Source organism: Crinia signifera, chromosome 6 (genome assembly GCF_055691185.1).
Source record: "Crinia signifera chromosome 6, ASM5569118v1, whole genome shotgun sequence".
In the NCBI taxonomy this organism is placed as follows: domain Eukaryota; kingdom Metazoa; phylum Chordata; class Amphibia; order Anura; family Myobatrachidae; genus Crinia; species Crinia signifera.
In genome coordinates, this window is record NC_139222.1 from 127,045,180 (window position 1) to 127,189,358 (window position 144,179).

The window sequence follows — 144,179 nt, forward strand, 5'->3', positions numbered from 1 at the left end:
GCTGGGGAAGATTTAGTCTATCTACACAATAAAAGTTAAAGCAAAGTTCATACAAAAGGGTAAAGAAAGCGTAAAACAATGACATAAAAAGAAAGTAGAGAAGGACAACATGCAGGATAATAGATTACCACTACTGGCACAGACAACACGTACAGCAAATGTCAGTCATGATAAATGTATGAGCAAATTAAATGAGTGACAAGTAAAAGTTTGATACAGCAACTGTTAGCAATGAGACACAGAAGCTACCAATAAATAAAATAAGGAATTATCATATAACCCCTATAAAGTATAAGGAAGCAAAGACAAAGCTAGCTATATACACTAAAAGCACCACTATGTGTATGTGTTTGTGTTGCAAATACATGTATATGATGCATACTATTTGTAATACTGTGTAAGATGGGGTGTCCTTTCCAAATGTATATACAATGCACTCATGCACACATACATGAACATAAGATAGACAGGGTAGCAGACTGAGTCAATAGAGGGGGGTGGAAGGGACAGGGAGTTTTAACAGTCTGTCTGCGGCTCAGTTTTGTTCTATGACACTTTCATTGTTCCCCATACATGCAGTGACTGACATGCCAACAATCCCCCAATAGGAGAGGTGCCAGCTGTCAGCCCAGGTCAGGAGGTGCTGGTGACAGCCTTGCCACAGCTTCAGATGTTGCTTTGGTTTCACAGATACCATAAATGATCAACATGAGAACTGAACACAAGCCAGAGATATACGAGTCATATACCAGGGGACCAATAAACTGACACTGAAAACAGTAGAACAAACACCAGTCAGGACATAGGAAGCTTTAAGCCAAGGAAGTGTAGAACACAGTGATCACACACTAGAAGAGACAACAGAAAGGAGAGTTTCATGTAAAGAGGAAATATATGTTGTGGAATTCATTTGCAATTGACAACAGCAAAAACACTTATACAGTATAATGCCTCAATTGAGAGATTCCAGAAAAACAGCTTCTAGATTTAAAGTGACAATTTATTTAAAGCAAAAATCAGATTCAAAACTGTTCGCACATTCATTCATACATTCATACATTCTGAATTCAGCCCCTCAGACCGTGGCTGTTCTGCACATAGGACATTATTCTGGTTCACACACAACACTTTGAATTTCGCAGCGTGCGTGCGGACTAAACGCCACCCACAGGGAAATCATTCAATGGTCAATGTCCATCGAATGATTTCTCCAGCTCTCCCAGATCTGACACACCTCTGACGTTAGCTGCCCGCCCCCCACACCCATGTCACCGGCCCATTTGAATGGAAACACCCAGCGTTTTCATGGGAACGCCCATGAAACACTGTGATACGATACTTACTACCTTTGATGGACCCAAAACTTATTTTTGTTTAAATATCTCTTTATAAAAGCATAATAACAATATAGTTATAGAAAGAGAAATAATTATGTCAAAAAGACAAAAATCCAGAAAATGGCATCATAAGACATTGGGCCAGATGCACTAAGCTTCAAAAAGTGATAAAGTGGAGAGTGATAAACCGCCAATCAGCTCCTATTATTATTATTGTTGATTTATATGGTGCCCCAATGGTTCAGCTGAGCCTAACTGACATGTTACAGGCAGTGTTTGAATAGTGACAGTTAGGAGCGGATTAGCTGGTTGTTTATGACACTCCACTTTATCACTTAGCTTAGTGCATTTGGCCCATAAGGAGAGACAATATTGAAAAGTTCTAGAGCCCTATACGAAGCAAAATTTTCGGTACTTGTGTATTATCACGGCGCCCATCGCATCGCATGCCACTAATTAAGGTATGCTATGGCATGCGATGGGACCCGATTTGAGCCTTTCCCCGGGCGTGAGCATACAATTTTAATATCGCGTCGCATCGCATGCCATTATAATGGCATGCGATGCAACGCGATCATGCCCGATTTGGGCTTATTCCCATGTTAAATGCCCTCCCAGACCCAATTTTTAATTGTATACCCACCCTGATGGGTAATGACTATGTTAAATGCCCCCCATTGTTAACGCCACCCCACTATCAACGCCAACCCGAAGCGTGGCAAGCACAGCGTGCCCGCGAGGGGTGGCGGTACGCGTCCTCCAACCTTTTCATACCCCCAACTATCCACGTCAGTGTGGAGTTGACTTTATATAGTGTGGCGAGCCCCGCGAGGGGCCGCAGAATATATGTGAAGTCATCCGCGTCCCCTGGCGGGGCTCGCCACACTGTATAAAATGAACTCCACGCCAATGTGGATAGTGGGGGTATGAAAAGGTCGGAGGACGCGTACCGCTGCGCTCGCCACGCTTCGGGTTGGCGTTGATAGTGGGGTGGCGTTAACAATGGGGGGCATTTAACATAGTCATTACCCATCAGGGTGGGTATACAATTAAAAATCGGGTCTGGGGGGGCATTTAACATAGGAATCAGGCATTTGGGTGCCTGTACGATTAAAAATCGGGTGCCCAATCGCGTCGCATCGCATGCAATGCGATTTTTTTGGTTGTACAATGCCCTACAATGGAAAAGGTGGGCCCCGTGATAATACACAAGTACCAAATTATATATATATATATGGTACTTATGTAGTATCTGGGCTGCCGATTTTGTGATTGTATGCCTTACCTTAAGGCATACAATCAGATGCGATGCGATGCGATTTTGCATAGGATTCAATGTTAAGAAGGTCCTGTTCATTTCCCCACTATCCAAGTGGGCATAGAGTTGATTTTATATAGCGTGGCGAGCGCAGCGAGCCACTGAGCCCGAAGCGTGGCGAGCGAACGCATATTTCTTAAAAAGTATTCTGTGTCCACTCGCCACGCTTCGGGCTCGGTGGCTCGCTACAGGTTTATATCCAACTCCATGCCCACTTGGATAGTGGGGAAAGGAAAAGGACCCCTTTTTCCCATTGAATTCTATGTTAAAATGGACTCAGACCATTTTAACATTGAATCCTATGGAAAAATCTTGACCATCGCATCGCATACGATTTGGTCGCATGCGATGCGATCCGATCCGATTTCTAAATCGGACGCCCAGATACTACATAAGTACCATATATATATATATATATATATATATATAAATAAATCGATGTGTGTATGTGTGTCCCTATGGACTCCATAACAGCCTGACCGATTTTGATGAAATTTTCAGGCAATCTTCAGATTAGCCCAGCGGGTGATACTATGAAGTTTGGTAGCGATCGGATGAACAGAATTTTTTTAAGGGTTTTTTTTGGCAATTAATTTATCGCGCCACGAATGAGATTTCGTTCCCACCGAACTTCTGTCAAATGCAACTGAATATTCAAGCCGTTGTCGACAACGTATTCCCAAATCTAACAACCATCTACAAAAATCCGGATTGGCTTTGCGAACGTGCAATTTTGGCACCAAAAAAGGATGATGTCATCAAGCTCAATGAGCAATTCAATTTAAACTGCTCAGCAAAACAGTCAAATACAAATCGATCGACAAAGTAATGGACGAATAACAAGCCGCCAATTATCCGATTGAATTTTTGAATTCATTGGAGCCACCTGAAATGCCACTGCACGTATCAACATTGAAGGTTGGATCCCCAGTGATGCTTATTCGCAACTTAAACGCACCAAAGTTGTGCAACGGAACCAGATTGACCATCGGCACTGTACCTATAGATATCTGCTAAAACTTTGTCACGTCATCTGGCTATAGATAATTAGTGCTTCCCGTGCGAAGCCGGGGCGGGTTGCTAGTAAACTATATTGACCAGTTTGCCCCGCTGAGCGAGATCAGTGTGTACACTCAATATTGTTAGAAATGTTCTCCATCATCTGTACTTGTAGCTCAATTTTGTCTAAATGGTCAACAACTGCATGTACATAGTGGGGAACTATATCGTTCAGTGTGCATGCAATATATCGTTCTACTGGGAGTTCAAGGAAAATCATGGACGATATCTTCTAGTCGGTATGGGGCATAAATGAACTAAACACTTCTAAGATGGAAGCTAAAGAAGGAAAAACCTATTTTGAACAAGCAATTAATATAAATCTACAGCACAAGTACAACATACATATAAACTGGACATGAGGCAAGGAAAGACAATGCAAAATATAACACTGATGGTGTCTCAAGCTGGGTACACACTGGAGCGATAGGGATTCATTCCGACATCGTAACAAATCCATCAACCCAGATGGTCCATAAACACTGAAACAATAATAATGATCGCTGTTCTGTCCTTCATTAACATACATAGTGTCAGTGGTGGAACTTCGGGAGATAAAGGAGGCTCCTGCCGAAAAAGCCTTAAAGGGGGCATTTCTGCTCTGCTCCTTTCTCTGAAGCTGGCTGGGTTAAGCTTAGGGGGGAAAGGTACCCCATCACTCACCGTGGATCGGATCTTTATTTCCGATCCGCAGTGCTGCTGACTGAAACACAGGCAGTGACTGACAGCCACCGCAGACCTGTACTTCCGGCGGCTGTGCAATGGCATCTGCAGCCTGTGATGACTGGACGACACACAGGCTGCAGGGACTGGGAGGGAGTTTGCAAGAGGCAGTGGTGGAACAATGTGTGTGCAGTCCCCGCAGCGGGGTCTGCATGGAGCGCTGGGTCCGTGCTTCTCCTTCCCTCCTGATTGCACCACGGAACTTTCTACTCCCCTGCCCCACAGCCTAACCATTATCCCTCTCTGGGCAGTATTCAATGACAAAGTTCTCCGTGCATGGAGAGCGTTTTATTTCGATCTCCATGCACTCTCCGTGTTCCGGAGGGCTCTCTGCCACTCCTGCTCCCTCTATTCAATGTGGTTAAGACTCACCGCCACTCGCGGCGAGTCTTAACCCCTGCTGCGGACGAGCGTCCGCGGCAGGGAGCTTTCAGGGAGCCGGGGGACGGAAGCAGCCAGAGAGATTATAGTCTCCCTGGCTGCTCCAGAGGAATGTGGAGATGAGGGGGGCTCCCGATCGTTAATATGCACCCGATCGTGCATATTAACGATCGGGTGCAGTGAATATATGAATATGTAATGAGCGGCTCGAGTGCTCCGGCCCCCTGCTGGCTGCACTGTGTAAAAAAAAAAAAAAAAAAATATATATTCATGTGCTATAAGCACATGAATAAAAATAACATGCCCCTTCACAGAAAAAAAAAACTGATTTTTTTACACCAAAATTAAAAAAAAAAACCTTTTATTTTAAAAGTTCACATTCCAGCTCTCCATCAAAAGATGGAGAACTGCTACACGGAGAGAGACGGAGAAAATCACTTAGAAAGACGGAGAATATTTCACATTGAATAGGGTTGCTCGCTTTTGGAGAGCAAAATGCTCCATCCAAGGCGAACAAAGCACAAATTCTCCATAAAACACGGAGAACTTTTCTCATTGAATACTGCCCTCTGACATGCCTTACCCACCCACCCCGCAGCTAACTCTGACACCTAAATATAGCCCCCTGCCCCACAACCTAACCATAACACCTTTTTTGGTGCCTAACCCTCCCCACAGCAGTCTATCCCTAATTTAACAACCCCCCCTAAGTCTAAACCTAGAACCCACTCCAAGACTGACCATAACCCATAGGTTTGTGTGAGACTATGGGGAAAAAGGTACATGCTATAGGTTATAGTGGTCACGTGTGTGTATCTCTGTAGGGGGCACCAATATTTATTTTACCTCCGTGTGACTTTGAGTCCAGCACATCAAAGCTGCATACATGCTGAGCAATATTCAGGTTTAATTTGCCCAAACGGATGGCATATCCCTCAGTGTGCACCCAGCGTCAGTTATACATCCCAACTGGCTAGAAAAAAACGCAATAAGCCATAACGTAAAAATTATCCAACTAAAGAACTTCAGTTTCTCAATGATAGTAAATGGTTACAAAAGTGCTGCTTAGGTGAATGTGACTAATACCCCTTTCACACTGCAGCTATAACACGGTAAATTGCAGATTTTTAACCGTTTCAAAACGGTTATAGCTGCAGTGTGAAAGTGCTAGTTTTAAATTACCGGTTCAAGTGAACCGGTAATTCAAAACGGTTAAAAAGAAGGGTCCTACACGGTTCAGACCCGTTATTTCTGCAGTGTGAACGGGTCTGAACCGGTATTTTGTACCCTACACTGGACCCCCCTCCCCTGGTACCTGGCCAGCGGGATCTCGACCCCCTCCTCCCCCCCCCCCTCGAACCAAGCGGGGTCCCCCATCTCCTGGAACCAGGTGAGCGGGGTTTCCACCACCCCCCTTCCCCCAGAGATGCAGGGTCTCTGTCTCCCACACGCTCCCCAGGTACCTGGCAAGCGCGGTCCATTGCTTGGGAGGCAGCGGGTCCCTTGTGTGGGCTGTGTGCGCGGACCCTGCTGCGGCAGGCAGACACGCGAGAGTGGGTGCTCCTGGTGACCCGGCGAGCCGCTGCTCCTGCAGGCGGGTGAGTGGGGCTGCTGCCCGAGGAAGGGGAGGGAGGTGATGGCTGTGTGCGGAGAAATGGCGAGCCGCTGCTCCTGCCGTGATTACACTGTGCACTGCTGCCGATGCTGGGGATGCTGCTGCAGGCGCGTGAGCGGGGCTTCTGCCCGGGGAAGGGGAGGGAGGTAGGTACTGACATTTCAGGGTAGGGGCTGCCGCCCCCGGGTCACCCCCTGAACCCGCTCTGCCTACTGCCGGTATTGTAGCTCTAAAGAAACGTTTAAAAAAACGGGTCAGAGCAGGTTGTGCAATGTGAAAGCAGTATAAAAATAGCCTAAAAGGGGGAGCATAGATATAAGCTCAGTGGAGTAACCATTCCCATGCCAGGGGTTGGAAAGTGCAATAGGTAGGAATGGAGAAACACTTGGTTGGACGCTGACTGACTGGCTGGCTGCCTGGAGCCCGAGGCTGCACTGTGCCCCCAGGGAAACTCGGGGTTGCCTGAACATGCACTGGTGATCCCCATGTCACTATGCACAAGTATGGCACTTGCACTGCGCACTCTTCCTTTAGGTTAGCGCTTCAGGTCCTTACCCTGGGCCTTTTGGCTGGGGTCTCTTTATTATTTATTTCTCTTCCTTCTCCACGTTCGTCCCTTTTCACGTTTTCTGTTTTTCGTAGTGTGTCACTTTTTTTTTGGGCTGTGTGTATGACCCTTAAGGGCTATCCACTCCTGTACCAAAGCTCTCATCCTTTTGGGGAGAGCTGTGGTCCCCTGAGGGCGACTTGAGCCGCAAGGCGGAGGGAAGCCTGCTGAAGGTTCCTCCAAACTTTGGTGCGGAGGACCCACTGCCCTAACCCTTCTGGGGGTTGAGGGAAGAGGGTCGCCGAGCTTCGGCGAGGATGCCCCAATCCGGAATTTTCCCCTTTTCGGCCTAATGGATGAGAGGGGTCAGGGGAGTAACGGGGCCCTTCTTCTTTGGGACAGGGTCCATAAGTACTTATGTCCCTTTTGCACAACATAGGTCACTGCACTGGGTGTTGGGAGCACACTTTGGGTTCCCTGAGTTTCTTTAAAAAAAAAAAAAGCTACTTTGTACGCAGAGTTAAATTAGCAATAGACATTCTGAAGGCTAAGCAAAAAATCTGAGTTTAAACCATTAGCACAGTCATGTGATAAATAATAGTAGACAGTGAATGGTATATAACTAAGAGTTCAAGAGAGAAGAGGCCTGTAAAAGGCAAGTGCCACTTGACCACTTGACCTCTTTACCTCACCTGTCCTCCTGTCCTGTTCTTCCCTTCCTCTACTTCATCTTCAGTCTCCTTGACAATTTTGACACCTACTTCTGAACTGAAGCTGATTTTATTTCTACCAGTTATACCCCTATTTATACTGTATTTTTCAAAACATCCTGTACGTTTTTGTTTGCTATGTACGGCGCTGCGGACACTTTGCAGTGCCTTATAAATAAACGTACTACTACTACATTTGCACAGGGTTAAAAAAGTGTAATAAGGAACAAGGCCAACAGAAAAATGAATCTGAATCAGGCTAGGACTTTCATGGCCTTCCTCCCTTCCATTGGGTAAGAAATGTTTCTTGATCTCCCACCACATATCTGAATACCCAGAGCTTGGCAATATAGAGAGAAAGGGGACTGAACCTTCCCCAGAACCACAGGAAAAGCTCACAAATCAAAGGGAAGAAAGAACTGCGTGTAGCAGTGGATATAGGGGAGAGAGAAAACTCCTAAGTCTTGTGCAGTCAACCTGACAGAATGGTCAGATAAGGGGTTAAAGCTAGCTCAAAAGAGAACAATAGACGATCAAGCCGGTCTTCTAATTCAAGTGGCAGTATTTTCAGCAACTCAATCATTTCAGTATCAGGCACAGACATCATAAGTTAGATGCCATTAAAAGCTTAATGTTATGTCTACATAAGTTAGTAATATTAATGTCCAATATTATAATGTCTCTTGCAGGATAAAGCCCCATTCACAGATAAGAGAATAGAGGAAGGACCAGCATGCAGTCACTTCACTGCACCCCACTGTATCTGCAGTTACAGTCCAGGGCAGGGGTTCCCAATCTTTTTTGAATCACGGCACCCTAGAGTATCAGAATTTTTTCGGCGGACCCCTACGCCAAAAAAATAATAATTAGATTGTGTTTAAATGTGATCCTTATGGTCAGTTATGTGGTAAAGGGTAGGATTTGCTTCTGTTTGTACACATTTTATGATTGGCAGCCGCAAGCACTGGTTTTGCTCAACAATAACTAACCATTAATAATTTGAGTTGGTCCGGGACCACCTACCCAGGGCACCCCTGTATGTGTCCTGGGGCACCCCTGGGAGCCACGGCACACAGTTTGGGAACCACTGGTCCAGGGAACCAAAGACAGGGTTCCACTCCTAGCTTTAGTAGCGGCAACTTCCTGAATTGGGGTTATTTTTGCTAGACGTTGCCTAGTCCACATATGTAGCATTTCTTAAATGGCTGCCTTGCCTGGTACCTTTTGTGGGTGGCATATATAACCTTTGGAATTTATTACCCAAATTGGCTACACTAACTCTATGTCCACTGTGCGAATTGTGTTAATTGATTTTATTGTTTTTTGATTTGTCGTCTTCTTTCTGTAATACTAAACCTCTGTGCTATAAAGCCACTAATCCCTGCTGGAGATATGCGCTATATCGAAAAATCATTATTATGTCAGTTAAGTAAATGGACAGAGATATGAAAGCACATACAGTTTATAGGCAGTCGGAGTAATACAGTACCACATAAACGGGGGTCTATGATACGCTGTAACAACAAGGCTAAATGACGGTCATCAACACAATGAGACAATCTACACAGTCGGTACACACACACATATGTAGTGCAGGGGTCTCTCGTGTGTGCCACTCTTCAGCTAACACACAGTCAGGGATCTCTAGTGAGGGCCGCTCTTCAGCTAATTGATTGAACAGCACAGTAGACGTTTAATTAAAGGGAAGGGAAACCCGGTGTCACACAGGAGCAGATGGACTGGGCCCTAATTGGTAATTATCTTGTGACTGCCAGCTGAGAAGATACTGCATCCTATGCAGAGGGGACACAGCCTGCCACAACTGACGTGACAAAAACCAGGAAACAGACGGATGCTAGGTACTCAGACTACAGAATGGAGGACCCTTATGTGGGGGAGGAGATACGATCATGTGCAAAAGAAGAAACCCAGGACAGAAGCTACAACACAGAATAACAGTCCCTGGCTCTGTGAGATGTCCCTGCAAGGACAAAACACAAGCTGATTATTAAAAAATATTGCTACTGTACGTTAAAACTTTGTATTCAGGACACATTAGAAACGTGTGAGTAAAAAAAAAAAATACCTCCTACTATAAAATATTAGAACTTGGATGATGGCATCAATTTCTGTGAATGGTACAAAATCCTTTATTATAATTTATTTATATAGCAGCACCATATTACACATAGCTTTACAGAGATCATTTCATCATTCACATCAGCCCCATTTCCATCGCAGCTTACAGTCTAAGGGGCGGAGTCACACACAATTGTGTCCTTTGCTACAGTCGTGTCTGCATCTTATGTTAATACCACGGCCAATTTCATTAACCCTTTGAGTGCCAACCTTGCTATGAGAAATGTGCTAAATATTTGCGAAAATTCCAGGGTCGAGGTTGAGGAATATGAATCACTTTATTTATTGCTGGCAAATGACCTGAAGTCAATTAATTGAAGTTTTGTTAAAGATTGCACAAAAACAAGAACAGTCGCTGTGAGCGAGGCTGCCTTTTTTAGCGGATATTCTGCACATCTCTCACAGCAACGCTGGCACTCAAAGAGTTAATACGGAGACACAGGTGTATTTCCTTTTTTTGGTGCATAACTATGACCTACTTTGCAAGTGGCTGGGCTTCTTTGGCCACCTACCCCCAGGATAGCCCACTGAAGCACACAGTCTGCATTACATTCTGTCCTACGTCTATAAATGCTAACAATTGGGACACATGCAGACAGAAAACATTGGCTAACTGCGCACATGGGAACAGGCCCTTAGGCACTTATTTATAAGATCTGTTCTATTTCACATTGGATGTTGCTATTCACAACCAATCAGATTCTATCTATTACCTTCTAAAAGGTGCTAAATAAATACAAAGTATATTCTGATTGGTTGCCCATCCTGATTAAATTAACCCCTTAGATCAGGCATGTCCAACGTTGGCCCTCCAGATGTTGTGAAACTACACATCCCAACATGCTTTGCAATAATTTTAGCATTCTCTAATAGCAAAACTGTGGCAAAGCATGCTGGGATGTGTAGTTTCACAACATCTGGAGGGCCAACGTTGGACAGGCCTGCCTTAGACTCTACCGCCTACTAAAGGTCCACTCTCTCAGCAGCACGTTAAGCTACTAGTAAAGATTTGGCCTGTTGGGTAAAATCGGATCACTTGTGAACACAGACATAAATAAGAGCAGAGCATGCACACTTCTTACCAGTACTCATCAAAAACTGCAGATGGTTCACTATCACAAAAAGTGACGTCTTACACTGTCCCTGCATCATTGTGTATTAAGTACAAATGCTTAAAATTTGTTCAGGCAGGGTCGATTCTGACACAAAACTGTGTGTGCGTTGTATGTTATTACATGTGTACATTTATGCAAAAGCAGGCGTTAAAGTTAACAAAAGCAGCTTTTCCACAAACTTTTGCATGTTCATGAATGATACATAAGAGAGGGGAAAGTGCTGGGTGTAAGAAAGATGTCAGCATTAACAACGAGGACAAGAGAAAAGAACTTTGGTAAGAGAATTTGTATTCCAGGTATTTTATCTGCATATAATACACATGTATGTATGGTGTATGTGCATCTTATGGTAAATATATCAGTGATGTCATATTTTCAATAGCTGACAGATGTGTTTTGTAGTGTACTGAAAATTATATGGAACACCAAGGAGTTCTGTGGCACAGATCTGTAGGGTTGGTACTTGTACAGAGACATCCAAGATAAATTCTAATATCCCCGGAAATTAACAGGGGGCTTGTGATATATTATTATGCACATACAGTATATTTCTAACAAACACTGAAGTGGTCCCCTGTGTATTCGCACCGGGGTCCAATGTTTTCACTCTGCGCATGCATATATGCGAATATAGTTCCTGTCCTGAAACAGTAAAAGTTTTTTGCACTTTCAAGTCCCGGGGTGACGTTCTGCTTTGCCACATACACATGACAGAGGATTTCCCCTGTATGGGCGGGCACCCGGGCGGGATACATAAGATACATAGCCATTGGCTCCCAGGTAGTGCCAGACTTCTGCTTGTTTATATGCTAATATACGCATGTGCAGGGCCGCTGGTCAGATGCCTTTGGCGACTTGCACAGTTGCCGAGGCGGTCCGGGGATGGTGCAAGGTACACCCAGCGTCCACATGAAAACACTGGTCGTTTCTATGGGTACGCGGGTGTCCATGCCTGCCAGGGGAGGGTGGTTGAAGTCACAGGACGTCAGCTGCCCGCTTGGTTCTCAGAGCCACACTCCGCAAATATAGGTCAGTGAAGATTGACTTATATTTGCGTATTAGGGGAAAAATCATAAGATGGTTCGCTCCCGTGCGTATGGATTTTTATGTTAAACAATGCAGCGGGAATGTTCCCATGGTGGCAGGGGGTGGGCAGCGTTAAATGGCTCGCTAAGCTGCAAATTTACACTGCTTAGCGAGCCAACATAAATCAGTCCCATTATTTGCAGAAGCCTATACACACACATTATTACTACTAGAGGGTTTGCATCAGGTAATGGCGATTATCACTACAAGACATATATAAGAACTTGGCTTGTCTCCATGTGGGATGCAGTTTAAATCCCGGCGTTCAAAATCCCGACACTTTCTCCCTCTTTGGGGGGGGGGGGGGGGGGGGGGGGGCTAGGGTGCAGCAAGCCCACAAGGGCCCTTGTCGGGATTTCGGCGTCGGGATTTTGAACGCCTGTGGCAGAAACATGTTGGCATCTATCAGTGAACACACACAGTGGGTATCAACCAGGTGAGTTTTCCAGGATTCCGATCAAAATTGGGCAGCTTCTTATCTGGCCTGCTGGGCAGATTCTGGGGTTATAGACATTGCAATTAATTTGCTTTATGGTCATGTATGTAAGCAAGTAAAAGTTAAACAAGCCTGCAGCGCGAGGTATATTATCTGAACTAAGGAATCCATGCTTTAAATAATAAGGATATTTGAAAAGGTAATAGCACAGATTTCTGATATTTTTCTCAATGACTAAAGAGGCATATTTTGCCATTTGCTACTGAGGTCTAGTAGACTACAAATGCAGTCTATATTTGCAATACCTTTACAAATAGGGATGATGTCTGTTTTAACTGGAAAACCTTAATTGAGCAAACATATGTGGTTACTGATGTAAACATAACATGTGACGGCAGATAAGAACCACTTGGCCCATCTAGTCTAGAATGAAATACTAGATTACATTCTGGTACAGTGCAGAGTATTCCCTTTTTCAACGTACGTACGTGTGTGTGCTAAACATGCAGTGGTTTTTTTTTTTTTCACACCAGAAAAACATTAAAGAAATCGCTTAAACCCTTTATTCTCTAGATCTACAAAGCTGTATCCCCATAAACAATGCTCAGTCACAGACATGTAAGGTGATGCTTCCATAAACTGTTTTCAGCCAAATCCTGCAATGTCAGTCTTATAACCAAAGCAGCCAGAAGCTGACAAAGCATGGCATCCCGCCCACTGGCAGAGCTGCACGCACTGTAGCAAGCTGTGCTTACAGGTATTGCTCCATGAGCCTGCTGATTAATAGATGCCATCACTCAGTGTCCAGCTGGAGGGTGCAGCTTCCCCCCCAAGTACTGAGATAACGAGCAGCCAGAATAATGAGCAGTGACAGGTCACTCGTCATTCTGATGGGATGTAATTAGGGAGTCAGGACGAAGGTATAGGCGTGCATCACACAGTGTGGCAATATCAGGGAGAGTGTAAGGGGGGATATGGAATGCGTCAGCCACAGGAAAAAAAAAAAAATTACACAGAATTGAGAGAGAAGGGGGTCTACTGTCAGTTCTTTGTAATGTCACTACAAAAGGCAGAATAACACTCTCATACACTTTTTAGACACAATGCTTTATTGTATAAACCGGTCCCAAAGTCACGTGATGAAGATCACAGTCCAGTACCAATTAGTTTCACAGGGCGGTTGTTATACCTCTGAGATAGGTCTGCTTCAATCTGCAACAAATAGGAGGCATGTGAAGAACTGATTTTACCCACATTTGCAGCTTAGTTGTACTACCCTCATCTTCTGCATTCCATGCCAGCCTACATCATGCAGTTCCATAGACCAAGGATCCTGCCTCTATACAGCTCCTATTTATGATCCAACCTAATGCCTAATCTGTCTTTGAATCTGATATCCATATTCTTCCCTGATCCTGAAATCTGTTCCACCACTCACCTGCTTCTGAAGTTCATGACTTCTCTCTTGAAGAAGCAACAACTTCGGCTGTAGGCTCTCTCTCTCCTCCTCTGCCAATTTTCCTCTCTCCAACCAGGCCTCCCTCTTCTTCTCCAAGAGTTCAGCCTGTTTTAGACGTTGTCGTAGAAGATCAGTTACACGATCCACATACCTGGAACAAATGTCGCCTGACATATAACTGCTTCTCTATGACCAACCTGATCTAACGAATTAGGCAACTTAGAAATTATTATATATAGTTCATTTACTAACCGTGGTGATGCAAGAATCAGGAAAAGATGGCGCATTCTGACATCGGTCAGGCGGCTGATAAGATTCCGAACCTGCAATAGCATGGAAGCCACCTTGTCCCGGTTTTGTCCCTGCAAAATGGATGGAGCTGCTTGGAACTGTGTGACTGTAACAATGTCAGTATCACCATCCAGATCCTGAAGCCACTGATATAGGAAAAGCTCCAACTGGGAATGAGAAATATATTACAGAGATTAATGAGAGGCAGAAAATTACACAAACACTAAATTAGTATGAGGGAAAGGAATACAGAATATAAAAGTACAGCAAAAAATACACAAATTAGACCTGCATATCCAATGGTTAGTTTTAGATAGCAAAAACTGAATTACAAATTTGCCAATTAAAAAAAAGTACAGAAAATACAAAAATGAAAGCAGTTACCTCCATTAACTCATCAACAAATTGATTTCGAGTTTCTGTGTTTTCCAAAACAGTGAGCGCATCAGATCCCCGTGCCACACCTTGAGGGACTGAGAAGACAAATACTAAAGCATTCAATCGTTATTAAAGTAATGTCAGTATACCATTGGATATTCAAAATAAAACCGACATCCGAGTTTTCAGTATCCCACAGCAGAACGGGAAATAAAACATGCATTCCCCTTAAACTGACAACAAACCATACAATGGGGCCTACATACATAGAGATTCTCCTGAGCGATCTGAGCGATGCTAGATCACTCAGCACACAGCGACATGTCAGCGATGTGTGCTGAGCGATCTGTCAGGGCCAGTGCTCTCTCGTGAGAACACTGGCCCTGACCAGAGATCTAACTACATTTACCCAGCATCGCTATCGCTATGGCCCCTACACACAGAGCAAAGTAGAGGCATTTCCTAAGCGTTCTAGTCAAATTAAGTCAGATCGCTTTGAAAACACCACCGAAATCGCCACGTGTAAAGGCCCAATAAGCTCTCACAGACAGGGCCCTCTTCCCTCATGTGCCCTTTCTTTTTTTAGTCAAATGGTCTTCTACTCCACACCAGGGCCCTCATTCAGGTTAGCAACCTCACCCATACATTTACACGGGGAGTTCGATGATGAAGCTCTGCAGAAATCATTTGATGGTCGGCGACGGTTGAATGATTTTGGGCCCGCATGCAAGCATGCGAATGGATGTTTATGCAAAACATCCATTTGTAGTGCTGCAGGGACATTTGGTGTGTAGCGGGGGATGGGCATTCGCAGGGCAGGTGACCAGCATTACATGGCGGTAGTTCGCTGCTTTCCAAGCAAGCCAAAATCCGGGCCCAAAGCCCTTGGTTTCTCTGCCATCCCACACTTATTTCAGCATTGTCTGCTGACGCACCTACGTTTATATACCCAGTACTGTCTTGAACGGTAAATTACATTTTCTTGTTTTGTTAATTTGTTTATATGCTCTTTACCTGGGTGCAGCGGCTCCCATTTGGCACTACACAAAGGATAATAATAATAGCTATAATCCATGCTGTATTCCCAAAAGAGCTTATATGGACTTTTCAATATTGTGCACTATTCTCGGGATAACATTATGTTACCAAAAATAAAAAAAATCAATGTAAAAACTGTCCGCCTGCAATTGCCTCCACTCCTGTATCTCACCATCAAGGCCATCTTTCAGTACAGTGATTTCCACAGGCCCCGTCTCTTCAGTGTCCCAGATTATACCGTCTGCTTCTACAGCCTGAAAACACAAAACATTATTACCTAGCCAAACTCCTCTGCATTGCTGTCATTCATGAGAAGATGGTCACCAACCCTGGTGAGGAATGTGAGCAAACAGAAGTATAAATAAACTAGCACATCTTGCAGATATATGATAAATATTTTACATCAGACAAAAACTGCTATAAAGTTATATAGGAATAATAATGAGTAGATGGGGCACTTACATATGAAATATAAATGGGTCTTAGTCGCAATGCGATGCAACTAGGACGCACCAGGAGACACTAATGATTCATCTGATTAGTGACACTTACATATCTGCGTACAACTGAGTCTCTATGGGGGAAATGTAACAGGATAGAGATTTGGTAAGAAATCTCCAGTTTTTCTATAGCGGCAATCATTTACACTACAAAATCAAACTGGCTTTGCAGCGCAAATTATTGAAAAAAACTGGAGATTTCTTACCAAATCTCTCACTTTCTGAGTCTCTCATCCTATTACATTCCACCCAGAGTCTCTATAAGTGCTACAATACATGGGCCGTGGCTTTTTTTTGTGAAAAGTTCTCTTGTGCCTCATATACAGTCTCATTCATTCACAGATATACAAGTATCATATATCAAATCAATCAGCAAGAAAGGTGCATTTTCAGCAAAAAAAAAAAAATGCCAGACGCTAGCAGAGTTCCACAGGACCTGGTAGTAGTTAGCTGTATGCCACATCTGTAACGAACATTGGGTGAGATTTAATGGGATGAGAGATTCAGAAAGTGAGAGATTTGGTGAGAAATCTCCAGTTTTTTTAAAGCGGCAATCCTTTACACTGCAAAACCAGTTTGATTTTGCAGTGTAAAGGATTGCCGCTTTAAAAAAACTGGAGATTTCTCACCAAATCTCTCACTTTCTGGATCTCTCATCCCATTAAATCTCACCCAGTATCTTATACATACTTCATTCAAATTAGAAACAGCTTACTTCAGACTGTGAAACAATGCCCCAGTCGATCTCCTCTGTAGTCTGTTGAGCAGACAAGCCCATGTCTCCCCAGTCAATCTGAGAGACAAAAATAAATAAATGTTAAAAAAGATTATGGGGACTTCTTCCACAAGCATGCATACCACTCTGTTTCACTTACATCTGCGTCCCCAGAGCACTGGGAATCTTCCTCAACTTTCTTCACCTCGGGACGCTCTACTGTCTCTGGGGCCACACCGGTGCGCCACTCATACATAGTGGTGTCTCCACGTTCCTGCACATACCGGAGAAGGGCAAGGGCCTGTTCTGGGGAGCTCAAGTAAGTAAGAGAAATTATCCCCAAGTCTCTTAATCATACAATATATGCTCATATCTGTAGTATTCTGCTATCATCTCATTTGGGGAACACTGCAGGCTGTGGGTTTAGAGGGAAGCCAAGTAGGAAATAAATAGGAATGGCCATGGACCATTGATGCTTCAAAATTACTGATGGTCTATGACCAATCCTGAAGGCATTTGCCATCAATGGGGAGAGAAACAAATGGTTTCCCACCATCGATAATGCAGAAGCAACACATTTTTATTTTATGTTTTTACAAAGTGCCGCGACATGGAGCTTCCTCTTCCAGTCAGCGCAGTGCTGGAAGGTCAAAGGGAGATGGACATCCTAAACCTGAGCAGCATTATACTTTCTCAACTCCCTTCAAGGTTATAGGGGGACGGGCCATCTTTGTGCAGCTTGTGAAAGCGAGGCACTTACTCAGCGCACATGCTGTAGCTGCCCTTCTGATTCGCAGCCCAGCGATCAGGAATAAAGCTGGCCCTAAGACCAGTCTGCGGATGGGGAATCTGATTTTATGGAAGGCAGCACACTTTTTGGTACACAACTGTTGGTGCAACCAGTAGCTCCTCACTTTGCATTTGTAGCAATAGTTCCATGATACAATTATTGTAGAAAAGCCCAGTTTTGTTTACTAAATGTGAATGGTTCCTTTTAATGACCCCATACATTGCAACATTCCAAAGAAAACCCAAAACATATTTCAAACACATAGTGACAAGTGTATAAAACATGATAAAAACACATGGACATAGAAAAAAAATTGTAAATGTTTCCCAAGGGTTCATGCTCCTTCTGTCCTTACCTGTCACAGACAAATGTCACACAGGCCTGATACAACTGGATTGCTGGTAAGAGTGTAGCAGTGTCTACTGCAACCTGTCTTAGCACTGCTGGGACATCACAAACCAACATCTGAAGTTCCTTGTGTATATCCTCTCCCTGTGCAGAAGAGAAATGGGAAAAACAGGTAACTTCATTCAGAGAACTCTTGGGTCAACAAGCATGCAGTATCTGCGAAATGTGTTATTTGGGATACAGTTAATGGGATTATTATGTGGGATGAATACAGTATTTGTAACCCTTTCAGTTTTAGTGATAAGAGATAAGGATTAACCATGTGAAGACATATAAACAAAAAAAGTTTAGAAATCATTTAAGAGACTTTGGGTGAAATGTAATAGGATGAGAGATTCAGAAAGTGAGAGATTTGGCAAGAAATCTCCATTTTTTTCTAAAGCGGCAATCATTTACACTGCAAAATCAAACTGGTTCTGCAGTGTACATGATTGCCGCTTTAAAAAACCTGGAGATTTCTTACCAAATCTCTCACTTTCTGAATCTCTCATCCTATTAAATTTCACCCTTTGTCTATTGGACACAATCTCTTTTTATTTTTTTGGGCAACCCACATAAAGTAACACGAATACGTGATTGACAGACTGCAGTCACGGAGTAACATTGCTTCTGCCCAAAAATGCACTGTAAGGTGACAAAGGGGCTAATTGAAGTTGGATCGTATTGGTTTTATCCGAAGATCTACTCTGCAGTATTGCATTAAAAAGCCTTTTGCAATATATGCACAGGTTTTCTTGTGCAGATATCTAATAAATTATTATTATTATTAGCCTTTATTTATATGGAGCCACAAGGGTTCCATAGCGCCTAACAATACATAAATGAGTAAAAAAAAAAAATTGCAGTACAAAGCAATTTAGGAAAGGTACATGGTAACTAAAGATACTTCCATCAGGGGACAGGACACTGAAACAATAATTAGAGTGGAAGATTATATATATATATATATATATATATATATATATATATATATATATATATATATATATATATATATATATATATATATATTTTTTTTTTGCAAGAAATGTGCATGAGGAGAGAGGGCCCTGCTTGTGAGAGCTTACATTCTAAAGGGGAGGGGCAGACAGACAGAAGTGACAAAAATGATATTATACACACACACACACACACACACACAAATATATGAAATAACCAAAGATTTACAATCCATTTGACTAGTTTTGACTCAGTCTGGCCATTCACAGTTAAGCTGCAGAGTGAGGCAATATTGCCACAAAAAGTGAGGGCAAAATAGAACTGGTTGTTCATTTGTCAGGCTGAATATTTGTAATCTAACACAAGGGTTACTAACCACTAATACTCTTCCCACATCACAAATGCCGGGTCGCACCCGGGATTTGGACATGGGCTGATGTCACAAGGGGCGGAGCGTCATCGGCGGCAGGGGCAGCACTTGGAGCTGACGTTGCCTGCTCCCTATAGTGTAAACAGGACCCGGGTGTCTCGACTCGGGTTACCTGTTTAGACTGCCCATCAACCCGGGTCCGTCTCGGTTGCTGGACCCTGGTTTTTCCAAACGGCGCTTTCACACTGCACAAAAACCTGGGTCAACCAGCAACAACCCTACAGATCAGTTTCTTACATTTATTTTTTTATTCTGACCAGCCAGCATAAATTGGTATTGTTTTCCGCGAGTGAATACTACCAAGATAATCATCAAGATCTGTCCAGGTATTGTCAGTCTCCGCAGTGAAGGATTCCTTGTGAAGGGTGAATTACAGAAAGGTTGGCAGGATTACTCACACTGATTCCATAGCGTTTACAGCTGCTATAATACTGCTCACGCTGCTCCGCTGCCCCATGAACACACTCTTCTGCTCGACGCTCACTCTCTACTACTAATTGCTGACACCGGCTCATCTGTTTCTTCAAAGCTGGGATCTCGTAGTTCACACTGCGCACCAACAAACTGCCACTCTCCGCTAGGAAAGAGAGAAAGGTAAACTAGTTGGGGTTCTAAAGGTGATAAGAAAATCCTGCCATACAGTAGATAGGTTAACTTATTTTTTCAAGAATTTACTTTTAGAACCTATTCCGACCAAGCAGATTTTATGATATCTTCTAGACATTTAAGGGTTTATTTTGGAACCACATTGAAAAAATATACAAATATAGATTTTTTTCCCCATAATTACTTTTGCACATTAAAGCAAGGTCAGAAAAATGTTGTAAAATGTGGCTACATTTCTGCCAAATATAGGAATTTAGTTACCCGCCCATCAAAATTATGGAGAAACATAACAGTAATGTCAGTATTGCGGCTGTGCTGTAATAGCCTTTTATTATACATGTGAAACTCGGAAATCTGAATATCGTGCAAAAGTTCATTTATTTCAGTAATTCAACTTAAAAAGGTGAAACTAATATATTATATAGACTCATTACATGCAAAGTGAGATATTTCAAGCTTTTATTTGTTATCATTTTGATTATTACGGTTTACAGCTTATGAAATACAAAATCTTACAAAATTAGAATATTGTAGGCTCAAAGTGTCCCACTCTAATCAGCTAATTAATCCAAAACACCTGCAAATGGTTCCTGAGAATTTAAATGGTCTCTCAGTCTGGTTCAGTAGAATTTACAATCGCGGGGAAGACGGCTGACCTGACAGTTGTGCAGAAGACCATTATTGACACCATCCACAAGGAGGGGAAGCCTCAAAGGAAATTGCAAAAGTTGGACATTCTCAAAGTGCTGTATCAGAGCACATTAATATAAAGTTAAGTGGAAGGGTTATGGTATGTTATATAGACCATGTCTAGGTCGACACCTATGAATGGTCAACATACCCATGGTCGACAGGGTCTAAAGGTTGACACAAAGGTTTTGTCCCAAATGTCGACACAGTTGTCATGGACACTAGAAAAGTGCACTGCATCCCGTCGCATGGCTCTCCATGCTTCGGGCACGGTGCCTCGCTATGCTTGGCATATTATTTTATTCTCCCACCCCAGCCTAGGGGACGGTAGTGCATGAAATACCGCCTGTCGGCACATGTGGGCTAAAAAAAAAAGAATTGAAAAGCTTGTGTCGACCTTTTGATTGTCAACCTTCCCATGGTCTAACTAAAGCTTGTGTTGACCTATAGAACTAGACATGGTCGACCTAGGGTACGGATACCAAGTGTGGAAGAAAAAGGTTAAAAAGCAGCAGGGATGACCGCAGCCTAGAGACGATTGTCAGAAAAAGCCCATTTAAAAATATGGGGGAGCTTCACAAGGAGTGGACTGAGGCTTGAGTTAGTGCATCAAGAGCCACCACACACACAGATGAATCCTGGACATAGGCTTAAAATGTTATATTCCTCTTATTAAGCCGCTACTGAACTATAAACAACATCAGAACATCTTTTTTCTTTAGCCTTATCTAGGGTAAAGTAAAAAGAACTGGTCTGTTGCTCAGTGGTCCAATGTCCTCTTTTCTGAGGAGAGGAAATTTTGCAACTCATTTGGAAACCAAGGTCCCAGAGTCTGGAGGAAGTATGGAGAGGCACACAATCCAAGATGCTTGAAGTCCAGAGTGAAATTTCACAGTCTGTGTTTATTTGGGAAGCCATGTCATCTGCTGATGCTGGTCCACTGTGCTATATTAAGTCCAGAGTCAATGCAGCCATCTACCAGGACATTTTAAAGCACTTTATGCTTCCTTCAGCAGACAAGTTTTATGGAGATGCTGACATCATTTTCCAGTAGGACTTGGCACCTGCTCACAATGCCAAAAGTACCAAACCCTGGTTCAATGACCGTGGGATTACTGTGCTGGATTGCCAGCAAACTTGCCTGACCTGAGCCTCATAGAGAATCTTTGTGGCATTGCCAAGAGAAAGAGGAGAGACATGAGACCGCAAAAGAGCTGAAGGCCGTAATTAAAGCATCCTGGTCCTCCATAACACCTCAGCAGTGCCACAGGCTGATAGCATCCATGCCATGCCGCTATGGGGCAGTAATACATGCAAAGGCGGCCCAAACCAAGTACTGAGTACATATGCATGATTATACTTCTCAGAGGGCCAACATTTGCATATTTAAAATCTTTTTTTTTTTTTTTTTATTGATTTCATGTAATATTCAAATTTTCTGAAATTTTAGGGTTTTCATAAAATGTAAGCCGTAATCATCAAAATTATCAAAACAAACAAAGGCATGAAATATCTCACTTACTGGGGGCTGGGATGCCACTGAGATTTCCTGTGATGTTATATTAGCCTATTGAAAGAATGGATGCACCTACATGTAAAAAAAGATATTATTCTCCCCATTAAATAAGATTCAAGGGGAGACAGCACAGCATTTTACGGCAAACTGGTATTGGCTACTTAGTGGGAAAAATGGAGAGACATGGAGGTGGAGTTGGTGGGGGGGGGGGGGGGGCTTAAGGATGGAGGAAAAGCAAGAATCTAGTTTCTGTCCCAATGGTATGTCACTTGAAACAAGGTTGTCAGACCATGGCAGAGAAGCAGCTGTGAGATTATTGCTGTTAGTTCAGATAGAATATCTTTGTTTTTATCGAATAGGGGCCCAATGGGGAAAACAAGCTCAAGCTCTTACCAAGATAGGTGTTATCAGCCTGGTATAGAGATATCACCTCCAGCCAGTCCTGTAGGGAGAAACGTATTGTTAGGACAAGCTCTGTATAGTGAAATATTAACATTAGATAAAGCAATATAAATTACAAAATGTTCATTCAACACACTGTAGATTATACAATATTCATCCAACCTTATATGTAAAAAGTTACTTCACTCGCACTGTGAGTAAAGATGGTCGCATACTGAGGTGGCCAAACTAGACAGCTATGTGTCTTGCCGTGCATGGGCCAAGCAGCGACACCTCTTCTGAGTTGATGGGGACGATTTAATGAAATTTAACGATATTCCACATAATAACTGAATCCATTTTTATCAGCCTACTAACAGGTATTTTGGCGAAAGCTCCTAACGGATTAGTGGAATACTAACCTATAATTTAGGATTGGATGGGACCAGTGGTGTAGTTAGGTGCCACGGCGCCCGGAGCAAGGGCATGTTTTGCGCCCCCCCAATATGTCATAGGTGAGGCTCCTGCGCAGTGAAAAGTTGGCACGGACAAACATTATACCACACACCGTAATGCCCATTGCACATTTTAGTGAACTTTGTAATTCCAATTACACATAAGCCCACACATGATGCCCATGACATACTATATAACACTCCGTAATGCCCATGACATACTATATAACACTCCGCAATGCCCATGACATACTATATAACACTCCGCAATGCCCATGACATACTATATAACACTCCGCAATGCCCATGACATACTATAGAACACACCGTAATGCCCATTACATACTATATAACACACCGTAATGCCCATTACATGCTATATAACACACCGTAATGCCCATTACATACGGGGGAGCGGGCAGGGCAACGGCGGAGGCGGGCGAGCGAGCTGGCGGAGCTGGCGGAGCTGGCACAGCTCCGGCGCCAGGCTAGCATCCTGCGCCCGAGGCGTGTGCTCCGCCGGCTCCGGGCTCGCTACGCCTCTGGATGGGACCCAGAACAGAGACAAGGATCCTAATGTGCAATAGCAACCAATCAAGTTCTAGCATTATTCTATTGAATCCTAGAAAATGATAGACCGAATCATCATCACATCTTTTCATTTTTTAGAGCTTTATTAAATTGACCTTAAGAATCAGGAACGTAATCCACTTGGAGACGCACAAGGAAGCACAAGGCTAGGACTCTGGATAAGGTTATGTGGGCACTGGGTAGTGTGCACAGATTTTCCATAGAGGAAGGGCATTAAAATTGGCTCCAAATATTACATTATGAGGCAGGTGTATTAAACCTGGTGAAGACATAAATTGGAAGGTGATAATGCACCAGCCAATCAACTACCAACTGCCATTTTTCAAACACAGCTGATTAGCGGGTGCATTATCACCGTCTACTTTATCTACTTATCTATTCACCAGGCTTAAAACATCTGCCCCATGTTTTGGAGTTCCAATTTTAATAGAGCAACGCACCCATCCCCATGGGGGCTGTGGCCGTCTCTAAAGGTGGCCATACACACACAGATTTATCTGCAGATCTGTCTGGTTGGAACAAAAACATGGTTATGGATGAGAGCAAATGACAGTTGACCGTTTGCTTGTAAATGCTGGAAAACTGACAAACTGTCACTCATCCATAACCATGTCTTTGTTCCAACCAGCCAGATCTGAAGATAAATCTTACTAGTGTATGGGCACCTTTACTGTTAGGAGTAGAGCCACGTAGGACAGAGAATGAGACCAACCACAACAAAGGAGGAACAGGCTTCCAGAAGAGTTAATACAATAGGAACTAGAGACCACCCATCAGTGGCAGATCCCCAAAATCAGTGACCCTGGAACCAATAAGTGAATGCCAGCCTCGGGCAGGCTGTGGCATATTGGCCTAATTTTAGACCTGCACACTGCTATATAAAGCCAATTGTACAATACCACTATCTACATAACTTATTACTGAATACCAACACCAACATCCCAATGGAGGGAATCCCAACAATGATCCAGTAAGAATACTTGCCACTCCCCCTCCCCCCCCAACCATTTGTTTTAGCAGCCTATCCTTTTACCCTCCCCGCTTGCACTTAACCCCCTTAGCCTCCTGCCTAAATCTAATTGCCCCACAGACTAAACCCCCCCCCCCTTTCTTGGTGCCTAAACCTCCCCCCTCTACCCCTCTGCTGCCTAACCCAAACCTTTCACTGTGCATGTGTGTGTGTTTACTTTTAATTCTTTCAAGCCTTTCCGATTAGAGTTCCACCTCTCTTTAAATATCAGTGACACATTACCTCAGTTTATATACTCTAAAAAAGTGCCCTTGGGTCAGGTGTAATATCCTGCAGTCCCAGGAGCACTCATCGGGATCACAAGGTAAAAAACCTGTGCGATCTGTATGTGATTTTGACTATATAGTAAAAATCTCATGCTGGATTGTACCTTGTGTACACACCATAACATTTGATTGCTATGCAATCTTTGCTAACTCATGTGCTGTTTACATACAATTCATACTATCTACATTCGATTTGCACTATATAGTCATTGCTGCACTTCGGCTTTTTTATTTCAGCTGAACGGGAGCGCGCATCGGCATCATAATGGGATCGACAGCTTAAAAACATGTTCTATCTCCATACGATGTATATGCGATCCCGATTCATTTTGACTGTACAGTCAAAATCGAATGTCAAATTGTACGGTGTGTACACAGCATTGGTCTTCATGTATTTTAGTACTGTAAAATACTTTTGCAGATGATTTACTTTAAATGCTAAAATGTATTAATTTCTTTTAAAGTCCATTTCAGTAGTGAGATTTATTCATTTACAATAAACAAGTGACGCTACCATACGAAAAATAATATCTATATGTTGTGACGGCAACACTTCAGTGCGTCATAATGCTAATTATTACAATATGAGAAGTCAACTTGGATTGTTATAACAAAATATCATAGGATGATGAAAGTTCATACAGAATCAAAACATTGCTTTACATTTGTCTGGGAGGACTAATGCAATAAGTGAGCTTTACTGCACACTGCCATTGTGCTTAGGATACAGACTTTACAACATGATTGACATGGCTTTCTCATTACAGCATGTAACAAAGCAGAAATCTTAGATAACCTTGGGGTCAGCAGCCTTGTGAATTTATATAGCCATGGAACTTCTAGATGACATGTGATATCATTATAATTTACAGTAGAGGTTAACAAATAAACTATCACTAGTAAAAATATATTACCTTCATTCTCTGGGAGGAGTATCGGCCAAACAGGTTTTTGCTAGCTGCTTCTGTTGACTTCAAAATGTCCACAATTTTTAAGCAGTGGAAGTAATTGATATCTGTGATAATTAATAAAATATATAAATACCCAGCACGAACCCAATATTCACATGTCATACTGTATGTGTGTATATATATATATATATATATATATATATATATATATATATATATATATATATATATATATATATATATATATATATATATATATATATATATATATATATATCAGCCCGGCACTCACGTATGCTTGAGTGATTTGCGTGGGTGCCTCCTGGAAAAATATGCACCATTCAGTATGAAGACAGACAGTGGCACTCCACGACTTGAATATCAATCAACTTTATGTGAACCAACGTTTCAGACTCTGGTGGCCCCTTTGTCAAGGTGCCTGTACACCTTGACAAAGGAGCCACCAGACCCCGAAACGTTGGTTCACATAAAGTTGATTGATATTCAAGTCGTGGAGTGCCACTGTCTGTCTTCATACTGAATGGTGCATATTTTTCCAGGAGGCACCCACGCAAATCACTCAAGCATACGTGAGTGCCGGGCTGATAAATATATATATATATATATATTTATGTGTACAGGCACCTTGACAAAGGGGCCACCAGAGCCTGTCTGTCCGCTGTCTGTCTTCATACTGAATGGTGCATATTTTTCCAGGAGGCACCCACGCAAATCACTCAAGCATACGTGAGTGCCGGGCTGATAAATATATATATATATATTTATGTGTACAGGCACCTTGACAAAGGGGCCACCAGAGCCTGTCTGTCCGCTGTCTGTCTTCATACTGAATGGTGCATATATTTGTCACTTTCTTCACATCATCCATCCCTTAGGATCTTTTCCAGTGATCAACTCACCTAGAGAACACTAAAGTGCCGAAATTGATAATCAGTGACTTCCACACTTCTATGCATGCTAGCCCACCGAATGGGGAGGGGCCCTAAACTCTGGTTGCATACCGGAATGATGCAACGGCAGTTTGAGTGATGGCAGGGGGTTGGCAACGTGCCGTTGGGTGAGTGTGGGTCAGACAACAGAGAAGTGTCCAGACCATTTTCGGGGTGGTTCATTGCAGCTGTCACTGCAAGCCCAAACAAGACAGCCTGACACCAGCCTGCGCAGGCAAGGGGCTACCTTAATTATGAGAGCACTTTCCAGATCTGTGAATCACTCGCATTTCTGAGCTGTGACTGCAAGTATTTTGCAATCGCATTGCAGGAAGCGCCACAGCATTCTAGGCAGCCTTACCCTGTGCTGGCTTTGCAGTTTTGCAATTCTTTGCAAAACTGCAACTGAAGCTGAATTGGGCCCAATGTGTGTTTTCTGCTGAACCAATATTTAGTAATATGGAAACACAAAAACAATAATGTGCCTTGAGGATGTCACTGATTCTAAATTAAACTACTCAGCATTCTCACTGCTAAAGGTGCCCACACACAGAGCGATGTGCTCCATGTATTTTGAACTAGATTGCATCTAGTTCAAAACACATGTGATAAGCTACAACAGCATGCGATTTGCACTAAATGCAATGTAATCTAGTTAAAAAAATAAATAAAAAATACTGCACTCACATCCTTTTTGTACTTTGTGATGTGATATGCGTGGGAGTGTGCTAACCCAAAATACACCACGTGTGGGCACCTTAATCTCATGATAGAATTAATACTATTTAGTTGTCTTTTAACTGTTCAAGTGACTCATTATCCTAATACAGGGCTCCTCATACTATTTTGCTCTGTGACCCCACCAGACAATAAAAATAATGACAGGACCACAGCAAGTTACTGCAGAAGGTCATCACATCACATGTGTAGTCAGCAGACAGCACAGGCATGGCAGCATTGTGGAGGCACAAAATGATGGGAGGAGTCTAAAATAACAGACAATTCAACAGATTTTTCAGACTCCTTAAATAACTGATTGAGACTAGAGCAGTCATCAGCCTGATGGTCAGCAACATTGAGTCGTGACCCCAAGGTGAGAAGGCCAGGACCCACTTTGGGACTCAGGACCCACAGTTTGAGAACCACTGTCCTAATATATCCCACAAGTGCTATTTTCCTTTCCACATCCCACATGTCTTCCCAAATTCCCTAACTTCCTGCCATATACCACATGTCTATCTCCCCATCCAGTATCTCACATGCTCCTGACAGCAGATTCCTGATGTCTTCATGTTCTGGCATGTCCTGCAGAGCTTGGTTCATCTTCTCTCTAATCTGCAGTACCTTGCTCTGCCACTTGAGTGTACAATGTCTCCGATCCACCAACCAATCTACAAAGGAAAAAAAAAGTCAGCTTTAAAACATATTGAAATTTTTTTTTATAAAAAAAAAGTGCTGCCCAGCAAATAGGGAATATAGTTTTACATGCCAGTTACACTACTAGGCAAAAGTTTTACAACATCCCCTTCTTTTCCAGGATTATTGTAAATTAAACAATATAACTCCAGTGAGTAACCTTAAATGGTACAAAGATAAACAAAAAAGGGGGCTAGCAGCAAATTGGACGACAAACGTTAGGTCGACATGGCTTTAAGTCGATAGGTCGACATGGTCTAAGTCGACATGGGGTCTTTGACTGATTTTGGACCCGACATGTGTCGACAGGTGGTATTTCATGCCCTACCATCCACTAGGGTGTGACAGGAGAATAAAATAGTTGCCCAAAGCATGGTGAGCGCAGCGAGTCATGCGGGGGGACGCGGTGCACTTTAACCAGTGTCTACTGCGTCGACATTCGGGTAAAAAAAACAGTGACAAACCCCATGTCGACATTTTGACTATCGACCTAGACCATGATGACCTAATGTTTGTGTCGACCTAATGCTTGTGTCGACCGAATGACCTGTCAACCGTGACCCTTGTCGACCAACTTGTTGTAGACCAAATGATCCCATTCCATTAGGCTATGGGGCAATAATTAATTTCCATTGTAGAAAACAATGCCATCATGTTGTCTGTTTATATCTGTAGAATGTGGCTACTTGGAGACATCCAAAATTTTTATTTTATATTGTTTATAAAAGAAAGGCTATACGTGCCAAGTGCAATGGTATGATGCAAAGAGGGGATCCACAAACAGATGTAAGAAGCTGTATGCCACTACATCACAGAGTAGCCATTTTAAGCTCATGTCAAACTAGAGCATGAAAATCCTAATACTATTATTTTTATTATTTAAAAAGGTCCATAGCATCATACAAAAACAAAAAAAAAGAAACATTACAATGTAACACAGCAATAACACAATATATTCAAATGGGTTTATTTACAAAGATGGAAGTTCTATTGAAGATGGGATGTTGCTATGGGCAAACAGATTCTATATATTATCTTCTAGAAAGTGCTAAATAAATCAAAAAATTGTGATCGGTTGCTATGCGCAACATCACATCTTCAATAGAACTCTCATCTTTGAAAATAAACTCCAAAGAGTCAGTATAAGGAGAAAAATAAAAAATAAAGCGAGTGACGCACAACAATAAAGCAACTCTAGAAACAAAGTCAATACATCCAAAATCTTTACAAATACAAAAGATAAGAGAATAGTTCCATGACTGATTTCGGTAAGCAGTCTGTGACAAATGTATTATTAGAGCATCGTATAAAAAGGTAGGGCAGAGCCATCATGCATTTTCAGGTACTTGTGTCGTTTCACGGCGCCCGATAGATCGGATGCGATCCAAAGCGATTTTTGACCTGTTCATAACCCCACTATCCACTACGCATTGAGTTGATTTTATATAGTGTGGCGAGCGCAGTAATCCGCTTCGGGCTCGGTGGCTCGTTGCACTCACTATATAAAATCAACTCCATGTGTAGTGGATAGTGGGGTTATGAACAGGTCAAAAATCGCATCGATATATCGGGCGCCGTGAAACTACACAAGTTTTTCATTTAGAATTCTATTTGCCATATTTATATAGGTGTATGTTGTTATGCAGGGATGTTTATAGCCAATTTGGCTCTCCCCTCCACCTTCCATAGACATTGTTAAAATAAAAGATTTGCCTGGCCTTGCAGGAAAAAGACAACAGTGTCCCTTAAGCTGGGTACCCACTATTCCATATTCTCAGTCAACAATATAGTTGACAATTTCCCTTCAACTCCCCAGAGCTCCAGAATGAATGATATATAGTGCATACACGATTTGACACAGAATAAAGATGCTTTGCTTTACCAGTCACCGTCTTGTTTCATGAAAAATTTATTTTTATCTTTATCGTTCATACACATTGATATGCACCCGTTCATAAATGACATAGGGGAAATTTATTTCAAATGGAATGTGGTCACGGGCAACCAATCCGAATCGACTTATTTATTTATGATCTTCTAAAAGGGGCTAAATAAATAAGAAGTCGATTCTGATTGGTTGCCCATAGCAACATCCCTTCTGAAATAGCACACCCATCTTAATAAATTTCCCCCATAGGCAAATATTTACTGCATGTATGCATGTACAAATGGGGGGAGGGGGGGGTGTCGATAACGTTTACCTCTTATCGTTAACAATGTGGTGGTTACACACTAGATGATATGCAAGATAATATAATTTTAATGTTATTGTGCATATCATTAGGAATTATCTTATAGTGTGTACTAGGGTGACCACCTCATCCCTTTAATTCCGGAAACATATTAATTACACAGATTCTGTGGCAGTTTAAAAAAAAAACAGATGAAATGGAGTCTTGAAGTCAGCCAGCCGCAGAACCTGTGTAATTAATATGTGTCCGGAATTAAAGGAATGAGGTGGTAACCCTAGTGTGTACCCAGCTTTACACCATATTAAGCCCCACACAGTAATGCCCTTGACACCATATTATGGTCCCCCACAGCGGGTGTGCTACAGGGTTCCGACAGTCATTAGCCTGACGTCGGGATCCTGACTGGCCAGACTCAGACATCGTGGCAAGCGCAACAAAACCCCTTACGGGCACAGTGGCTCGCTACCTATTCTATTCTCCCTCTATGGGGGTCGCGGGCCCCTACGAGGGAGAATAGCCGGTGGCCGTCGGGATCCCGTGTGTCGGTATTTTAACAGTTGGGATCCCGACGTGTGGTAAATGATCCCCAGCAATGTATATATTATTAGATCATACTATCTGATCCTTGTCAGGTGTTTCATATTGCCACAGCAGCCACTCTAGCTGCAGCATCTGACTGACTCCTCCGAGACTCCCGATGGTCAGCGGTCCTGAGACTGGACTCCCAGCACTTCTGGGTACTGCCGTTAGTGTCTGCCTCCATTAGAGTGTAGTAAATGTCCCTCCCAAAATGGCTACTACCTCCTCTAGCATCCTTCAGTATTGTCTCCCCTGAGGCAGCACCTATTTTGGTTCCACCAGTATTCCATGAGGATGGGCAAACCTGCATGGATTACAGCTTGCCCAGACCTAGAAAAAAAAACATGTTATTTTGCATGTGTTATTGTTTCTACTAACCCAGCAGTTTGCTGGTCTGGATGTCGATGGGAACATTCTGTATGTCCTGCAATAGAGTAAAACAGAGTGAAGCATTATGGAACTGCATTTCTATAACTTTGACCCATAAGATACTTTGAGTAAATCAGTTTGTTGTTGTAATGGGTTTATGGTCATATTTAAGTGTTGAGTGTAATATTGTCAGAAAATCGTCATGGACACTGGAAGATGATGGATAGCAACCCTCTATAGTTTACACATTTCATGCTGGATTGGAAATGGTAGATAATAACTACACACCTCCTTCCAATGCCAATTACCTAAATTCAGGTGGACACCCAGAAAGAGTGTATATAGGACAGCAGCTTTGCACATGCACGAGTTCCTCTGACAACTGTACATGCGGGATGCAGTTTAAATCCCGGCGGTCGGGATCCCTGCATTCAAAATCACGAACGCCGAAATCCCGACACTTTCTCCCCCCGTGGGTGTCCACGACACCCTCGGAGGGAGAATAAATTAGTGTGTGATGAGCGTAGCGAGGCACCGGGCCCGCTGCGTGACGAGCGCAGCGAGCCCGCAAGGGGGGGGCGATCCACGTCCCCCCCTTGTCGGGATTTCGGCGTTCGGGATTTTGAACGCCGGCTTTTCATGCCGAATCCGTACATACGCATGACCATTACCTACTATGTCCTCATCTGGCATGTTTAATGATGGTGGAATTGCTGCTACTACTGTATATGAGGACTATTACTTCCGATGCCCCCGGATACTTGGGGGAAATTTACTAAGATGGGAGTTCTATTTCAGATGGGATGTTGCTTTGGGCAACCAATCAGATACTATCTACTATCTTTTAGAAGGTGCTAAAAAAATAAGAAGCAGATTCTGATTGGTTGACCATAGCAACATCCCATGTGAACTAGAACTCCCATCTTAGTAAATGTCCCCTTTGTCTAAGCAAGAAGGCTGCAACCTCTCATGTGCAGATCATTTGTCTGGCACACCACACATCACAGATTTTCCTCCTTGGCTCTGATAGGTTTTCAGGAAAACCTGCAATGTAGCTCTAGCTTAATTCTCGGAAACGTGAGCATCTCCAAAACAGATTTTCCAGTTTTGGCAACAAAGTTGCAATGGCCATTCTGAGGGTGATGCCCTTGAATAGTGATATAATTGAGAGCGAAAAACAACCAGCCGGTAATCGTGCAAAAAGGAAAGGTTTTTGTGCTCCGCGCTAACTTAAATGAATGTTTTTGATATTGATAAAGGAATTGTAAAAAATAGATATTTATTATGCAAGTATTACCCTTAAAATTATTGTAATCATAATTACAGTCGAATAAATTTAAAAAATGAAGAGAAATGAATGAAAAAGTTGATATTGTTAAAAACAAGATTTGCCTAGGTGGGAGTATTGATGTATAGAGTCCATCCGGTACCGTATTTTGTTCTTCTGATCAGATCCAGGTCCGTTCCTATATTGCATCTTCACAATGGTCCATACCTTGGGTTTGTATTCCAGTATAGATATAAATTGAAAAGTGGGGGGGGATTCCCTTTTGGGGGAAAGGGAGGTCCAGATGTTGAAGAAGGAGGAGTTCACTTAAGCGATGGCACTCCTAAGGTAGCCCGGGAACTCTACTCCACTGGTAAGTCCAGGTTTTTGGTGGCTCCTGGTAAGGATTGGAGCAAGAAAACTGGCAAAGGTTAACATTAAACTACATTAACTACCTACCAAGTCACTCCACACCTTGATAAAGCCGGTAAACCGGGGAAACGCGTAGGTGGAACAGTGGGAGTACATTGCTTGTGTCCATCTTACCCCACTCAACTCAACAGCGCTCCTGAGACCGAACCAGCCTCACCTCAAACCTTTGCCAGTTTGCTTGCTCCAATCCTTACCAGGAGCCACCAAAAACTTGGAGTTACCAGTTGAGTAGAGTTCCCAGACTACCTTGGGAGTGCCATCCCTTAAGGGAACTCCTGCTTCTTCAACATCTGGGACCTCCCTTTCCCCCAAAAGGGAATCCCCCCACTTATCAATTTATATCTACCGTATATACTCGAGTATAAGCCGAGTTTTTCAGCCCTGTTTTTTGGCTGAAAAAGCCCTACTCGGCTTATACTCGAGTGTGGGTCTGGGCAGGCATTTGCCTGGGGCATCTGGAATGCCTATGGGCCGGCTGAGGGTCACAGACAGTGGTGGGTTAAGGCAGAAAACAGGCTGTGGTATTGCGCGGTCAGCTCAGACATATGCTGAGCCTCTGCAGCGAGGGAGCGGGTACCTTCAGAGGGACAGGCGGCAGGACACTGCACATAATAAATATGCTGGTGTAACGCTGGAGCGGGTACATGCAGAGGGACAGGCGGCTGGACGCTGCGCAGAATACATATGCTGGAGTGACGATGCAGCCGACCGCTGGCAGAGCTCACATACTGTAGCTACGGCATTCTGGATTACAAGCACAGTGTGCAGACTGCATATACGCGCCACGCGCTGCGCGGCCAGTCTGCACACTGTGCTTGTAATCCGGTTTGCCGTAGCTACAGTATGTGAGCTCTGCCAGCGGTCGGCCGCATCGTCACTCCAGCATATGTATTCTGCGCAGCGTCCAGCCGCCTGTCCCTCTGCATGTACCCGCTCCAGCGTTACACCAGCATATTTATTATGTTCAGCGTCCTGCCGCCTGTCCCTCTGAAGGTACCCGCTCCAGCGCTCCCTCACGCTGCAGAGGCTCTGCATATGACTGAGCTGACCGCGCAATACAGTACCACACTATCATATTTATTCTGTGCAGCGTCCAGCCTGTACTTACAGTGGATGCGAGGAGGCTGGCTGCCACTGTCAAAGATGGCTGCCGGTCCTTAAGGAGTGCTGCTGAGCATGCCCAGAGAGAGCAGCTCTTCCCATGGGCCTTTGCGGAGTCTGAGATTTGTTGCTCGTGACTCCGTGAAGTGTGCCAGTGCAGCCAGCCACCTTCCTTAACTGAAGTGCACGGGTATATTTAAAAAAGTACTGTAAGTTTATTTTAAATAAAGATTTGTGTCCAAGAAAATAAAATATAGCAGACTGTCCACAGGGGCAGATTTCTAAAGCCCAGTGAACTGAAAAGGTGGCTGGTAATTTTTCACCAGCCAATCAGCTACTAACTGCCAAGTTACAGGCTGGGTTTGAAATATGAGCGTTAGGAGCTGATTGGTCGGTGATAAAGTACCAGCCACATTATCACTACACCAAGCTTAATAAATCTCCAATTGTTTTGGTTGACCCTCTTTTCCACTGAAAGAGCTGGCTTGTTTACTGTGTTTCTGTGAAATAAATATTCAGAAACATTTAACCTACTGATGTGTCAAATAAATTTACCAGTAGCTGCGGCATTTCCCACCCTAGGCTTATACTCGAGTCAATAAGTTTTCCCAGTTTTTTGTGGTAAAATTAGGTGCCTCGGCTTATATTCGGGTCGACTTATACTCGAGTATATACGGTATACTGGAATACAAATCCAAGGTATGGACCATTGTGAAGAGGCAATATAGGAACAGACCTGGACCTGATCAGAAGAACAAAATACGGTACCAGATAGACTCTATACATCAATACTCCCACCTAGGCAAATGTTGTTTTTAACAATATTAACTTTTTCATTAATTTCTCTTCATTTTTTAATTTTATTCGAATGTAATTATGATTACAATTAACTTAAGGGTAATACTTGCATAATAAATATCTATTTTTTACAATTCCTTTATCAGTATCAAAAACATTCATTTAAGTTAGCGCGGAGCACAAAAACCTTTCCTTTTTGAATGCTTCTGTACGGGTGTGACAAACCCTTCCAAGTGCACCACAGCTTGACGAAGCACCTCAAAACCTGTGCCTCTTTTCTGGTAACTCATTACCAGATCCCTTGCCCAGCCCCAAATCGTGCCTACACACAGGGTGGACTAGATATCTTAGAAAATGACCCATCGCTCCATGTGTAGGGGTCATAGTGATAACAATGTGCATCGATATCGCTGGGAGATTAAGATCCTGCATGCAGGATAAATCTAGTCAGATTGCCATTCAGGACCATTGCTCTCAAAGGAGAACACAGGCCTTGACAGATCGCTCAGCACACATCGATGACCAGGGTCAGAGTGCAGGGATTTAAGACCCGTGTTGACCCAATCACGCCAAAGAAAATCCCAGGTTTTTCAGCAAATTCCCAGGTTGAAAAGCTTTAACCTGGGAATTTGCTTCTGGTGTGAATTGGGGCCAGGCTTCACCCGGGAAATTGACCCAGCACTCAAAAACACTGGATAATTGCCGGGTGGCTAGTGTGAAAGGGGTATTACCGTATTAGTGTAAACATGATTACCACGTCTGTGGTGCATGTGACAATTGTGTAGCATTATGATGTACAGACTCTAGCCTGAATCCTCAACAATTGTAATTCTGCTCCCACATCACCCTATCATGACCATATAGTTACAAGCAGTGTAACGATTTCCCCACAACCAAGAAACAGATGATACAACCTAGGCCAAAAAATACCTACCAACATGAGTCTTCCCCTCTCCAGGAGGGACACAATGCTCTGTTTCTGGACTTCCCCTTAATTTATGGTTGCCATCACCTGCTTTGAACAGGTTAAGGGATAAGAAAGGTGTTTCAACACAGGTGATGACAATCATACATGCACCCCGTCCTCCTGGAGAGGGTCATGTTGGGAAGTAATTAAAGGTAGACAAAATGGGCTGCCCCAGGTGTTATGGCCGGACAAAGGGGTGTATTCAATGCCGCGGCAAGCGGCCAGCGATGGGGTTAAACAGCGAGAATTGCAGAAAACCAGCGATCCTCGCTGTTTAACCCCCTCGCCGGGCGCTCGCTCTATTCAACGTTCCAGGGAAATCCTCGCCGTCACAGGACGGTGAGAATTCCCCATAACAGCGAGACCCACGGCTAATGCAGGAAACTCGCTGTATTTAGCCGTGAGTCTCGCTGCTTCTGGAGCAACATACGCCAATTTCCCCTCGATCAAAAAACGGAGCGAGGGGAAATTGGCGTATGAGGGGGCTGCGTTGAATACTGTCAGGGTGAGTGGTGACAGCGAGCAGGAAGCTCTGCTCGCTGTCACCACTCACCCACAGCATTGAATACCCCTAAAAGCATACCTCCCAACAGGACCCTCTCCAGGAGGGACAGAATGCTCTGTTTCTGGTCTTTCCTCTGAATGTATGAATGCCATCACCTGTGCCGAACAGGCTAATTGACAAGAAAGGTGTAACACAGGAGATGGCAGTTATTCATTCAGCGGGATGTCCAGAAACAGAGCATTGTGTCCCTCCTGGAGAGGGTCATGTTTGAAGTTATGGAGTCTGGACAAAGTGTCAGCATGCACAGACGCGGAGCACTTTCCAAACAGCTGGAGAGCCATAGGCTGCCTACCCCTAGCTGAGATCCCCGAATATATAATGGTCAGTGGCGCAGACAAGCGCCGCAATATCAGTGTCAAAGCTCACAGTCATGGCGCCACCTCCTGGCTCCCGGTCACACCTGCTGCTGCATCACGGAGACTCCGGTAACACTTAGGACACGTGTCCCGGACACATCATCCGCCACCAATCACAATCACGGAGGAAACCCTCAGCTCTAACCCCACCCACAAAATGTAAGTCGCCAATGACAGGAGCGTAGCGCGCTCTGTGACGAAAGTTAACCATGTGAATTGTGTGCGTGTGTTACCTGGCAGTGGCAATAGGGGCGTCAGAGACCAGTCAGTGACAGTGTATCATTTCCTATGCATTCAATGCCCGGTGACGTGTGACCTGCTGCTCCTCTATTACGGCGCTGCACTGGCAGCAGCACCGGGTAGACCTATACAGTGAATTTATTATGAATTGCCTAGAACGCAGTGTTACCCTTTGGGAGTCCCTTCCAGGGATAGAAAACATTTGGCTCTCAAGCTGTTGTTGAACTACACTTTCCAGCATGCTCTGCAACAGTTTTAGTATGGTCAAATAGCCAAACTGTAGCAAGGCATACTGGGATATGTAGTTTACCTACAGCTGAAGGGCGAAAGGTTCCCCATCCCTGCTTTATATGTTACAATGCAAATTATTTTAATATTTATTTTCTGCAGCTGCCCTACCGCCGCGTGTCAGAGGCGAGCCCGTATGCAGGATGGGATAAGGATAGTTTGTACTGTGCAGCAAATAAGCAGAGAAACCTGTATGAATTTAATATATTCTAGTCATTACTGAAAAACAGGAACATTACCCGAGATGTGTCCATTACTAGGGACCATAGGCGAATCTGGAAATATGGTAATGGGTGGTCCCAGATCCAGACAATGAAGAAGGGTGGACCTTTGCGTGGCAAAGCTGCGCAGCAAAAAAAGGGGCATGGCCTAATGGAAAGGAGGCGTGGTATTACATATTAGACCACACACCGTAATGCCCATTATACATTTTAGCAAACTCCATAATACCCATTACAAAAAAAGCCACACAGCATAATGACAATTACACATAATGCCACACACCGTAATTCCAATTACACATAATGTCACACACCATAATGCCCATTAAACCTAATACTACACACAATAATGCCTATTACATATTATATCACATAACTGCCACATACCTACATGCTCATTATCAGAGGTATATTGCTCGTTGACAGGGATTGCATGCTTCTTGCCAGGGGTCTTATTCTTGTTGCCATGGGGAATTACATTCTCATTGCCATGGTGGGGGGGGGGGGGGGGGGGGGCATTTACATGCTCATTGCTGGGGGAAGAGGGGGGAGGGGCGGTATTACATGCTTGTTGCACCAGTTCAGGAAGAAAAAAAACCCTCTCCGCAGCAATGCTGGTTGTTGCGGCTGCACAAAAGACCAAGGAGAAGGAGCAGATAGGTCAGGCAGGACTTGAAACAGAAGACCCTAGCAGCACAGCCAGCCACACAAGTAGACGGCTGGGGCCGCAGGGGTCACAGCTATTACAGGCGGTCGGGGGCAAGGAACCACAAAATAGGTAGGGAAACTTTAAAAGGTTTAATTATGGTCAGTTTGCAGGATTAAGTATTTAACTGATGTAGGTTTAATTTAAGTTGTACCAAAAGAATGAAAATAAGTCCATTACATGTTGAAATGGGTAATATATTGTGACAATCAGTGGAGGTTTTTACCTATGGACTGCACATTAAAAATGTGTTTTTATGTTTTTTCTATGATAATTGAGGTAATTCTGGACCCTATTCATCGTTGCAAATTTGCAGGTGAGGGCAATCATACATTAAGAGGGAAGTCCAGGAACAGAGCATTGTGTACCAAATGCAATGGGTCATGTTGGAGGGTATGCACGTGCAGCTGTGGCAAATTGATTATTTGCTGGCTGCTTGTACACAGCACTGCGGGTGGGGGCGTGGTGTTACCCGCACACAATCTGCGACTGTATGTTTGCTGGTACATTTGCGGTGCGTGCAGCGGGCAGGCGTTCATGCAGGCAGTGTTTAAAGGACATGCAAATTTTGCAGCTTTTCGTGTCATTCAGAATGAGGGCCCATGTGTACACAGTGAGACCTGTTTTTTTATTTAGATTTGGCCTATTCGATTTGTACTATTTGATTTCTCTACTGCTTTTCAATTTTCACTTTTTGACATTCGATTTATACTATGTAGTCTTGCCTGGCATGTCTACTTTTATATTTGATTCACACTACACAGCGCGCATCAATATGTATGGTGAATGTTAGGGGCCTTAATGATAGAACAGGGTTGCCAACCTGACCCTCTCCTTCAGGGAGAAAATGCTCTGTTCCTGGACTTCCCTGGTAATGTACTGTATGATTGTCATCATCTGTGGTGATACGCCATTCTTATCAATTACCTAGCTCCTTACAGGTGCTGGCAATCATACATTACCAGGGAAGTCCAGAAACAGAGCATTTTCTCCCTGAAGGAGAGGATCAAGTAGGCAACCCTGTGGTAGAATTAAATGCTCCTTAGTATTTAAATAAATTAAAGCCCTTAGAGTCTTTTAGAGACCCATTCTGTGGGAGAGTGCTTTCTTGCCCTTAAAAAACCCTGGGTGGGCTGGGCCTTTCATTCCACCTTTCATTCCAACTCTAGGGGTCTCCGTGCTGTTAAATAAAAATGTGAGTTTTGTCTGTCAAAAGGTTCAAACAGATCCATTAGGCTAAAAAAATACTGTCAATTCCTGGGCGCAGACCAAGTTCTCTTTTCCTGATTATCTCAATTTTACCCAAGAGAGAGAGAAAATAAAGAGAGAACACAATAGTGTAGTACACTTTGACACACTAATAAAACACCTTTTCGAGTTTTAAATTTGACTGGACTCGTACCCTTTAAGGTGGTCTACTTTTTTAGGGTAGACAATTAGCGTGTCCTCAAGGGGCGGTAACGTCACCGTGAAGGCTTATACAGGCTTCTTTTTCAAGGCATAAGGAGGCATAGCATGTATCCCTATATTTATACCCCTATCCGGGGAAAGCCTATTTCCAGACATGGAGTTACCTATCCGCTAAGTACAAGTTAAACCTATACATACTCCCAAAAGTCCGGTCCACAATTCCCCAAGGCACGGAGTCATCAGCTGTTTCTCCTTATCAGATCCATTAGGCTGTTATGTATTTTTGGCAAGTTCCTTTCATAATTCCCCTTTTGTGTTGCTTACCATTTATAATCCTCCCCCTTACCAACCTACTGTAATTTCTAAGGCTTGTGTGTTTATGCAAGACTTCCCCTTAGTACCGGTTATATGTGTTGGGGATTTTAATGCTGTTATGGATGACTCTATGGATAGATGGCAACCCGCCTTAGTGGGTGGGCAGGGAGGGGCCATGCCATTTGTCTGCCTTATTGCTGAACTGGGGCTAGTGGATGTCCAGCTAGTATGCTTTCCATCCGCGAGTTACTTCTCTTGTTTCTCTGGTACCCATGGGGTTTTTCACATAGTGATATGGTCGTGATTTCCGGGCAGCTGCTCCCCTCTGTGACTGCCATCATGGGCGGATTCGGGGGGCACCTGGGCAAGTGCCCCCCTTCCCTGTCATTTCTGACTTTTTGGAAAGCGGTTTTGACAAGTATCAGAGACACAGGTATTCGGGTTCCTCTCATGACCCCTCCTATCTGTGTCTTTGCTCCTTCCTTTCCCAACTTAGATTATATTTTAATAACCTCCTCACTCTGTCACGTTTCTGTATTGCCAAAACAATAGCCCTGCAGACCCCGCAGTTGCGAGGAGGCACTAAGTAAGTGTGGGCGCCGGGGTCTGCAGGGCCTGGGACCAACCTTACCCCTCTGCTCGTCGCTGCCAGGACCCACAGATCTACTTGTCTGCCCAGTGGCGTAACTATAGCTCCGCAGCCCCCGCGGTGGCGGGGAGGCGCAGAGAAAGTTTGTGCGCCGGGGGGTCTGCGGGGCTATAGTTACCCGCTGCTGTCTCTGCCATTTTCCAAGAGACTTTTCATTATAGCAGCAGGAGCCACTAGCCAGCGCTGGGAGAGACGGGACCATGATGGCACTGGGCACGGCAGGCAGGTACCGGCAGAGACAGCAGCGGGGGGCGGCGAGGGGAGGGGGAGTGGGGGCGCCCCAAAAATTTGCGGCGGGGGGGCTCAAAATCCGTAGTTACGCCTCTGTGTCTGCTGTCCCGGCTCTCCTCCTGGCGGGCTCCTATTAATGAAAAATAGCCCACATAAATGTCCGCCCCTTACAACAGACACTTTTTGAGGATGCTAGAGGAGGCGGCAGCTGTTAGGGGCAGGCTTTGTGTGAGGGTCATTTTCATCAGCCAGGAGGAGAGCCGGGACCGCAGACAAGACATCTGCGGGTCCCGGCCACAGACCGGGAGGCGGTGGTAAGCAGCGGCTTTATTTTACCGGGGGGGGGGGGGCGCTGCCGCAATCTCCGGTGGGGGGCGCTCAATTTATAGTTACGCCACTGGTAAATGTCACACTGTCCCATGAACGCTTTATGCATACTAAGCGTTGCTGTGAAAGAAAATTTGTTAGTTTGGGGCTTCTAGCAGGATTCTCGATTTTATATTCAAGATGACTGATCCTAGATTATTTATTGGATGTTGGTGCCCTGACTGGGCGCCTCCCTGCCCTCACGCGCTGCCTACCACTGAAAATTTCTTACAGTGTTTCTGAATGATATTTGTAATGCTGAACATGAACATTACATTTATAACAATGTCCAGAAAATGCACCACTTTAATTTTGTTTTATTGTAATGTCTTGTTTTGACAAAAGGAAATGACAAAAACGTACTAAAATTGACTTGATTAAAAAAAAAAAGACACCGACGCAGATGTTTGGAGTGGACATATCCACCATTCAGCCACCTCTTGTTAAGCCTTTTTTTTTGTGTTACATATATTTTATAAAATTATAATGGAATGGGGAGAATTTAATTTGGTCTCTGCTTGAGCTGATGACATATCTATATACCTGTGAGCAGGGCTATATTTTTAGCACCATTTCTGAAGGTATTTTGATGACATTATCAGGAACAGCATCCGGAAACTCCTGTCAGCTGGGCCCAGAGCCGGCCCTAGGCATAGGCAAACTAGGCAAATGCCTAGGGCGCTTGGAATGCACAGGGGCACCAGCCGCTTCTGCTGATTAAAATGATATGCAGCATGCCTATATTGTGTGTGTGTGTGTGTGTGTGTGTGTGTGTGTGTGTGTGTGTGTGTGTGTGTGTGTGTGTGTGTGTGAGGATGTATCTGCATATTCATGGAAATCACTGTAACATAGCATTCCGTTTGCAGGTACAGCCAGAGTCGCACACATGCCACATATCATTTTAATCATCGGAAGCTCCTTGTGTGTCATGGTCAAAAAAGGCACCCAACGTTAGCAGAACTGGCCAGGAGCTGCATGGCCTATTGAGGCAAGATGTGTGAGGAAACATCTGTATCCAAGCAGAGGCAGAGGTCACAGTGTTAGTGGCTGTGCGAGTGCTGTCTGCGGGTGGGTTGGTTGTGCTATAGTGTTCTGCATATGTGTAAAGGGCATTATGTGTGTCATGTATAAATGCATTAATAATGTGCGACATATGTGTAACAGGCATTATTTGTATAAAGGGCATTAATAAAGGTTGGCATAATATGTAAGGGGCATTATGTTTATAAGGACATTAATAATGTGTGTCATGTGTAAGGTGGGGCATTACTGTGTGGTATACCAAGGCCAAAGTCTGATGAAAGGGCCCAGTGGGGGCCCCCTCCCCTTAAGTGACAGCAGCAGCTGTAGCTCTCTCCTCTGCCCAGCACACATTGCTTTGTGCTGGGTTGCAGTGTGGTCATGGAGGTGTTTAAAATAAAATATATTCTCAGGATTTTTTTCTAAGGGTATAATGTGGGTGGGACACCATTGCATGATATAATGTGAATAAAGTTGCACTACTGTGTGGCATAATTTGAATTGGGGGTACTATTGTGTGGCCATGTCTCTTCCCAGCAAGGACACATCCCTGTTTGGGCTGCGCACCGAATGCGTGCACTGTTTCTGTTTAAAATATTGTGGGTAGGAGCACCAAAATGATGACTGCTATTATGAGGGTTGATGGTAGTGGGAAAGGGGAGCAGGGTCAGAGGTGGAACTAGTGGCGGTGCTAGGGGGGCACCAGCCAAAATCTTGCCTTGGGCGTCATTTAGGCTAGAGCCGGCTCTGGCTGGGCCATTGGTCCTTTCAAAGTACCGGTGCCTGGGGGGCAGGCATAGGGGGTGAGGGAAGATGACATCTTGGGCCAGATGTATCTAGTTTCAAAAAGTGATAAAGTGGAGAGTGATAAACAGTCAATCAGCTCCTACCTGTCATTTTTCAAACCCAGCCTTTAACATGGCAGTGAGGAGCTGATTGGCTGGCTGTTTATCACTCTCCATTTTATCACTTTTGGAAGCTTGGTACATCTGAAGCAAGCTGATTTAGCTGCTTTCAGGCAAAGGGTTTGGTGTAGGTGGAGGTCCCAGAGAGCTATCAGCAGTCCTGCAGTTCGTCTAGGGTGTACAGGGCATTATGCATAACCCCCCCCCCCCCCCTCAGGCTGTGTCCCCGCACCAGTCTTCAAAGTTTCTAAGCCCCCACTTCAGTCAGCGGGGTATATGTTTCCATGGCCCCTCTCCCCCAGTCACTATTGTGTGTTTCTATTCTCTCCCCCTGTATCCCCCCCCCTCCATCACCATTGTGTATGTCTCCTTGACCCACCCCTGAGGCACAAGTGTATATGTCTTTCTGCCCCTTCAGTCACTACTTTTATATGTTTCCTCCGCCAATCGCCAGTATGTAGGTCTCCATGTGCCTCCAAGCCAGATCTCTGGATCAGTGCCTTGTATGTAGATTTATTTTATTTTATTTGTCTGGCTCTTTAGTAGTATTGTGTGTATCTGGCTTTTTTTTGTTAATTGTATTTAGATCGGACTTTTGGGTGCAATACATGTAGATTTATCTTTTTCAATGTACAGTACTGTGCAAAAGTTTTAGGCAGGTATGGGGAAAATGCAAGTGTTAATAGTTTATATGTATCAATTAACAAAATGCAACTTAAATAAACAGCAGAGAAATATAAATTAAATCAATATATGGCGTGCCCACCCTTTGCCTTCAAAACACCATCAATAATTCTAGCAGGGGCGGATTGGGTTTGAAAACCAGCCCGGGAAATTTCTTGTAGCAGCCCTTAAAGGGGCGTGGTCTGAGGGGGTGGGGTCTGCAGAGTGGTGCACAATCCATCCTCTTAGAGCCACTGGGCCAGATTCTCTAAGCTTCAAAAGTGATAAAATGGAGAGTGATAAACAACCAGCCAATCAGCTCCTGTCTGACATTTTTCAAACACAGTCTGTGACATGGCAGGTAGGAGCTGATTGGCTGGCTCTTTATCACTCTCCATTTTATCACTTTTGAAACTTAGAGAATCTGGCCCTAATACTGAATTGGACGCAGTTGCAGCATTGCCTTGTGTCTTTCGCTGCAGATGTGCCTGCAACTTTATACTAATGTTGCTTCGCAACCCTTCTCTGGAGTACATCTGTGCATCCGCATGTGCAAGTAGTGAGACATTGTCAGTGTCTACCTATGTTAGATGCAGATCATCAGTCTGAGTATGGCCTTCAATGTGAGCAAATCAGCGTCTCTATACAAAACACACCCATATTACATAAAATCTGTGTCTGATTAGCCACCCCACTTTAACCACCTAGTAATGACCACTTTAACCGCCTAGTAATGAATCTGCATTTCAGTTCAGATTCAGATGCACGCACAAACATTGTCAGGATGGGCAACTGAGGTGCAAAACATTTCTCCCTTGCATCCAACATCAACACTGGTCAGACGCAGATTGGGCCCATAATGCTCTATACCAGTCGTTCTCAACCTCGGCCCTCAGGAACCCCCAACAGTGCATGTTTTCCAGGTCACCCGACAGGAGCACAGGTGCACTCATTATTCATTGACACATTTTAAAAGATCACAGGTGGAGCTAATTATTTCACCTGTGATTCTGTGTGAAGACCTGAAAAATGTGCACTTTTGGGGGGGTCCTGAGGACCGAGGTTGAGAACCACTGCTCTATACTATACCAAATGGTGCTTGCTATATAAAATAACTACAAAAGGGTCATGCATATCTACATAATGTCACTCCCTACTATGTGCTGATCTCACCCATTATAAAAACATTTAAAGGTGCAATAAATAGAAATAGCAATTACCAAACGGAAAAAAAAAATATATAAATTAAAGATTCCTGCTGCCAATGATTTCTTAGCTAGTGTGACATTATGGTGACGATCACACCACACATGCTACAGCATACTGTACATGTCATGTACTGTATACTATATTTATATATAGGCACAATAGCCATTCAAAGGGTATGTAATAATAATAATAATAATAATAATAATAATAACTCACTAACATAGATCATATTTCACTAAGCAAAAGCACTTTCCAGCATAACTGTACACATGCACTACTTCCAACTTTTACAGCACCGTCTGTTCACAAATCCAACTACAGTATAAAATATAGTATCACTCACAGAGACATTGTTGGCACAGCTCTGCCTCACAGACAGCGGCACATCCCTGCCTCACTAATAGCAGCGCATCACCACCTCTGACACCGGCACATCCCTGCCTCACTAATAGCAGCGCATCACCGCCTCTCTGACACCGGCACATCCCTGCCTCACTGACACGGCAGATCCCTGCCTCACTGACACCAGCACATCCCTGCCTCACTGACAGCGGCACTTGTCTCACTGACAGCGGCACTTTCCTGCCTCATTTAATTATTTTTATTTTTTTATAGAGGCTGCAGCACTCTCCATCGGGTCATTCATATAGTAAATAAAGGTTGTAGATACTACGCTGACAGTCGGGATCTCGGTAATCAGGATCCAAACTGCCATAGAGGGGGAACAGAATCTTGTGGCGAGCTAAGCGAGCCACCATGCCCACAGCATGGCAAGCGCAGCAAGAGGCCTCATTGTGCTCCCACCGGCAGTCGGATTCCCTCTGTCAGGAGTGTGACTACCAGGATCCTGGCTGCCGGCAAATCATACTGAATGCGTAAATAAGCATACAACCTGGTGCCCTCTGTAGCTGTGGCTTCAACAAGCAGAGCATTCATATGTATTTGGTCATGGCGGCACTCAGAAAGACAGACCCAGAGGCAGTTATGCATATCTGCCTCTGGGTCTGTTTCCATCTGAGTGTCACTATCACCAATTAAAGGTGGTAGACACAGCCGTTGGGTGGGAAAGGGAGGGCTGGAAAGACAACCCTGGGTGGAATAGGGATAGGGGGTGATTTAGACAGCAAAAAAAAAAACAAAGAAGAAAAACAGTTCAAGTGCAAGTCTGAGCACTATATCAGTATGTATATCTATTACAAAGCCGTTCCTAAGCAATTTGATGCCCCAGGAAAGTTTTTACCTGGTGCACACTTGAATCTCCGCTTGTTTTGCCGCCGACCCGCACCCCTATCCCAGGACTCATAACCCAGCAGCACATCTTACAGCAGCAGTAGTTTCAGGTTTTATGTACAGTAGTAACAACGGATGTCAGGCATTAACATTCGAGTGTCACACTTGGTGTCAGACAGTAACATTCGGGTATCCTTACCTTAGAGGTGTGTGGGGTGTGAAAGCTGGGGTCTCTGGTAGTATCCAGGTGATTGTCCTTCTTCTCCCAGTGTTCTCATACAGCGGTCGATTGCTGTGGGAGTCATACTCCTAGAAGTCCAAGTCTGTTGCTGTTGTAGTCCTCCTCGCAGTCCCTGGGGGAGAAGATCTTTCTTGCTAATGCTGCCTTGTGATTGCGCAGAGGCTGCTGCTCCCACCCAGAGATTGGGACCTCCGGGTGCTGGATGCTGCAGAGCGCACAGCAGCATCATCGGAGAACATGGAGAAATAGGTGGCCAATTGGGGTGGATGTGGATGGTGCGCCCATAACGCAAATGTGCTAACCAGACTGGGAACAATGGTCTGGAAGGTGGGAGTAGCAGGTGTGGGCTGACCTGATGATGGGGGAATTGTGATGGGTGCTGGTTGATGGGCTGTGGGGTGATGGGCTGTGGGGATAATGGATGGGGGTAACAGGCGTGGAGATGACATCATTAGTAGAGACAATGGGTGTGATGCAAAGGGCTGTGAGCAGGAAGGTGGGGGTAACGGGTGTGGAATCAAGATTATGGGTGGGGGTGGTGAGAAGGAAGGTGGGGTAACAGACGTGGGGGTGACAGGATTAGTGGAGACAATGGGTGTGGTGCAACGGGCTGTGAGCAGTAGGTGGGGGAAATAGGTGTGGAGTGATGGGTGGGGGTGATGAGCGGTGAGCGGGAAGGTGGGGGTAGCAAGTGTGGGGTGACAGGATAAGTGGCATAAGTGACATACATTATAATGGCCAGAAGAAAAATATACTCATCAGAAATGGATAAGCTGAGGAAAATCATGACATCATCATGTGTACAAGAGACAGGTTTTAATCTGTTTGAAGGCAGAGCAGCTGGGAGAGCTCTCTCTGCCAGTTCACAGGGTGCAATGCATATTACCATATATTACCTTCAATGGGGGCATCACACCATTCCATATTGCTTGTGCATGTCTCGTGCAGAGGAAACGGCGGGCCTCGGAGATAGCTTGAGCCCTTAGAAGATGTCATGCCTGCACCTGTCGGAACCCCTTCAGCACAGAAGCTAATAGAGCCGCTGTCGAAGCCCCGCTGCTGTGCGCCAACTGCGCATGAGCAGAAACTCTTGATTAATGTTGGCGGCGCTGCAGAAGTGACAGCGGCCTGGCAGAGGAGTGATGGGGCGGCCGCTGAGGTGACAAGGCCGCGGCCATCTTTAAATCGGTCAAAGCCGCAGCCGGCCACGGCCATATTTAGTTTGGGCAGGCAGGAGTCGGTCACTGAGTCAGAGGCCGCGGCCGCTAACCGCTGTGTTAGCGCGGTCCGCGGCCCAGCCAGGGGGGGAAAGCGGCCAGATTTGGACCGGCCCACCGGGAAACGCCCCGGTTTCCCGCCAGGCCAATCCGCCCCTGAATTCTAGGTACACTTGCAAACAGTTTTTGAAGGAATTTGGCCGGGAGGTTGTTCCAAACATCTTGAAGAACTAGCCTCATATCTTTTGTGGATGTAGGACTTGCTCATATCCTTCTGTCTCTTCATGTAATTCCAGACAGACTCAATGTTGAGATCAGGGCTCTATGGGAGCCCTATCATCACTTCCAATACTCTTTATTCTTCTTTATGCTGAAGGTAATTTTGAATTACAAGGCCCTATGTTTGGGTCTGTACTCCTGCTGTATTTGGAGCATATCAGATGCTTTCCTGGTGGTATTGTATAATGGATAAGTACCTGCCTGTATGTCTCAGCATTGCGGACACCATTATTCCTGGCCAAATTTCCTCATCCGTTTTCTGCAATCAGTCTAAAACCTGCAATGAACCTGTACCCGGCTTCACTGTTGCCTCCCTAGCCATTCCACAAACAAACAGCCTTCTGTTACAGACAAATATTTCAGATTTAGACTCCTCAATCTAGAGCATCTGCTATCATTTGTCTGCATATGTTTTCAAGCATAGTTGAGTCGCTTGGCCTTTTTTCCACTTCTGGCCAGACTTCTCAGAATAGTGGATGGGTGCACCTGGATCCCACTGGTTTCTGCCAGTTCTGAGCAGATGGCACTGCTGGACATCTTCCAATACTGAAGGGCAGAAAGCATGATGTGTCTTTCATTCTATGCACTAAGTTTCTTGTTCGACAACTGCATCTATGGTCCACAACATTTTCAAGTTCTTTGTGCTTCTCCAAAAGAGCTTGAACAGCACACCTTGACAAGCTCTCTACTGCCTTGCTTTCAGCATGATAGTGCATCACTACACAGAACCATAGCCACCAAATTATGACTTGAGGACCAGTCTTCGGAGTTCAGCAGCATGAGTTGGCCTATTGTTTTGACAAATTTGAATGCAATAGAACACGTGAGTTGCATTTTAATGTGCCATGAATGGCATTATTAAGGAGGTATGATGTATACTATATACCCAATACTTCAGTGAACTTACGGAGTCCGTGGGCCTGTTTGTCCGCAGTCAGTTAGGATGGGTTCTACATTCTCATCTGAACTTGTTTAAACATAGGTGTTCCCCAAGGATGTGTTTTTAGTCCTTTCTTATATTCATTGTATACTTCAATAAGCTCTTCAAATTTGGAGTCTAACCTCACGGTCAAATATACTGACTGTACTACCGTAGTGTGTTTGATTAGTGAGGGGGGGGGGGACTGCTATAGAATGGAGGTACAGAAACTTAGTAACATGTTACATGAAATCCTAATGACGCGTGTTTTTTGTTTTTAAGATCCTGTGTAAAATAACCCTCTACCTCAATCAATGAACCCTACATTCTTCACAATTTGCAGAATGAAAACTCTACAGGATGCAGTCACCATGCTGGTGATCAGGATTCTACCTGACTGATGCTGAAATCCCACCCAGTGGCCACAACATAGGCGCCGGAATCCCATCATCCTGATGGTTAGAATGCAAAGGACTGATAGCATTGGACCATTTTGACCATGGGGGGAGGTTAGGCACTAATTGGAAGGGTTAGGCTGCAGGGTAATGGGGAGGTAGTTTTATATTATGAAGATGGAGGAGCAGCTGGGGTTCCAGAACATAAGCAGGCTAAATAAATTATACAGTGCTCAATGCTGTATGTGAAATCAGGGTTGAACCGTCCGTGCTACTGTGAGCTACGGTCGGGTGCTGGTGTCAGCGTGTGTCCCACCCGTGGCTTACCACAGTGTGAACAGCAGTTCAATCACCGTGCATCCTCCATGGATGCGGGTACTGACACAGGCACAACACGTCAGTACCCGCATCACACGAATACACAATCAAAATACATTCACGGGGAAGGGGAATAAGGGGCACACACTGAGTGTGTGTTTGGTCAGCGTACGCTTCGCATTTGAGCTTCGTCAAGACCTTAGCGTTGAATTGGCGGCTCTCTGACATACGGAGTCCGCTTGCACTGAGTCGCGGCTAGTGACGTCCCCACCGCACACTCTACAACTACAGGCACCCAGTGGCTAGCGGTTCTGTATATGCACACCCCGCCTTCCGCCTTCACCCGTTGTGTCTGTGTCAGTACCCACATCCCTGGAGGATGCACGGTGATTGAACCGCTGTTCACACCGTAGTAAGCCACGGGTGGGACACACGCCGACACCCTACCGTAGCTCATGGTAGCACGGACGGTTCAACCCTGATTTCACATACAGCATTGAGCACTGTATAATTTATTTAGCCTGCTTATGTTGTGGAACCCTAGCTGCTCCTCCATCTTCATAATATAAAATATATATATATAATTAGTATTGTCATATGCAAAGAGAGCACATTGATATTAGAGGTTTCCAGGTACTACACACCGCTAATTAGATAAAAGCATATTTTAGGAAGAACATACTGTACCACAATTTTGGGGCCCCACTGAGTGAGGATTCATATCCTTTTTATTCACATGTTTGTGTGTACATTTGTGTGTCTTTATGTGGTTTTATTTCGTAATTTTTTGTAATATTGGATACAATAAAGGTTATATTTTAATTATTCTTCTTTGTGCACCACAAGAGACATTCTTCTTGTCTTTTCAATTGCATTATCCAGTGTCCAGTGGTAGCACACCCCCACCACGATAATAGCATATCAACAAAAAAATGCAATATGGAGGGCCACATCAGTAATCATTAGAAATATTCTCTCCTGTGTGACTGATTCCTCCTTTGCCCCTGTTCAAATAATGGGGAGGTAGGGTTGGGCATCTGGTAGAGAAAGTTAGGGAGAGTGGCTTAGTAGACTTACCCACCCCTGTCAGGATTCTGATGGTCGGGGTGCTGCTGTTGGTCTTCTGACTGCTGGAATCCAGTCCGCTGGGCTCACATATGTATTCCTATTTTACATAATAACTAGGTAACGTGAGGAATGGTGCAAAGAGGCATTTTGAGCCTCCCACTCCTAGGAGTAGAGGGCAGTAGATGCTAAGAGATGACATGGAGAAGGGGGAATATGAATATGGAAAAAATAACTATGGACACTGTATGAAAGCTACCAAGTACCATATAGGGTCAGGAGAGGAAAAGTAAGTACGGTTTAGTACCTGAGGATAAGGTACGAGTATAATACATTTTATTTTGATAGTTGAAAGAAGAAAACCGGTCCAAGCATTTTCCATAGGAGACAGAAAGCTAATGTGACCAAAGAAAAGTTACAAGCAGGTACTAATATAGAAGTAAAAAGTCTTACCGTTTCTGTTAAATTGTCAGTACAAAAGATATATTTTCTAATCAGTTTTATGATTTAGGACACTACCTGCTTATTTACATAAGATGGATAAGAATGTTTTGTTGCATGGGGTTAATGAAACCTATTCTGCATACCCTATCTAAGTATTAAACAGCATACTTTCACCTTTACCTACAGTAGATGGCTAGGGTGTGCAGATATACACAGTCCTGATTTCTATTGTCATATACAGTACTTGTGTCACACTCACCTGCTGAACTCTGTTACAATGTGACAGGTGTGTCCTACCTATAAATATTCATGTTTCAGTTCCTGTTCTCTCCTGTTTGTTGAGCTGGGAGGGTCAGGTTTAACCTTCAGAGAGAGAGTGAGAGAGAGAGAAACAGGGACACCTGTACCAAGGCTAGTGAGACTAACGCGTCTGACAGCATTAGGCACCACTGTTCTAGACAAGAAGCTCTTACTGGAAAGCAGACAGATCTTTCAGAACCACTTGTACCTTGAAAAGGGAAACACCTTTCTCTGCAATTTCTTAATTCATGAGGGTGCTAGAACAATATCTCACTCTATAGAAGAGATATCTTCTATATCTTAGAGAAAAACTCTATAACAGTGAAGATCGGAGAAGCACCTGTTACACACAGACAGGTCGCCTGGTGCTTTGACAAGAAGACATTGTCTGAGGAACAGGTAAGCTTGAGGACATTCTCTGTATATCTTGGTTCACAAACCTCCTCTGATCTTCATCCACCTTCCCTTTTGTGCGATCTCATCTTCAGCCGTGCCCGGTTTCTGTCTGCAGAATACTGTTCTCATATTTTATTTATCCCTCTCCTCTTCATAACAATGCTATCTCATTTGATATATTTTTACTCTCTTGACCACATTTAGCCATATAATTTATTCTGTAAATTTATCTCTCATCTCAGGGTTTTAATTTCTCCAGGCCATCAGCCCTGGCCAACTGCAGCAGGTGTCCAGCAAACCACAATTATTTTCTTGTAAAAGGATCAGGAATAGTCAAGAGTTATCCTTTAATATTTTTGATTCAATGTTCGTCATTGTTATGAAGCCAGGTACACACTGTAGAGAGAGGCGGTTTCCCTTGAATCTGATTGCCAGTACACACTACACACAATTTAATAAAAAAAAAAGAACTTTAACATACACCAGGTCGAGTGCACTATCATCCAGTTAGCCGCACAGCAGGGACGACAGTACAAGTCAACACCTCGGGATCATGTAAATCAACCATACAGACTAATGGTGTGTATACATGGTGAGATTTCTTTGCTATTCGACTCAAGGTGCACATACACGGTGTGAGGGTGCTGTGCAAAGTGATGCGCACTCCCGCGGGCATCCCATCACATAACACATAAAGTCTGTGCAGCCCATGATTTTTGAACTAGGTCCCGATCGCATCGCATGCGATCTTATCACATGCTATGCTATCTAGTTCAAAACGCATGGGAATATTGTACTGTGTATGGGCATCTTCAGTTTCGATTGCTAACTCGTGTGCTATTTACATACAATTCATACTATCTACATTCAATCTGCACTATATAGTCATTGCTGCACTGTCTATTCAGTTCATGTTTTCCAGGTCACCCGGCAGGTGCACAGGTGCATTCATTAATCATTGACACATTTTAAAAGGTCCACAGTTGGAACTAATTATTTAAGGACTGACTTTGAGAACCTTGGGACTAATGCTGGCCACAGACCAACTTTCCTCCAACCATCCAACTAGCTGCTTGGATGGAATAAAAATATGGTACTGGATGGGAGCAAAGGACAATCAGAAATGTGCTCACAAACTCAGGAAAATGGACAAAACATTCAATCTAATTGTTTAAATCAAACAGGTTCAACTACAGTACCGTGTCTGAGTGACAGTTTTTGTCCTTTTCCAGATTTCGGGAGCAAATTTCTTAAGTAAATATTACATTTGCTCCCATCCAGTACCATATTTTATTCCATCCAAGCAACTAGTTGGATGTTTGGAGGAAAGTTGGTCTGACGTGTGTCCAGCATAATAAGGGATGTCAATGATTTGTTGTTCCCAAACAGCTAATCATCCTGACATCATTTAGATAAGAATAAAGCACAGAGGCAGAAAATCATTATAATCACAGAACATAAAGAGATTTTCAGACTCAGAAAAGCATCTCAACACTGTATTCATCCAAATATACAATCATGTCTGAAATGCATTTAACATGTGTTTACCAGATCATAATTTAAGTTTGAAAATCTGATTTCATACCCTGAAACATGAAACGGGTATTCATATTAAGTTACTTTGCTAAATCTGTGCTATCACTTGTGGTAAAAAGATATAGTGGAAAGCAGGTTGTGTGCTGGATGTAGAGGTTCCATTTTGTACAGGTTCCATTTTATCCCACCTACTGAAACTCAAACAGCATGGGTCCTCTGTGTTACCTATCATCTTACTTTTTCTATTGCTCTTGTCATGTTATAAAGGCACTATTTTTTCCTGAAATAGCTGTGCAATAATTTGGTGACAGATTCATTGTTTGCGACATTTTTCGAATTGTTAATTAACACTATGCAGTGGTTATAAGACTTTTCCAATCAACAAGTGACTGTAGTGATTTTGTTGACCAATTTAAACCATATTTTACCTTTTTGCCATACCTCCCAACTTTTCATGTTAAGAAATAGGGACACTCGCGCGGCGAAGCCGCGCGACCGCCCGAAAAGGGGGCGTGGCGTATGCAAATGAGGGCGCGGCTTATGCTAATTAGCCGCGACCTCATTTTCATACGAGAATAGACGCTGTGCGCATGCGCACAGCGTCTATTCTACTACATTGGGGGGTCTCCCAACTGCCACCCCCCGCAGCGGGACAATGCCTGCCGCGGGTGGGACGTCGGGACAGGACCCGAAAATCGGGACTGTCCCGACGGAATCGTGACAGTTGGGAGGTATGTTTTTGCTGCCTTTTGGCTTATACATAAATTCATCTGCAAACAATAGCAAACAGGCATAAGTTTGTCCGAACTAAATATTCTCAGTCAATAGTCATCAGATCAAATTACTAGATTAAAGATCAAATTTAAATTAGATAAGGATATTGCCAACATAACCCTCATACACACTAGAAGATAAAGTGAAAGATAGCTTTCAGAAAGGTCTTTCTGAAAGCTATCTTTCACTTTATCTTCTAGTGTGTACCTTCAATATCATTAACAACCCCAACCCTCGTCTAGCATGTTCAGGAGAGGGAGGTCCTTGTTAACAGTGGCCATGCGGTAGCATGGCCGTCACTCCCCCCGCTGTTGCTCACTTCAGAGCCGGCATTGGCAAGGGTGTATGCCACCTAGCTGGGTTCCTGTCACCGACAATATTAGCGTCTGCGGGGTTACCCAGTGTGTATGGGGCTTATACATGGAAAATAATGACATGCACCATGCTGTCCAGATTGGTTTTATGGGGCCTTCAACACGTCAAGAGATTTCTGCTTAATTTCGAAGGATTTGGTGAATCACTATCGCCGGTCTAGAGCATTCAGATCTAGTCAAATCGCTTAGCAAGAAACTGCAAATTGCCCATGTTTTAAGAAGCGATCTGAGTGATCTACATCACCCTCACTCCTGTAATACCTACCCATTATTTAAATAAAATCTGCCATACTAAATGGCTCACCACAAATCTCTTCTGCAAATCTCTTTGTTGGAGGATCTAGACTGTGGGAAATCTCCCACACTAAATTGCTCAGAACACAATTCTTGCTCAAATCTCCCTTTGTGTATGCTCCATTACTGCTTAGCAGGCAGATCAGCATTTGGGCCATTCCATGAAATGTCCCATATGTGACATTGTAAAAAATAAATACATCTGTAGCTGTTATATTTTGAGTTTCAACCTTAAGGGGTGTACACATGGGGCAATTATTCTAAGTGATTTTGACAAAATCGGCAAGGTTTGCCTGAATCACCACGTGTGTACACAGCAGGAGAAAGAGATGTGCAGCCCAGCAGGGTCACTAACGCAGTCATGCAAGAATATTCTTGCTAGATTGTGTATGTGGCTACAGCTAGCAGGATGTAGTTAGCTGTCTCTTTGGTGGCTTAACTACATTTTGATACGGGATTGGTATGGAATCCCGGCGGACGTGGATCGCCCCCCCCCCCCCCCCCCCTTGCGAGCTTGCTGCGCTCACCACACAGCGGGCCCGGTGCTTCGCTACGCTTGGCACAGTAATTTATTTTGTGGACACTCATAGAGGACAAAGTGCCGGGATTTCGACCGCTGGAATACTAACTGCATCCCTTTGATACACACGGGCTCAGTCTAAATCGTCAGGACTGAGTCCATTGTCTACACGGTTTAAATAGCTTTCATAGGTTTTCAGATTTTTTTTTATCATCTCCAAGATCGGTCATAAGGGGGCTATATGCAACTAATCTTATCTAGTAATGTTCTGATATTCAGACCACATCAGCGTGTACTTTTGGTACTGCTGTCATCTTCTATTTCAAACTTTATTTTCCACCTATTTTCCAGAACCATGGCTGAGCCCTCACATAGTTGGTGGAAGCTCACCTTTCTCAGAAAAAAGAAGTCCACCCCAAAAGTTGTTTATGAATCAGTCGTGGAACATGCGGGCACTGAGAAGGGAGCAGAGGAGAACCCAGAAGATAGCAACTACACAGCACGCCTAGAGAAAATTGTAGACAAGAATACAAAAGGCAAACACGTAAAAGTGTCCAACTCTGGACGATTTAAGGAAAGAAAGAAAGTCCGTCCTTCACTGAATGAGACGCCTGCACTGTGTCCAGAACCCCCATCTGGACAATAAAGTAGTTGTACACCTGGATTGTTCATCATTTTCCTTGCACGGATATTCCTTGCACGGATATATGGCAGTGGCATCTTCAGTGCATGACAACTGACAACGGTGGGACCATTATGTTTTGCAATGATCAGTGTGTAAAATGGTTTTGCTCAAGAGATGCCCCTGATTTTGTTATTAAGGGGCACAAAATCATGTGGCCTGTCCCTGTGTTTACAGACACATTCATGCAAACATATGGGTGTTGACATGCCCTATTATCATTTCACAGGAATGCATGTGCGAGCAACTTTGTACATAAGTGCTGTGGACACTACAAGACAATGCATCCAATGACATCTCAGGAAGAGACATTCAGTCATATCTGTTTACTTGTATATGTATCAGAACATGTGCCACATACACCAGTTGGGAATTACCTACTGTGAGCCGTATGTAATTATATTTATTCAAGTGCTGGCATTAGTCACTATGTGTTTGTATCCACATTATATACAAACATCAACAAGTATGCCTTTACCCAGTTTGGGCTGTATGCAAACATATTCCATATACACAGAACAGGGCCTATGTTCTATACATGTATGTACTGTAGTTAAAACACATGCTGCATTGATTTATAAACATTGCCGTGTTTAGCCTTAATTTTAGTAAATCATTACAACATGCTGTTTCCTACATACAATGTATGTATATATAATTTTGTTTTGTTTTTAACTTGAGCTGGTTAATTTGTCAAAGGATTTAATCCATTTGTTAATAAATTGCACAATATGTGTAAAAAAGGGCAAGCTGTGTTTGCTGACATCTACAGAATGTTGTAAGTGCTATGCCCTCAATGATATGCACATTTGAAGAGTGCATACTCTTAGTACAATCATATTTCCATGTACACATGTGGAAACCATGACTAGCTAATTTGACACAACATAGCATTACAAAGTTTACTCTCTTAAACTGGCTGTAAAATATATGCACATCTTTTGTTGCTCTCTAGAGAGTATACAGTCTCATACTCAGTAAAAACCTGAGCGAACCACTGGATGACGAAAAAACATCAATCAAGCCATATATTTAGTAAGGTATAGACACTTACCGATCAACCTCTTCATATTTCTGGCCAGACATCACAACTGGATGGGCATTTAAATTTGCCGGCCCAATTGTGATATCAGCTGATCTTGTGGCCACAACGATGTTGTCCGCATACATATTTGCTGTACATACCCACTGATGCACTAAGTGATATTTTGTTTGTCACCTGAGCTAAAGATATATTTCATAGCATATACCCAGCCATACTGACAATAAATGTGGCATGCAAGACAGCCAAACTAAAATATTATTCGGACAGATTTAATAAGGCTTAAAACTTCAATTAAGTCTCAAAGAAGTTCCTGGGGCTATTCCATTGCAGCCCACAATAAGCCTGCAGGCTGCACTTAGCACCGATTTTTGATCAAACTTCAGGAGGCTAAAACAGAAATCCATGCCAAGGACAGCTTTCTGCCCTTATAATGGCTCTGGTTATTATGAAGTCATTATATCCTGTGAAATTGAGGAATACAACAAAAATAACTAATAACCGACCAGAAGGTAGAGTTCCTACCCTTCAGACTTTCAAATACTATGATGATATTTGTTTTTAAACTATATATATTTCAAATGACTACCCATCAGCTTTTCAAAGCCTACAGTGATCAGTGACTTTCACTGGTGGATTTCAAAAGGGAACAGTAATTAATGCTAAGCAGGCTTCTTTAGAATCAATCATTATTAGCATTTGAAAAACTGTCAAAGCTGACAATTATCATCGTCAGCATTGAAAATCCAATATTTTAGTGAATCTGCACCAGTATAGTATACAAATCTCTAACTGTAGATAACTGATATTCATGTTGTTAGAAGTCCCAAAACTGATTTAGAGGGTCACCTCTAAAAACACCTCTAAAGGCACTTTAACATTTGGCACACAGGCATTGGCTGTGGACATAACAGGGATCGACCAGAGGTTTTTACAAGGATTATAGGGAACAATACATCCCTAATATTTTAAAGAAAAAGGATTCCATAATCATGGTAAAGCTTATGGTTTAACTTCATATGTGTCAAAAACCCTATATGATCCTCACTTTAATCACATTTGCCTTTTCTATATTTTAAATGAGGAACCTCAAGACGTTAGCCATGTAATGACGCATGAATATCTTAGCTGTATATAATATTCATGAATTATTTATGCCCTACTTCAACATATCAGATTTCTGTGCTCCACATTCCCTCAGAAGTATTAGTGATGTCCGTCTTTCTATTTTGTGTGACAGACAGACGTGTGTGCCTATTTATGTTTGGTTCTGTATGCCCTTACTGTGATATACTTATTTATTGCTACACTTATTTGCATGTATACCTGCATTTCTTAGTGCAGTAGCCCACTGCTCCGTGTGGTTTCTGTACGTCTGACACCTGTTATGTCCCAGGTCATCATATTTCTCTGTGGGTCACTGCTGCAGCCGCTCCTTCAGTTTTATAATTGTCATACTCTACCTCCTTCATATTTGCACAAGGTGTTCCTGGTGAGTCAGCTCTAGGCACGTGAGTGACATGTTCACTCTATCTGTGCCTGTCACATTCAGTCTCCAAGATTGCAGTTGATGGCACCTGATCGTTTTACGAACATTTAATCTCATGCTATACCTGTTTACAAGGAAAAATATCTACCTATCTATCTACATAGATCAAGTTTACATGTTTTACGAAAACAATAGAGACCTTCTTTCTACACATATCATCATATCATGGTGCTATAACACTATTAAGTTAGTAATACATTTCCTAGCTGATATATGATCTGCAGTGCAAATGAATCTCTAGTTTTACATAACATTTACAATTTTAATTATTCCACAAGAGACTCACAACATCCCAATAGCAGAGGTAAAGTTTCATCAATACAAGGAGGACTGACATACAGCCAATGACAATGAGGGACATAAGCTCAGCTAAAAGCAATGCCGGTGTGATTGGTATATGGCACAGTGGAATACAAGAGCCTGGAGGTAGGTGCATCTTCATGGATTAAGATAACAATACTGTTCTTTCTTCCACAAAGATTTTGGCACAATAATAGGTCAGAGGCTCTGGACCTAAGGTGCTAGACGCTCATACATCCATCCACCCTCACCAAGGCGAGTCCAGGGGCCTTTCTCGACTTCTTCGCCTGCAGGGCGACGGAATACAATACGGTCATGTAAGCGATTAGTCTGTCCTTGCCAAAATTCAATGACTGAAGGATGGACAATGTAACCACCCCTGTGAAAAGAGTAGAAGACATTCTTGAATCAAGCATGTGTGTATTGAGTTATCCATCTGAGCGCAAGCCAATGCTCACCATTCAGGTGGTCTAGGCACCTCCTTCTCCTTGTACTTCTCCTCAAGCTCAGCATTCTTCTTACGCAGATACTGTAGAACAGAGGCCATAATAAGTTTGTGCCATGAGACAAAAGAAATGGTGTCCATCATGTATAACTCCAGGGAGGCTCCCGGTTTTTACCGGAACCTCCCGCTGCCCCACGAAGCCCCCTTACCCTCCCGGATTTTGCTAGTGCCTTACCAAAATTCCGAACTGCGCATGTGTGTAAAAAGCACGGCAGGATGAGTCACAGTGCGCGACCTTGCAATAATTAAAAGCCGGCCACCGCGGGGTTATTATGGGTAGCGATGGCCGTTCTGCATGCACTACACGGCACACCCGCAAGGATCGGAGAGCGGAGGTTCGGCCGCTGGTGTGCTGGGTCAGGTCAGCAGACACCAGAGGCCGCGTACTTCAAAGCCGCTCTTCCGCTCTGCTGAACCTCCTGTCACACTGACAGGCAGCAGCTGAGCATCATCATCTCTTCTCCCTGCCGATCCCTGGTGCTGCTGTAGACATGAAGTACATCTACAGCACACGATTTAAGGCCAGGCTCCGCCACCCCTCAGCAGGCCCTGCTCCCTTGCAGTCCGTGGCTCCCACTGCATGGAGTGGGTAAGTTTGTTTTACAGAAAGTTTCCCCTTCATTTCTAACTAATAGCTTATTTTACTTATGTCCTCCTTCTAAAATCTCTGCACCTGCTTTATGTGCCTGTCTCTTTCTTTCTGTGGGCATTATGTGTCTAAGGGGCAGTACTATAGTCTGTGGGCATTATGGGTGAGATTTAATAGGATGAGAGATTCAGAAAGTGAGAGATTTGGTGAGAAATCTCCAGGTTTTTAAAAAAACCTGGAGATTTATCATAAAATCTCTCACTTTCTGAATCGCTCATCCTACTAAATTTCACCCTATGTGTCTAAGGGGCAGTACTATAGTCTGTGGGCATTATATGTATATTATTATGTGGGCATTGTGTTTGTGTAAGTGATCCTAGTTCTGCGGGTATTGTATGTGTAAGCGACACTAGTACTGCGGATATTGTGTGTAAGCGACCCTGGAACCATAGGCATTGTGTGCTTTAGTGACCCTAGTACAGAGAGTATTGTGTATGCATAAGTGACACTAATACTGTGGGCATTGGGCCTAATAGAGTATAGATCGCTGGACATATTTGTTCTTGAAATGGGCAAAACCCATAGATACGCCCATTAGTGCAGATAGACACGCCCCTTGGGTGTAATGTGACACACCCCTTTAACTGGACGCTGAGCAGTACATTAGAATGTGAGCTGTAATCTCCCTGAAACTACTTTTCAAAAGTAGGCAAGTATGTATAACTCCCAACTTCTTTTCACAAGATTTATATACATTATGATAGCATTCCTTTTAGAAGTCTTTAAAGTGTATAAATTGGCTACAAATGGTTTTAAGCTAAACTTATTGCGGCAAGTGGCGGAGCTTGCAAGTTGTAGGCCCAGGTGCAAAGATTTTCTTTTGGCTGCCACCCCTCTAGGACCTGTGAGTCCTAGAGGGGTGGCATAATATTTTATATAATAGTTCATAATATGGCACATGGTAGTGCACCATGTGACCACCAAACAATACAAGACAGCATCCCAGTATCTAATAATATGTGCCCTCTTTACTCAAAAAAAAAAAAAACTTTGCCTCCTCTAAACTCCACTGTCTGAGGCTGGCAATGCTACTCATAGTTCCAAAAATGGATCTCCTAGTGATAGAGAGTGGTAGAGGGTGGCAGTTAGAGTGTGATGGGCATATGGTGATGATCAGTTGCAGATGTGAAGCATAAAGGGTGAAGGCCAGAGGCAAAGGATTATGTAGCGAAAGTGACAGGCATATGGTGACAGAGAGAGGGTGATGGGCAGAATTGATGAGCACAGGAAGAGGGTGAAAGGTATAATTGATGAGTAGAGGAAGAGGATAACATGAAGAGGGTGACAAGCAAAATGTAATGAGCAGAGACAGAGGGTGAAGGGAAGTGGCAGAGGGTGGCAAGGAAAAGGTGACACAGGGTGACGAGTAGAGTGTGACAGTCAAAGGCAGAGGGTGATGGGCATACAAGCAGAGCAGGAGGGTAACAGGGAGAGCGTGGGTTTTTATATTGAGCTGACATGTACCGACAGGCGGTATTTCATGCCCTACCATCCACTAGGGTGTGGTGGGAGAATAAAATAGTGTGTCAAGCGTAGCGAGGCACCGTGCCTGAAGCATGGCGAGAGCAGCGAGGGGATGCGGTGCTATGTCTCAGTGTCCATGTCGACTGTGTGGACATTCAGGACAAAAAAGGTGAAAAACCCCATGTCGACCTTTTGACTGTCAACCTTTCCCACATCGACCTAATGTTTGTGTCGATCTAATTACCCTGTCGTTATAACCCATGTCAATCTTGTGGTGTCGACCTAGTTCATGTCTGTCTTATGATTCATACTCACCTGAAGTGTTATAAGGTTATTTGATCTTATCCGATTACTGATATATTGGGTGAAAGTTCATAGGATGAGAGATTCAGAAAGTGAGAGATTTGGCAAGCAATCTCCACTTTTTTTTAAAGCAGCAATCATTTACACTTCAAAATCAAACTGGTTTTGCAGTGTTAGGGATTGCCCCTTTAAAAAAAAAAAAACTCCCATTATTTCTATTTACTCAATTTTCTATTGATTAGTACTGCACATTTAGGTAGTGTGCCAGGAGTACTATGCATTCTTACTCTATCTATACTGAGGACGTGGAGTATCCCTCAACAATATTAGACGGGATTTATCGCAGCCTGTATGTGATTTTCTTGAGCAATATTTGTTTGTCAAATTCTAGAAAACCAATTACAGTTGACGTATATTTGCTGACCTTTATTATCTCCCCCCCCCCCCCCCAAAAAAAATTAATAATAATAATTTGCTCACTGCCCAGAGATACAGAGAGAGAGCGCTGTGGACAATACTTCAATCTTTCTCTTTAAGAGAACAGAACATAAGAGCAGTATATACGTGTTGCAGCCTTATAAATTAGGAATCAACTAACTGCTCTACATAGTCTGTAACCCACCCCCAGGGTGAGCAATGGATGAGACAGACAGCCCCGGTAATTTAACTTGCATTGCAGCCTGCTGTCTTCTTGCAGGTCTGTCCACCCAGGTGGCATGGCAGTCAGTGATCCCGACTGCTGTCTCCCGCCTTGAAGAGGGATGCAAGCAACAAACAAACAGGAGAGAGACAGGTGAGCCCTGGTTGATTAATTGCAAGCACATCTAAAAGGGTAGCCTCCATGATGACCAGAAGCCATTCAATCACACCAGTGGAGGGAAGCGGCCCCTTTCTCCAGAATAACAGCCTCCCCTTCCTTTGCAATTGACTTGGACAGTGACACGACTGCTGGCCACTATAGCTGGGCTGTTAGTAATGACGGCAGCCTGGGCCCCTTCAGTGTACCGGCTGCACCGTCACTAGCTCTGCCATTGATTGTGGGAATCAATGGCAGAGCTAAGATGTGCAACACACATGCCAATCACTGTGAAGCAGAGGTTGTATTTGTCAAAGCGTGTTAAATGTTGGGTGGGTTAAGTAGTTAATTAGTGTGACAGAAAAGTAGTTGCCTATATGTACCAAAGATAACGGGCAAAGAAATGTGCCTATTTGCTAACAGTTTAAATCAATCGGTGTCAGAAGCATTCATTGAGAAATACAATAGATTTCCATACACAATATTATGTGTTGTCAGTATAACAGATCACTCACACAAGTCTGTATCAATAATTATAGAGGTGTGTGTGACTGATATGACAAATCTAAAAAGAATGTGTCCGTGCCTGTCAGAATAACCAATACCATGGGAAATATTATTTGCTAGCCAAACAAGTATCAAAGAATTCACATGTCACAAGAGGGAGGAGAGTCTGTGACAGGGTGGAAGCAGGCGAAATGAGTGATGTCAGACTGCCAGGAAACAGAATACGGACATGATTCAGACTCTGCCTATATTCCAGTGCCAGGACCTGTCTCCTCCCCACTCACCTCTCGGTCTGGGATAACTTGGCTCTGATGGCTCACAGCTGCTCCAATCTGACTACTTTTGGGGCGGGAGTGGAAATAATCATCAGATTCTTGGTCTGAAAGTCTTTCCACAGACCCCTCTATCCTCACCTAAGAGGGACAAGTCATGTCAAAACAAACACTACAATACCAATAAAAACATGAATAATGCTTTAAGAATTATACAGGAACAAAATCTGAATCTAACATAAAAAGACAGCTAGGCAGTCTCTGTCCCTTCGCTCCCCCATGCATTCGCACGGGGGAGCAATGTTTTGCGTTTCTGTGCATATGCAGATATAGGGTGCGTGCGGCCACGGCAAACAGGGGGCACCCAGGATTGCGGGCATGGGTGCGGCAGCAGGCTGAGCGATTCCCTCATGGGGACCTTCATCCATGTCGACCTAGAACCCTGTCGACCTTGCTGCCTGACGAAGCAACGGTGTCGACCTAATGACTGTTGACCTAAGTGTGGTCGATAATACGATCCACACCCACCGGAATAACCCCTATTATCTCTATTTAACATCATTAATCCTGAAGAGCTGACATTTCACAAAATGTTAGAATCTTATAGATAGATTCGACAGATATATTTTATAGATTACATATACAAGGTAGATATATAAGAAAGATAGGATAGGAAGGATATATAGATAGATCTGATATATTACTTAGACATATTTATAATATGGATCAACAATAGACAGTGGAGTTTACCTTCCACACACATACTAGGGTTAATTTTCTCAGGAGTCAATTAACTTACCAGTATGTTTTTGGATTGTGGGAGGAAACCGGAGTACCCAAAGGAAACACAAACAACAGAAAGCATACAACTGTACAGAGATCATAAAAATGAAAATATAATCTACTAAAAAACCCATGATCAAACACATTATCTGCTACAGGTTTATGCAGTAGTGAACAAGATTTTATGATGTTGCCATATCAACCCTTCTACATCTCAACAACAGCCAGTGACAGACTGCATGAATCATAGGGAGAGGTTCAATGTGATAAGAGTAACTTTTCCAGTTCTTATGTTGTTTTAAGATGCACTGTTTTATTCCCAGTTTAAAAAACAATGAATGAATGAATGAATAGCTCCATACACAAACATGGGAACTGGAGTCCTGAGCAATGACTTTACTGTACATGCCGACATTTTAGTTGTATACTGTTAACAAAATTGTCTCCCTATTTGATACTTTCACGAAAAAAGTTTGAATATTATTTCATGCTGGAAAAAATAATCATGGCTTCATTCGTTGATAAATGTGTATAGACTCACATTTGCACGATGTTGGACTAGTGCATATAAGGCCCATTGGGTGAATGCAGTGGTAGGGACTAAGGGGGATATTCAATCTCCGGCGAGCACCTCCCATCGGGGAGATGCCCGCCGGGCAATATTCAATGCTGTCTTCCCTGACAGCATTGAGCAGGGTATCTCGGCAGAAAGAGCCCGACATCACTAGCTGTCGGGCTCGTTCTGCCGAGAACAGCCAGGAAGTGACGAGCTGCCGGCTGCAGCTTGCCTCTTCTCGGCCGCAACTCGCGGCCACGCCCCCTTTTCGCTCCCTGGCAGGCGGGACATTGAATCCCGCCTGCGTGTTCTCGGTCGAGCTGACCGAGAACGGGACTGGGTCACGGCGGTCGAGCAAGCTCGACTGCCGTGACTCTGACATTGAATACCCCCCTAAAACATAATAGGTGTGGCCAGCCACCAGATGGGGTGTGGTCAACCACCACTGAGCGTGACTTGGACAATCATTAGAGAGGACATATGAAGCATCCAAGAACAGGACCGCTTTATAAAGATGTGTACGGTTGGGTGTCAAGACCACCCATATTAAATGTCAGGAGGGATAATCTTGGTATAGTTTACATGTAGCACTAAAATTCAACTATGGTCCTAGTCCACAAACTAACTGACCACCTAGTAGAATAATTGGCCCTAGACACAGAGCGATATTCAGGCATTTTCTGAGTGATTTTACATAATTTCACTGAATAGCTCAGAAAATGCCTCAATATCGCTGAGTGTGTAGTCTACATAGCATTTAAATGTGCGGCCCTGTAGGTCTGTATCTGACGTTGATTAATAACTGGCACACAGGTTATTAATCGGTTGGGGCCAGTGTTCTCAGCGGAGAACTCTGGCCCTGACTGATCGCTCAACACATCGCTGACACATCGATGTGTGCTGAGTGATCATGCTGAGTGTTCTGAGCGATCTAACTTTGCTCAGAAAACTCAACGGATGGCTACACATGTAGGGCCCATAACAATTGATAATGTCAATGCACAGTCTGAAACAACCCCTAGAGGAGGGGCTCTCAGGCAATGGGGTCCCCCATGCATTTCCCCTGCACACCTGTCAGTATAACCCTGCATTTACAATATAATTCGCAAAAAGAAAATGTGTTCTTCCGCAGTTCATAGCCCACATACAGCACTGACCTGACGATTCAGGGGCTCCCAGAAAAAGAGAAGAGATGCAACTGGGTTGGTGTCCTGCAGAAATATATCAAGATTTGAAGGGACAGAAATTAAGTTAATGGGGATTCTACCCCTTTCATACAAAATTATGCATTTATTTATCACATTTAAGAATGGTTTGGACAGGCCCATGGATCTATGTAAATATGGCATTACCGCAAGATCCTTACTCTTCCCCTCATATATCCTTATGGGGAAACCCCTCCTTTCCTCCCTCTCTGGAAAATTAGAAATATAAGGAATGGCGTCGGAAAGGTATCCTTTATATTAAAAATGTATTAAAACCCAGGTGGCCATATACTGACACAACTTTTATATGTATCTGCAATCTCGCCACTACATTCAATCCTTAAATAAGCCACTCCAATGTCCATAAACCCCTGATATTTTCACTATTCTCTCTTTGCAAGACTACAAAATTCAGCATTTGTTTTCTATGCGGCCACTTACTGAATGACTCTCCCAATAATTGGTATAAGGACACTAAGATGTGGCAGCTTGAAATGCCAGATTTACCTCATTTTAACTCTCTATTATTGCCTCTCGGCAAAGTTATCCTTTCTCTTGAATTTTCCAGAGACATACATCTCTATGGTACACATGAGACATTTTGTCCCCTCTGATACAAGAGACTGTATTAAGTGTGGTGATTCTAATGCCTCTGTCTCATAATTTGTGGTATTGTGGTAAAGTGAGTAAACTGTGGAATAAAATCATCGTTTATCTTAATTCTAACTTCCACCTCAAACTCACCAAAAAGGCAGCACCTTTACTATTTGTAAATTTTTCTAATTGGGGAATGGGTGTTTCCTTAACTCTCTGGAAACCACTCCTTGCTGCCATGATGACTATAGCCAAGCATCTCATAGTTAACACTGGATTTACCAATCATCTCCTACATTAGGAGAACAGAAGTTAGCGGTTTCTGAGATATTATATAATGAGAGATGTATGGCTATTTATAACATCAAATCAGGGGTAAAGCTCTTTTCGAAAAAAAATGGGGAGCATACATAGGTCTTTCGGCCCAAACCCAGTATCTATTTGGAAGGTTTTTGAACAAACTAAATGGTTTTTGGTTAGGCAAGTCACTTAATGGTAGGGTATTTCTTACCAGATTCTGAATGGGCATTTACTGTAATCATGGTTAATTACTAGGTTAAATCTGAAATTTGGATTTTAACCATTGTATAGTCTGACTTATGGTTTTCAAAATGTTTGTGTACCATTTACTGGAGATTTGATTCTAGACTATAATTATTTCTGTTCTTCCTTTTCCTTCTTTCTTTATCTTTATTTCTCCCATTTTAAATTAAATGTTTACAGCAAAATAATTTACTATTATGTCAGGATATATTTATAGTATTGATATCTGCTTAAATAAATTTATATTATTTATTGACCTTATACAAGCTATGTTAATGTGCAATTTATTTTTGATAGTTAATAAAAAGTAAAAAAAGAAGAAGAAATGTCATTGACTAGGGATAAATATTGTTTCTAGCGCTTTTGATGCGAGGTGTTGCCTCATATAGTCAGATTGGAATGCCTAATAATATCAGAACCGATTTTCAGTACATGTATTTATTTGTAAAAATATAACAATATGTATCAGTGTATTACCAACTCTTTTCCTTTTCTGCTCTCCCGGTTAGTGTAAAATCGGAACCCATCTGAGCCAAATCCTTTCAGGAGAACCATACGGGCAGAAGGCTTTCCATCCCTTCACAGGAATAAGAGGTGAGGTAAGTGTGGGGAAAATGCAATACACCACACTAAAGAAGAGAAAAAAGCAGGGGTGTGGCTGCAGCACAGTCCAAAATTCAAACAGGGGAACAACACCAATTGCCAGTGATACCTTGTCAGAGATGTGTGGCAATGTTTGGAATGGCAGTTGGTGTGGCTCCCCTATTTAAACTTTGTACTGTGCTGAAGCCAAGGCCGGACTAAAAGGTGCCCACACACAGTAAGATTTTTTAAACAATATAGGCATTTCCAACCGATCTAAATTACCAAATTACCATGCTTGATGGCAATCCGATGTGAGTGCCTGTGGGACATTCATTGAGCCTGTTGATCCCTTCAGCAGGCAGAAAGATGAAGAATCCGTCCTGCAGGAACATGGCTACATCTTTCAATGTGTAGGCATGATGAACCATGTGTGCCTTGTCCCGGCATCTCCTGCTCCCCTGCCACTGGCCAATGGAGATAGAGGCCAGCGGCAGACAGAAGATTTTAAAACTCACATTTAAATGAATGTGAGATCTCTCTCATCCAATCAGCGGACGCCCTTTTTCAAAGGAATAGGTGATTTGAAATCTCCTGCCTCTGATCGTTTACTCAATCGTTCTGTGTGTGGCAATGATCAGGGGTCTTCTGGATTTCAAAAGAAATTGGATAGATATCTGATTGGATCTGATATTTATCTGGGTGTGGGCACCTTAAGGGTCTCATGGGCCTGGAGCTGAAAATGTTCAAAGGCCTATAATGAAAATGGAGGAAAGGCCAAGGCATGTAGAATCCATACACTATAGCCACAATGTCACCTTACATAAAAGTACAATTGCATAAATGTGTAAAATATAAATACAATTGTAACACTTATGATGTATGGCCAACCATGTGGCCAGCTGATGTCTTCCTGGTAATCATTATGCTGCCATGATGATGGATCTATTTTTATGTGGAGGCCTGGTACTGCAGCTCCATCCCACCCCATTGTTTACCTGGCTGCATCATCACCTTTTTTTTTTTTTTTAAATAGAGTAATTTTATTAAGGTATCAGAGGCAATTACATTACAGAAGTCAATGCAATAAAACTTTTTTTTTATCTTTAAACAATACCAATATAAATAAATAAAAAAAATTATTAAGTAAATATATTACATAAAAATTATTTTATAAGTAAATTATCCATATCAGTCCCACTCCCAAGCTGAATAGATCTCGTTATTAAGAAATCTTTTTTTTGAAGGTAATACAGCTTGACTAAATTACATCTTCACATTTTAAAAAATCACTTTAGAAAATGACTTTAGTTAATTATAATTAACTCAAATTTTGTATGGACTTCATAATATTTCAAACTGTAACGGAATATACTGAGTCAAACCATCTGTGCCAAACCTTCTCATATCTGATCAACTTGTCCCTGGTCATATATATATATATATTTTCATGTTGTATAATTGAATTGACCAACAATCTCCAATCTGAAAAAAAAGGTCCCGTCTTTGCCATCCAATTACACGCAATACATAACTTTGCTAAAGCTGACATATTAGTTACATACAGGTTATCATCCCTTGAAAGCAATTCAGTATCCCCAGCACCCAATATACACACCTTGGGGGCAAGATAGTCCGATGGGATACCTGTGACTACCAAGGCAGTCTTAATCTGATCCCAGAAATTACGAACTACAGGACATTCCCATACAAGGTGCCAAAAGTTACAGTCAGCCCAATTACACTTTGGACCTTCAGCTGAATCCCTACCTCCAAACTTGACCAAACGCATTGGAGTCAAATACGTTTTGTATAAAATAAATAGTTTAACTTGTTGTGTCCTAATTGAGGTGGTTGCAAGAGATGGAAATTCCCTAGCAGCATCCCATTCATTATCATTAAGAAAGAAGTGATTAACGGTATGATCTATTTTGGAGAGAAAAGCTAAGTCAGTACCTGGTGGCAGTAGCCAGACACATAGCATTCGGCTCAGCAATCAGTGGGCAATTTAAGACTTCCTGAAACCAAGCACCAAACTGAGCAATAGGATCAAGGGAAGATAGATGACTTTCTTCAAATGCCTGCCAAAAATAATATGAATAATGAGAAGTGTTAAATAGGAAATACAACTTATTTATCCGATATGCCATATTCTCTGCATTGAAGGCAATTATTAAACAAAAAAAAACTGCTGTTTTTATTATTATTTTTACATTTCATTTATAAGGCGCCACAAGCATAGGTGCCGATTCTGTGGGTGCTCAAGGGCCTGAGCACCCACGGAAATTGTTGAGCACCCACGGGCCCGAGTCCCGCTGCTGGGCCGCCATATTAACTTGTTAATTTGCAGATGCAGCACCCACATTGCTGGACCCGCCACTTGGGAAACAGTATGCCGAGAAGGGTGTGAGAATCATAAAGAGAGAGATTTGAGGAGCTTTTTCCCATTTTTATAAAGCCCTAATCAATTACATAGCAACATCAACCTGGGAAGGGTTGGATTCTGAGGGTGGGTGACATGTGTAGGCAGATGGTAAACATTCATTCATTTACAGTGTGTATATACTTGGTGGACAAACCAGCACTTGTTGCACTCTGTGGTAAATCCTTGGGTGCCCTCCCCTCAGCAGAACAGTGCAGTGCAAACAGTATGTATAGTATAGTACAAACAGTATGACACAGGTGTCTGGACGGGCAGCGTTCGTGCTGCAGATGGCTAGTGTAAATATCCCAAGTCTGTTCCCACCTGTACATAGCGCTGGCGGGAGGCTGTTGGCTTCTGCTGCGCTGCGCTGGCTCAGGGTTGCTGCTTCTCCTCCAAGGGTCGGCGGGGGGATGGGCGATACGGCGGCGGCAGCCCGAGAAGGGGGGAGGGAGGAGAGTGTCTGCTCGCCTCCTGCTGCCGGGGCCCATGCTGCTGCTGCCGACTTGGGGGGGGGGAGGGGAGTTTGATGCAGCGGCGACAGACGCAAAGTCGCTCAAGGGGGGGGGGGGTCCCTTGAAGGAGAGTGTCCGCTCACTTCCTGATTGCGGGGGCCGTGCTGCTGCTGGGACGACACCTGCTCCAGCTTCCGCCCTCCAGTGGCCGGCGCCCTAGGCAAATGCCTGAAGCTGCCTAGTGGTGGTGCCGGCCCTGCATTTATGTACCTGCACTGTGGGGGCATTTATGTACCTGCACTGTGGGGGCATTTATGGATGTGGAACTCTGTTGCCGTAATTTGAATATTGGAGACAACTGTGCTCCATAATATAAATTGGTATTATTTTGTGGCCACACCCCTTCCCCAGGAAGACACTCCTCTATATTTTTGGCTTAAGCACCCACCAGCAAAAACATAAATCGGCACCTATGGCCACAAGCGGTTCGCAGTGCCGTACATATTGCATACATGAGAACAAAACAGGGCACACGGAACTAAACATAACTGTAACAATTAGCAGTACAAATTCTTAGTACACAATATAACTGAAAAGTAGGGAAGCAAAGGAGTCATCCGCATGCTACCAGGGGCAGGTTGTCTTTGGTAGAGATGAATGAACACAAGTGAGAACAGATGCTGGTATAGATGGTAGCTGGGTAAGAGATGTAACTGAAGTGCAATGGAAGAGGACTGTGAGAACGGGAGGGAAAAGGGCCCTTACAGGGGTGCCGGACGGGTTCCCGACAGTCGGGATCCCGACAATCATTTACCCGATGTCGGAATCCCGACTGTCAAAACGCTGACAGCCGGGTGCCCGACGGCCACCCGCTATTTTCCCTCGTGGGGGTCCACGACCCCCATAGAGGGAGAATAGAATAGGTGGCTCGCGTAGCGAGCCACCGAGCCCGCAAGGGGCTTTTTTGCACTCGCCATGCTGTCTGACTCTGGCCAGTCGGGATCCCGACGTCGGGATAATGACTGTCGGGATCCCGACTGTCGAAGTCCCATACCACACCCCCTTACAGTCATATCTATGGGCAACAAAATACAACCTGTCAACATAAATACAAGTCCTAAGTACACAGGTAATGCACATAAAGAAGTTGAGAAGCAAGAGCATACTTTATATGTAGTAAAAGGTGTGAGGAGGTACATACAAGTCAGAAGGATAAAGCAGCCTCATACTTCAGATCTTTAATATTCACAAACAATATGGAAGGCAATTCAACTACCCAGCGCAGACATGACCTTGCATAACTTTCAAGAACAGATGTATTAATAATAAATAAAAAGTTAACCTTTGCATGATTTGGTTCCTTTTCCCACAGTGGATGTGGGGTCTTTTTAAATCAGTAATAATAATCATAGGTACAATTCAATACAAGGCAACATAGGAATGAGGCTAAGAACCAGAAAGCTCTTCCAGCCCTGACTATACGGTGTAGGTGTGTAAAATGGGACTGTGCTCTCTGCCTGGGCCTGATACCACTTTAAAAACAGGACTATTTTGCCACTATTGTTAGACATTTGACCCAAGCCTTTTTTGGGTGAAAACTCATGGAATTTCATGCAAAAATCATCACTTTAATTGAATTGAATTGAATAGCATACCTCCCGACTGTTTATCCCGCTAAAGAGGGACAGTGCGCGCACCGCAAGGCGTTCACATATGCTAATGGCCCAGGCCCAGGCTGGCACCCGGCGCCCCCTGCTCGAAAGGCCGAGAGCGTGCACTCGGCGGACAGACTTTTCGCCGAGTTCGCATGCTCCCACCCTGACTAACTACCATCAAATATTTCAAAGTGATACTGACACACAGGTCGACATGGTGGAGTGACTCTATGTTCTTGCTCACCAAACTATATCAGCCACAGCCAATGAACATTGAAATTGTCAAAATGTTACATTGATGTTTCTCCACATTAGGTGCATTTCCAGCCCATAAATAGTGGTTTAAGAAACAAACGCACAATTATCTTTTCAAATGTGGTGCAATTCCAGCCCATATAAATTTTGGTACTTATGAGTTATCTGGGCGCCCGATTTTTTGATTGTATGCCTTAAGTTAAGGCATACAATCAGATGCGATGCGATGCGATATCGCATCGCATCGCATGCGACCATCGGATGCGATGACCCGATTTTTCCATAGGAATCAATGTTAAAATGGACAGAGTCCATTTTAACATGGAATTCAATGGGAAAAAGGGGTCCTCTTCATACCCCTACTATCCAAGTGGGCATGGAGTTGGATATAAACCTGTGGCGAGCGTAGCGAGCCACCGAGCCCGAAGCGTGGCGAGCGAAGCGAGCCCCGCGAGGGGACGGTATTCTATGTACGCTCGCCACGCTTCGGGCTCGGTGGCACGCTACGCTCGCCACAGGTTTATATCCAACTCCATGCCCACTTGGATAGTAGGGGTATGAAAAGGACCCCTTTTTCCCATTGAATTCCATGTTAAAATGGACTCTGTCCATTTTAACATTGATTCCTATGGAAAAATCGGGTCATCGCATCGCATCTCATCCGATGGTCGCATGCGATGCGATGCGATGTGCCCGATCCGACCCGATTTAGAAATCGGGCGCCCGGATAACTCATAAGTACCTAAATTTTTCCTTCTTTAATGCTGGTCGACACATGTGTTGATCTTTTTCACAATAATCTATGAATCTCTGGTGAAATGCAAGGACAGGTGCCATGGAATCCACTTGGTGAATTGGCATTGACACTGGTCGACATCGGTGTCAACTGAACGTTAAAAAGAGTCTGTTCATTAGATCAACAGTATCAGGGTGTCATTCAATCAGAAGGGTGCTTTTTCAGTCAGCCACTGGAACACCACCATTTCTCTCTTAGTATATGTGGTCTGCACCAATAATGTGTTAAAAACACACCTACCACCGTAGCAGTGTCGGTTTTTGCACTTACACAATACGGGAGTTGAGCCAAGTAGACACATATATTGTAATTACACATGATCATTAATAAGAGTGTCGGCCAATACCTGTAGCAAGACTTATACTTACCTATAGTCCATATAGGTGTAGAGTCAGAGAGCCGCCGTTTTTAAACACATTTGCGTATATGTTTTGTTTGTGTGTTTTTATATTTCGCTATATTAAAGGATATTAATAAAAGTTAATTTTTATTCGTCCGAGTTTGAACAGGTGCACCACACCAGGACATACTTTTCTCTTCCTTGCTAGTTGCCTTACCTTTATGTCCAGTGGTACCACACCCCTACCAAGTTCCACTTAAGAAATACATCCAGTGTGTACGGGTTGGGATCATTTGGTCTATTGCATTATGGTAGAAAGTCATTAGGTCGAATCCATTAGGTCGACATGCTAAAAGGTCGACATGATTCTAGGTCGACATGGGAAAAGGTCGACATGATTCTAGGTCGAAAGGTCATTAGTTCGACAGGTCATTAGTTCGACAAGGTCATTAGTTCGACATTGTCTATGTCGACATTCACAAGGTCGACATGGTGTTTTTCACTGTTTTTTTACCTGAATGTCAACACAGTCGACATGGACACAGTTTAAAGTGCACTGCATCCCCTCGCATCGCTCGCTGCGCTCGCGATGCGTCGGGCACGGTGCCTCGCTACGCTCGGCACACTATTTTATTCTCCCACCACGCCCTAGTGGATGGTAGGGCATGAAATACCGCCTGTCGGCACATGTTGGCTCAAAAAACAGTGAAAAACTCCATGTCGACCTTGTGAATGTCGACATAGACAATGTCGAACTAATGACCTTGTCGAACTAATGACCTGTCGAACTAATGACCTTTCGAACTAGAATCATGTCGACCTTTTCCCATGTCGACCTAGAGTCATGTCGACCTTTTAGCATGTCGACCTAATGAATTCGACCTAATGACTTTCTACCATAATGCAGTAGACCAAATGACCGCATCCCGTGTGTACACATTGGGGGTCCACCCATTTTCCTCTATATATTAGAGGGTCCTGTGCGAATAGCAAACCCCCTTCTCTGTTCCCAGTGTATATGCAGAACATCGGTCCCAGTGCAAATTCACGCCCGAGTGATTCAACCAGAATAAGGGTCATGGTCATGAATCTGCATTTTTGGCATGCAATTTCTAAATATATTAAAAAAAAAAGCCCTTTTCAATACCAGCTCTGTGTCAAAGGTTTATTAAAATCATATCTACAGTTCTGTCCAGCTATTGAAATGTGATCACCTCCAGCTATAACAGTGCATTCATTTTATTGCACTATACAAAAAAAAAGGCATCAGTATCTGCATAGTTACCAATGCATCATGGGATATATAGTTCCACAACAGTTGATGCGCACGCCAACCGTTGCCTACCCTTGTTGCACAGATTAGGCTAGATAATTTCAATCGTGAAAATTTTGATCAGCCAACCTTTTGCCATATTTACTATGCACCCCTAGGGTAGGTCAGTAGCGCACGCAGGGGGGGTTTCTGAGTACCCAGAAACCCCCCCAGGAGTCTAAGGACCCTAGGCTTAAAGCTGAGGGTCCCCTCTTTCCGTGGGTACAAGAATTTTAAAAATCGGCCCTTGGGAACTGGAGATATCTGACCTTAAATGAGTGGTCCCCATCCAAGCCTGTTAATTGCTCTTCCCAGTCAGATATTTCAGGTTCTGTCTGACTTAGAGTTTTTCTGAGGGTATATTCCAAAAGCTGAGACTCCCCCCCCTTTGATGGATACTATTAGCTTGTCTCTACTGTTCCCAGAACCAGAGATATCAGCCTTCCAGCAGCTGGTTACTGCTCCAGCTCCACACACCTGGTATGTAGTTTTATTTGCTCGTTGGCAGATTGCTCTGCCTCCTGAACTCTGATCCCCTAGTCCCCAATATCATTTGGTAGGTGGGATTCTCTAGTCCTCCCACCAGAAAATTATGAATAATAAGCCCACTCCACTATACACCACTCCTCTGCGTATTAAACATCCTCTACCACCCTGGAAGTTAAATATCAGGGCCCCTTCATTCAGCCCAATGCCCCCTTCTCCCACCCCATCTCCCAACATCTGTGCAGTAAAGGGGTAATAAGTGGAAATTACTGATCCAGGCCCTACATGCTGAGCGGTTGATATAATACCCCCTACCACCCGCGGGACATCAAAGCCTCCCCCACCCCTACCGCTGGAGGATCGGTAGGGGCCCCAATACTTTAACTGACCCGGCATATACTGGGTCACCTAAGTGTCCATCGCCGTGCTTTGCTCCGCCCCACTGGAAACCCCCTTCTGAAAATCCTGCGTTTGCCCCTGTAGGTACATGTGCCTCAAGCTTGCATGTTACCAAGCATTAAACTATATCAAAGTTCAATGTCACATTATACTTATATGCTGTTAAACATTACCTACACTCTGTCTAATTGATTGTTTTCTCCAAGAAGGGAATTTGACTCACAGTAAATCAGTAAAACATCCAGGGTGGCTAAACATAAATTTTCACCTAATACATTTCACCACTTACTATATTTATTTATTCGTTTTTAGATTTGCAACGTGTTTGCCTTTATATTTTTATAATCATGTGTTTTGCTGCATACTTAAACATATGTTATATTTTATGTACTTTTGCCCAGCAGACAGATTTCATACAATGTTCAGTCACACCGGCTACTTTTTGGAATGAGCCAAAGGACTAAATAACCTAAATTGAGGCAAGCTGTCACTGCAATACTGTGATACAGCAATCTCCTATCTCACAACAGTAAGGCAAATATACCTTTGAAGGGATTATAGGTGTAATGACCTTGAACAGCAAATAATCCTCTGAATTCCTCGACTTTACTGCATTTGAACATCCTGGACTTCTCATTTGACGGCTTTTAATTGCTCCAGATTTACTAACTACATAATTGATTAAAGTTTAACTGTCAACTAATCCAAAGTCTCTGATCATTACCGTATCTAAGGATTACATTCTATTGTGTATAGTTAGCATTACTGCTGTGTGAATGTGTGTGCATGTCCTTGTGGTAGGGAACATAGATTGTAAGCTCCACTGGGGCAGAGAACGATGGCGAACAGTGAATGACGGACAATTTGCCATCTGATAGTCGCTGTAATTCGCTGTGAGTGTATTCAATGATCAGATGGCGAATTGCTTTCTAAGTAATTTTTGCAGTGTGTTACTGTGTAGCAATCACCATCTTTTTATGGTGAACTGAACTGTGATCTTTTAAAATAAAGGTTTTTTTTTTATTATTTGGTGTAAAAAAAAAATCAGTATTTTGTTTCTCTGAAGGGGCATGCTATTTTTTTCATGTGCTTACTGCACATGAATATATATTAATTATTTTTTTTTTTTACACATAACAGCCAGCAGGGGGCTGGGAGCCACTCATTAAATATTCATATATTCACTTCACACTGCTTCTGGAGCCCTGCTTCTGCCCCATAGTGTCTGGCGCAGGCAGGGAGGCTTCCATCTCTCTGCCTGCCGCCGTCCACCGGCTCTCTGCAGTTTAAAATTCGCAGTCAAGGGCAGCGAGCTACAGGGAGGGCTGGCAGGGAATGCTCCAGCCCTCTGGAACACGGCGACTGTGCAGCGAATCCTAAACAGGATTCGCTGCACATCGCGATTATTCACATTGAATGCTGCTCATAAAGTATGTGCTGCACAAACTTTTGTACTAGATCTCATTTCATTGCATTGCAAAACCTATGCAATGTGATGAGATTCGATATTGTATACAATATTGTATAAAATAATTGTACCGTGTATGGGCACCTTAACTCTTTTTGCACATGTAAAATTTGCCCCACCTGCAGCACACATGGTTTCGTCCATTTGAGAAAAAAAGGTGATTTTGATCAAGTCTGAATAAGGCCCAAAGATCACAGCACTTCATGTGCTCCCCTGTACCCATCCACAAATATATACTGTAATCACTATCTCCATGTATGTGGCTTATTAAGACTCTGGCCATATTCTTTACCCTTGATCAGATGAGACAAGTAATAATCCATTAACACCAGCATAATTTCACTGACTAGCAGAGGTGTGAAAGGTTCCCGGGCCAAAAAAATTGCCGGGATTTCAACCCTGCTATGGAGCAGGGTTGTTCTCGGCCAGTGTGATGGGGGTAGGGGATACACACAGGCGCCGGGGGCGCACATGACAGGACAGGCGGCGGATGAAGACGACGCAGCTCTCCGGCAGCAGTGAGGGCACTGGAGAGCTGCGTCATCTTCATCCGCCGGCTGTCCCGTCATTTGCGCCCGCCGCCTGTGTGGATCCCTAGCCTGCACGGAGGACCAGCAACCGGGGTGAGTATTCTACACACCTCCTGCCCGCCTCCACCGCCATCCCACCGACTGCCTGCCTCCTCCCCGCCCCCTTCACACACCAGAAAATGCAGGGACTTTTCTGGTGTGAAAGGGGCCAACCCGGGAATGGCCCAGCATGATTCCTGGGCCATATTCTCGGGTGGGTCCCTGCATTTTCTGGTGTGAAAGGGGTATAAAAGGAGTAGCAAGAGATTGACATTGAGGAATAGAAATGTAGGTCGATAAGTATAAGCTCCATCTACTGGTCACATACTGGAGTAAATGTTTTATTTGGGGGAAATTATTGTAAAAGTGTTCACCAAAAGTATTCTGAATGATGGTTACAGTTCTGTCTCACCCTTAAGTAGCACAACATACAGAGGGGAGGGGGGGATGTACTAAGATGGGAGTTCTATTTAACATGGAATGTTGTTATGAGCTTTCCCATTACCCCACAACAGCGCAGTAGGTATGAGGAGGAGTCCAGTACATTATACCAAAGAACTAATAGTCTCTGGGGGGCAGATTGCCTAGAGCTGTGGGGTTTTTTTGTTTGCAAGGAGGAGCAAGCATAATAATTTGGTCCAAATTGAGAAGATTAATGATTTTGATGCTCATCAAGGTCAGATCTGTGGCTTCTAATCTTATCTAATGCTGAGATATAGAATGTGATTAATATTAAACTGTACATTGTCCATATTTGCTCAATGGTCAACTGCAAGCTTTTATGGCAAGTGGTAAAATCTGCTGTGTATGTAAAATGTGTTGGGTACGGGATCCCGACCGTTAGGATGTCCAAGGGCAGCATACCAAGAGTGGCATCCCTATGGTCTGAACACAACACATTTTAGTATGTGTGCTAACTCTCCTCCTTACCCTCTCCCTAACCATCCCCACCTGCAGCCTAAACCTAACTTGCCTTTTCGTCAGCCCAACTGTCTGTTTCTTCCTTCAACTAACCGCCAAACCCACAGCCAGTGGTGCAAGTGTGGTGGTACGGTGTACCACTAAAACATATTGTGCTGGTACCCTGTACCGCCATAACAAATGACCCGGAAGCACTCACTGCGCATGCAGAAATATTGAGGGCGGGGCTTGAAGGGAACACTTCAGAGCCACAACCCTGCGGTGGTCGGTTCTGCGCAGTGCACTCTGTCACGGAAACATTCGGAAGAACAGAGAGCGGGCAGCCAGCACTAGGCAGACTGGCCCCGCCAACGAGGGCTTCGTGCATAGCCCTGCTCTCTCTGCTCCTCTATCTGCAGTATGCTGTTTGCACATACCAGGATGAAGACACAATGTTGGGTGAGTGCTGTATGCACTGAGGGAGCGGGATGTGCATAATGTGGTACTACTGGGTGTAATATGGGGATAGGGGGTGCTGTGTATAATGTGCTATATTGCTCTGTGTACTTGGGGGAGGGTGGCTGTGTATAATGTGTTACTGGGTATAATATGGGGGTGGGGGGGTGCTGTGTATAATATACTAAAATGCTCTGTGTGCTGCATGATATTGGGAAGAGGGCTGTGTATAATGTTCTGGGTGTAATATGGAGATGGAGGGCTGTGTATAATATAGTGCTGTGTGTACTTGTTTTTATATGAGGGGGGGGTGGTGTGGATGTGTATAATGTTCTATGGTGCTTTGGGGGAGAGGCTAAGTATACTTACTCAGCTTCTGTCGGTCTTCTGATCACCGGCATGCCATCCACCGGTCACGTGTACTGGGTGTGATATGGGGAAGGGGAGCGGTGTCGAATGTAACATAACATTGTGGTGTGTGTACTGGTATCTATTTTCTCAGAAGTCCTGGGTAATGCAATATAGTCCCCAAAACGCAACATTTAGGGATGTGTTTTAAAAAATTAACAGGTTAAGGGGCTGTAAATTTGGTTATACCCCTTTGGTCATGTAGCCACTCCTCCTCATATAATATGGCCACACCCATTTTTGGCACGCGCCTTCAGAGCACGGCACAGTACCACTAAGACGTTTTTTCTACCTGCACCACTGCCCACAGCCTAACCCTAACATTCCCCAGCATACTTACATTTGGGATGCTGACTGTTGGGATTCCAGCACCGGTTGCCTTACCATTCATTATAATGGGGATTCTATAGCCATCTAAGATGTAAACTCCCATGAACAGGGACTTCTCTACCCTGTCTCATGTCTGTCCAGCTCAAATTACCCTGATGTCATGTCAAGCAAAATTTTCCTCTGCTTGTTCATACACATGCATGGAATTCATAGCTGCATTTGTGTTATGTGTAAATGCTAGCTCATGACCATCCATGTATGCATTATTATGCTTAATTGTATTTATTTATCTGTCGCTATGTTTATTATATGAAGGTATGACATATCTGTACAATGATTGTCCATTGCTACAATGTCTGTGGTGTCTTAGAAATAAACAATGATTATGATGATGCTGAAGACAGCATTGCAATTAATGGTAAATGCTTCTATGTTTTTAAAACATCACTAGTAAAATATTTTTTTTTATGACTGTTGTTAAAACTCACATGAAGAAAAACCACTGTTAAACAGAGTTGTGCCAATAAATTACTTTTTTTTAATATCCTTAATGTGATTTTCTGTAACATGCTAACAAGAGGTGTTAAATCAAGTCATAATATTACAATTCTGAAATAGTCTGTGCATATATGCTTTTGGCCCATGAATAACATACATGTAGGATTCTTCAGAATATGACCACAATAAAATATATTAAGTACTCCACATGTAAACTGTGTACCAAATAAAAAATTAGAAAGGAGGGCTTTCACAAAAATATAGGGCCAAATCTAATAGCCAGAGGGTTGACTAAAGTGCAGATGTTTTGGCGATTTAGCGGTTATATTTAATAGTTGATTTTGCCTTAAATTAAATAGCTACTTGAATGGGATACTCTCACAGATATATCCCAGAAAAGGGTGCTATTCAATCGGAATCGATGGATTATATAGTACAGATCTGTACTATACCGGGGTATATTCAATGGTTTTTGTGAGCTGTGACAGCGAGCAGTGCTGCCTGCTCACTGTCACAGCTCACATGGTCAGTATACAACTGAGCCCCTGCACATGCCATTTTCAAGTCGCTGGGTTTTTGCAGCGACGTGGAAACGGTGTGTGGCCGTCCAAAAAAGCGAGGCTCGCGGCTAAATGCAGCGGGCTCCCTGCATTAGCCACAAGTCTTGTTGTTTGGGAAAATCTTCGCCATCATCTGACAGTGAGGGTTTCCCTGGAACATTGAATATGATGAGCGGGGGTTGAATACGGCCCACAGTCTTGCCTGCACAGTCTATTTTTCTATTCAATTTCAATGCAATATATCGGGATTAAATCAAATACGCTCAATTTTGATTCAATATCAATTTTGATTTTGCTTAAATAAACAAAATCAAATACAAAAATAGACCACATCGAACCATGTGTACGGGGCATAATGTTGCCCATACAACACACATTATATATAGCAGATAGTAGATTAATATAGAGTACCGGTTATTAGCCCATCAAAATTGCAGAACACCATAACAGTAATATCAGTACCCAAACAGAACAACATTTGAACTGCTCTAGTGGGTACTGGTGTGAAAAACACTTGAATACCCCCCACAGAGGTGAGAAGCACTGTTAGCCTATTATTATATAGGATACACCTACTAACATATTACCCCTTATATCCAATTCCAATGTAGAACACAAAAAAACTTCCACCAAGGAAATCAAACTATGGTTTTGTGGGACTACAAGCATTATCATACACTTCAAGGCAATGTTTTAGGCTCCAATTAAAAAAAAAAAAAAAAAAAAAAAAAAAAACATTTTCTCCCTATGCCTATTTATTAAAGGAAATCTGTGAGATTTAAACACTCATTTTTGGGTGATATCCACAAAAATGACAGTATTCCATTACTTGGGCTCTTCTGCGATGTCCTCCCATTTTTATAGGCGAGCCAGTACACACATATTTTCTATGAACTTTGGCTATTCTATTGTATAACCATGTTATGATGGCGCTACTCAGATAAAAAATTATGTATTATTGAAATAAGGGGATTTTTGTAAGAACTTACCGTTCGAACCCCTTTCTCCATCCTGGTGACATAGCTAACCTTGGATGTAGGAGGGTCCGCAGGAGCCAAGGCACCTATGCTGAAGTCTTTGGATGCAGGCTCCTCCCTTCTGCATCCCATCATGCTTCAGTTCAACTTCTAAAGCACACTAGGATACATAACTCGTAAAATACCTGAACATCTTACATGCACAATCATATAACCATAACATGACAATCACATGAACTGTATAACTTACTGAGCGTTGAAATTGACTCAGATAAAGGTTTTGATCGGTAAGTTCTTACAAAAATCCCCTTTTCTCTTTCGTCCATCCTGGTGACACAGCTAACCTTGGGACGTTCACGAGCCGGTCCTTTGGGAGGGTACGCTCAGACTGACAGGTCTCATCACTGCCTGCCCAAATGAAGCGTCCTCCGACGTGAACTTATGAAATCTGTAAAATTTGGTAAAGGTATGAACAGAGGACCAAGTGGCAGCCCTACACAACTGCTCCGCTGTAGCCCCATGACGCGCAGCCCAAGAGGAAGCAACTGACCTGGTGGTAGGAGCATTGATCCCTGAAGGAATAGGTCTACCTACCTTGGTGTAGGCAAAGGCAATCACTGACCTTAACCATCTAGCAATGGTCTGCTTTGAAGCAGGCCACCCTATCGTATGCACATCATATAGCACCAACAGCAAATCAGTTTTGCGTATATCCTTTACTCTTTCCACGAATATCCGCAAGGTGCAAACAACGTCCAATTTTCTTAATTTGTCCCTATGGCTAGCACCTTCGGGGGGGGGGGGGGTGAAAACACTGGGAGCACAATCTCCTGGTTCAAATAAAAAGAAGATACTACCTTGGGTAGAAACTTAGGTACTGTTCGAAGCACAGCCCTATCTTCATTCAAAATCAAAAACGGAGACCTGCAGGACAAGGTTCCCAACTCCGAAACACGCCTAGCCGAAGCAATGGCTAACAAAAAAGCAAGTTTCCACAAAAAAAAAAAAATTTAAGGTCAGTCGACCTTACCGGTTCAAAGGAGGATTCTGTAAAACTGACAACACCAAAGACAAATCCCAAGGCGCCGGAGGCTGCCTATACGGGGGTTTAAGTCTCATCATGCCCTGTAAAAAGTTCTGAACTTCAGGTAACAGAGCAACTATTTTCTGAAAGAAAATAGATAACGCAGAGAGCTGCACTTTTAAAGATTGCAGGCTCAGCCCGGCCGAAAACCCATCCTGAAGAAACTACACTTTGAAGTATACACCACCTGATATAAATCTTCCAGACCGATGGTAATTTGCAGCTGACACAGGCTTGCGAGCCCTTAGCATAATCTGTATAACTGCGTCCGAAAACCCCTTCTTCTTCAATAGGGAGGTTTCATAAGCCAGGCTGTCAAATTGAGACAAGGTAGGTCCAGGTGTAGAAATTGTCATTGTCTTAGCAAATACGGCCGAAGAGATAGACGCCAAGAGTCCATCGACAACCTCAGTAGGTCTGAATACCAGGACCTCCTGGGCCAATACGGTGCAATCAGAATAGCTTGTACCTTCTGAGACCTTACTCTCTTCAGCACCCGCGGAATCATTGGAACGGCGGGGGGGGGGGGGGGGGGGCACATAGACCAGTTGGAACTGCCATGGAACTGTCATGACATCCACTGCCCAAGCGGCCGGGTTCCTGGTCCGAGAACAAAACCTGTAAACCTGACAGTTGTTCCTGGATGCCATTAAATCCACTTCTGGGAGCCCCCAGCGATCCACAATCTCCTGAAAAACTTCCGGATGAAGTGCCCACTCTCCCCCCAGCAGATCTGCTCTGCTGAAGAAATCCGCTTCTACATTCCGGATCCCTGGAATGAACACTGCCGACAGGGCAGGGATGTTTACTTCTGCCCACCTGAAAATTCGCAAAATTTCCTGCATCGCCACCTTGCTGGGAGTCCCATCTTGATGGTTCAAGTAAGCCACAGCAATGGCATTGTCCGACTGTACCCGCACAGGAGATCCCCTCAGAAAATCCTCTGCCTGCAGAAGAGTATTCCAAACCGCCCGGAGCTCCTATATGTTGATCGGCAGTTTGGATTTTTCCTTGGACCACAGACCCTGCAACCTTAGGTGAAGAGCTACTCCCCCCCTGCCCGAGTCTGTCCCCCACGATCCACCCTAAGCAGAGAGCTGGTTCTGAACACCCCCAGAGCCCAGGAAAACCTCACAGAGCCTGAGGTTAAGCACTGTGCAGAAGGAGCAGACAGCGTCCCTCTGCACACAGAGAGCTGACAGGACACGCTTCTGTCAGCCTCTGCTGCGCTCTCAGTGTGTGCAAACTTTTTGTCAGAAGTAACACACTGGAAAAAACCTGCACTAACTAGTGAATTAATAAAATAATAAACACCTAGCTACTCTATCTTTAAAAAATCCAAAGAAAAAAAAGGCTGCACCTTGCAGCCGATCAGCATAGCACCCACTCCTGTGGGCACCTAAAACGAACTGAAGCATGATGGGATGCAGAAGGGAGGAGTCGGTGTCCAAAGACTTCAGCATAGGTGCCTTGGCTCCTGCGGACCCTCCTACATCCAAGGTTAGCTGTGTCACCAGGATGGATGAAAGAGAAAAAGTATTGTATATTATTTTCTAAAGTTTTTTTTTAACAAACAATTATGTTTTTTATGTTTGCAGAATCTCCCGCTGGACCTCTGTTATGAAGCTGTAAAATAGTTGCCTATCTTTACCCCTTTGTCTCTGACAACCCAGAGGCAAGCTGGTGGTGGCCACTGTTACTGAGCAGTTGGCAAATCCCACCACCCAGTGCAGCATTATGAATGTCATGGCTATGGTGAAGCGATTCACATCATCAGGTACCCCCCCCCCCCTCAATATCAAAATGAGCATTACGCAGGAGGGTTCCCAACTCTTCCAGGGGGTATCCGAATGTCCACCAAAGGTCGACAGTGCTAAGATACAAAGGTGCAAAAATCAACAGGTTCAAAAGGTCAACATATGTTTCAATGGTTTATACATTTATTTTTCAGCATCTTCTTGATCACTATACAAGTGAACATCTATTGGGAATAATAATCTGTGGCAGCTGATGAAAAACCACCAAGCTCAGAGTGTGGCAAGCCCACAAGAGTTCAAGTTGCTAAGGAGGTTGGCCAGAAAAAAAGTAAAAATCCAAAATTTAGCACAAATTAGCCCCCCAAAAAAGTTCCATCGACTCCATGCCGCCGTGTGACCTGGGGGGGGGGGGGGGGTGTTGCTATTCCACTGAATCTATTAATCCACACGTAAGGTGCACACTAAACAATATCATGCACACACACAGAACAATTGAGTAAACGATCATTGGCTTAGATGGGACGTTTAATGACTGCAAATCATATATCACATCTCTAATCATGCATGCACACAGGACAATGTGTGGCAAATCATGCATGACAGGTCGTTCATCTTTCCGCCTGTCAGCCTGCTAAAGGGATCAGCAGGCTCAATGAATGACTGGGCGGGTATGGGCACTGGATAGTGATAATGCCCACATTGCCAACGTCTGGTTGTTTCGATTGGAAGAAAAAAGGTCAGATCGGTTAAAAAAAAAAAAGCTTACCAAGCTTTACAGAGGTACTTGTACTTCCTTCTGCTAGAAAGTACCATCATGAATTTTAGAATCACTCAGCTGTTCTATGCATTTTTATTTATAAATTAGTCCCAAAAGAATTCTTTAACATCGCCAGAAGCAGCTATTAAATAAGATTTATAAAAAAAAAAAAAAAATCTTGGCCAGAATAATAATAATAACAATGCCCATAAGGCTTGCAATTCCACGAAAGCAGGGAAGCAGCAGGGTGCCTCTCTCTGCCGTAAACGAAACATGACCTGCCATTACTAGTCAAGGTTATGACCTTTTACCTCATCGTCATTTCGGTAACTCTTCCGCATAGCCCCTAAATCCATGACGTCACTTCCAGCGTATCCGCCGGACGCTCGGACGGACAGTGATAGACTATACCGGGCAACCTGCGACGCCGACGTCACCAGCCCCCGCAACATGTCGCGTCATCAAGTGACGTCACTAGCTCGGGGCAGAGCCGGCGTCAGTTGCTGTGGAAACAAATGTCGTAGAAAACAAGGGACTGGTCGGTACCGGGGACGAGGTAGAATGACGTCATTGCAGGCGGAGTCTATGCTAAAAGACAACCAATAGCAATAGAGGTATGGGCGGGCCTTGATGCTCTCCACCGTTCCACCTCGTCGCTGTAAAACAGAATAACCAATCACAAGCGAGCTATAAACCAAAAGGGGTGGAGCAAAAGATCCGGAAACATAGGGCGATGTAAACAGTCACATGGAGGTGAGCACCGGCGGGGATACTGTGGCACGGACAAGGGTATGGGTCGGAAATGCTGAACCCCAGAACTGACCACGGCTGCCCTAATCTAAGGTCACATGACCAGCAGCAAGTCTAGGTAATGTTGGAGTCACAGATACCTCTTACCTGTATTTGCTGCTAATTCTCATATGTCTATGCCTCATACGCTTATTATTATCATTATTATTTTTGTTAAGTGTTTAAGTTATAATCAAGGCCAAGCTGCTCCAGAAAACCCACACGCTTTGCTTTGGAATCTTCAGTATGTAGAAATATGTGTATATTATTATTATCGTTTATTTATATGGCACCACAACGGTTCCGCAGCGCCTGACAATACATAGCAAACAAAACAAGAAAATAGTGATTTACTGTACAAATGCAAATTATGACCAGTAGCTGACACTGATGCAATTCTAGCAGTGGCAGATTTATATTCTTAGCTTGTTAGAGCTTACATTCTAAAGCTATACATTTTTGGTGAATAATGCCAATGGAAATAAAAATATTGACTGGGTTTTCCATTTAACAACACAATGGCAGGCATTCAATGCCGGTGAGAGCGGCCGGCGAGGGGGTTAAACTGCGAGGATCACAGAAAACCAGTGATCCTCGCAGTTTAACCCCCGCGCCGGCCGTTTGCACTATGCAATGTTCCGGGGGAATCCTCGCCGTCACAGAACGGCGAGGATTCCCCTAAACTGCGAGAGCCGAGGCTAGTGCAGCAAACTAGCTGTAATTAGCCTTGATTCTCGCAGTTTTTGGAGGCACATACGCAAATTCTCCCTCGCTCAAAAAACGGAGCGAGGGGGAATTGGCGTATGAGGCGGGTCAGTTGAATACTGACAGGGTGAGCGGTGACTGCGAGCAAAAAGTCCTGCTCGCAGTCACCGCTCGCCCACGGCATTGAATATATGCCACTGTGTTTTAGAGCATGTGGAATGGATATCACTTTTGATTATACATATAGACACATGATATAACATGTGGTTCACTGTTTACAGCATTTCTTGTCCAGTTATGTAAACCTAATGTGTTGCTTAAAGGTCCTTGGTAAGGCCAGTCATAGCCAAGAAGATGGACCGATGTGCAGAGCCCGAATGTAGCAAAGACAAGTCAGATGACGCACCAATAAAGTGTTCACAAGACGGAATCAGCCAGACAATACAGAAACCCAGGTGAACCAGAAGTACATTTTTTAGGGTTGCTTACAAAGTGGTCACCATTCATAGTAATAATTTATATTTGATTGTTACAGATGTTTGTCCACTTCAGTTCTGCAGAGATCTGATGAGGACTTTTCCCCCAGGAAACGTCAGAGAGCTTTGAATGGTCCTCTTTGCTCTCCCATAATTCCTCGACACCAAAATGCCACCTTGTATGAGAGCCAGAGAAGTGGTGAACATGACACAAGAATCTCCAGCAGAGACACAGGCCTTCTTGAAGGTCGTAGCGTATCGGGAGAACACTATTGGGCTACACGTTCTGGGAGTCGGATAACAGCACTTTATGCAAAGTTGGTTCAGGAGCTGGAGGCACAGGTTACAGAACTTCACCAGATTTTGGCTTCTCGAGATGAGATAGCCAAAGTAAAAGAATGGAGGATACGGGAACTTGAGCAAGAGAATCAAGAATTAAGACAACAAGTTCAGACTTTGGAGGAGCAGAATGATTCATTATCTCATAGGGAAGCAAGTGCCACAAAAGAAGGTAGCAGGCTTGTGGGTTCAGATGGCCACTGTGTGGGTGAGAATTCTTTGAACATCGCAGTCATCAGACTTAAGTCTCAGAGTAACACAAGTTTATTCAAATTTATTTCACATTTCCCTTCCCCACTCATTATATATGTAGACCTGGAAAATATGGATATCTTAAAATTAGTTTTAATTACAAGATGTTGCTGCCCTCTAGCACTGTGACATCATTGCTAAAGAAGGCAATTTGTAAAACCCAAAACTTTGCAAGCCCAAATATGAAAGTATTTTTTTTACAATGTTTACAACTAACTTTGTTACAAAGCTATACAACTCGAGCAATACCATAACCACAGCCAAATGTTGATATATATTTTCAAGTTTTCACTAAGCTCCTTCTTCTGTGTTTTGTCTCCCCAGTTGTCAATGACAGTAATGTTTCCTTCTTACGTAACCTGGCAGGATATCTGGAAACAAATTCCAATTCACAGGTATTTGCAGATATTTGCTTTGTTGCAAATATACACTATTGATATGGTTAATCAGTGTTTTTCCCATCATCCTGGTGGACGCTGGGAGCGTAGGCGCAAATTCGGCCTGACCCAATCTCACAGCATGCTCCACCTGGATGCCCTCTTGGGTCTAAAGGTTTTTTTTCTCCCAAGAAAAAAAGGTGATATCTGTACTGTCTCTGATCCAGAGGTTTCTCAGGTGCTGCCGAGTCTCCCTGCATTTCTACATGCAGGTTTCTGTGTAAGCTGGTCTCCAGCTTTGACATGGTGGAGTATGTACAATTGTACAAATGTAATTACATTCCTCTCCAATTGGAACTGCTCTCTCTCTCCTCCACCTCAAATCTCAGATGATTGGTGGAGCATGCTCCGAGATACGGTCTGGCTGTATTTGCGCCCAGGGTGCCAGAATCCACCATGGATCCAGAAAAAGGGATTTACAGGTAAGATAAAAATCCAAAGTTTTTTTAGTCTCTCAAACAATAGTTCCCATTTACTTTTTTCTTTCTCCAGATCTCCCCTCCACAGTCCGTTTCTACACCCCTTCCATCCAGTGAAAGAAAACTCCCATCAACAGAACCCATAATACCCCCAACTTCACCCACAGTCTCAAATGCAGACCGTACAAATGCACCAGCAGAAGTGACCAGCTCTCCCCCAGAAGGAATGCTGCGAGTTACTGGGGTAACAAGTGGCTTTCAGTATTGGATGAAAATGGAGGATGGCGGAGAGAACACACTACCAGAATCATGTGTGTTGTGGGAGGAGCCTTTACAGGAAACATTGCCAGATGGTACCCCTGCTTGGGCATCACCTATAGAGGTATATGTCAGTTTATGGCACATTCTGAACCTACTCAATGTATTCGTGGCTGCTTATACCACATTATGTAGTGAAGAATTTGAGCTTGATGCGCAAATTGCAGAACTTAAGGGTACCATACACTATAACGAATTTGCACAATTTCATCTGATTTCGAAGTTTGGGGCCGATATATCGTTTTAAAAATGTCAAATTGTTTGTGTTTTCCATCCAATCCGATGCGCGGCCCGTGAGTGTCGGATAGAAGCCCCTTGATTGTTCATACTGCACCAGTGATTTATCATAATCGGATGGAAAAAGGAGTGCATTTTGCACATAAGATATATTATATGCTATATATCGCAGGAAGTTCGACATTTCCAGTCCCTCTAGCCCCCTAATCCAGCCCATCAGATATATCTTATGGTACAATTGTATACCATGAGATCTATATCGCTTGCTATTTTTCTCGGCTTGATCAATCGCATGATATATATCTTATGGAAACAATTAACCAAAATACTCAGCCGACTTCATTGTTGTAGTCTATGGGGCCCTTTACATTTTTGTAATTCTTTTTTAGAGTAATGGACGTCCAAAACTGGAGTTGGTGCCTGCATCTGGGGTGTATATCACTTACCAGCAGCTGGAGGATCTCTCTCATATCCCTCCAGATAAGCCCAAACTAATGACTCGACGGCTACTAGATTACTTCTTCTCAAGGGAGACTCTGGCCCGATCTTCCGCCACAGGGCAGCGGATTGCCCATAACAACACTACCATGGAGAAACCACTACGGCTGCCTGACACAGTGGTAACAGCTATTAAAGGTGAGGACTGCATTTCTCAGATGCCATAATCAGATTAATTCCAAAGCCTGGCAGAGATCCACATCTACCAGGATCATACAGGCCGATATCCCTTTTAAATGTAGATTATAAATTGTTCACAAAGTTGATTGCCGATAGAATTAAATATCTAATCCCTGGGGTAGTTCATCAAGACCAAACGGGCTTCATAGCAGGAAGACACTCTACAGCTAATATCCATAAGGTCATTGCTGCCTCACATTGGTTCCAATCAACCCCGCATACAACGCTTCCTTTCCTTCTCTCCCTAGATGCTGAGAAAGCGTTTGATTTAGTAGCTTGGGAACATTTATACCATACACTATCCAAATTTGGCTTCCCCATCCAATTCATTTCCTTAATAAAATTGCTATATTCTCAATCAAATTCTAGGATTATTTGTAATGGCTATCTATCACCACCAATTTTATTGCCTAGAGGTACGAGGCAGGGTTGCCCGCTATCCCCTCTACTTTTTGCCATCGCTATTGAACCACTGGCGATAGCTCTGCGAGCTTTACCCGAATTTAAGGGCCTAAAAATAGCTCAAATTGAGCTAAAAGTGGCACTCTTCGCAGACGACATGCTGCTATTTATCTCTCACCCACTGTTCTCTATCCCAGCTATACTCCAACTTATCACCAAATTTGGCCTCTTCTCAGGATACAAAATAAATACTGATAAATCGGAACTATTGCCCTTAACAACACTAGCAGCGGCCTTTCTTGCCTCTCCAGAAGCAGCCCCACTCTCCACACTAAAACATAACGCTGTCAAGATGAAATACCTAGGCATCCACATTCCCCCCTCATTAAAAGATATCTATGCATTAAACGTCTCCCCTGTGATCAGGAAAATTGAGGCACTTCTTGAATCATGGATTTCCATGCCTTTATCACTCATAGGAAGGGTAGCGGTATTAAAGAGTATTATCTTCCCCAAACTTTCCTATATTATCCAAATGCTCCCCTGGGCTCTGACCAAGGCAGACATTCGTCATTGCGACAAGATTTTTAACAGATTTATGTGGGCGGGAAAGAAGCCACGCATTGCTTTGGCCAAACTTAAACTACACAGAGATAAGGGTGGGCTGGCGGTACCTGACATTCAAACATTTATAATATTTCGTTACATACTGGACTGGTTCCACTCCCACTCTAGATACACTAACTACGCACTAGAGCAGGCTTTGCTCTCCTTACGATCTCAGAGCACTTCTGCATACACCAAAAAAGGAACTTCCACAAATAGCCCGCTCCAATCCTCTTTTCTGGGATACGTATCTGGCGTGGTGGTCGGTGAATAAAGGCTTATAGAGAAATCCAGCTTACACCAAATTTATTCCGTTCAGCGGAAACCCATGCTTTCAGGCAGCTCTAGATAATAGGAGGTTCCAGCAGTGGAGTCAGAGGGGTATTGCAATCATTAAAGATGTCTTTGACCCAGGGGGCCAGCTAAAGTCCTTCTCAGATTTAGGGGGAGATTCAATCGCCGTCGAGCATCTCCCGTGGGGGAGATGCTCGACGGGCCCTATTCAATGCTGTCTTCCCCGACATCTCTAGCTGTCGGGCTCGTTCTGCCGAGAACAGCCGGGAAGTGACGAGCTGCCGGCTGCAGCTCGTCACTTCCCGGCCGCAACTCGCGGCCACGCCCCCTTCTCGCCGCTCGGCGGCCGGGACATTGAATCCCGACTGCCGAGCTCCAGGCGAGCTCACCGAGAAAGGGACAGGGGCACGGCTGTCGCGCTAGCTCGACAGCCGTGCCCCTGACATTGAATACCCCCCTAAGTGGAAAAGAATCAAATCCCCCGGGCAGATTTCTATATGTATCTCCAAATGAGGCACTATGTTTTCTCCTTGCCCAAACCCCAGGACGCTACTTCCACCACCGATGTTATAGTATCTCTGATAAATCTGACGTCTTCTGCTCCGTATAGAACTAGATATTTATACTGGGATATATTAGCGGGCCATGAAACAAAACTATGGGCTTTAAATGTTCGTAAATGGGTAATGGACTGTGGCTCCACAATAACATACCATGCTGCAATTGGAAAGGCATTACATTCAGTCGAATTGCAAGAGACTCATTACAAATTTATCAATAGAATATTTATTACGCCGGGACAGAGAAGACATATGGTTCTGTCAGAGACAGGTTGTTGTTTAAAATGTGGTACTTCAAATGCTCTATATCTACATTGCTTCTGGAACTGTCCTAAAATTAAAAAATGTGGGTACTTATGTATTATCTGGGCTGCCGATTTTTTTACTGTATGCCTTAACTTAAGGCATACAATCAGATGCGATATCGCATCGCATACGACCATTTCGCATGCGATGCGATGACCCGATTTTTCCATAGGATTCAATGTTAAAATGGACAGAGTCCATTTTAACATGGAAGTCAATGGGAAAAAGGGGTCCTTTTCATACCCCTACTATCCAAGTGGGCATGGAGTTGGATATAAACCTGTAGCGAGTGGACACAGAATACCGTCCGCTCGCCACAGGTTTATATCCAACTCCATGCCCACTTGGATAGTAGGGGTATGAAAAGGACCCCTTTTCCCATTGAATGCCATGTTAAAATGGACTCAGTCCATTTTAACATTGAATCCTACGGAAAAATCGGGTCCATCGCATCGCATGCGATATGGTCGGATGCGATGCGATGGATCCGATTTGAAAATCGGCAGCCCAGTTAGTACATAAGGACCAAAATTTGGTACAAAGTGCTGGGCTACATCAATACAACATTCCAATTATCTCTGAAGCTGAGTTGCGCCGCTATGCTTCATCTCCAGTTTCGTGACTGGGGCATCCCAAGGGATAAAAAATATCTACATCCCATTCTATATGTTATCTTGACTCTGGGGAAAAAAATTATATTGAATAACTGGACAAGACGCTTTCCCCCTAGATTGGATAATTTAAAATCACGCATACTACATATTCTTTATTTAGAGCGACAGTCTACCCTCCCTGATGTGGAGCAAAATGTCCCCCGGTTTTATAAAAAGTGGGGCCCACTCATCGAATCCCTCGACAATGTTCAGCAGCAGAAAATTCTGTCACTATTTGATTCTACCAACTGGGCCCTGCTGAGACGAATTGCCACAGAATCTTAATTGCAGTAAGATACTCATCCTATTTCATTATTCCCCTCAGAAGAAGTTAACGGGGGATATCGCATCGTGATGTATTGTATTCTGTATCTTTCTTAGAATAATTATTTGACTGATGTGACTGTAAATGTTGGACCTTGCTTAGATACATTGAAAGGTTTTCTCTGATTTTCCATTAATGTAGCGAACCTAATTCTCTAGGATACAACAAAGGTTGGGGTGACCCTCCAACCTTTGTTGTATTCATTTGTCTTACCTGGGTGCCTGAGATACACCCCAGGGGTTTCCATAACTCAGCTGCTAGTGCGCACTTGGGAGAATACTCTAGCCTTTTTTGCTAATTCTCTAGGATGTTTTGATTTCCCTATGTCCCTCCCCGCCCTTCCCAACTTTTCCCCTATTTTTTCATTCTCTTGTTTATTATTTTGTTGCTGTGATGCTATTTTGGCAATAAGTTATGTTCACTTGCGCTCATGGTACCTCTATAAATTACCGACCTCATTGATAGAAATTTTTCTTGCTCGGTCAAGGCTGTTGACCACCGTCGGATCATTAATGTCAATGACTTTTGGCTATACAGGAGGTACCGATATGGATGTTCTAGCATAGGGAAAACCTTTGCTCTCTTTCATGCTGTATTTGAAACAACTGTAATGATCTTATTGCATCACTTTGCATCTGTCTCAATGTATGTTATATTTGGAAAATTAATAAATACAAGTAAAAAAAAATAAAAATAAAAGGTGAGGACTGCTATACTGCTGATTGTTGGTCTGGTTCAGTGACGATAAGAGCAATTTGCACCTGAAATAGACCCTGTTGCCATGGTAGGGATGAAAATGCACTTATAATATTTGCATGTAGGGTAAATACTGGATGTTTTTACATGTGGTAAACAAATAATAAGCATCTTTAATTATGCTGGGACACATCCTTTCACACTCTAATGTCCCTTTACATTTTAAATCTGTTACTTGCATTGTAGTAAGGTTTTATTGTTACATATATCTTACTTTTTTTTTTACTTCTAAATTTGAATTAGGCCTTGTATTTCCAGCTAGTATATAATGCCCAACTAGCCTACAAACTGTTTTCCTTCTGCCTTTGTAGGCTTAAGTCTCTCAAACCAAGTGGAGTGTCATTTAAAAGAAATGCACTTCTCCTGTATGAAGAGTATGGGGTATATATTTACATTTACAGGTTTTTAAAAGTAGAAACTGTTGCCTAGATCAACCCATCAGCTATTATCTTATAGAAGGTGCTAGATAAGTAAAGACTGGTTACTATAGGCAACATCTTCTCTTCTAAAGGTGCCCATACACTAGTCTGATTTGGGACGATTTCACCTGCTCCCGACATATCGGCCCAAATTAGAGGTGTTTGAGGTCTCCCTCGGGTTCTGTGGTCATTAGTCTTGAGCCGGAGGTCGAACCTGCTGCTGTCCGACTTCCAACACAGATCCGTCCCATTCAATACATTGCGTGTGAAAGCACCGCATGCGATCCTGCCTCACGGGAAGGTCTCAGACGGCTCAAGGAGGGGGGGTTGGATGGCCATACACTGCTGTGATACATTGCAGTAGTGTATGGCCACCTTAAGACCTGCACATTAGTAAATATACCACTAATAAACAAACTTTTACATATCCCCATTGAAGATATTAATAAAGCTCCAAGTTTGTAATCTGATATGCATAAAGAAGTCCTATTTCTGTTGGCTTTTCTGATAAAGTGTATTATCTGCACTTCAGCTTCCTAAAAACACACACTAAAGTGTGCCAAATTATCTATACTTATGCTAGTGTTCAAGCAGTTTGTCCAAAGCATTTTTACATGTAAGCTTGCAAGCCAGTAACACAGCCATTGAATTTAAATAGCATTTCATTAATGAAAACTAGAGAAGTAGCTTTGGCCTAAGCAGTTTAGTTTCAGGGGTGTTACACAGCATGACTGGATACTATATTATACAGATGGTGATTTTAAAGAAATAAAAATAAAAAAAACGTGCACGGAGATGGATTTCATAGACAATATATAGGTATTAAATTGTGCTGAATTTACCTATATTTTGGGAAAAATTTAGTTAAGGTACATTGGGTTTGATTAAAATGCAGATGCATCATCTATAAAATATATATATATATATATATATATATATATATATATATATATATATATATATATATATATATATATATATATATGCAGATGCAATCCGGCACTCCCGGTACTGGGGTCGATGGCCTGGGTGCCCTCGTAGTTGTATACAGACACAGATGGGTGACAGTACCTCCTCAGAGATGAATCACCAACGCGGCACTTTAGGTCTTGTGGGAAAAATCTAATTTATTGTGCAACGGTTTCGGGGAAACAAACTCCCTTTCCTCAGGTATTGCTGTCTGCCTGCAATATATATATATGTCCGTGTAGCTCCAAAACCCTGTCATCTGTTGGCAGCAAGTGAAACTACATCTAATAGCTTTGTAAGCATTTGCTTCAAGCGAGCTTACTCATTTCTAATATTAATGCAGTCATAGATTATAGACTGATTGTACTGCAAACTTACCAAGGTATTTTTGTATAGTCTGCCTCCCTTCTGTCAATTGGGAGACATTGGGGAATGATGGCAAAAAAATGCAGACTTTGCAACTGTGTGTGAAGCATGTGTCTATCTTCTATGCAGAAGATGGTGCCAGTGTCTCAGTTCCTGCAGCCATTGTGTGTGACCATAAAGTCACTCAGATGGTTGATTATCGAAGAAGTTGCTGATATAGGGGAGGCTGTCGATGTGAGTCTCAATACATTTCCAGCTGCATTAGCATATTTTCGTACATTATGCAACAGAGATTGCTTTTGCATCTGAATAAGATCTATCATTATTTTTATCTATACATTTAATCTGACCATAAATGTTTATCTTGTACCTTTTGCATTAATGTTTTATTTTTTTTATTTTCCCCCCCTCATATCTCCCACCTAACTTACAGCATATGTGACGAGGGCCTGTGGCCGTGGCTGTAACTTTAATGCAGTTATAAACAGTAAGTGTGGAACATCTCGACGTGCAGTGAAAAAGATGTCCATCCGCATTGACTGGACAGAAGGAGGTACTAAACACTGCTCCAAACCGCCCCCCACATTACCAGTACAGAGGCTGCAGTCTCTCACAGAACAGTCTACAGTTCCTGCAGCGAAGGCAACAGAGCCATTGATCATGCAAAGTGTGCCACAGAACAGTTAAGCATTGCTGCATGAAGTGTTCCGACTACATCGATCGGTGATTTAGGCATGGGAATATAATATAAGAATAATACATCCTCACAATGGTAATAAGTGGACAAAAGATGACAGTACATTAATAAGCATGGGACAGTATTGTATGTATACTTAATAATTTTAAAATAAAATTGGTTTGTATGTATGTTTCAGTGTGAATAGCAATCCTATAAATTGAGATTTTGGGGAAGAGAAACTAGTAGCCGTTAAATTGCATATATGGTTGCATATACCTGACCTATAAAAAGCTGCAGTCCTAGCCAGTGTTGCAAAGGGGCGCTGTATAACTAAATTCAAAAACACTTATTTTAAAAACAAAATAACACAACCTTTATAAACAGTGACTTGTGGATCAAATATTTGTAATACAAAGCAATAGCGGTTTGTTTTTTGCAGTTAGGCAAGGTTTTAAATTTTTACTTCAAGTAGAATGACAATATATCCTGGACTTTCATACACATTACTGTTGAGCTGGGTTCACACTAGTCACTAAGCAATATCGGCATTATTTTCACTTGAACTCCTGGTCAAAGGATATAGGTCCTTATTCAGATCTGATCGAAGTAAAAATTTGTTCTCAAAATGGGCAAAACCCTGTGCACTGCAGGTCGGGTAGATGTAACATGTGCAGAGAGAGTTACATTTGGGTGGAGCGTGTTGAAACGGAAATCTAAATAGCAGTCAGTATTTATCCTGCACAGAAACAAAATAACTCCCCCCTAAATTTAACTCTCTCCTACATCATCTGCCCCACCTCCAGTGCACATGGTTTTGCTTATTTTGAGTACAAATTTGTACTGCGATCAGATCTGAATAAGGGCCATCGTGCATAAACACTATGCATGTACTTATTGATGTTAGTCAAAATCAGTGGTGGAACTACCGAAGGTGCAGCTGCTGTGGGGCCAGGTGGCTGGGAGAGCCCCATGGACAGCAAGCACTCCCCTGCACCCACTTACTATCTTTTACACAGGAGCCGCCCTCAGGCGTCTGCATTGCTGGGAAAGTGAATAGCACCCGGGTGGGTGGGAGAAGCCAGATGTCTATGATGCGCACAGAGTCTGCCTGCTTAGAAGAGAGACCAGAAGACTGGCAGGACACCGCACCATCAATGGGACGGCCGTGGACGCACATTGCCTTGCAAGTTGCTGTGAGGATCCGGCTGCTAGAAGACAGCCCTGCTGGCTGCTTCTCTCTGGTGAGCTGGGCTACATGTCTTAGCAGCAGACACATCACTGGGGCTAGTTGTGCAACGCAAGTCGTCGTCCTCCCCCCAGCACCGGTGTTCTGTCAGCAGTCAGGATGCTGGCGTCGGTATACTGAACTTAAACATGCTGACTGCATCCCATATATAACAGGCATTACGGTGTGTGGCAAATTACTTAATGGGCATTGCTGCATGTGTTGTGTAATGGGCAATTAGGTGTGTCGCATAATGTGTAATAGGCATTGCAGTGTGTCACAATGTGTAAGGGGCATAGCAATTGCAGGGGGAACCCCATTACAAATTTTGCTATTGGGCACACAAAGTTCTAGTTACGCCCCTGGGCAAAACTAAGCTTCATGTACAGATGTTGGAGGACATCAAACTATAATGAGCGTACACAATGGACGATATTACAAATGATAATATCGTTTAGAAGGGCCTAAATAATCCATATCCTTTGTGTAATAATTGCTTAGTGTGTACCCAGCTTCACACTGAGCCAAAAGTGCCTGACTAGATTAGACAAATGATCATAACACTAGTAGTTAGGAAGGCGGCAGTGTGACATACTTATTAGTAATAAGTCATTACCATGCATACATATCCTTACCGTTTTTTTTTTTTAATCAATGAACTTCCAACACTTCAACTGAACACTTTCATACAAGCTTTATGCACCTTTTGCAATTATTTTCAAAACAAATTTACCTGAAAATATAGCAAAATACAAATATTCACTTGTAGGACTTCTACACCTCAAATTTTACAAAATATACTAAGTAACATTTATACATATGTTTCAGTGAAAAGTAAAATCAAGTTGTAACAAACCGCATTGCAACAGTTAACAAATTAATTTGTGACTGGCTGGAAATACAGCAAAAGTCTGAAGTTCTACCAATGTGCATTTTAATACTAAATACTTGCATTTTAGGTTTAGAAAAAAACAAAAAACAGTAATCAATGATTTACCTTGTGGTGATGAGTGTGCCTTCATGCTATCATTTAATATATTAAATTGTCAAACGAATATAAATTTGCCATTTATTTGATGTGCCAACTTCACAGCCCTGCTTGTTAACCCATACTAGATGGACTTGATCCAAGGCATAAAGTCTATTAAACTTGCATATTAACCATGTATTTTGCTGCCTCATGCTATAATTTCTACTATAATGTATTCCTAAATATACAAGCAAAGGGTGTGGTATAGGGTTCTGACAGTCATATCCAGACAGCATGGTGAGCGCAACAAAGCCCCTTGCGGTCTCGCTGCGCTCACCACCTATCTATCCTCACTCGTGGGGATCGTAGACCCCCACAAGGGAGAATAGCCGGTGGCCGTCGGGCCCCCGTGTGTCTGGGTTTTGACTGTCAGGATCCCGACGTCAGGTAAGTGACTGTCGGGACCCCGTCCAGCACTCCAAATGGGTGCGGTATAGGGTTCCGACAGTTGGGATCCCGACAGTCATTATCCCAATGTCAGGATCGACTGGCCGGACCCAGACAGCATGGTGAGCGCAACAAAGGCCCTTGCGGGCTCGCTACCTTCGCCACCTATTCTATTCTCCCTCTATGGGGGTCGTGGACCCCCACGAGGGAGAATAGCCGGTGGTCATCAGGCCCCCGTGTGTCGGGATTTTGACTGTCGGGATCACAACTTCGGGTAAATGACTGTCGGGACCCTGTCCGGCACCCCAAGCAAAAAGGGATGGCAAGAACTCCTGTATACAGACTTCTGATTGTGAGGTGGGGAGCAAACAGCTATTGTGAGGAATGTAACAAGAATTCGTGTACCCAAGACTTAGTAATACATCTCATTCACTGGCTTGTTCCCCAGTCCTTTTATTTAACCCCTCAACCTGTTTATTTATGGAAAACCCACCAAAATAAAATGACTTGTGTTCTTTGCACTCAAACATATAGTAAGTGTTCTACAGGGAGCATCTACAGGTCCCTGAAGGTTCATACACACTAGGTGATTATGCCCAGTGTGAATGGATAACGATTATGGATAACGATTATGGAGAAATTTAAAAAAAAAAAAAAAAATTGCGGAGTTGAAAAACGCTCAGTAAATACACACTGAGCGTTTTTCACCCTTCCCCATTATTTTCCCCTGGGTGGAAAACTTTCCATGGCAGGCTCTATGGAAAACCATCAACTCCCTCGCTCATCTGCTGGTAATACCAGCAGATGAGCGGTAGCCGCCACCGATGAAGCTGCTGAGATAAGTAAATTGTGCAGCTGTCAGGTGAAAATCGCACAGTGTGTATGGGGCTTAACTGTTATAACAGGCAAAGGGGAAAAAGTCTATCTCCTACAGAAGAGACCAGAAAACCCAAAGCTAACATTTGTCCCTCTAATATCCATAAAAATATTTTTGTTCAGTAAAATATATATTTTAAATGTAATACCCAACAATTACATTGATAGAATAGTGCAAACTTTTGGTCACAGTGCTGACTACCGATTAAAAAGTATTATTTACTTTCAGTAAATCCAGCTTTGACAGCAAAGCCCCAACAATTCCCATAACTAACTCCTAGCACAAACCGCGCACAAGTTAAATCCCCTCTTTTTTTATTTGAAATTAAAAGCTGTTATAGCTAACATTGTAATTACATGTATCATACACAATGCAGAGAGAGAAAGGAACACATTTTCTGGCACCGATACCCAAAAATAATAAGTATACAAGGGGCAGAAATTCCTGCCATTTCATCATGGAGAACGGTGTGGGAATCCTGACCTGGCACCTGGTATTGCGGATGTGAGTGCAGCACAGCCGCCTCTCCAGCACAGCTTAGAAAGCAGATTAGCGCAAATACAAGTAAGCTTTTATACGCAAGAGTATTGGAAGAGGGGAGGTAATAAGGCACCTTCCTGTAAGGGGAGGGGAGCAATTTAAAAGTGGGAATGATCTGGTCCAGCCAACAGGTTGGTGTCAGGTAATGCTTACTTTTCTTTCGGACAGCAGTAGTATGCTGTAAAGTTCATTACTCCTATTGGTGCTGCCAGGCAGAGTAGAGCAAAGATCCCCATCACACTGCAACTCATGTTCCTAGGGACGGTTAAATACTCTGCATGCCAAGTCCACTCCAGCAATGCAAGGGCGTGCTGCTCATTACTACTAGGAATCTCAGGCTGGGTGTCCAGCTAGAGCAATGTTATTTTGGGGTAGCCCCAACATATTTCAATGAGTTCTCACTCTGCGCACAATGGCATCATTTTTGGGGTCCCATACACTTGGGATGTATTTTCCACTAGCATTACAGCTTCTTTGGCACAAGGTGTGTCTTGAAATGCTTGCTGACGTGGTCGCTGCGTGTGAACCTCTTCTGACAGTGTGGGCATTCGAAACGCTTGTCACCTGTGCAGGGACATCAGAGCAAAATCAATATACATGTCATACATGTGGGCCTGTGAGCCTTACACGTGCATGCGAACATACATGCATCACACACCTGTGTGCGTTCGTGCGTGCCTCTGCAGCTCATCACTGCGGGTGAACTTCTTAGTGCAGAATCCCCAGTTGCACACAAATGGCCTTTCCCCTGTGTGCAGTCGAACGTGAGCCCTCAAGAGTGAAGTCTTGCGAAATGTTCTCCCACACTCAGGGATGTGACATACGTGCCTCTTCCTCCCGGGGGGACCCCACCTGCTGAGAAGGAGAGAGTGTCTCTCCTCAGCACAACATTACCCACCCCCTCCATCAACACCCTCCCCACCACCACCACCACCACAGCCCCCTTTATTCAAGCTGGTCCCACACAAACTCAGCTTTACTTTCTGCACAATCTCACCCCTTCTCCCCGTCCTTGCAGTTTGGACATGTACAGGCCACCCTCCTCCTCTTCTCTCCTGGCTGTAGCTCCCCAGACAAGGCCTGTTCCATCTGCAGTTGTATCTGGGAAGGGCTGAGGCCACTGATGGCAACGTTATTACTGGACACGTTCTGCACACTGAGCTGCGGTTGTCCTAAGTAGACACACAAACACAAGGGTGTGTTGATTCATGTAATGGAAGTATAAGCAAGGAAATCAAATCAACCTCTTATTTTAAGTTTTCTGGAGGTGTGGACTGCAAGCTTATATTTTTTAGTTTGGTTACATGCTCAAACTGGGATATACACCTGCAGCATTGGTGATTGTAACAGGCACTCCTTGCATTGGAACTCCATTGATACTTATAGTCTGTATGGCCTGGGCAGTGGCTGCTAGCTGTGCTGTATTCATGTTAATAATGCTCCCTGCTGGAGCAATTCTGGCTAAGGACCGCTCTTTGCGAGTGGCATTTTTCTTAGCAGGCGTGGAGAACTGTGTTCCCATAGACGCTGTGCCTCCTGTTGAGCATAGTTGAGGAATAGAAAGACCATCCTGCATCATCAGAGTTTGTATGTCCCCCGTAGATGTGCGGAAATAAAGCTGTAAAAGAATTGTGAAGAATCAGAATGTTAATGGACAACTCAAACTGGAGATGGGGAGGAGCACAAATTGATACAAACACAACAAGATAGAACACTTCAGTAAACCTTCAGCAGAAGACAACACCAAAGTATTAAATGAATACGGATGGTAAGCATTACTGCCTCACAGTGCTGAGGTCATGGGTTCAATTCCCACCATGGCTCGAACTATGCAGAGTTTGTATATTCTCCCCGTACTTGCGTGGGTTTCCTCCGGGTACTCCGGTTTCCTCCCACAATCCAAAAATATACTGGTAGGTTAATTGGCTCCCAACAAATTAACCCTAGAATGTCTGTGTGTGCATGTACATGTGGTAGGGAATATAGATTGTAAGCTCCACTGGGGCAGGGGCTGATGTGAATGTTGAAATAGTCTCTGTAAAGCGATGTGGAATATGTGAGCGCTATATAACAAACTTAATAAAAAAAATACACATTAAGGTGTGCTGTGAAAAGCAGATATGGGGGTTGTCAATACCCTGTATGCATAAGCTGAAAGAAAGGGGAAAAAAAATGTACCAGCCCTAGCTGAATAATACACTATAGATATGAGATTTAAAAAAAAAAAAAATTCAAGATTTCATATATACTGCTACTGATCATATGCCTTTTGTATTGCAACATGCTGGATTAGGACCCTCAATAACGATGCGTCTATATTGTTACTTTAGCAGTAGTAGTTGCCAAATCGTGGTAGAATAGTCCTCAAAGTTCTCTCAGCATTAAACAATTGTAGAATGCCGCTCTAGGGATAGTCCACATGGTATCTAAAATGCTGCAAATAATAGGCCCGTGGAGCACAAGTGTCTAGAGTTTATGCTAGATAAAGGAATCTTGCAGGTTACAAAATCTTTTAATTGCCATCTGGACTCCTGTAACCCATGGATAAACTCTAGACTCTTATTCTCAATGGGACCAATATTTGCGGCATTTTATATACAGTGTGTACTAGCTCTACAGCTGCATTCTACATTTACTGCTAATAGACATATGAGGACTATTATACGTACCACATTACTATTATACCACATGAGGACTATTATACCACGGTTTGACAACTATTGCTGCTAAAAGTGACCATATGGACACATCCTTGGAAAGGGTCCTGATCCTGCTTGTTGTAATATATCAGAGTAGGATTGATGGCAGTATACATTAACTCTTTAATTAATTCTATATAAATTTGGCAACTTGGCATCTAAGATTTAATTTTTTGTTTAAATAAATAGATTTGCATTTTTCTACAAATAGTTAATCTATATATTAGTATATTATTCAGGTTTTATTTTTCCCATATAATGCCAGAGCAAAGAACAATTCTAGCCAGGAAAACGCAAAAACAATAATCAGGTTGACAGTAACACTACTGAAGAAGTCTTTAAGGACAGATGCAGCAGAAAGGGGCTACATTATCATGCTTTAACTTCAAAATTAATTCTACAAAGTGTAAAACATGGTCGAGGACTTGAACCCATTTATGTTTACAGTGTATAAAATATTCCGGTACTTATGTAATATCTGGGCTCCCGTTTTTCTTATGAGACCGTGTCTGCTCGCCACGCTTCGGGCACGGTGGCTCGCTGCACTCGCCACACTATATAAAATCAACTCCATGCGTATTTGGATAGTAGGGGTATGAAAAAATGGGGTGCATTTAACATGGGAGTCCAGATAATACATAAGTACCAATATTCCTCTTAATATTTAGGGGGTATTCCCGACGGGTGAGATGGCTGCGGGGCCCTATTCAATGCTGTCTTCCCCGACAGCATTGAACAGGGGTTCTCCGCAGAACAAGCCCGACATCACAAGCTGTCGGGCTCGTTCTGCCGAGAAAAGCCAGAAGTAGGCGAGCTCCCGGCCGGAGCTCGTCTATTTACGCCCTCAACTCGCGGCCATGCCCCTTTCTCGCCGCTCGGGACATTGCTCGACTTGAGCTCGGCGGTCGGGATTCAAAGCGAGAACGGGACAGGGGCGCGGCTGTTGAGCTTGCTCAACAGCCGTACCCCTGACATTGAATACCCCCTTAACCTTTTTTGTGATTAGTGAGATATTTCAAGTTTATAAAACATTTTATTTGGGACTATAACAAGTTTGTGTTTTATTCAAAGTACACCTCCAAAAAAAAAAAAAAAAAAAATGTTTTGTTGTTTTGAGCATGATCTATTGTATACAATAACGGCCCACATACTGGGAGATTTTTGAGCTGAAAGCCCCTCAAACTTGGGGTTTTGAGCAGCTTTCAGCTTAAAGACGCCCAGTGTGTATGGCCTGGTGATGAGCGGTAATGCACGCTCCCGCTTATCTGCTTTTATTACCAGCAGATGAGCGGCTTGGTGGAAGACTTTGCATAGCGCGGCGCTATGCAAAGCTGTCCACCCCGTGCTGACAGCGACGTCAGGGTGGAAAGCCGCTCAGTGTGTATGCACTGAGTGGCTCAATACACGCTGGGCAAAATCGCCCAGTGTGTTGACCTTTAAACTCACAGTGTGGGAAATTCAGATAAAAGAAATATAGAATCCCAGGACGAGTGTCTGGAGCTATTTAATTGCCCGCAGTGTACACATGTGACTAACGGATGTTTGCTCGTCCCTTCCTGAGGTGCCAACTAGTGCATCAGGGCTAGATATGGCAAACTGCATCTCCTGACATAAGGGAGCGTGTAATGCAGCCAATGCAATGGCTCTGGGCCACACATAATCTTGCTTATAAATGTAATTTTCCTCCATGTCTTTCTAAAGATTTCTGAACATTCAGGAGCATGCTATTATAGTAAGAACAAGAGATTCCATAGGTCAAGTATAAAATGATTTCATGAAAAGGATCATTCACATACAGAGGACATAATGGGGCAGATGTATTAAGCCTTAAAAAGAGATGAATGCAAGGGTGATAAGGAGAGATAAACGTCCAGCCAATCACATCGTAACTGCCAAGTTACAGGCGGTGTTTGAAAAAAGTCAGTAAGGAGCTGATTGGCTGGATACTTATCTCTCTTTATCACCCTTGCATTTATCTCGTTAAGGCTTAATACATCTGCCCCAAAATCACATATGAGCACTTATGGCTGCTCCCACAAGCAGATGATTTCCAAGACAATTTGACATTCATAAATTGTATATCACAAGGACAGTGCAGACTATTAGGGGGTGATAACTCATCAATGGCAGCAAGTTGCAAGCATTTAAAGAACTCACCAATAATTAAATCTCCCTTCAATTTATACAACCCAAATCTTCAAATACAATCACATAGCAAAGATCCTTAACAACTAGAGAAGCTTTCGTCTAGGCCACAGATTTCTTGAGTTTACACTCTTATGACCATGCTTCTGGTAAACATCAAGATAGAGATAATGTATGCATTATACAATAGAAGGTGGCAGAGAGAAAGTGTCATGATATATGAAAGTATGTGATTCCTTACCTGTGTGGGTAAAATCTCTGTGCTCTGGACACTTTGTACTGGCTTTTGTGGTACTGTTGGCAGTGTAGCAGACGCTGCTTGTACCACTCTCAGCGCCTGTTGGGGTATCTGCACTAGCTGTGTGTCGTTCTTGGGCTGTACAAGTTGAAGTACAGCATGCTGCCCAGTGCCAGGGCTCTGGACTATCAGCAAATTGTTACCTGCTTGCAAGATATTTTCTGCTGTTGTCTCAATTAAAACAGTCTCCACTTGCTCCTGGGTAGGTGAGCCTGGGGTTGGTCCTGGTGGAAGAGCCTTCCTACGTGGCTTTTTGCTCTGCTTGCTTGGCATAATCTGAGTACAGGTTTCAGTGGAGGAGTCTGTCAGACTATTTAGGGGCAGTGCCAATGTAATGTTATTGCCAGCAGTTCCAGTCACCTTTACTAGATTGCTGGTTTTCTGTGGAGGGGCAGGCTTAATGGGCACATGTTTTGAAGAGCTTGGCGCTTGGGTAAGTTGAAGTGTTGTGCCGCCATCAGTGGAACTGATGATCTGGAACTGATTTCCCAAATTCTGTGGAATCCCCTGGGTTGTTGTCTGTATGCTTTGAAAACGGCCAGCCTTGCTGACTGGGTTCTGTATGGTAAAGAAGAGCTGGCCATTTCCTGTGCCAAGCTGTGGGATCTGGATGACATTACCTTTGGACAACAGCCCTATACCAGACTTCCCTGGACTCAGTGGTAATGGTGCAGGCTTGATAGGAATTAGCCTTTTGCGGTTTGGCCTTGGTGGTATAGGAGAAGTCACAGCAGCTTCAACTGCAGGGGGTCCAATCTTGCTGCATGTGGCTGCAAGAAGAGCCAGGGGAGAGGGCTGTGTGTCCTGCATAGAAACAAGAGGAGGATTTTTTTATATATACAATATGTATTTACTTCACACAGGAAGAGCCAAAAAATGTATTTTTTAATTAACTTGCATGTAATACTAACTATGATTACTTTAACAATTGTTTTCAATTCAAATATGTTTTATTATGGAAGTATTATCATTCTACAAATTCTGGGAAAGGAAACCACCTATTTTCCTGGAAGCCATGTACTAACATTACAGAGAAGGTTATTTTATCACCCAGGGCTATCAAATTAGCATTCAAAATAGCTCATTGTTCGCTCTTATTAGGGATTTCTTTTTTGGGGACCTCAGCAGGCTCTGAAAAATGTCCCTGTTAAAAAACCAGATTTCATGAAGCATATCATGTTCATGTTAATGCAAGAAGACCAAAAACATTAACAGGCACAAAACAATGGGCTGCAAAAAAGCTCAAGGCTATCCCAGTTTTTCATGCCAGTAAAATTTGGGGGGGGGCATAAAGCTTTACAGGACCCGTTCAAAAAGCATTCAACAGTTTCCTCACTGGTATGATACAGAGCTATTTGCTAGGGTTCTGATTGAGGACTGAACGGTGGATATAGTTCTCCACACAATATAGATTCATACCATCATCAGTGTAAATCTGTTTCCTTTATAAAATGTGCCAGCTCTACCGTCCCTCACAAATCTTCATTAACAGTGGTCATTTTTTTTATTTACTTGCTCCAAAATCCAAGAAAGCCTGAAGGATTTTAAAGCAAGCGAAATACATCTCCATTACTAGCTCAATGTTACAGTCTTGTTCATGTGACAGTCAGTGTGGGCACAGATAATTACAATACAGACAGTTCTGCCATCACGATTATCAGTGATATAAAACAAACTCACCTGGGAAGCAGAGGCAGCAGGTTGTAGGTATTCACTAGGACTCACTGCAGCTGTTGCAGTCATACTGACCTGAAAGGAAACATGTATTACAGAAGTAGTAGTAAGTGCAAGTGCTGCCGAGGGGACATTTAAATGTAAGTAAGTTTAATTTATATAGCGCACTTTCTCCAACAGGACTCAAGGCACTTCTGATTCTACTTTATAGGACACCACGTTTGTCATGATATCTTCAAATGTTACTCACATTATTAGGTACAGTGCAGCTAAAATACCTACCACAATAAGAATCACAGCCAGCTTGACACTACCAATAATTGCATACAATCTGGAAATAGTCTAAAGGTGTCTACACAAGGTGCCATTTTACCTTGTGACACGCGCTCTAGCATAGATCATTTTGCAAGGTATAAAAAGTATGCGCAGTATGTACTTTTTGGACTAGATTGCATCGCATCTAGTTTGAAAGGCATGCTGCTTTAGCATATCACATGTGTTTTGAACTAAATGCGATCTAGTCCAAAACGCACGGGAGCATTACAGTGAATCAACTAGTCTGACACTACCAGTACAGGACACTCACCTTAGCTTTTAAGAGAGACTGTTGGATAATTATGATCTGCCAGTAATAGTAGTCATCCTCTTCACAAGTCCTTTTCACACAGTAAATGTATCTGTGTCCCAACAAAGGTAATAAGGGACATTCCGTTAGATCTAAACTTACTGTACACCAAATATATAGGATCAAACCTAAAAGAGAAGATTTAACAACTCACTTGGTTGTTAGTGAGGTCTGGAAAGCTGCACATGCTTTCATAATCAAGATTCATACATTTGCAAAGGCGCTGTCAATATTTTGAGGACTAGAATATTTTGTGCACATTTAAAGACCACTAAACTCAAGAAGTGAAACATTTGCATAGGGTAAGTACAGAATAATGGTATTATTAGGGCAGCACAAAAAAAAACTGATGCAAAACAAACTGATGTTTAACAAAATAGAATTAAACATGATGCAGACAGCACAATAAACAAAGCCATTATTCATGTAAATTATGAAATTAACACAGAAGCCATGGTATTAGTGATTGTACATCTTACAATGGACCAAGCCTTCCATTTTTCTAGAACAATTTTCAATTCAAAACCAGTTTTCCTCCTTCCTTTGATGGAATACATAACAATGGCCAGTGGACGGGACACCGGCAGCAGAATACCAATGCCGATAGAGGGAATCCAAACAGAGGTCCTGCAAGTATACTTATGTTCCCCCTGCCCCCTCTCCCAACCCTTACCTTCCTACCCCACAGCCTAACCCTAAGTCTCCCCCATAATTACATTTGGTCTCTAGGTAGTTGGGATCCATGATTCATCTTCCAGCACTGGGATGTTGGCGTTTCTATTGTAACTGCCAGCATCCCATCCCCTGGGATTTTAACCGCATACCCATGTGACAATGTGTTTGGATGTACATGAAACTTGAGTGATTGTGTGTGTGTTTGTGTGTGTGTGTGTGTGTATATATATATATATATATATATATATATTTATTACACATACACACACACACACACACACACAATGATTGCACATCCACACTTATGATTATTGTCCAATTATAAGGCAAAGGTGTGCAGTGACCTGTGAGTTGGACATAACTTGATGCAGAGGCCTTGTCTTAAGGTGTGTACACACGGGGGCGATATGGCTTCCGATGTTCCCGATATAGTGAACATCGGAAGCCATATCGCACATTGACGGCTTTTTAGGGCTAACGAGCCCGATGCGCTGCCGCTGCTCGCTCCCGAGTGAGCGCAAATCGGCAGCGATATAGTGAGGGCAGGCAAGACTATAGTGCAGATCTGCACTATATAGTCTAAATTGGCCCTCTGCAGCATGCCGTGCTATGCAAGTCCCGATGCGATCTGATCGCATCGGGACTCGCATAGCACGGCATATCTGCCGTGTGTACACACCATTAGGCCAGAGCTAACAATAAATATATTTATGTTATGAGACTACATACATAAACAACACAGCTAAAGCTGTAAAACTTAAAATTACATTAAAGTGCATACAAGCCAATAAATGAAGTCATATGAAGGTGGGACCCTCCCTACTACTCACCTTAGCTTTTACCTTCCTTATCTGAAAATCCCTATAGTAAAGCTTGCCCAGCAGAAAAGGGTCTTAATCCTAGTAATTACACCTTAACCCTCACAGTAGAAAATGGAGAGAGAAGGGACAGTGACTTTGAGTCAATGCCAACATTGCCTTCAGCATAATTGCTTGTAAGCAGAACACAAAGCAGCAGGAAGACACTAGAGAAGTGTTGTGAACTGTTAATCCAAATTCATGTTTCGATCTATAATTTTAACAGAGGATTTCCATGATTTCTCTAGGTTTAATTACTTGGTTTCTACCACAGAAGCAGAAACTATTGACAGGGGCAGTACAGATTTTTAATCAGGATATATAATGTGCATTTATCAGTTACATACAGTAAAACCCATAAAACCACTATAGAGCAGGACATCAAATCTCAATGGCATCATCACCCTTCGGTGTTAAAGGTTTCAGTTTGTGAAAGGAGAGGTTGCATATTGGTGCGGAAAACAAACAAAACTGAACTTTATACTGTTTGGAAGTAAAATGTCCCTTATCTAAGGCCAAAAAGAAGAAACTATAATATTATAAAAAATATAATATGTTAGTTGGGCGCCCACTAAGCTATTTGCTTAGTTTTACGCGGGGCTCGCCACAGGCCACACTATATAAAATCAACTCCATGCCGACATGGATAGTGGGGGTATGAGCGTACTTACTATAGTGGGCGCCCAACTAACATATAAGTACCAATAATATTGATGAGAAAATGTAGTGTGAGGTCTAACCATCCCAGGCCACCAGCACCACAGAGACCGTGTTGACACAAATGAGGTCAATACGGTGATGGAGTGGTTGCTAGTTACAATGGAGTTTAAAACAAACTAAAGACGTATTGGCCACTATAGGGATGGAAATGGAAACTGCCTATCTTTCTCATAGACAGCCCTCACTCTTGTTCTGCTTGTCCCACTTTCCTGTGAGGTGCACTGAGGCTGGCAGCTATACTGTGCACTCAGGAAAGCTATCAATCTGTACTACACTACTACCCACAAGCACCTTCTCATTACAGGTACGGGCAGTAGATGGCACATGCTGCCCGGCCCGCCTGCGTGCGTCCGGTACAGCAGCCTCTACGCCGTAGTCGCTAATCATGCCCTAGCGATCCAACACTCTCACGTCAGACACACCCGTCCCACACCCTCCATCTTGTCAGTCTTTGGTATTTACTAACATTCTCCATTCAGTGTTAGTTTTCACTCAGCTGGGCTGTTTACCCACAGACGCTGCTGCTGCTGCTGCTTCCCACGTACTGTCAGCACCGAACACATCCTGTTTACATCGGTCCCGCCCACATCCCCAGAGACACTCGCGGTCAGTTCCACCCCACGGCCGGTAGGGGGAAACTCTGTGCTCTGCCATCCCCTGCAGCTCGGTACCGGAAGCCGTCTAACTCACCCGCAGCTTATAGCGGCACCGCTGGTTACCGGGCCCGCAACCAAACTCAGTCGTCCACAACCTACACAGCGCCCCAGCCAACCCCCCACTGCCCTCGGTGGAGTGACGCACACACGGACCAATCGACGGATAGGTAACGGGACGATGGATACGCACCTTAAGCCAATCAGCAATCGCAATGCTGATTCCTGCTCTGATGGGCGTGCTCGCTGACCAATTGTAATCAGCCTTTTTACTGTCACATGCTCCGGCTGTGAAAAAAGCTGCGGCGTGAAAGAGCGCCCGCACCGGCGCACCTTGTGCGTGCGGCTCTGCTGCAACACGAGGAAAAGGATGGAACGGAGCAGTCTCCGGCGCACATGTAGCGTCATGTTCGATGTATATTGGTTTATAGCGTTGTAAGCGTTAGGCCTGCGTAGTTCCCCAGGATCCCCAATGGCCGTGAGTTTAAGGCAGAATTGAATTTCACACGTCTATTAGCAGCGTAGGAGGAGGTATTGGAGCTGCCGTTTGCAGTAGTCTTCCCATAGTTTTCTACTACTGCTAGTTAACAAACTAAACAAAAATGGCTTCTAGGAACTTGTCTGTGGTGATTAAGTTCACATGGTGTTAGCCTGCTGTTTCTAATGGCGTTAGCCCAGGCTAGGGTATGGACTAAAGCAGTGGTTCTCAAACTGTGGGTCGTGACCATCTCTGCATGGGATCACGACTCCATGTTGTTAACCATCAGGTTGATGACTTCTCTAATCTCTCATCAAGTAGTCTGAAAAATCAGTTGAATTGTTACTTCAGACTCCTCCCATCATTTAGTGCCTCCACCATACTGTCATGTATGTGCTGTCTGCTGACCACCCATGTGTGTGACCATTCTGTGGTAACTTGCTGGGGTCCCGTAATAATTTTTATTGTCTGACGGGGTCCCAGAGCAAAATAGTTTGAAGACCGCTGGGCTAAAGCGAATAATGTGAAATGCTTTTGTGAGAGTTTTCCCACACTGCAGGTGACACATGTAGGGTTTACCTACAGATGCGTTGGGAGTGCGCATATTGCCTTTGCACTTAAAGATGTAGATAATTTATCATTCTGATCCATCTCTAGTGTTTACGCAAGTTAACACTGCACTTTCTAAGCCCCATACACACTAGATGAAAAGGGGCTATATATATATATATATTCGTGATGCTGCTTATCAAATTATATTGAGTGTGCACACTGAACAATATTGATCAACAATATTGTTCAGTGATGTCATTGAGACCCACTATAAAAAGCGGGTCGTTTGCTGTATAGCGAAAATTGACCTGCGAATTCAGCTGACGGGATTGAGGACGTTAACCGTTCACGAGAGCGTGTATTATTAACGATATTGAGTGTACACACAACTTTGATTTTAAAGAAGTTGATCAGAAGGGCCCTTTGCGATATCTTGAATTCTAGTTTAGTGTGTATGGGGCTTTAGGATTAGCAATGGTCATCAGTATGTGTTATGCTGTGTACACACAGTGAGATTCCCTTGCTATTCGACTTGAGTGCTATGCAATTTTTGCTATCTCTGTACTTTTTACATACAATTCTTGCTAATCTGCATTAGATTTGCAATTTATAGTCATTGCTGCCCTGTCTATCTGGGTTTCAATTTGTGCTGCCACGGGAGCGAGCATCAGTATCGCAAGGTAAAAAACCTATACAATCTGCATGCAATTTTGACTGTAGTCAAAATCTCATGCTGATTGTACCCGTGTGTACACACCTTTACCAATCAACCGTACCATTGATTGTTAACCTGAATGGTATAAATGGTCATGGGGTGGGGATTTGAAAATTTGTCAGGCGGAGCTAGGCTCCACGTCCTGACACCTTGTAGAAGAAGAAAAAGAAAATCTGGGCATAACATTGGGCATAGACCGGGGATTGCTATTGACCAGTGATGACCCATAATCATCAATGTTGATGGACAATGTAGAATAATTTGGTCATTGATGGGGAGAACCAGATGGTTCTGGACTGTAGATATAGCAGTAGGCTCAAGTGACTTTGCTCCTCTTCTAGAATGGTAAATTCCTCCCAGTTATATGGAGAAGAAGGAAAAGGAGATAGGTATAGACAAAAAAAATCTAAAGCTGGGTGCACACTAGATTTGCGGCACTGTTGGTATTGGAAAGCTATTGGCAGTGCTCCCAGGCGAACAATATAAGGCATATACCCTGAATGATATTGTTTAGTGACACCACCCGGCCCCTGCTGAACATGCAGTTGACATAATCAAATTTTACTGCATGTTTGGGGGGGAAGGGGAAATTGGGGGTCGTTAATGTCCAGCTGAAAAGCGCATAGTTAACGATATAGAGGATTATTCAGCCTTGATCACCAAATTATTATCCGGTGGTGCATGCCTACAGATCATAGGGTGCAATTGTGAGGCCATCCTGCAATAAAATCCAGCAAGTTGGTTGATAGGAAGCCAGTGTGTGGGGGGTTGGTAACTGGACATTTTCTTAGCGTGTAAGAAAAAAACCGCAGGCGTTTTCAGGGAAGGTGTGTGACGTCCGCTCCGGGCCTTGATCAGCCTGTTTCTATCGCACTGGCCAAGTAGGTTCTGGGTTATGCACAGACTGCACACACTAGGAAAATCATGTGATGGTGAGTGAGTTGCAAAATGGATTTTCAGCTAATCGCCGAAATTTTTGCAAGCCCTTTGCAGCCTTACACAGGGTGGGATTTCACTCTGGAAGGACAGAGATTATCTGATTGCAGGGCTCTGCAAATAAGCAGAGAAGTGATCAGGTCTGCCTAACCCCCATAGTGCGGACACCCTAGACATTATTTGAGACCTCATTACCGATATACTTATCGTGCATAACGTTTGCAAAAATTGCATAGTATGTACACTGCTTAAGTGAGAGGTTAGTTCTCACCGGATCACTGGAACCACAAAAGCCATTCTATTTCTTTATCACCCATATAGCTGTCAAAATAAACATAATCTTGCATTTGCCATACCTGCCAAATTTCGAACAGTTCATGGCGGAACCCTTGCTCATAACCCAAATTTGGGGGCATGACAAGAGGGTGTGGCCTACAAAAAGCCTTACCCTGTGAGGTCACGCCCCATTTTGCTACTGTGGGAGCATGGCCAGTGGCTCTGAGCTGCTGGCCATGCCTCCAGTCCTTCTGGCTGTGGGAATAGACACTCCAACTGCCCGCCTCCCTCAGGAAAAGGGGGTGTGGCCACTCAAATGGTGGTGGTATCCTTGAGTGTAGTGTTCCACACCATATACCCCTTCCACATGCCACACGGAATAAGCCAAAATCGTATTACGCCACACACTGAAGAAGCCAAAGTTCACATGCAATGATCCAAAATCCATGTTATGGAACCTGGATTTAGTCAAAATTCACGCTCTGACAACCGGATTGTGCCTAAATTCACGTTATGTCACCCGAATTGAGGTCAACCACTGGGTGTGGTGTGAGGGTGGAGCCAAATCGTGAAAGTGGAGTTTAACTGGTGTGCCGCTGCGCTGTAATTCACTCTTGTGCTGTGGCTCCAAACACCCCCCCCCCCCCTTCCCGATGCCACCATCGCCTTACATCACATAGGAAATCTCGGCAGAGGTCCAGGCAGGATCGGATGGGCCATATGTTGCCAACCAATAATGTAGATCGATTACTGATGGAATATTTAATTTGTAAGCATCTTTGATCCTTATTTATTAAAAAATGATGTGATAAAATATTTTTTGTGTCATTTTTTGAATCAGCACACAAAAGTTAACAGAGAAAACCGTTTTCATTCATGTTGCCCAAACCTTGTTGACTAGTATAACTGAATTGAATACAGTAGGTTTTTGTTCTGTGTGTTATCTGGGTTGGCAGTGTTGTCCCAGTATTAATTTAACTTCAGTAGCACTGATATTTTATAGCAGGTTTTCACAAAAAAAGAGCTCTTTAACCACTTGCATGATGTGGTCGCACCCTATGAGGCCACAACAGGCTGGGCTTTGCCTGAAATGGTGGCATTTGATGCGACCAGTCAGAAAGCTCACTGTTTTGGTGCTAGAAGAGAATTTTCATGTAGCTGCTGATTTCAGAGGGACCCCTGGTATCCTCTCTCTCAAGAACCTGCTGTGCTTCCAATCACTGCAGTCAGCTGCACCCACCCAGTCTGCTGCAGAGAATACCACCCACTTGAGAAATGTAGAAGCAGCTGTGTACACTGAGCTGCTGCAGAGAGAAGCAGCTACTGGGAAAATGTATGGTGGAGATATTCAGGCCATCAATAGTCTGATATTTCAGCCATCGATATTTCAAAAAAAATTTTTTAAATTAGATATGTTTTCAAATACATGCTCTAATTCAGGGGTCTTCAACCCATGGCCCGCCGAGTTGTATTAGGTGGCCCACCAGTGAATTGCGTTTTTTTTATTAAATGCCGTGCTGATTTTAAAAAAAAATCCTTCCGCGCGCTGTCCCCTTAAAATCGTTCCGCACGCTGTCCCCTTAGCAGTGGGACGCGGCGGAGGTGGATATGCTGGCTGGGGCAGCAGGACTGTGCGCAGACATGCGCATTGTGTACTTCCTGACGCTGCGCACCCGTCCTGCCCGTGCCCACAGCCGGGAGACTGGAGTGAGTGTGACAACCGCCGGCAGCCGCACACCTGTCCCTGCCTGCTCCTTGGCTGTTAAGACAGCCGACGCCAGCAGCAGCAGCCCTCTGAAGGAGACCTCTGCAAGGGACACTAAGGCAAGTGTCTCAGGAGAGGGTGATGCCGGATAGCTACCGCGGTGCTGACTATGGGGGAGGAGGGGCTGGCAGTGCAATGTGGCCCTGTGTATGGGGAGGGTGCTGACTATGGGGGAGGGGGGGCTGGCAGTGCAATGTGGTTCTGACTAAGGGAGGGCTGGAATGCTATGCAATGCAGTGCTGACTATGGAGGGCAATACTAGAGCATTTTGTGAGGGACACTACTGGTGGCATTTTTTGAGGGACACTACTGGTGGCATTTTATGAGAGCCACTACTGGGGGCATCATATGCATAAGCAGGAGTATTGGGGGCCTTATAGTGCAATGGGTATCCATGGTGTGAGGCATAATGTGCAATGGGCATCATGGTGCAATGGGCCTTCATGTTTATATGTCACTGTGCGGCCTTTAGACAGCCAACTTAAGCGTGGAAGGACAACAACCATTCCTGCGGAAATCAATGTCTGGTCATGCAGGTTGCAAAAGTGAGGTGTCAGGTAATTGTTTTCCTACTAGTTCACACTCTTATAATTAGACCATGCCCCTTATAATTAGTCCACACCCCTTTTTGGGGTGCGTGCAATTTCTTAAATGCCAAGTTATGAATGTGTGGCTGCATTTTTATTCTGTTCGCACTGGGACCATAATTGTTTAGAAATAGCCCTGGTGCAGACTATATATTGGGGGCAGGGTTTATGTGTATGGGCAGCTGTGCCAACTATCTATGCGGGGGCTGTGCTGTCTATCTATTAAGAGCTGTGCTAAATACTACAGTAGAGCTTAGTGGCCCTCGGACTTCGTTGAATTTTTTTATGTGGCCCACACTGTCTTAAAGGTTGAAGACCCCTGCTCTAATTTAATCATTAAAAATTAACATGTCGGAGCAGTTTTTAGTAAAAATATCCGTTAAGTGCTTAATACATGGGTCCTCAAACTGCGGCCCTCCAGATGTTGTGAAACTACAAATCCCAGCATGCCTTGCCACAGTTTTAACACTCCCTTATAGCAAAACTGTGGCAAGGCATGCTGGGATTTGTAGTTTTACAACAGTTTGAGGACCCATGGCTTAATGCAAGCCATACATTCCACTGTTCCTTCATGCACCAGTTTCCCACCGTATGCCACAGTGCACTCCTTGGCCTTCAAAATTAGGGTTGCCATTTTTCAGGTTAAGATTTGGTTTAAAATTGAAATGACAGAGAATAGTAGACAGACACGGAAAGGCTGCTGTTTTCCCACCAAAATATAGGCGCAAATGGGATGCGGTCATTTGGTCTACTGCATTATGGTAGAAAGTCATTAGGTCGAATCCATTAGGTCGACATGCTAAAAGGTCGACATGACTCTAGGTCGACATGGGAAAAGGTCGACATGATTCTAGTTCGAAAGGTCATTAGTTCGACAGGTCATTAGTTCGACAAGGTCATTAGTTCGACATTGTCTATGTCGACATTCACAAGGTCGACATGGAGTTTTTCACTGTTTTTTGAGCCGACAGGCGGTATTTCATGCCCTACCATCCACTAGGGCGTGGTGGGAGAATAAAATAGTGTGCCGAGCGTAGCGAGGCACCGTGCCCGACGCATAGCGAGCGCAGCGAGCGATGCGAGGGGATGCAGTGCACTTTAAACTGTGTCCATGTCGACTGTGTTGACATTCAGGTAAAAAAACAGTGAAAAACCCCATGTCGACCTTGTGAATGTCGACATAGACAATGTCAAACTAATGACCTTGTCGAACTAATGACCTGTCGAACTAATGACCTTTCGACCTAGAATCATGTCGACCTTTTCCCATGTCGACCTAGAATCATGTCGACCTTTTAGCATGTCGACCTAATGGATTCGACCTAATGACTTTCTACCATAATGCAATAGACCAAATGATCCCAACCCGCGCAAATATATATCAAGGTACTGGCAGCTGCTGCAAGTGTACATGGCAGGATGGATGGTGGATATAGGGGTTATTCTGGTTCACTCCTGGCAAATTCCATCTCACATGGACAAAACCATGTGCACTGCAGGGGGGAAGATGTTACTTGTGCCGAGAGAGTTTAATTTGGGTGGGGTTTTCCTTCAAAGTGAGATCTATATTGCAGTGTAAAAAAAAAAAAGTAAGTATGTATTTTCCCTGCACAGAAACAAAATAACTCACTTAAATCGAATTCTCTCAGCACATTTTACATCTGCCCCCCCCCCAGCAGTGCACATGGTTTTGTCCATTTAAGAAAGAGTGAACCAGAATAACCCTCATAGTGTTATTCCAGCAGAGACATGGAAAAGTGAGGTCCCAATCATGAGTTCTTTTCATGGATCTATGATGGTTAACAGACTGGTAGGGAAAATGTAATGGAGGGGCTTTGTAGGCATTTTTGACACAGTATGAAGGACGTGTGCGGATGTCATCCAGTACTGCTCTGCTATACAGTTCAGTGTGTGTGATAGAGTAGCATTTTCCAATCTCCCCCCACCCCCTCTCCCACAGTACACTACTTCCCTCAAAGCAGGACGGTCCAGCTGAAATGTACCAATGTGTTTCAGACTTGGGGCTTATACTTGCTAGAATTATTTGTTCAGGGTACATCTCAGTAATTCTAGAATAGGATTATGAGACAATTTTGCTTTCTGAAATATGAATAGAATTCCTGCACAGACATCTATGTAAACCGTGGAAAAATAGTTTATATTAATAAAAAACTGAAGCACACTAAAATATCCACTAGGGGGAACTACATTCTCATCAATAACATTAAGGATTAGGCTAGAGCAGTGGTTCCCAAACTGTGTGCCGTGGCTCCCTGGGGTGCCTCGGGACACTTGCAGGGGTGCCCGAGGTTGGTGGTCCAGGACCAATTCAATTTACTTATGGTTAATTATTTATGGGCAAAACCAGTGCTGGTGGCTGCCAATCATAAAATGTGTACAAACAGAAGCAAATCCTGCCCATTAGCACATAACTGACCCTAAGAATCGCATATAAACCCAATCTAATTCATTGTTTTTGGGCCTAGGGGTGCCGCGAAAAAATTCTGATACGCTAGGGTGCCGTGATTCAAAAAAGTTTGGGAACCCCTGGGCTACAGTATTGTTTTGTCTATTAGAAAAAATGCTTTGAACCAATTTGTACTAGTTGTATAATAATACCCCTTTTAGACCGCCTAAAAATCCGGGTCAGCTGCGGGTCAGACCCGGATCATCGGCGGTGTATATGGGGTATATCCGTGTTCATTTACACGGGTCCTCTACCCAGGTCCTGACCTGGGTAGAACCCGGACAGGACCCGTGTAAATTGCGGTGTAAAGGGTCCACAGCGTGCAGCGCTGGGGAAGATGTGCCCAGCTGCTGCGGGAGGAGGGGGGTCCCTGCGGCTGCTGAGGGTACCTGTCAGCCTGCAGTCGGAGCTCAGCAGAGTGGATTATGTGCGGGAGGAGGGGGGTCCCTGCAGCTGCTGAGGGTACCTGTCAGCCTGCGGTCGGAGCTCAGCGGAGGGGATGATGTGCGTTGCTGCTGTACCACCCCCCGGCAGCCGGTCCCTGCGGCGAATGGACAGTCAGTGTCGGCGGTCCCTCCAGCGCATGGGAACTAGTACTAGTTCCCATGCACCAGAGGGACCCCCGCCACTGACTGTACATTCGCCGCAGGAACTTCGCGGCTGCGGGGAGAGGTACAGCAGAGGCTCACATCATCCCCTCCGCTGAGCTCCGACCGCAGGCTGACAGGTACCCCCCCCCCCCTCCCCTCAGCAGCCGCAGGGACCCCCCCTCCTCCCAGCACCCGTGGACAGCACTCCCTATCTACCCCTCAAAAATTGTATTCAAACAGTAGTAATTATTTATAAATATATATATATTATATATTTCTATAAATATATATATATATATATATATATATATATATATATATTATATTTATATAAATATAATATAGAAGGCGGGGGGGGGGGGGAATGCAGCACTCCAGGCGTCTTTGCAAAAAACACACTTAGGCCATCCTTATGGACAACGTTTCATTGCTTTTTTAATAAGCAATTTCTTCAAGTCATGGCATATATATAATATTTAAGGCAGGGCTGACCCAGGTTCAGTGTAAATGGTGCAGACCCAGGTCACAGTGCTGTGTAAATGGGGTATAAAGCAGGGTCAGACCCTGGATACTCCAGCGTTCAAAGACCAGGGTCCGACCAGGGTATAAAAGGGGTACTAGTAAGGTCTAATGCAGCGGTTCTCAAACTGTGGGTCCTGACCCCAAAGTGGGTCCCGACGTTCTCAGCATGGGGTGGGGACTCCATGTTGCTGACCATCAGGCTGATGACTTTTCTAATCTCAGTCAGTGAGGAGTCTGAAAAATCTGTTCAATTGTCTGTTATATTAGACTCCACACATCGGGGGAAATTTACTAAAGGAAATTTGTAAAAAAAAATAGGTGTATTTGTATCCAGAAATACACTTATTTTTGACATTTACTATCCCGAAAATACGGAAATTCGTATTGATGTGCTATCAATACGAATACGAATTGCTATATTTTCGGGATAGTAAATGTAAAAAATAAGTGTATTTTTGGATACAAATACACCTATTTTTTACAAATTTCCTTTAGTAAATTTCCCCCATCATGTTGTGCCTCCACAATGCTGCTGTCTGATGGGGTCCCAGAGCGAAATATGCAGCGCTCGTTGTTAATGATTCATTCAAATACAGTATTTAAAAATTGCATATTTAATACAAATTAATAATACTAATATATATATATATATAAGGGCAATAATCAATATATTAAAAAAACAATATAGCATGTGGACTTGTCAGGAGGGATGTATAATAACCTGCTCTGGTCAGTCAAAGTCCCAACACGATTGGAGAAGTGAGACCAAATTAGTCATTGGAGTCCAATTGTTTGTCATCTCAAAATGCTGCTGGAGGTGTCCCAGTCCTACGGAGGACTAAATGGCTTGTGCTTTTAGGGGAGGGGTGCTCCAATTAGGATCCCAAGAATTCGCTGGAGGTGTCCCGGTCCTGGGTGGACTTTCAATACTGTGCGGGTCCTCTCTAATTAAATATGCTCTTTTTAAAAACTGTATTTGATTGAATCACTAACAACGAGCACTGCATATTTCTTGTTTCACAGGTTTTAAGTACATCCATTGCTTAACATAAATGTTAATATGTTATTGACTGAGGTACTAATTAATTCACCTGTGGCCAAGCATGTATATATTTAAAACTTGGACAATTAGTGTTCCTTGAAGACTGAGTTTGGGACCCACTGGCCTAAAGGCCCCCATACACTAGTCCGATTAGGGTCGATTTGACCCAATTCCGACGGATCGGGCCGAGAAATCTGCCAAAATCGGTTGTGTTTGACATACTATATGATACGTGGTCCCTTTCACATTGGATGGGATTCAGAGGGTCCGAAGTAGTGTTTTGAAGGCCATACACTACTTCAATGCATCGCAGTAGTGTATGGTCAGCTTAAGGCTGGGTACACACCATAACAACATTGGAACAAATTGTACTAATTGATGTCATTTTGAATGCGCTCCCATGGACAACATGATATTCTTATCAGTGTAAGTGCTGCGTTCAGCTATTGGAATGATACAATTTCTATATAAAAAATATAGGTAATTGTAGTATATGTATGATTCTGTAGCAAAGAGTGTGGTATTTGATAATATAATTAATAATATTCTGACCAATGGATTATTACTCAACTATAATAACAAAATAGAAAAGATATATACATATGCTCAACTTTAATAACGTTAAGCTCATAAGACTTCTATATCTTCTGCAATAGATTTGGTGAAATAGAATATTTTAATTATATGATATACATAATGGGTACTTGATCCGTATAATTGGTTACAATGCACACAGTGAGCCTGATTCACAGTTGATCGCTAATCAGAGAATTCACAAATAGAGCGGTTATCGAATGACTGCACATGCGCACCATACACATTGCGCTTGTGCGAGGTTATATAGCAAGAAATGCATATAGATCTGGGGTAGCCAACCCTAGTCCTCGAGAGCTACCAACAGTGCATGTTTTGCAGGTCTCCTCACAGAATCACAAGTGAGCTAATTAGCTCCATCTGTGGATCTTTTAAAATGTGTTAGTGATTAATGAGTGCAGCTGTGCAGCAGCTAGGTTGTCTGGAAAATGTGAACTGTTGGTAGCTCTCGAGGGCTAGGGTTGGCTACCACTGGTATAGATGGTATGTGCAATGTGGCCAGACTTTGACAGGAAACCAGGAAGTGGAATACAAAGCATTCTGGAGATTAGCCCCACAGCGGCGTGGAGTTGATTTTATATAGTGTGGCGAGGGGATGCGGATTACTTTACATGTATTCCGCGTCCCCTGTGTATGTATGTGTGTGTATGTATATATATATATATATATATATATATATATATATATATATATATATATATATACATATACACACATATATATATATACACATATATATACACACACACACACATACACACACACACAGTATAAAATATGCAAGGGTCTTTCAGGAGACCAGAAACTCACTGGCCTTTTATACACACGCACACACTATTTACAAGCAAACACATCACAGGTGAGGATGGTTACCTTTTGTAGCCATTCAAAACCAGTTTGAGTCAACTTGTGTGCATGTTATCAGGCCAAAATCTCCAGGGTATGTAAACTTTTGATCAGGATCATTTGGGTAGTTTCTGTTGTCATTATAATTTAAAAAGAGTAAAAACAGTTGTTTGACAATAAATGGCTTCATCCAACCACTAACCATGAGTGAAAGAAAAGTTTGTGAGTTATCTATCATAATCTCTGACAAATGGCCAGAAAATCACAAATTCTGCTAGGGCAGTGGTTCCCAACCCTGGTCCTCAAGTACCCCCAACAGTGCATGTTTTGCAGGTCTCCACATAGAATCACAAGTGCTATAATTAGCTCCACCTGTGGATCTTTTCAAATGTGCCTGAATAATGAGTGCACCTGCCTGGTGACCTGGAAAACGTGCACTGTTGGGGTACTTGAGTACCAGGGTTGGGAACCACTGTGCTAGGGTATGTAAACTTATTAACACAACTGTGTGTATGTATATATATGTGTGTGTGTGTGTGTGTGTGTGTGTGTGTGTGTGTGTGTGTGTGTGTGTGTGTGTGAATATATATTTGCAGAAGAAACAACAGTGAGCGCTAAACTGATTCACCACACAAGTACAGTCCAGTTTTTAAGTCCTTTTGAATATTGCACAAAGGATTGGGGAAGCACCAGAGTCCGTTCTGGGACTCGCAGCCAGTTTTTCAGTCTCAGGAGGAGAAGATCTCTGGAACCCACAGAGATAGAAATCTATTGGGGAATGGAGGAAAAGCAGCGCTTCATAGTGCATTAAACTGAGTTTTTAATTAGGACAATAAAATATCCATGGTTCAATTCAGATTAGCCCCGTACCAAGATTATGCACTCTGTGGAATGGATACCACACGGTTTTGAATAAGCACAACACAGGCATATACTGCTCACATGACCATCGATGGACCCGTATGGACCTCTATCAGTGCGCCGCCACGCTGAATTGCAGGACGAATACCTCTCTGAAATATAAAAATATTCCGAAATATGGAATAATCCGTTATCCAAAATGCTTTTGGATAAGGTATACTAAACCTGTATATTTTGTCATCACCCTGGACCTTTTTGTAACTTTTTGTAAATAGTAACCTATGAATCATATGTATGTTTAAAATATTCTGCACGATTGTTGTGGAAATGGCAGATCTAGGAAGATAAAGTCACAGCATGCAGAATGGACAAAAGAGGACTAGTACCAGGTTTAGATTGATAAAAACCACTCCTGAGATGGCGGTATCACACCTGAACCTAACTCTTAAAACAGGCCTTGATAAAGTGGCTCCAGTTACCACCACACGCCACGTAGGCCTAGACACCAACAGTAGCACTCTAAATTAACAAGACACCTACAAAATCTCTCACGAAAAGTTGAACGTCAATAGCATAAATCTGGCAGTCCAATGGACTTCCTCACATTTAAGACTATCTACCAGTCCTATAGTTATGCCCTGGAAACTGCCAAACAAACACATTTCCAAACTCTCATTTCTGCTCAATCTTCTAACCCAAAACGTATTTTCAATACATTTAAATCACTTCTCAACCCTCTCTCACCCAAGCCACCAGCCACAATGCATGTGTGAGGATTATCTGGGGTATACTTGGGGTTAACCCTTGCTGTGACTGGCAGGTCTGAAAGAAATTGAAGCCACAGCAGCACCTGACCCTGACTCTCTCACTATACCCTGAGTCGGCTGGTACTTGCGCTAGTCTCAGACCTCCACTAATAGCCACCTTTCCAGGGCAGACCAGCTCCACCCTGTACTCGGATGTCACCTGGTCTTTTGCAGTGACACAATGTCCCAACCGAGTAAGAGGATAAACTGACTAAATAACAAAAGATAACTAGACTCTGCACATAAACATAAATTAGAGTATTCAACCTTGCAAACAGGAGCCGAACACAGGATTTGCGGCCTTTACTGCTATAATGCGAATTTGTTGCAATAAAGAGACAAACACAAGACAAGTAGACATGCGATTAGGCCTGCACTCTAACTGCCTCCATGACTCTGTCTCAGGACAAGTGCTATGGCTCCATCTATCCAGTGAGAATACCAATGGCATATTGTAATGAAATGTGTGGGGAAGCCACTGGTACTCACAGAAGTTGGACACCAACTAGATACAATGGTTCTCTGACACAGGCAGGATCTGAAAGATTGGAGGCAATCTAGCACACAGTTGCTGCACTGAAGTCTAGATAGACAGGCTTGAATACCCTGAACTCTGAAGTAATCTCTGACGGAGTTTGCTAGGACTCTAAGAATCTCTGGGGGCATAGAAATAACCAGGAATATACAAAGTGTATAACAGGAGTAAACAGGACTACAACCGGCAGGTTCTGAATGCTGAGAGCATACCAATATACCAAGTGACTTAGGAGGCTGCCACACCCGAATACTAAGGTATGCATGGAAACAAGGCAAAATGGACCAGCCAAAATCTGGAGTGCTGATCCGGTGAGTACATAGAAACCCACACAGAACATGAATAACAGTGACTGCTGCAGTCACAGCCCATGACACCATGCACAAGATCTCGGTTCCTACTTCAGGGACAAGATTGGCAAGATCTGAGATTAATTAGTAGGCTCCGACTCAGTCGTGATCTGTTCAATTCTTTACCTGAACCATATGACACATTCACTTAATTTGATCCCGCAAATGAAGATGAAGTATCTGCACTTTTCTCTTCCTCCCACTCTACTACCTCTCCTCTTGACCCTATACCCTCACAAATAAGTACATTTCTGTCTCCATCGCTCATCCCAACCTTAATTTAAATCTGTAACCTCTCTCTCTCTCTCTACTGGTATCTTTCCTTCAATGTTCAATCATGCATTACTCCGATTCGGAAAAAAACAACAGAATTCTGTCCCAAGCTCTCTCAAACTACTGTTTACTCAAGCATTTCCTTAATTCCCTTAAGTATTGTATTATTATTATTATTAATAATAATAATAATTATGTAATGGGATTTATGGCAGTATTCAATGAGAAATATCGCAGTGTGCAGCGAATCCTAGTATTCAATGTCGGAGGGGCGAGTTGCCCCTCGCGGCGAATCTTAACCCCTGCAGCGGACAAGCGTCCACTGCAGGGAGCCGTGGGACGGTGGCAGGCAGGGAGATGGAAGTCTCCCTGCCTGCCCCAGAACGTATGTGGGGGGGAGGTGGGCTCCTCGGGAGCCAGGCAGCACAGGCTGCCCCCCGGGAGAGCCAACAGGGGACCGTGTATTCACTGTACCCGATCGTGCATATGTAATGATCGGGTGCAGTGAATATATAAATATCTAATGAGCGGCTCGGCTCCCGGCCCCCTGCTGGCTGCTCTGTGTAAAAAATTTTTTTTTTTTATTAAATATATATTCATGTGCTATAAGCACATGAATAAAAATAGCATGCCCCTTCTCAGAATAAAATTCCTGATTTTTTGACACCAAAATTAAAACAATTTTTTTTTTATTTTAAAAGTTCACATTCCACTTCTCCATGAAAAGATGGAGAATTGCTACACGGAGAGACACGGCGAAAATCACTCAGAAAGACGTCGAGAAGTGCACATTGAATAGGGTTGCTCGCTTTTTGAGAGCAAAAGTCTCCATCCAACGCGAGAAAAGCACAAACTCGCCATAAAACACGGCAAATTTTTCTCATTGAATACTGCCCTTAGCTCGAGAACTTGCATTGATCTCTGGATAATTTCATAAAACAGTTCACTTATATTTTTTTACAATTTAATCTCTAGATCATAGAATGACAGTATACCATTGGATATTAATGGATATTAACTTTAGCATATTAAACAAGAGACATTAAGCTGTTCTAAAATAATGAAATCAGAGGAAAAAGGGGTCCAATGTTATTTGATCAACATGTAATCTGTACTCAGTGGAATAACTCCTTCACTGTGTTGTAGCCATTATCATAATTTCTACTCTATTTTTTCTGTAGTAAAAAAACTTGAACACTTTTGGCAGACTGGCTTCACTGTAAAGGGGCCCAGCCCTCAGGGCGTTAACAAGTCTCTCATAGAATGTTCACATTTTGTTGCAGGTTTCACTTATAGTCAATTAGTCATTGCAATAAATTTGAAAGGATTTTGTCAGCTGACATAAAGAAGAAAGATATATGTCTTCAATGTAGGGTGCACGCCTGTTCTGTACTGCAGACACATAAGGGTCTACTTGTTTTAAAATGGTAAAAAGTAACTAACATTCCTTAATAATGAAGGGTTACCAAAGAACTACCCCAACAATATTTTATAGAACAGACATTTAATGTCTGCATAAAATCATGTTAAGCTGTAATACTATACTTTTTTTTTTTTTTTAAGTTTTGAAAATGTGGGCTCTAAGATATCTGAACTAGAACTAAAATAAAAAGGCCACAATGCAAGACCAATGACTTACCTACGCAAGACTCCATATGAATTACAGTTATGTATTTATAATAGGAAATTCAGAATCCCCCTTATAGCAATTCAAACAGATTGCAGTAAAAACAACCATATTGACGGGCTCAGATCAGATATTGGCATCCCAATACAATCAGAATTAAATGCAAATGGTCTAAATGAGTCACACGTATGTCAGCATTAACTTTACACACATTGGATCACCCCAATTTTCCACTCTTGCTTTATCAAATGATCAATATGATGGTTGCCTGGTATGCCTGAGATATCAGTTGGCAGATGGTGCTCCTAAAATAAGCTGCACAGTTTGTATTCCATGCACACAAGTCAATGCAGTGTTCTGTCTGGCATGGTCTCCCTTAGAGATATATTGCTGTACTGTACATCGGGGAGGTTACACGACAGGCCTGGAGTTATGGGGTTTTAAAAGGGCTTCTGCTGCTGCTGCCTGCGGCTTTGATGTAGAGAAGAGAGATGCCTGTGAAAATCTATAACGCAGGCCCAAGCCTGTTGCTGCTCCATTGCTGGTGGGGTTGTGACTTGTCAGATTAGAAAGAAAGGGGGTGTGAGATCTGCATATGTTGTTGTGACGTTATGAAATAATAGTGAGTAGTGGCTTTTGTAAAAAGAAACCAAAGCATGTTATATATGGACATCATTGTGACATTACCTACATAAAACTGTCTACAAGTTCTAGATGTACTTGCAAGTTTGTTGTATGAATGTGGTTCCTATGATACATGAACTTTAATGCTCTTTCTGTTATTAGATAAGCGAACAATCCGTCCATGGAATGGGGATGGAAGTTGTACAAGCACACTGTGTGCAGCAAATTCCACTTTGCAGAAGGTATTGTGTTTTCAATACCCATATTTTAGATAAATCTCCACTTACGACCGAAGGGGTAAAAGTGGGCATTAATAAGGGAATCACGTCTGTAACTATATGCTAATAATAATATAAGCCCTTCCCTGGTGCCCCTATTTAAATCTGAAAGTGTAAGGACAGGGAGGCTCAATTTGGGATGCACTTGGTGCATCTTTATATGCAACCATGCAGATGCACCATCAAAACTTGCATGAGCTCTTTGGACTGAATGTAAACCATTAATCATCACAGTTTGCAACCAGTTACACCAGTGACACTCCCTTAACAAGCCCCTAAGATAGTACATCTGAATAGCCAGCTCCCAGTCACATTTCCCAGCAATACCCAATACATTTCTAAGATGTGCGTCTCAATCGGTCGTGTACACACATCGTGGGGCCCAAGTTCTGTGCAACGTTATGCGCGTTTGAAAAACAGCTTATTTTGAGTTCAACCCAATTGTCATCAATCTGTTAATTAGGTTCATCTTCTGAATACTTGCCACACCTAACTAAATTATTGGGTAGTTTAACCACTTGACTGGTGTGATCGCTTGACCATAGCATGCTGAGCTTTTGCAACCATGTCAGGGGCACCTACCATCAGCTGCCAGGCTCAGACCACCTGGCCAGCCTCACAGTTGTCTCAGCAACCTCCTCCTGCCAGTGCATATGCCAGCCTGTCATCCATCTGTCCTTTGACCGGGTCCGTGCATGACCGGACCCGGTCGGAGGACAGATGGACAGCAGGCTCGGTGATGCAATGATAAGGTATAAATATGCTACTGTACGTTTACTTCACTGTTTATGTCCTGAAGATGGGCTTTGGCCCGAAACGCCCTAGGCAACAGTAAACGTTATTTACACTAAGGCCCAGAGTGATATCTTCCTTCAACCAGTTATACATGCAGGGTTTTTCACCCAGAAGGATGGGCACCCGGGCAGAGTATGCCATATACAGTATAGGTCGACATGCATGAAGGTTGACATGAATGAAGGTCGACATCGGAAAGTCGACAGTCAAATGGTCGACATTGGGGTTTTCACTTTTTTTTTTTTTGAGCCGACAGGTGCCAACAGGCGGTATATCATGCCCTACCATCCACTTGGCCTGGGTGAAGTGGGAGAATAAAATAGTGTGCCGACACTGTGACTGTGTCGACATTCGGGACAAAAAAGTGAAAAGCCCTGTCGACCTTTTGACTGTCGATCTTCCCCATGTCGACCTAATGCTTGTGTCGACCTAATGAACCTGTTGACCCAACCCATGTCAACCTTCAGTCATGTCAACATTCAGTGATCAACCTAATGCTTGTAGATCTAATGTCTGTCTATCCAATGATCCATACCCATATATCAGGATATGTTCTGCACTCACAGCCACGGATAGCCAACATTTGGTGCTCAATCCATGGAAATTTTTCGTTCCAATAATAGTATTTAGAGCAGTGTTTTTCAACCACTGTGCCGTGGCACACTAGTGAGCTGTTCTCAAGTGTGCCCCCAGATCTAGAGATGCCCAAACCAGTTTACAGCAACCACCATTTTTTTCAACTGTTATTTACTGGACTTTTTAAATGCCAATGTATTTTATTTTTGTTACTTGTGGACCATTGTGATTGTTTTTTATATGCAGGCCAACAGGTTTGGTTATTTTCCTGTGGGGGCCAATGTGTTTTGCCCTGTGGGGATGTCATGGTGTGCCTCAACCTTGTTGAACATCATGTAAATATGAGTTAATTAACCCTTAATCAGTCTGATTTCATTAACAAATATGTATACTTGTTAATACACACAAGACCCTGTGGTTAACATTTTGATTAAAATGTGCTGATCTTAGCACACAGTGCTTAATGTAGGACTTCCTATGTCATATTTGGCCAGATGTATTAAGCCTAGTGAATAGATAAAGTGGAAGGTGATAACATACCAGCCAATCAGCTCCTAACTAATTTTATTTCAAACCCAGCCTGTAACTTGACAGTTACAAGCTGAGTGGTTGGTGCGTTATAACCTTTTCACCCACTTTATTACTTCACTAGGCTTAATACATCTGCCCCATTATCAGAAGATGAATGTGCCCCCAAATGGCATATCCTCATACATCAAATACTGTATGTTATAATGCTTTTGTACAATGTTCACAGAGCTGGACAATGCTCACTCTGGTGCTTCCATTTCCAGACACAGCTACTGTACAGGTATTAAAAATGTTCATATTCCTAGCTGGATAAGATTTATGCAGCAAGAATGGGAATCGATTGTCTTTTCTACACATAATGGGGCAGATGTATTAAGTCCTGGTGAAGAGATAAAGCGGAAGATGATAACGCACCAGCCAATCAACTTCTAACTGTCCTTTTAACATAGGTGATTGGCTGGTGCGTTATCAACTTCTATTTTTATGTCCACTTTGTCTCTTCACCAGACTTAATACATCTGCCTCATTATGTACAAATGCAATAACCATAGAAATGCATTTCAAACTTCTGCATAGATTATATTTCACACTGACCAAATTACGTAAAATTTGCTCTAATTACACTAGTGAACAGCCAAAAAGGATCCTACGTAAAACCAAGTCTTGCGCTGAACACGAATATGATGTTTAAAATTGTTTATTGTTTCATTTTTGAAGATCCTTGCAACATGAAAGCGGCATTAAAATCAATGGTTTGTATTATTGTTGATGTTGTGTATGTATATTAAGCTATTTGTTTTGGAAAACAACAAATGGGAATAACTATAAAACGTAAACAAATCTTTCATTGTCATTTTAGTTTTCAGCACCCTAAATTCTATTAATAAACATATGTAATTTTTAGGATCCAAATTTTTTTTTTCCATTTGTTGTCCAGTGTAATCAATCAAAATTCTGCTGGAAGAGTTGCTGAGAGTTTGGAGAGATTTTCCATAAACTTTCACGTTACGTCACCTATGGAGGGATGTTTTTACTCTCACTTCTAGATTTTTTTATATTGCCCACCCAGAGTCTCCTTCAATAGCTCTTTTTCATATTTTTCCTAGGACCTCACTGTGCTAGGTTATATCTTATTAGCCACCACGGCTGCAATAGCTCAAAACTTGAAAAACCCCTCCACTCCATCTCTCTCCTAAAATTATTTGAAAAATTCACCATGCCTTTGAGATGAAAATCCCCTCTAGTTTAAATGGTTCAGTTGGCATGAATACTTAACTTCAGGAGAAGGTGTTTTTAAAATTTAGAGGTCAAGTTGCTAATCTCTCTGGTTTACCGTACAATTTTTTACATTGTCTCATGCGCTTCAAAATGTGGACAATGACTGTGTTTGTACAATATTATTTTGTGTTTGTTCTTGTTGACTCCTTGTTCCCTTCTTCTTACTTTTTTCTGTATCCCCCCCCCCCCTTTTTTTTCATGACCAACGGAACAAAATTTCTCAAAAGAAAGATTGAAAAAAAATATTCACATTATAACATTACATATATGTATACCATCTTAGCTGGGCAGTTAGGGGTACATTTACTAAGATGGGAGTTCTATTAAAGATAGGATGTTGCCCGAAGCAACCTATCAACCTATCAAATTTTACTTCTTCACTTGTCGTGTCACCATCAGATATTCCACACTTTGGATGGGACACATCCTTTTGTATTCATGAAAGGGATATATTAGATAGGACTCTACATGAGTTCATCAGAGCTGAATGTTAAATTATATATTGTGTTCTGTCAACTCAAACGGTCCTCTTCCCCTGTTCTCTTCCCCTCCTTGATTCCCCTGTTTGAAGCTGTGCCCATTTCTCTGTCTAGTTTCCTGACTGTTGGTTTCTTCTCCAGAATTACAGGCTGCCTCCTAATTTCAGGGCTGTAGACGATACACAGGATGTACCTATTATCTACCTTTGTTATATCCACTAATCCTGATGCAGCTGGTCCCATGTCTGTCTGTGGGTAAGGGGAACTGTGATAAAGCCATTTCTTCCTGCTGAGACCAGGTGTAAGGAAATATAATTTCCTATACAAATATATCATTTATATCTGATAATCTGCAACCAAGAGATGACTGAGACTTAACACTGCTTGATTCTTTTCCTGTATTGTTATACATTAACATGGTTTGAAGACCATTGCAGTATATATGCTTTTATAATCTACAGATAGATTATTGTAAATCATAAATAAATCCAGTACTAAATGACACTATTCTGATCATCTGTATGTAGTCAGGAGATTGCTGAATCAATATTTAGGCAGTTTGCAGGATCTGCACTGCACATATGCATAACCAGGGATGCAATATCATTCGCAGTGCTCCAAAAGCTGCAGCATGATTGGAATGCTTTTGGCATTTGGGGACAGCAACAGGAAGCATTCCAGGAAAGGGAGCATATCAGCCCCACTTACTGGGTGTGATTGACTTCACTAGAGACCCTGGTAACCTTAAAGTTACTTATACCACTTTTACACCAGAATACCGGATAGGACCCGGGAAATCGAACACGGGATATTGCCAGGGCATGCCCTGCCTCAGACCCCATTTACACTGCACTTCAATCTGGGTTATTCCCGGGTAAGGCCCTTTCACACTGAAAACGGATCAGCCCTGTCTTTCCTTGCTGGTGTCATTAAAAATGGACCTTTGGGCTGTTTGAGATGAGGTCTCAAGAAAGGGAAAAGGGAGGGGGTGGGTTCTGCTCCCAGCATTGCAGCAAAGATGGCAGACGGAGTAGCTGTGTTGCAGTTGCAGACATGATGGTGCAGATCAGGTTTGGGGTCAGCCAAAGTGGAACACACTGCGTGACAGCCAGTGTGTGCTGCAGCAGATGAGGCTGTAAACACAGTGTGGAGTGTGCTTGCAGCACAGAGCGTGGTAACGCTGCTGCTGCGCTGCTACATGCGCCCTGTGCGGGTCTCCAGCAGATTACATCATCTGCCAGAGCTGCAGAAGCACCAATCAGCTCTTCGCGCCCCTCTACCCTCCAAATAACCCGGATAATGACCATTTATACCACCCTGAGCCCCGGATAAGCCCCGTGTCCGACCCTGAACATTTGCCGGGTCAGATTCCCGGGGAACAGTACCCGTGTTATTTTTTTTCAGCCCATTTACACCATGCCCTGCCCCGGACTGGAGAGGCAATATCCCGGGTCCAACCTCTGGTGTAAAAGGGGTATCAGATGTCTGATGTTCATGCACTTTTTCTGCTGCTACATCCCCAGATCAAACCATAGTGTGCTTCTGTCTTCTTAAGACACCATCTGTGGCTTTTATATATTTTAGCATAGTACAAAATTACAGTGGCTATGCTATAGTATAGCATCCAACCCTGAATCCATACCTCCCACATGTCGAGAATTTTACAGGACTGTCCCTTTTTTGGGACGGCAGTGTAATGTGTGTGGGAGGGGAGACTGTACGCATGCACACAGCATCTAATCCCAGAGGCAGAGAAGCTGGGGGCATGGTCAGCAGCTCACAGAGTGCTGGCCATGCCCCCACAGTGACGAAAATCAGGCGTGGCCCCACAGGAGTGTTGCAAACTGTAGACCAGGGGTCTTCAACCCATGGCCCGCGTTCCACGAGTGGCCCGCGGAGCTGATCTCAGTGGCCCCCTGCCCGCCGGCCCGCCATGCACAGGATTTTTTTTTAAAGTAAAAGAAAACGCTGCCGAGGGAGGCAGCATAATGGAGTCCCCCCGGGTGCCGCATACCCGATTTTCATTGGCTGCAGGCAGGGCAGAGGAGTGGATCCAGCACGGCTGAGGGAGGAGGAGGCACGTCTGGTGGGAGCTGGGGAGTTGGGACCCGGCAAAGCTGCGGGAGGAGGCGACGCAGCTGGCGGGAGCAAGGGACCTGGTGCAGGAACTGCAGGAGGAGGAGGCACAGCTGGCAGAGGGGACCCGGCGAAACTGCAGGAGGAGGCATGGATGGTGGAAGCAGTTAACCCGGCAAAGCTGCAGGATGAGGAGGTACAGCTGGTGGGAGCAGGGGACCTGGCAAAGCTGCAGGCATTACTGGGGGCATTGTGTGTGGGGCATTATTGGGGGCATTGTGTGAGGCATTACTGGTAGCATTGTGTGTGAGGTGCACTGCTGGGGCATTGTGTTTGAGGGGCACTGCTGGGGCATTGTGTGAGGGGAACTTCTGGGGCATTGTGTGGGGGCACTGCTGGGGCATTGGGTGAGGGGCACTGCTGGGGCATCATATGTATAAGCAGGAGAACTGCTCGCATTATGGTCTGTGGCATAATGGGCATCAGTATGGGGCATAATGTGCAATGGGCATAATTTTGTGTGGATTAATATGTAATAGGCATCACGGTGTGCGGCATAATGTGTAATGGGCACTATGGTGTGATGCACAATGTGTAATGGGCATTACGGATAAACAGTGTAACAGTGTATATTTATTTAAGTAGCCTTTCATTGTTTGGGTTTGATCTGTGAGGCGTACTAGGTCACTGTGTGGGCCTTCATGTTTATATGTCGCTGTGCAGCCTTCAGTCAACTTAAGCGTGTCTGGTCATGCAGGTTGCAAAAGAGGTGTCAGGTAATTGTTTTCCTGCTAGTTCACACTCTTTATAATTAGACCACGCCCCTTATAACTAGGTCACACCGCTTTTTAGGAGCGCGCCTACGGCGTGTGCAATTTATTCAATATCAAATTATATATGGGGGGGGGCACATATTTTACTGTTTGCACTGGAACCCAAATTGGCTGCTGATGACTATTGGGGTATGTGTGTGTTGGGGGGGTTATGTGCTGAGTATGGGCGGCTGTGCCAACTATCTATGAAGGACTGTGCTGACGTTATAGGGGAGCTGTGATTCTATGGGGCTGTCCGAAATACCGCAGTAGAGTTTAGTGGCCCTCGGGCTTCACTGGATTTTTTTAGGTGGCCCACGCTGTCTTAAAGGTTGAAGACCCCTGCTGTAGACCATGATAGGCAATGCCCCCAAATTTTGCAGGCACGCGTGAGGATCCCGACTGTCCCGTTCCAGACGTTGGAAGTTATGCCTGAATTATCCCCATTATACAGAAGATAAATGTTATATATATATATATCCAAAAATCCTAGAGTTTGCGCTAATTATTACTGTTTGTCAGCGGTCGCTCATAACACTTAGCCTACTAGGTACTTGTTTCCTATCTGGGCGCCCAGGTTTTCAACGTACGGCACCGTAATGAAATCGTATCGCATCGGATTCGGTACGCGATGATGTACGATTGCATACGATGCTATCCGATCCGATTTCATTTTAAATCGGATCGCATCGCATGCGGTGACGCGATCAACCCCGATTTTTACATTGGAATCAATGTTAAATGGTCCCTGAGACCCGATTTTACATTGATTTCAATGTAATAACCCCGCAAACCCACGATTTGTATAGGAAACCCCCCCTGATGGTTTAAAATGCGCCTCTATTGTTAACGCCACCCCAGTATTGACGTCAACCCGAAGCGTGGCGAGCGGCGGCGGTACGCGTCCTCCGACTTTTTCATACCCCCACTATCCACGTCGGCGTGGAGTTGAGAATAGAATAGTGTGGCGAGCGCAGCGAGGCGAGGGGACGCGGATACCTGTGAAGCCCGCGAGGGGACACGGATACCTGTGAAGTATCCGCGTCCCCTCGCGGGGCTCGCTGCGCTCGCCACGCTTCGGGCTCGGTGGCTCGCTGCGCTCGCCACACTATTCTATTCTCAACTCCACGCCGACGTGGATAGTGGGGGTATGAAAAAGTCGGAGGACGCGTACCGCCGCCGCTCGCCACGCTTCGGGTTGACGTCAATACTGGGGTGGCGTTAACAATGGAGGCGCATTTTAAACCATCAGGGGGGGGTTTCCTATATATCCTATGGGCCAACCATAGAAGCGGGAAAGAAATCGGATCGCATCGCATCGCATCGTTCAATATCGTGTATGTGCATTTGTGGTATCCGATGCAATGCGATCCGATTTTTATACGGAGAATAGCATGGTGCGCAATTAACGTAGCGGGCGCCCAGATAGGAAACAAGTACCGCCTACTACTAGTTAGGCTTCTTTACCACAATACCTCCACAGAAGTGTTATATAGCGCCCTATCTTTCCACAGTATTTACTTATCTTTCCCAGTTTTTTCTATGTATCCATAGACAAGATTTTCAAACAAGAAACATTTATTTAAAATGAGGCATTAAAACAAAATACTTTTCAATTTTCTTGTCAGAGAATTTTTCTTATACAAATGATGTACACATAAGCCCGACGCGTTTCGTCTCCACACACGAGACTTCATCAGGGGTGCGTTACACAAATCTCCGTCAATCCTTTGAACCAGTAATGATATTCTGCTATGAACTTTTGTTTTAGCTCATCGATTTTCCACAGGTTGTGATTTCACTGCAACATATGAATGTCCCAGAAAAACTTTATCAATGGGTGTTCTTTCCCGCCATCATTAATAGCATCATAGAGTATCTGCAAAATGAACAGGAAGCTAGGACTCCGGAACTGAAGCTATCACTGGCCTGTGGTAGCTTCAGCTTCTGAGTCCTAGCTTCCTGTTCATACTCTATGATGCTATTAATAATATTTTTTTTCAAAGGACCAGGTGCAAATGCCCGGGTGCACACACAAAATACAGTATGAGACATATAGCAGCGACAGTGCGGCACTCCAGGGGTTAATGAAGACAAGAAGCAGGGGTGTCCACAACGTTTCGGTTCATTTAACTTTTTTCAAGTGTATACTGCTTCTTGTCTTCATTAACCCATGGAGTGCCGCACCGCCGCTGATATATATATATATATATATATTGTGTTGGTCCTGACGACGGGAATAATCCCGAAACGGCGTTGACCGTTTTAACACATTAAAGTATCACCTTTTTGCATGATTGGTTTGGCGCATATAACATATGAATTAAACCAAAAAATTCCAGTAGGAATGTCCATGGTTCCAGTAAAATAAGTAGGGCCATTATTCATCCAACGGATATGTTTATTAAAATCTTCCAAATGTTGGTATAAGATATATAGGTTTACCCTCAACCAAGGGTATAAAACAGAAATAAGGGGATTTTTTCTGTTTTATACCCTTGATTGAGGATCATCCTATATATCTTACACCAACATATGGAAGATTTTAATAAATATATCCGTCAGATGAATAACGTCTCTACTTATTTCACTGGAACCATGGACATTCCTACTTGAATTTTTTGGTTTAATTCATGTTATATGCGCCAAACCACTATTGTGTTGTATATGTCTATTGTATGTTCCCTAGCCCTCAGAGAATTTAGTGGTTGGGCTGCTGTCTCACAGACTATTCTCTTTGATACTATTTTTTCTAGCACGTAGTGGAATATTGGAGGAATATATATATATTATACACTGTAAAGGCTCCTACAGAGCCTTACCAATGTGCACATCTCCTGAAGGTGAGAATTGTACTCTGAAAAATCCCAGACTCTGTACCGACTATTACATACTCATTTTACCAGCAGTTTTTTTTTTTTAGAGAATAGCGGTCAATATGGAATACCGTCAGATCTTAGAAAAATGTTCCAATGGGTTATTTTAAATAATATGGAGCTATACAAAATTCCTTAACCCTTTAAAGGAGCAACTATTTGAGATAATTGAGAGGCATCTACGCTAACTCCACAGTTGAACAATACTTCCATGTGATATAAATGTTCAAAAGTTCATTTCATCTCAATTCGTCTCATGGTAGACATTGGGGGAAATTTAATAGGATGAGAGATTCAGAAAGTGAGAAATTTGGTAAGAAATCTCCAGTTTTTTTAAAGCGGCAATCATTTACACTGCAAATCCAGTTTGATTTTGCAGTGTAAATGATTGCCGCTTTAAAATAAACTGGAGATTTTTCACCAAATCTCTCACTTTCTGAATATCTCATCCTATTAAATCTCACCCATTGTCTTCCTACAAAAATCGTTGGAATTATATTGTAGTGATTTCTGCGAACCCCTGATGGAGTCCCTTGTTGGGATGAAACGCATTGGAAACATTTGTTTGCTTTCTTGAAATATAACAAAGATACTATTGAACCTTTTAATAGTCTGGAACAGCCACCAATATTGCGTGGAAAAAGAGACTTTTAATAAACATTGTTAAAGTCGAGTTGCACACACGCCATTTTAGGATAGTATGGCCGCTATTTTGGTTCGCACAGTTGCGCAAATAAAGTATAAATACCCGAGTCTGTGTAACAAAGTGGATCATAAGCGCAGCCATACAAATACACATAAATTCATAATACCATACTTACACCAAATAAAATATAGTTAATAAAAGGTCTAGAGCACTACACATAGTTTAATCAGCAATACACACTATGTCTGTATAATGTTTAGTATCGTTATGTTCCGTTTCTTATGCGCAGCACTCCGGTCATTGCGAAAACGTCGCAACTCATATGGTCCGATAATTACGGACAAAATCCATATTTCAAGGACTATTTCTGCTAAACTGTGTGAGACAAAGGAATCCAGTTATAACCGGTTCTTGTTTACGACCCCCGACGACCCCCGACTGTTTACGACCCCCGACGACGATGCCAACACACAAAGGACACCAAAGTACAATCCCCCTGCACCAATCCAAACCAGGTGCAATACTTTGCCCCAATCACTGAGGCTTGGCGTTCGAACACTGGACCAATAGGAATGGCCTTTGACCTCCCCCTTTTGACCCTATAAAGATAGCGAACCCTGGGCTGGCTCGGTCACTTTGGCACTGCGGTTATCCCCTCACCATTGACCCGGGCTATAGTTCTATTTGAATATAGCGAGCTCTGACCGGACTGCGCTGCGCTATTCCATGACGGTAACATTTGTATTCCTGTTCTGTGTAATGTGGCTGATTATAGTTGTATCTGTTTCTGTTCCTTTGTTAGTGTTTTAAAGTATACTTATTATTGTTAGATAATTGTATCATGTGTTATCCTGTATTTCTTCTTTCTGTAACCCCCTTTGTCCGCTAGGGACTACACTATTTTGGAGAATCTATCTCCTCACTTGTATATATTGTGGTCTAATCTATTATTCGCATCTAGCGACAACGTATATTACGGACATTGTCCTTAAAAGGTATTCGCAGATTAGAGACTAAGTACTGCGAAGGGATTTCCCATTACTGTTATTGGTTCAGCGTGTACAACACACGGAAAAGGTACGCTACGCTGCGCTACGATTTGTTCGCACGTAGCTAGGAATAAAGGGTACACAAGTTACGGAATAAGTACGTAAACTGCACATTTCACTTATTGTTCTTTGGTTATATAAATATAAGCTTTAATAACATTTATAAACTTTGGACTTTACTTTGCTTCCTGTGAGATTGATTATAAGGCTGTATTGATCTAATTACCAAGATCATCAAGGGGTCGCCATCTTACAACTGTTACCCATACTCTACCTTCCTTCCCCATCCAACAGGGGATCTTGTAAGTCAGGCAGCCCAGTCATAGTAATTCTAAAATCTGTGGCGCGAAACAGGAGTATATTCTCTCTCTCGCTCTCTCGCTCTCTCTCGCGCTCTCTCTCTTTAAATAAATATATATATATGTATATATGAAAGAAAGGGTTTTTGACTCTGAGTTGCGCTAGGTTGTGTGTGCAGCACCACCAAAATTCCTCCTGTTAGTGAGGAACGGTGTAGTAATCAGGGTGCGCTACCTAGTATAGAAACTGTACCTCCCAATATAGCATTACAATTTCAAAACAGAATACACATTTCTGAAATAGTGTTCTTGTATTTGAGGATGTTCCCAATGAATAGGCTCAGTCCATCTCTGGGTAAATAGTTCTTTTATTGGTGAAGAAACCCGACGTGTTTCATCTCTAAGACTTCATCAGGGGTAAGAACCAATGGGTGAGTAGATTTTGTATAGCTGGTCCTATTTGAGGTTTCTGCTGATCACAGCTGATGCAAATAAAATAAATATCACCAAGTCCTTCTCGATGGGGCTCGATTAAGTGGAAGTTTCTGAGTTGAGAGTCTAGTGTAGGTTCTTACTAAGAACAATATTAGGACGCTCTCTCTGCAGTAACCTCCTCGCTCTGCAGTACCTCATTCTCATTTTGAATGCAGAGCGAGGAGGTTACTGCAGAGAGAGCGTCCTGATATTGTTCTTAGTAAGAACCTACACTAGACTCTCAACTCAGAAACTTCCACTTAATCGAGCCCCATCGAGAAGGACTTGGTGATATTTATTTTATTTGCATCAGCTGTGATCAGCAGAAACTTCAAATAGGACCAGCTATACAAAATCTACTCACCCATTGGTTCTTACCCCTGATGAAGTCTTAGAGACGAAACGCGTCGGGTTTCTTCACCAATAAAAGAACTATTTACCCAGAGATGGACTGAGCCTATTCATTGGGAACATCCTCAAATACAAGAACACTATTTCAGAAATGTGTATTCTGTTTTGAAATTGTAATGCCATATTGGGAGGTACAGTTTCTATACTAGGTAGCGCACCCCAATCACCCCCCACTTTCCATATATGTATATATATATATTTATTTATTAATATCAGTCAATTTAGTGTGTGCAGAGCCCCTACAATGTATGTTTAAACAATGTGGTCACAAGCCATAGGGCATCCTAAAACTAGGAAAGGTGAGTGCCGATGTTTAGTGTATATTTTATATATATATATATATATATATATATATATATATTACAAAGGTTAACCTCTGACGTGCGCTTTTCCTAGTCTAACAGCTGCTCCTCCAATATGGTTCTCCTGTTAGTAAGAGCCAAGGGGTGTACAAAAAGCAAAAATGGGGGTTATCGGAGTGCGCTAATTGGGGTACCACCTAGCCAGAATTCACAATTAGTCCATTACACTGATGTGCTTATCAGTAAAATACACGGCTCTTCCGTCCACTTTTTCAAACAAGAAGATGACTCCAAGTCAGACAAATGGTCCTTTATTCATAAAACCAAACGCGTTTCGTCACAAGGGACTTCGTCAGGGGTATGGCAAATCAGTAGTTAACCTCGCACCAAAATTAAGTTCGGGTAAGTGTCTTCACACAATGGTATAAAATCTAAGTATTCAAGGACTACGTTCAGGATTATATAATAGGCCGTTGGTGTGGATGATCTTTGAAGCTCTATAAAGCCATGATATTAGTGGTAATGTATTCCTCTCTGTAGAACTGTCTAATGGGTGTCCCGCTCAATTGCAGGTATCCTCAACCTAAATCAAAGCACCTCCTATAGTGAAGGCGGGTTATGGTCACCAATATATACTTTGCAATGTCCTAAGAGTGCTGCTAACAGGTAATTCTTCGAGTAAGTCCCCAGCATAAGCATCCAGTCGTTTCTGTTAGCAGACAGCTATATATATATATCATACATTTTGATAATTTGCAAATCAGGAGATCACTATTATATTTTCTAAAAAAAAAAAACAACAGTCCTCGTAATCTGCAGCTGTCTGCTCTTGTCCTGATAATCTGCAGTAAGAAGATCACTTATATAAAAGCCCAGCACTGTCAAAACCTCTCCTGATTATCAACCAGGACATCATTGTATTTTATATGAGGGCCTATGTAGTAATAATGACAGCAGTGCCAAGATTATTAACTGTGTCAGGGAATATAGTATATTAGTGATTTTAAAATAAACACAAATTTAGTCTTTGCATGGTCCTGCTTTGAGCTGTTGCTACATTGTCATAATATATAAACCATACTGAAACTGCAGTTTCCACATGATTTAAAGAAAAAAAGGTCTTAATACATAGAAATCTAGAGATGCTCGGCAGTGAAAAGAAAAATCTATGGTCAGGTAATATCTTTAGTATGAAGAATCCTTGCACTGTTTTATCATCTCCTGATAATCTGTAGTGAATAATCACTAACATCTCATTATTATCTGAGTCTGTGCAGTCATGAAGAGGTCAGCGTACAATAGTAAGCTCAGTGACCTGAGAGTGACGTGTGTAACTCGCATGTGTATTTTTCCATTTGAGGTTGAGTCACTACGCGTGCAGGGAGATGTCTCCTTAATAATACTGGTGGCATCAGGTCTTGACTGACAGGTTTATGTTCTATACTTGGGGAGTAAGTTGCAGAGGAGTCACGTGACGTTTTTAAGCCAGTTCAGGCAGCACAGTGTAATGATTCTACTCATGAGACAAAGCAATGTTTATGTATGCATTGTGTGTAATGATACATCACTGTTACTTCTTTTCCAGCTCTTGCGCGGTGTAGCATGCCTCTGATATATTAACGCATTGTCATCATGTGTCAGTCTATCTTTATTTTACCAATGATACCTGTCGCGGACGTGACTTCTGGAGCTTGTAGTTCCTGAAGAACCCCAATTTGCCTGCTCATGTGCTAGGGTTAATACATGTCCAAGTACAACCTATAAATTCGGCAATTCTCTTCTACCACTAGCACTGATTGCATTAAAATTTTCACTGTTTGTCTGACCTTGACTTTAACCTTAATTTCTGAAAGTGGGTAGAAATTAGGTGTGTCATATTCGAGTTTCAGCTATCCACTTTAATCTATTATTTATTACAGTGTTTGCGTAATATTTTGCAACACGTGCTAAGGGGTGCAGCTTTAAATTTTAAAATCGGTTCTAAAGACACCTATGAACTATTTGGAAAGATAAGTATGTCCACTATCCAGTGAACTAATGATGTCCACATTTGTTCATTCAACAGTCTTCAAGCTTTGCTTCTTTTTCTTTATTTATGCTAAGCTGCCTATCAGAGCTTGATTAATGTTGCAGGGGCCTTAGGCTAATACACATGTAGCTCCCCTTGTAATGCTGCTAAACACATGTGTATGGGCAATCAGGGACTTGTATTCATACTGCCGAGGTGCATGTAACAAAGGTATGTATGATCTAATGCTTTTGGCGTGGGAAGAAAACTGGCTTTAGACTGCCCAGCCGGCATTGTACATATGTACATAAACCAATGGTTCCATCAGTAAGTTACATTGGCACAGTCATCTGGCAGTCACCTTAAGAACTTTACCCTTACAGTACATAAGGATGGATGATAGCCAAAAAGCATGGAATAAATTAGGCCTTCATCTTATTTCTCGGCTGTCATCTGCAAGGTCCCCCCCCCACATATAATACAGCACATAGGTCCTCCCCACCCAGATAATAGTACAGCACATAGGTCCCCCCACATATAATACAGCACATAGGTCCTCCCCACCCAGATAATAGTACAGCACATAGGCTGTACTATTACATTACAATATACATTACAATAATACATTACATAGGTCCCCCCACTCAAATAGTACAGCACATAGCCCCCCCCCATATAATACATTACATAGGTCCCCCCACTCAGATAATAGTACAGCACATAGGTCCCCCCACATATAATACAGCACATAGGTCCACTCACTCAAATAGTACAGAACATAGGCTCCCCCATATAGTACATTACATAGCTCCCCCCACTCAAATAGTACAGCACATAGGCCCTCCCATATAGTACATTACATAGGTCCCCCCACTCAAATAGTACAGCACATAGGCCCTCCCATATAGTACATTACATAGGTCCCCCCACTCAGATAATAGTACAGCACATAGCCCCCCTCATATAATACATTACATAGGTAATAATAAATTACATTGCAGATGGGGTCCAAAAGCAGCTCCCTCTCCACCAGCCGGGAGGAGACCTCCCAGGACATCTACCCCCGCAGCCCCAGAGTGTCATCCTGCAGCCCGGGGAGGCGGTGACAATGCGGGCGGGGATCTGTGGTTGGGACCCCGTCGTGTGCAGACTCCCATGTGCGGGCCCACTGTGCAACGTCATGGTGCATCTGATGTCATGACGCAGCACTGCCTGTAGGGCTCCTCTGCCCTGCTTGCAGCTGCCAGGTCATCCAATAGCTATCGGTATTGTGGCGGCGGCGAGGATAAAGAGCGATAGCCTACTGCGTCCCATCATTTTGTTCTAGCATTCTGTTCCAGAACCTCATATCTGGATGGCAGCCCACCCAGTGCAGCCACCTGAGCACATAACATCATAAGTGGGTGGGTGCGCAGGTCCACCATCTCCAGATCACTACTGCCATGCTCCGAGCATCCTTAAACTGCCCCGATTGGCTGTACAGACTGTAGGGTTCATTGTTTTAGATTGTAAGCTCTCACGAGCAGGGCCCTCTCTCCTCATGTGCTTTTCTAAGAAAACCGTATACTGTATCTCTGCCACTGTTAAAATAGCGTAAATATCTGCTACTGCAACTGTCTTTTATTTACCATGTACATGTCCTAATTTGCATTTGTACTGTAAATCACTATTTCATTGGGTTTTTTGCTCATCTATGTATTGTCAGGCGCCGCGGAACCAGGGCTTTAGAGTGCAGGTTTTCCATATACCACCCATTGAATTGCCAACACACCATATTTGCTAAAAAAGGTCCCTGACTACCAATCACTTTGTGAATGAATCGTTTTGGTGACCGCCATCACTCAACCATTATGGCACATA

At 43.4% G+C, this 144,179-nt stretch overlaps 5 protein-coding genes across 24 annotated transcripts; 2 read left to right on the top strand and 3 right to left on the bottom strand.

The window, feature by feature from the left end:
* Positions 1 to 13,554: 13,554 nt before the first annotated feature.
* On the bottom strand, positions 13,555 to 37,005 carry CDK5RAP3 (CDK5 regulatory subunit associated protein 3). Of its 4 annotated transcripts, none has more exons than XM_083147099.1 (14): positions 36,863 to 37,005; positions 31,376 to 31,421; positions 28,070 to 28,201; positions 25,864 to 25,964; positions 22,620 to 22,668; positions 19,813 to 19,991; positions 17,993 to 18,129; positions 17,008 to 17,161; positions 16,848 to 16,925; positions 15,805 to 15,886; positions 14,601 to 14,689; positions 14,178 to 14,383; positions 13,905 to 14,076; positions 13,555 to 13,678 (listed from the first exon to the last, which is right to left on the bottom strand). In XM_083147099.1, the coding sequence occupies exons 1-14, from the start codon at positions 36,866 to 36,868 to the stop codon at positions 13,613 to 13,615; spliced, it is 1,497 nt and encodes a 498-aa protein (XP_083003225.1). In that variant the 5' UTR covers positions 36,869 to 37,005; the 3' UTR covers positions 13,555 to 13,612. The 4 variants fall into 4 exon arrangements, with proteins under 4 accessions (XP_083003225.1, XP_083003223.1, XP_083003226.1 ...); XM_083147097.1 differs by having other exon boundaries at positions 36,897 to 36,982; XM_083147100.1 differs by having other exon boundaries at positions 36,789 to 36,981.
* PRR15L (proline rich 15 like) lies at positions 36,655 to 56,739 on the top strand. 4 transcript variants are annotated; one of them, XM_083147102.1, is made up of 4 exons: positions 37,106 to 37,211; positions 49,305 to 49,419; positions 51,088 to 51,164; positions 55,729 to 56,739. In XM_083147102.1, the coding sequence occupies exon 4, from the start codon at positions 55,733 to 55,735 to the stop codon at positions 56,021 to 56,023; it is 291 nt and encodes a 96-aa protein (XP_083003228.1). In that variant the 5' UTR covers positions 37,106 to 37,211; positions 49,305 to 49,419; positions 51,088 to 51,164; positions 55,729 to 55,732; the 3' UTR covers positions 56,024 to 56,739. The 4 variants fall into 4 exon arrangements, with proteins under 4 accessions (XP_083003229.1, XP_083003230.1, XP_083003228.1 ...); XM_083147103.1 differs by lacking the exons at positions 37,106 to 37,211; positions 49,305 to 49,419 and adding an exon at positions 36,655 to 37,011; XM_083147104.1 differs by lacking the exons at positions 37,106 to 37,211; positions 49,305 to 49,419; positions 51,088 to 51,164 and adding an exon at positions 36,656 to 37,011.
* A 1,943-nt stretch (positions 56,740 to 58,682) lies between these two features.
* On the bottom strand, positions 58,683 to 86,151 carry PNPO (pyridoxamine 5'-phosphate oxidase). Its single transcript, XM_083147101.1, has 7 exons — positions 85,905 to 86,151; positions 69,666 to 69,790; positions 67,605 to 67,704; positions 65,943 to 65,996; positions 63,459 to 63,587; positions 59,409 to 59,479; positions 58,683 to 59,329 (listed from the first exon to the last, which is right to left on the bottom strand). The coding sequence occupies exons 1-7, from the start codon at positions 86,043 to 86,045 to the stop codon at positions 59,164 to 59,166; spliced, it is 786 nt and encodes a 261-aa protein (XP_083003227.1). The 5' UTR covers positions 86,046 to 86,151; the 3' UTR covers positions 58,683 to 59,163.
* On the top strand, positions 85,988 to 96,766 carry LOC146008128 (uncharacterized). Of its 4 annotated transcripts, none has more exons than XM_083147095.1 (7): positions 85,988 to 86,461; positions 87,411 to 87,542; positions 87,623 to 88,110; positions 88,479 to 88,549; positions 89,084 to 89,392; positions 89,955 to 90,201; positions 93,186 to 95,471. In XM_083147095.1, the coding sequence occupies exons 1-7, from the start codon at positions 86,442 to 86,444 to the stop codon at positions 93,347 to 93,349; spliced, it is 1,431 nt and encodes a 476-aa protein (XP_083003221.1). In that variant the 5' UTR covers positions 85,988 to 86,441; the 3' UTR covers positions 93,350 to 95,471. The 4 variants fall into 4 exon arrangements, with proteins under 4 accessions (XP_083003221.1, XP_083003220.1, XP_083003218.1 ...); XM_083147094.1 differs by lacking the exon at positions 93,186 to 95,471 and adding an exon at positions 96,333 to 96,766 and having other exon boundaries at positions 85,992 to 86,346; XM_083147092.1 differs by lacking the exon at positions 93,186 to 95,471 and adding an exon at positions 96,333 to 96,766 and having other exon boundaries at positions 85,994 to 86,461.
* Positions 96,767 to 100,394: 3,628 nt separating this feature from the next.
* On the bottom strand, positions 100,395 to 111,406 carry SP2 (Sp2 transcription factor). Of its 11 annotated transcripts, none has more exons than XM_083147083.1 (8): positions 111,177 to 111,406; positions 108,040 to 108,130; positions 107,460 to 107,528; positions 105,723 to 106,583; positions 101,964 to 102,255; positions 101,635 to 101,809; positions 101,296 to 101,492; positions 100,395 to 101,201 (listed from the first exon to the last, which is right to left on the bottom strand). In XM_083147083.1, exons 1-8 carry the CDS (start codon positions 111,389 to 111,391, stop codon positions 101,101 to 101,103), a joined length of 2,001 nt encoding a protein of 666 aa, XP_083003209.1. In that variant the 5' UTR covers positions 111,392 to 111,406; the 3' UTR covers positions 100,395 to 101,100. The 11 variants fall into 11 exon arrangements, with proteins under 11 accessions (XP_083003209.1, XP_083003212.1, XP_083003215.1 ...); XM_083147086.1 differs by lacking the exon at positions 111,177 to 111,406 and adding an exon at positions 111,021 to 111,140 and having other exon boundaries at positions 108,040 to 108,206; XM_083147089.1 differs by lacking the exon at positions 111,177 to 111,406 and adding an exon at positions 111,021 to 111,060.
* Positions 111,407 to 144,179: the final 32,773 nt, after the last annotated feature.

Excerpts from the sequence above, each read along its gene's own strand:
- SP2 (XM_083147081.1), bottom strand. The coding sequence starts at position 110,984 with ATGGCAGAGCACAGAGTTTCCCCCTACCGGCCGTGGGGTGGAACTGAC. Across the intron at positions 101,493-101,634 it reads TGCAAGGACGGGGAGAAGGG|CAGGTGGGGTCCCCCCGGGA; the intron begins GTGAGATTGTGC and ends TCTCCTTCTCAG. Across the intron at positions 101,202-101,295 it reads GCACGCACGAACGCACACAG|GTGACAAGCGTTTCGAATGC; the intron begins GTGTGTGATGCA and ends GTCCCTGCACAG.
- CDK5RAP3 (XM_083147096.1), bottom strand. Across the intron at positions 16,926-17,007 it reads AGTGCTCTGGGGACGCAGAT|ATTGACTGGGGAGACATGGG; the intron begins GTAAGTGAAACA and ends TTTGTCTCTCAG. Across the intron at positions 13,679-13,904 it reads GTCATGAACTTCAGAAGCAG|ATTGAAGCAGACCTATCTCA; the intron begins GTGAGTGGTGGA and ends TATTTGTTGCAG.
- LOC146008128 (XM_083147092.1), top strand. The coding sequence starts at position 86,442 with ATGACCAGCAGCAAGTCTAG. Across the intron at positions 88,111-88,478 it reads TTCAGATGGCCACTGTGTGG|TTGTCAATGACAGTAATGTT; the intron begins GTGAGAATTCTT and ends TTGTCTCCCCAG. Across the intron at positions 90,202-96,332 it reads AGTGGTAACAGCTATTAAAG|CATATGTGACGAGGGCCTGT; the intron begins GTGAGGACTGCA and ends CCTAACTTACAG.
- PNPO (XM_083147101.1), bottom strand. The coding sequence starts at position 86,045 with ATGTTGCGGGGGCTGGTGACGTCGGCGTCGCAGGTTGCCCGGTATAGT. Across the intron at positions 69,791-85,904 it reads GTTACCGAAATGACGATGAG|GCATTTGAAGAAAGTCATCT; the intron begins GTAAAAGGTCAT and ends TATTTTTGGCAG. Across the intron at positions 59,480-63,458 it reads AAGTTATCCCAGACCGAGAG|TATCTGCGTAAGAAGAATGC; the intron begins GTGAGTGGGGAG and ends TCTGTTCTACAG.
- PRR15L (XM_083147103.1), top strand. The coding sequence starts at position 55,733 with ATGGCTGAGCCCTCACATAGTTGGTGGAAGCTCACCTTTCTCAGAAAA.